General features: G+C 51.3%; 7 protein-coding genes and 1 long non-coding RNA gene across 9 annotated transcripts; 4 read left to right on the forward strand and 4 right to left on the reverse strand.

The window, feature by feature from the left end:
* Positions 1 to 5,237: 5,237 nt before the first annotated feature.
* TLX1 (T cell leukemia homeobox 1) lies at positions 5,238 to 11,615 on the reverse strand. 2 transcript variants are annotated; one of them, XM_065746001.1, is made up of 3 exons: positions 10,637 to 11,615; positions 8,995 to 9,196; positions 5,238 to 6,154 (listed from the first exon to the last, which is right to left on the reverse strand). In XM_065746001.1, exons 1-3 carry the CDS (start codon positions 11,103 to 11,105, stop codon positions 5,932 to 5,934), a joined length of 894 nt encoding a protein of 297 aa, XP_065602073.1. In that variant the 5' UTR covers positions 11,106 to 11,615; the 3' UTR covers positions 5,238 to 5,931. The 2 variants fall into 2 exon arrangements, with proteins under 2 accessions (XP_065602073.1, XP_065602072.1); XM_065746000.1 differs by having other exon boundaries at positions 8,995 to 9,232.
* A 16,326-nt stretch (positions 11,616 to 27,941) lies between these two features.
* Positions 27,942 to 32,104, reverse strand: KAZALD1 (Kazal type serine peptidase inhibitor domain 1). Its single transcript, XM_065747025.1, has 5 exons — positions 32,079 to 32,104; positions 30,344 to 30,921; positions 29,495 to 29,655; positions 28,884 to 29,031; positions 27,942 to 28,800 (listed from the first exon to the last, which is right to left on the reverse strand). The coding sequence occupies exons 2-5, from the start codon at positions 30,849 to 30,851 to the stop codon at positions 28,715 to 28,717; spliced, it is 903 nt and encodes a 300-aa protein (XP_065603097.1). The 5' UTR covers positions 30,852 to 30,921; positions 32,079 to 32,104; the 3' UTR covers positions 27,942 to 28,714.
* A 3,126-nt stretch (positions 32,105 to 35,230) lies between these two features.
* On the reverse strand, positions 35,231 to 38,725 carry SFXN3 (sideroflexin 3). Its single transcript, XM_065747024.1, has 11 exons — positions 38,415 to 38,725; positions 38,020 to 38,186; positions 37,778 to 37,948; positions 37,594 to 37,692; positions 37,444 to 37,519; positions 37,276 to 37,361; positions 36,863 to 36,990; positions 36,738 to 36,787; positions 36,581 to 36,630; positions 36,336 to 36,383; positions 35,231 to 36,229 (listed from the first exon to the last, which is right to left on the reverse strand). Exons 2-11 carry the CDS (start codon positions 38,181 to 38,183, stop codon positions 36,133 to 36,135), a joined length of 969 nt encoding a protein of 322 aa, XP_065603096.1. The 5' UTR covers positions 38,184 to 38,186; positions 38,415 to 38,725; the 3' UTR covers positions 35,231 to 36,132.
* Positions 38,726 to 39,286: 561 nt separating this feature from the next.
* On the forward strand, positions 39,287 to 45,270 carry PDZD7 (PDZ domain containing 7). The gene is made up of 17 exons (XM_065746547.1): positions 39,287 to 39,347; positions 39,760 to 40,124; positions 40,219 to 40,359; positions 40,651 to 40,825; positions 40,976 to 41,152; positions 41,397 to 41,544; positions 41,745 to 41,805; positions 42,252 to 42,677; positions 42,756 to 42,956; positions 43,089 to 43,130; positions 43,342 to 43,502; positions 43,578 to 43,669; positions 43,752 to 43,843; positions 43,917 to 43,988; positions 44,099 to 44,509; positions 44,750 to 44,850; positions 44,926 to 45,270. The coding sequence occupies exons 2-17, from the start codon at positions 39,938 to 39,940 to the stop codon at positions 45,073 to 45,075; spliced, it is 2,637 nt and encodes an 878-aa protein (XP_065602619.1). The 5' UTR covers positions 39,287 to 39,347; positions 39,760 to 39,937; the 3' UTR covers positions 45,076 to 45,270.
* Positions 45,271 to 46,006: 736 nt separating this feature from the next.
* LZTS2 (leucine zipper tumor suppressor 2) lies at positions 46,007 to 49,702 on the reverse strand. The gene is made up of 6 exons (XM_065746580.1): positions 49,668 to 49,702; positions 49,466 to 49,519; positions 48,333 to 48,803; positions 47,378 to 47,947; positions 46,916 to 47,185; positions 46,007 to 46,830 (listed from the first exon to the last, which is right to left on the reverse strand). Exons 3-6 carry the CDS (start codon positions 48,762 to 48,764, stop codon positions 46,171 to 46,173), a joined length of 1,932 nt encoding a protein of 643 aa, XP_065602652.1. The 5' UTR covers positions 48,765 to 48,803; positions 49,466 to 49,519; positions 49,668 to 49,702; the 3' UTR covers positions 46,007 to 46,170.
* Positions 49,703 to 57,218: 7,516 nt separating this feature from the next.
* On the forward strand, positions 57,219 to 59,418 carry LOC136055062 (uncharacterized). Its single transcript, XR_010622801.1, has 3 exons — positions 57,219 to 57,305; positions 58,624 to 58,715; positions 59,392 to 59,418. It is a non-coding gene; the product is annotated as an uncharacterized LOC136055062 (long non-coding RNA).
* Positions 59,419 to 59,451: 33 nt separating this feature from the next.
* Positions 59,452 to 62,733, forward strand: LOC136055064 (centrosomal protein of 152 kDa-like). Its single transcript, XM_065746670.1, has 5 exons — positions 59,452 to 59,468; positions 60,431 to 60,638; positions 62,063 to 62,176; positions 62,310 to 62,440; positions 62,601 to 62,733. Exons 2-5 carry the CDS (start codon positions 60,450 to 60,452, stop codon positions 62,731 to 62,733), a joined length of 567 nt encoding a protein of 188 aa, XP_065602742.1. The 5' UTR covers positions 59,452 to 59,468; positions 60,431 to 60,449.
* A 16,748-nt stretch (positions 62,734 to 79,481) lies between these two features.
* LOC136055065 (centrosomal protein of 152 kDa-like) lies at positions 79,482 to 86,248 on the forward strand. Its single transcript, XM_065746671.1, has 6 exons — positions 79,482 to 79,583; positions 82,907 to 82,983; positions 83,946 to 84,153; positions 85,578 to 85,691; positions 85,825 to 85,955; positions 86,116 to 86,248. Exons 1-6 carry the CDS (start codon positions 79,482 to 79,484, stop codon positions 86,246 to 86,248), a joined length of 765 nt encoding a protein of 254 aa, XP_065602743.1.
* The last annotated feature ends 52,882 nt before the right edge of the window (positions 86,249 to 139,130 follow it).

Consider the following 139,130-nt stretch of genomic DNA (forward strand, 5'->3'; position numbering starts at 1 on the left):
ATCTGAGCTGCTGCTACGGATTTCCACAAGGAGGGGGCAGTGGCTGGTGGCAAGGAGAGAGGACCAGCATACTCAGTGCAGAAGTTGAGCAGCGCAGCACCCTTATTTCAGCAGCATCTTCCATCCATGAGTGCTCTCAGGATGTTCTTTCATGCAGGTAACACTGCAGGCGTGGCTCTGCCTGTCTGGGTTTCCCCTGTTGTGCTCATAGCATGGACCCCCTGGGCTTGGCACACATCCTGCTAACGCGACCAACTGCTGCAAGTTTCCTGATGTACGGCTCCAGGGGACACGTCCTGCAGTTCTGGAGAGCACACTGTGCTCTGTGTGCCACCTCCCACCTTGGGACAGGTGACAGCTTCAGACCTAGCATAATAACCAGTAAGTTCTCAACATTTGCTTTCCAGCCTGGGATGGAAACTTGGTCTCTGCAGGCATCTCCATGAGGATGAGGGTGCAGAAAGCATACTCAGCTCAGTGAATTCATGTCAGTGAAATCATGATGCAGGGGCACCACACAGGTACCTGACCACAACTTGCTGTGCATGTGCTCACTTACCTGCAATAACCCCAAGCACAGTTCGTATCCAGCACACTCAACATCCCAGGTGTGGACTCACAATGCTGACCACCAGCATCATGAACCCAGTGCTCTTTGCTAAAGTCCCAGAGAGGAGTCCAGTGGATCTGCCATGTGCCAGGAGCCACACACAGGCTAGGGACAGCAACTACCAAGTAATGCCACTGCCCAAGATATCCCTCTTGCTGAGAAATGAAAGTTCCTGGGAAGCAGAGTTCTCTCCACGTTTTCCTATATCTCACTCATTGTGAGGCTTTCCAACTGTAGTTAAGAAAAAGTATATATTGATTGATTTTCTTTAATCACGCGTTTGTTATTTTTAGGCTACTGCTGTCTAGGAGACAGGCAGCTAACCGCAGCTTCCCCATGACAAGCAGCTTCACATTCTTTGGAGGGAAGGAGAAAAACGAGTTTTCTCAAGCTGCTCTTGTTCCCACCCAAAAATTAGACCCGGGACAACTCACCTCCATCTCAGCAGTTTGCTTTTGCTTTCAGCTTGCTTTTTCAGTTTGCTCTCAGCTGGTGGCTAGGGAGCACGCAGCTTGCTGCTGCCCAGGCTGCCCCACACAAGAAGAGGGGGAAGCCAGACATTTCTTTCCTGCCTCAGAAAAATCAAGATAACTTTTCCCTTGGGGGCGGGGGGGGGGGAATATCTTTTGAATATATTTAAGTTCTACTTCAATAAATTTACAGACTTCATTTAAAACAAAATGCTTCTGAGCAAAGGATATGAACAGGGCAAAGAACTTGCATCCTGGTATTGGTTGAGCACTGACATATCATGCTGAAGGTTTCCTACTGTAACTAAGGCCAAAAATAACAACAATAATCAAATCAGAGTCCCAGTTAGTTTCATAAAGAAAAGGTCTATAGAAACAGAGACAATCTGGATGATCTGACTGCAGCAGCTTGCTGTGATCATCTATTACTTTACGTACTTCTTTGCGTAATATTTGTTGAAAAGCACTTAAAAAAGAATTTCAGATTCTCCTCACAAATTGAGATCTTCCCATTAATAAAGCTTCAAGATTCTGATAAACCCAAACCTTATTCCACAAGAGGCTTTGCAAAGAAACAGCAGCAAATCTTCATCGCTGAAATAAGAAATGGGCATCACTCAATGGGTATTTTTCTGGCAGAAAACAAAACAAAAAAATAATTTAAGAGGTCCCAGCTGTCCTGACATTGTTTTCTTTACCACGCAACCGAACAAGCTTTCAACAGAACAGCTTTTGCACTCCCACCACCCCCAAAATCCAAATTGCCCTCAGCAGTCCCTGCTCCCACCTTACTCAGTAGCACTGATTAAAACCTTACAGGTTAATTATGAGCACAGCAGCAGGAAGAGCCAATTGCTGACTAGGAGGGTTAAAAACAAAATAACAACAAAAAACACAACCTATTAACAACCCTAGGGAAGCAGGGGGAATGATGATCCTATATATAGCTGCTGGGGAGCAGATCCTCCCTTCATTATTAATTACAGCAAGCTGTGTCTGGGGCTAGGCACACCTGCCTCGTGATCCTCCCAAAAATGCCAGCTGCAGGTGACCCTGAGCTGTCAGCCATGAACCAAACACTTCAGAGACAGGACAGCACAGCCCCAGAGAAGCCACATGCACCCTCACAGCCTGCTTGCAGGGACGCTGATGGAGCATGCTTATCTCTGTAGAATCACAGAATGTTCCTTTGTCCCCAGCCCAGGGCTCCAGCAACGTTCCCAGCCTGGTGGACCCGAAGCAGCCATCCCTAGTTTGGATGAGCCTGGTACTCAGCTAATTGGCTGGATAGGAACCAGGCTGCTCGATGGGTGTCAGGTTTGTATTTGAGCACAAGGCCACTCAATGGAACTGGGATTCTTGAGGGAGGCCAAGCCTCACTACTGAGACCAGGTCTCTCACTCTCCTGTGCCCATGGAGCTTGCTAAGCTGGGACTGAGCCCAGATGACCGCAGCCCATCCAGCTGTACTTCGTCTCCTCCAGCTCTGCACAGATGTTTGGTGTTCCTTTCACTGCCGTGCTCCCCACCCCCCACCTCCCCCCAAATCCAAATTTTGCCTTCAAAAGCTCAGCACATCTGTAGCTTTGGTCACGTTTCATGCCAATTCTTCCCCTCTGGCCGAGGTTCTGTATTTCCTCAAGGCAGTTGGACAGACACTGAAAAACCAACTTGCACTAACCCCAGCTTCACATTTGGGATTTGCTACGTTGTGAGATAAGCAGAAGGGGGAAATGACTTTCAACGCTTCTCAGTGCGATTGCATTCCTGCTCCGAAATAGGTACAGCACAAAAAGTGAAGTCTGCCGTCGGCGTGGTGCGGATGGCCCCAGGATGTGTCCACAAAGCATGCAGTTGTATGTCACCATTCTGCATCACTGCTTATGGGTTTAGTTCCATCATGTTTCAGGCAACTCTTGTTGTCTGGGCACAGATCATTGCTGATGCCTGGAAGAATGTACGCAAATAGCAAAATCCCCCAGTGACAAAACCAACTTCAGAAATGAATCCAGGAAAAAACATTCTAACAGAAACCCTTTCCAGATGCAATTATTGCAAGAAAGACCAGATGAGTATTTTTCTGTAAGTGCAATTACAGAAGATATATTTTAAGTATTTTTTGTACTTTTCTGTCTCTAATGTTATGCATTTTGTCATTTCACATCAAGAACCTCTTTTATTCTGTTTTGTCTTTTTTTAAACAGGAAAGATTGATAAGAAAAGGAGGAAGTCAACAGCCTCTAGCACAAGGTGTAGCTAAATATTGTATCTAAGCACACACCCTCGAATGTGCATTATCATACATTCAGCTTTGCTGGGAAACATTTTGGAATATGAAATGAGTAACGTGGATATTATAAAATGGCTGTCTTGGAATTAGATTTTAAGATATTGATGTGTCACGATAATAAAATAGAAAACACTTTTAATATCAGCGCTGAGCAGTGTGATCCCGTTTTCATTTATTTCGTGGCCCTTGGTTTCTTTTTCCTGCACGGAAACCTTGGTAAGGAGAAGGCGAGCAGCCCCACCCCGCGGGCGGCAGTGCCTCCTGGAGGTGAGGCCCGAAGCACGGCGATTTCTTTGTCGTCCCACTCGGGCATGTACAGAGCAAGGAGCCCAGCCGACTCCTGCAAACCTCTATGGCATCAAACAGAATTTAAACGAAAGACTTCTGTCAAATTTATCCTAGAAAAACAAAATAAAACGAAACAAAACAAAACAAACAAGCAAAAAAAACCCCACGATTTGTTTTATTGCTTGTTTCTTTGTGAGTAAGCAGGAATCTCCCAAAGATATCCCCACAAATCTCTGCTCTCTGCATTCTCCTGTGCTTTCTCTCTTTTCTTTCCCCTCCCCCCCCCCTTTTTTTTTAATTTTTGATTTTCCACCTCAGCAGGTGTTTCTCTCTGCACTCATTTTTGCATTGGATTGCAGGGTGGGAAAATCCTGAAAGAACACAAGTACTGAATCCAATCTTGCAATACTTGGTTTGGGGAAAACAAAACCTAACCCAATATACAGCTTATACTCTCACTTCCCAGTCTCCCAGAGTTGCACTGTCCTGCCCAGGACTGAGCCCTGGTCTGTGTGGTGGCACACTCCCTGTGCCAGGAGCTGGGACCAGCCAGGTCACAATCCTCCTCTCACAGTCCCAGTGCTGAGAGAAAGGCCAGGCAGGAGCTAAGGCCATGTCCCGGGGGGAAGCAGGGTAGAATTTTCCCACCCATAGAGTTTTCCTCCTTCTGCTCAGGGTGATGTCCCAGAACAAGGCTGAGCAAAAATGGAAAGTAGAATAATTCCCCATCAGGCTGCATCTAAACCGCACTGCTGCTGGAGGTTTCCTTCCCACCAGCCCTGCTTTCTGCACGCAGTCCCGACGCTAACAGCCAGCTCCAACACTGTGAGTGCCGCTCAGGGAACTTCCCCACTCGTGCTGAAGGCAGAGCCCCGCGGTTCCTCCCACACCCACGAGCCCCACAGCATTTAACACAGGAACCTGCAAACTGCTCTGGGACGGGGAGTTAAGCCCACCCAGAGCTTCCAGACCAAGCAGACTTGAGAAAAGCCAAATGGAAAAAAAACACTAACTCTATTTTCATCTTAAACAGCCGAGCCTCCACGGCTCCGATCCACATCCCTTCCCTGGGAGCTAACAGACAGGGAAGAGCAAGGCACTCCATGATTTATTCAGTACCCTGGAGACATTATTTTTTTTTATTTTTTTATTTTTTCCATTTCCACATAAATTACACAAGCACTTTATAAAAATGAATACACAGGAAACACCTTATAAGTGCATAACTTAAAAAAAAAAAAGCCTTAAAAAAAATCTCACTGAAAATAGGTTTTCTGATTGCTTGCCTGAACTAGCTGTTTAAATTGGCAGTGCTGTTTTAGATTATAAGTAACTGAAAAATATATACTGTATATGTAATATCTATATATTCCCGGCGTTTGCTATAGGAAGTGCTTTGCTTAATTGTATCTCATTCCCTCAGAACAATTAAAGAAACAACAAAGTCGGAAGTGAAATCGATTTTCGCCCTCGCAAACCGCCTCATAAAGGGACACGGGGAAAACAAACCGTCGGGCAGAGCTTTGCAAATGATATGGAAATCACCCACGGAACAGAGCGGCACCACCGCTGCCCGGCGCCGCAGGGCTCCCCTCGTTATTAAAGCACGGGCCGTGGAGATGGGGACAGTTTGGGCTCTTCGTACAATTGAGATATCACATTTACCGTCCTCAGGAGGCTGTCTGTTCCTTCGCTTCTTCCCCCCCTACCTCGCAGGAAAAAAAAAATTAATGAAAAAGGGGGGGAGGAGAAGCAGCCGGGTGAGATCCGAAGGGCTCGCCACTGTCGCCTGCAGAAATTGGGTGGTGAAGAGACGAGTGGCTTTCTCCGTTTGTTGAATCCCCAAACTTCTCCAGCGCCAAGGGCCCAGCACAGTGCCTGGCTGCACAGATTTCCCAGGGAGCCGTGTCTTTTCTGTTCCAATCAGTCCAAAGTGCGTACCTATAGATGCACATCCTATATACATTCGGACCTACGGGGTGCCCCGAGCCCTACAGAACCCAGAGGAAGTTCCCCCAGCCGGGCACTCGCCCGCGGCCACATCTGTCAGGACTCGGCTTTGTCTGGCAGCGTGTCAGGAAGTTTGAAGCCGGCACCAGAGACTTTTAGAAAAACAAAAGGACTGGGGGGAGGCGAGCCGCTGCCGCTCCGCAGCCCTGCGGGCGTGGAGACGTTGGGGGGCGAATTTCTCTTTCCCGTCGGTCCTCGTAGAGGGATGCTCCATGGGACGCAAGTGTTGCCGGTGACAAAGGGGACACCCGCAGGTGCCAGCCCTTATTCGCAGGCGGAGGCGACGGTGGTGACGCTAGTGATCTTGGTGGAGTCATCAGACCAGGGCTGAAGGTTCTGCAGGGCGAAGAGGGAGGAGTTGTGCACACAGATGGGGTCGGCCTGGATGGGCTGGTTGATGGTTTTTTGGAAGGCCTCCTGCTGCAGCTGCATGAGGATGCGGTTCGCTTGCTGCCGCTCTGCCTCCCGCTCCTCCGCCGTCTGCCTCCTAGAAAAAAGACAGCCATCAGCAGGTTGTGGGGTGGGAATGGGGAGGAAAAGGTCCGCAGACCCATGCAGTGGAACCTGTGGATATCTTCTTTTTCCCAAGAAAAATTTCTCCCTCAAGTGGAAAGGTGAAAAGCTACGCTTTGTTTGTGGCCCTGGGAGAAATCCACACAGAAATCAAAGCACCCAAAGGAGCAAAGAGGGGGGCTGCAAAGTGTAATTCCCTGCAATGCAGCAGCAGGGACCAAGGGGATGACCCAGAGGGAATTGTGGCACCCTAGCAGTGAGGGAGATGGGCAGCATCCCACCTTTTCCTGCGCTCAGATCTGCCATCTCTTCCCCTGGGCTGCAGTGCTGAGATGGAAGGAAAGAGATGCTCACAGTAGGCAGGACAAAAATCACACCTTGCAAGCAGCAAAACATAGCATAAATACTAGAAACACACTGAGAACTGAGAAACATCAAATGCCAGAACACACCGACTGGGCAGGGCAGAGGAGGAAGGTTTTAAGAACAGGTCAGACACATCTGTCTGGAATGACAGAGGCAGAGCTGAGCCCACCAGGGGGTGGACCAGAGGCGGGGGGGGGGGGCGGCGGCTGTGGAGGTCCCCTGCAGGTGCAAGCCCTGGAGTATCTGGGAGAAAGGGAAAGGAGAAGAATGGCCTCAATGTGCTTCAGTCCACAAGGAAAATCCCACATCCCTGCCTCAATGTCTACAGCCTGCAGTGTCCCAGCTCCCACCAGGGAGCATCCCTGGCACCTCTCCCTTGCTTACAGACAGGGGTAATGACAGCTTTTTAATTTGGCAACTCGCAGGGAACACAAGTCATCTTGTCTTCTTCCTCCATAGGGATCGGAGGTGGCAGCTCTGAGTGTGGCGGTGACACCTGGAACAGGGCTGGGGACACGGGGCACGAGGCTGTCAGGTGTGCATGGGGAGTGCACGGCTCAGGGCTCAGTCCCTGTCCTAATCACAGTGTCAGCATCTCCCTGTGTCACACATCCCGAAGATGGGGGCTCACGCCGCTCATTCTGCACTGCAATGAATTTTTAATGACTGCCTGCACGGAGGGGGTGCTCCCGGGGTGGGAACAGGGAGCCCCACAGCAGGACAGCAGGAGCATGATACCACCAGCACCTGGCTGTGTGCTCACCTGCTGCAGGCTGGGGTTTGCAGGTTCAGATCTATTCGGTCAGAGGAAGGAACCGAACCTCACGTCCATGCCTCAAGCAAGCATCCAAATATGGGGAGGGGACGACTCAGCCACCTCAATCCCCTGGATACATGTGGGGAAGGGGCTCCAGATGCAGGCACAGCTCTCCCCCAGCCTGTATTTATTTAAACTCAGGTCTGTGTGGATTCTCCCATGTCTAATACCATGGCTGAGGTCAGGCTGCAGCCTTTCCCTCTGACAAAACCAGTCATTCCTTTTTCTTCACCCAGCTATTTTTCTTTGTCAAGTGTATGAATAGGTTTGTATCCTCTGCTCCCCTGCCAAAGGGGATTGAACTTAGCCAACAGACGCAAGGAGTATTGACAGACGCAAGTGGAGCCAGCCAAGCCACATTTGCCTCACTTCCTTAGGAAACCAGGTTCGAAGACAGCTGACCCTGTTGTGCAGGGCTGTTCCTCCTCCTCCAGGACCTCATTCTTAGCCAGCAGAAACTCCCCCAGCCCACAGATTCCCTGTGCTGGAGGAGCTGCTTCTCCATGGACTCTTTAGGAGTGGACACCCTCTGGGGGATTAACCCCTTGGTTTCAAGCTCTCTATCCTGCGGTGCTCATCCAAACCCACACAGCTCCTAGGGAAGACTGTATCCCCCACACTGGAGAAAATGTAGAAACAATCAGGAGCGAAGCTTTAACTTGCAAAATACTCAGGATCAGCTTGGTCTTCCTAGGGAGGGATTCAGTCCTTTGAGCATGGAGTATCCATCTGAGAAAGTGGGGGGAGGAGGGGGTGGAGGGAAGGCCCCATTTTCCTGCCTGGAACCCTTTGCTTTGGCAGTGTGCACCCATTCAGGCAGGGAAAAGCAAAAGATACCTCCTTTCTGCACCCAACACACAGCTCCCCAGCACCCAGCTGCCTTTCACCCAGCTTTGCAGCCTGTTGCTAAAGCTGATTTCCTCTACAGGGGTACCTCGGGAAGCTGCAGCATCGGGCAGAGCCTGATTGCTCCATGAGAACCCAACCTCCTCCTCTCCTGCCAGCATGTACTGGCACATCCAGGAGGAAAAAATGCATTTCTGCAAGGAGGAGCACTAAGCCCTGCGGGGAGCAAAATCTGAGCATATGCAGGGCTCCATATCCCAATAGCACCGGGTTCAGGTCCCAGCCCAGGCCCCCAGTACAAATGGATCCCGGAGGGTCCCACGCTGCTCATGCAGCACTGGAGATGTGCAGCTGCAGCCATCACTCCATGACAGGTCCCCCCAGAGCTCCCTGCCAACTTGGGGGTCCTGCATGCTGCATCCCAAGAACACAAGCACAGTGTGCCTGTCATCCGTGCTCTTGCTCACATGCACATGCATCCGTCCATACTCACTCCCTGTACTCACACTGAACGCACACACACACACACAACTGCGTGCGAAGTCACACATGCACACACTATGCACATCCACACATCCACGGCCTACACACAATCACACACCGTGCAGCCATGCACACGTGCCCTGCTGGCACACACACACAGCTGTGCGTGCACACTATGCACCATCCATGTGCATACACCAAGGCACCTCCACACGTACATACACACGCAGACCCCATAGTGCTCCCACCACCACATCCCCCAGCGCAGTACCGGCCCCGCACCGTGGCCTCCAGCCCCTCACCTCCACTTGGTGCGCCGGTTCTGGAACCAGGTCTTCACCTGAGCGTCCGTCATCTTGAGGGCCTTGGCCAGGGCTGCACGCTCAGCCGAGGCCAGGTACTTCTGACGGTGGAAACGCTTCTCCAGCTCACAGATCTGCAGGCGGGTGAAGGACGTGCGCGGCTTCTTCTTCTTGGGGGGTGTGCGGTTCTGGTAGGGGTGACCTATACGGCGTGTTACAGTGAAGGGTGAGAGGGCCACTGGGGGGGACATGGAAGGGGGGATGAGAGGCAAAGAAGCAAGCAGTGACACATCAGCACAAGGGCTCCGGCTCCCGGGCGCTGGGCTGGGGACCCCCCCCACTGTGGATCCACGGGGCAGAGTTGGGCACGGGCAGAGGAATGCAGCTGGGCACCGAACTCTGATTTCAGCGGCCATATGGGGGGGGAGGGAGGGGAGAGCCCGGGGCGGCCGCTGAGCTGTGGGCCCGGTGGGGCGGGCAGCTCCTCGCCCGGCTTTGACCCGTTTTTTTCCAGCTCTAATGTCCGGGAAAAGAAAAAAGAAAAAAAAAAAAAAAGAAAGAAAAAAAAAAGAAAGAAAGAAAAAAAAAACGAGAGAAAGAAAAAGGAAAAAAACAAAAAAAACCTCAACAAACAATGGCGGGGTTGGGGCGGGGGGCAGCACGGCGCTTTGGGAAAGAGACGAAAAAGCGGCGGTGAAGCAGCGTAGAGTGGGAGTTTGGGGACAGGGTGTGCCCGCCTGCAGTCCGGCTCCTGTCCCACCGCTCCGACCCGGGAGCGCTGCAGCGGGCCCGGCCCTGTGCTCCTCGCCCCGGGACAATTTCGGTTCGGCGTTGCGGTAACCGGCTTTGGCCCGATAGTTTACCCGAAAAATAACTTCCCGCTTTGAGAACGGGACTCGCTTTTAGTTTTTGTTTCGTTTCGTTTTTCTCCACGAAAAGAAATAATTACAAAATAATAGTAATAACTGGATAAAACCCGCGGCGTTTGCGGGCAGAGTCGGGGCCGCCGGGACGGGGCCAAATGCGAGCGGACCAAAACGAAACGGGAACTTGGACAAAAGCGGCCCCGATGCCGCGGCCGAGAAAATTTTCCCAGTTACGAATTCGTTGTTGGTTTCTTTGTTTGTTCGGTTGTTCCGTTTTTCCCCCCTTATTTTCGTTGTCGGATTTTTTGCTTTGTTAGGGGACAAAAAACAAAACAAACAAAAAAAACCCACGAAAATAATAAACGAGCACGGCTACACCTGGAAAAGGCGGCGGCTCCGGGGAGCGGCTTCAACCCCGCTCGGGGCTGTTTAAAGTCCCCGTTGGTCGGGGAAGGGCTGAGCGCGGCGGGGACCGAAGCGACCGCACGGAGCGGGACCGCCGCGTTCCCCCGTACCCCGCCGGGGCTTCTGACGGCACCCCGATTGACGAGGCAACTTCGGGTGGGTGCTTGCACGGCTCGCGGGGGCTTTAGGAGTTCTTCGCCCTTCCCCAGGAATAATAATAACTACAGGAAACCGTCGGGGAGCCGAATTGCTCCCTCATTCCCACCCCTCCGTGTTCCCGGCCTGTGCCAGCCCCGACGGCCCGGCGCGGCCCGGCGCCGGCTCCTGCTTGCCCCAGCGAGGAGGGGAGCGGGGAAAGGGTTCCGACTCACCTGTGAATCTGTCCTTTGTGTACCGCCTGTTGCTCTCCATCCAGGGGAAGGTGAGCCCCGTCAGACTGTTCACGCCGTTCACCGGCGGCACGGCGGCAGAGAGGGGCTGGTGCACGCTGCCAGCTACAGGGCGGTGGGCCGGGACGCGGATCACCCCCCCGGCCGAGCTCAGTGTGTTGCCGTTCATGCTCACCGCCATGTTCACGTTGTAGGAGCCGGGTAAGGCTCCCATGCTGCACGAAGTACCGCCGTAGGCTCCGGCCCCGCCGCCGCTCGCCCCGTAGCCGCCGGTGACCGTGTTGTAGGCACTGCCCACGATGCAACCCAGGCCGTACTCCGCCGAGTCCTGCAGCCGCGGGTGGGACACCATGCAGCTGCCCGGCTCCGACGTGTTGAGGATCTGGTCGATGCCGAAGCTGATGGGCTCGGCTTGGCCTTGGTGCAGGTGGTGAGCCCCGAGGTGCTCCATGCCGCCGCCGTCCGTCCCCGCTGCGGCAACGGAGCCGTGTACCGAGCCCCGGGGCCCCACTGCAGGACCCCGGCACAGCCGCAAGGACCCCAAAATACGGCAGCAGAACGTAGGAGCCAGACGCGAGCAGGCACTACGCACTCAGACCCATCGCGCCACAGCTGCGCACCCCGGGACACCACGACAGAGCCACACGCGACCGCTCCACGCCAGCCCCACTCTCAGAGCCACGCATCGCCGGGGCGCACACAGCAGACGCAGCCCAGATCCCGAGACCCTCGGACCCCAATAGCACCTCACACCCCCACACCCGAGGCACCCATGCACCGACACGCGAGGACCAGAAGCCCTCGCCGGCAATGTGGAGCCGAAGCCCCGCGTCTCGGAGCGGAGAGCGGCGGAGTGTGAGTGCAAGAGCCCCTCCGTCCTGTTTGCCCATCAATCACGCTACCCAAGGCCTGCTGCTCCCAGGCCCTCACTCTCCATTGGCTGCATGCTGAAAGGAGCCGAGTGAATGACAGCGGAAAGGAGCACGAGAGAAAAGGAGTTTCTTCTTCCCTGGCTCCCCCCCCCCCTTAAAGAAAAAAGAAAAAAATTCACCACCCAGCTCGGACCTATAAAGGCAGCACTGCTGTGAGCAGGGCAGTGTAGAGATGTTGCAGTGGGCAAAGGAGATTCTGAAGACAGTGTTTCCCAGTTCCAGAGCACCAATGGGACCCAGTGTGGGGTAGGAGGGGTTTTTTTTTGTCCCAGGTGAGGAAACAGGAGCAGCAATAGTTCTGGTGGACCTCTGTCTCTCCCCTTTCTCCAGGATAGGTTTTCACAATTTCAAATCTCAGCACCTCTCAAAAGCTGAGCGAGAGGAGGTACCCCTATTTTCCAGACCCCTGAGTGGAGGCACAGGTGGAGTGTCCCCACAGATGTCCAGACCTGTAGGGTGTTGCCCTTGGATGGGGGAGCACAGGAGGAGGTCGTGGGGGCCCAGGCCTACCTCCCACCCAGGAAACTGCTGTGAGGTTTTGCTGTGGGGCTTCATTGACCGTGGCACAAACTGGCCCCAGCTGCTTCCCCCAGGGTGAGGGCAGAACAGGTGTATGTTGCTCCTGGTTGTCTCCTGCTTTGTCCCTGCCTCTGTTGTGATTTTATGCCACCACCACCTCCTGCACTTGCCAGTGGAGAGAGAAGTATTTTATTCATCATGCTACCCCACAATACCTCCACAATCACTAGCACAGCTGCATTCTTGTGTGCCTGTCCACCCATACATCCCAGGATCAGGATGCTGTGGCACCCCAAAACCCTCACTGGGGGCCCTTCCATCACCACAGCCCCACAGCAAGGACACTGCAGGGACACTGAGGGGGTACCATGGGTGCACAGTGGGCAGCAGCTTCTAGCAGCCCCATGCCCGGCCCAGTGCCCAGTTGGCCGCTTCCCCCCCTGCCTGCCGGGGTCAGGTTTCCCCCCTCCCCATACCTGCCTCAGTTCTTGACTTCTGAACTCTTCAGGGAACTCGCTGGCGCCAGCTCCATCAACCAAAGTCCTTGTGGTTAGGAGGAGCTAGGAAGGGAGGGAGGGAACGAGGGCCGGGGCCAGAGGGTCCAGGGGGCTGCGCCCAGACAGGGGCTTTCCTATCCCCTGAGGCTGCAGCTGCCTTCATCCTTCTTCGGGGACAAGCCTGAGCCTCTTCTCCAGCCCCTTTACATGTGGGGCACACGGGACAACTGGGCTTTTGAGACCTCTGCATGCTGATGGGTTTGGGAATGATGCACAACCCCAGGATTTTATTCCTGCACGAGCTACAGACCTCACCTGCAGTCTTGGGGAAGCCATGCAGCAACTCCTAGCACTGGGAGTTAGGGCACTGCTTGTCTCAGCCCCTGGACAACACCTGGTTCAGATTCTCCAGCTGAAACTGCTCCTGTCCTCCATTTCCCCATGGGCTGTAAGTGGCCAGGGCTCGAAGAGTGCCATAGAACAGCTCGTTTCTGCATTCAACTCTCTAACTCGGATTAAAAGGGGCTTACATGCAGTGCCACAGGTTCCCACACCTGGATAAATCAGGGTCGGTCTTGGTGCTTTCAGGTTCACATCCATACAGGAGAGCTTATGAGGATCGGCACTCACTTTGTGGTACATTCAGAGCCCCTAGAAATTGACATCCTGGTGGTAGAGGTGTCCCAGGACAGCCAGCTCAGCATTACACGTTCCTGGCAGCCTTGAAACTTTTGTTCCCACTCATCCATCCTCAAGCAGCTGCAGGGACAGGCTCATTCCCAAAGCAGCGGCTCAGCCCTGCTCCAGCTCACGTTTAGGGACTGGGAAAAGCCCTTTTAGGAGATGGCAGTGGAGACAAGACTCCCTCTCTCCCCTCTCCACAAAGATCTGGGACCCTTTCTCAGGTTTTCTCATTGATCTGGTGCATCTGCCTCCTGCTAGCCGAGAGGGACAGCCCAACCGGGGCCTGACCTCCACCCTCTGCTCCCATTTCCTTTTGCTTTGCTGAATTTCGAGGGCTCCCCTCAGACACCACTCTCCCCCAGAGCTCCCAGAAGTGCTGCGAGCTGCCCCTGGCCCGGCAGCTGCTGTGAAACACAAAGCCCTCCTGCGGGGACCGGGGACAAAAGTGGGACGCCTGGCACTTTGGCAGTGTCCCAGCAAACGCGCTGCTCTTCCTTCAAAGACTGTGTTTCGAGCAGCGCTTTCAGGAACTTGCAGTATCTTGCCGATGTCCTAAAAGCAGATCGAGCGATGGTTGTGGGCAGACCTCACCTCGACACCGGCACCCGCACCTCCGAGCGTCTCCTTTCCTTTCTCCTTCCTTAATTCGTTTATTTCGTTTGCCCCGGGGGGGTGCTTTCCAGGCCCCGGGCAATTAGTCACCCTTCCTCACATCCATCACTCGCCGAACTTCTTTCTCTCCGTCCCCGTCCACTGTGAAATCAATTACCGAATGCGTCACACGTGGGGTCGAGATTCAACCCCTCGGAAAGCCGCCACGCCTCAGCCCGTCGCGATCCGTCGCGACAGAGGCTGAGCGGCGGGTCTTCCCTCCGTCTCCCCGCAGCAGCCGAAGCCGTGCGGGTTTCGCAGCTCCGAATCTCGTTTCCCGCATTTCCAGTCGGAAAACAGCCCCCGGAGCCCCCGCCCCGTCGGGGCCGGGCGGGCAGCGGCTTACCTCGGGCTCGGGAAGGGCGGGCCGCGCTTCCTGGGCACTGAAAGCAATTAACACCATTTGGGGAATTTTTAATTGCTCTATAAAGCATGCTGTAAATAATTACTCCCAGCTCCGTTGATCCCTCGAATATGCACTGACAGTTGTAATTTATGGCTTTGGAAACGTGGCCCCTTGTATTCAGCATAACTCCTTATTACGGTAATGACTTAGCGCCGCTGCACATAATGAGTATAAAGTGCCCGGCGCTGCGGGAGCGGCACCGCGCAAACTTCGTCCGCACGATATTCCTCTCCTTTATGGTTACAAACGACCGAGCCTCCAGGAGCTCAGAGGGCGGCGGGGACGGGGGAGGGGAGCTCGGGGCCGCACGTCGGGGCTGAGGGGTCCCAGTGCTGCCCAGTGCCTCCCGTTGCTGTGTGCCCTCTATTCTTGGCACAAGGGCATGCAACAGGCCGGCGGCCCGGTAGGGACAAAGCCGCTAGGCTGGGTCCCCTCGGTGAGGACGAGACTTCGGTCGGTGGGGGCTGAAGCACCCGGGGGCAGCCCATGAATATTCAACGTTCCCGCACGCCGGAGGAGCATCTGCCAAGAAGTTATTGGTCCTGCGGCAGCAGCCCCTCTCCCCACCGTGCAGAAATGCGTGAAATCCCATTAGCCCCCTCTCCTCGGCCACCCGCCCCGCACCAGCCCCGCTAATGAACTGCGTCTGTCCGCCATCCCCGCAGGCACCGACGGCAGCGAGGGACACCGGGGGCTCTGCCCCGTTAATAACTCCCGGCTTAATTACACACCCCTCGTGCCAACTAATTGCGGTTCCGAATTCAACGAGAGAGCACGCGTGGGCTCCCGAAGCGCTGCCCCCTGCGACAGACAGGCCTGTCGCGACCGAGCGGCTGGCTTCGTGCTGTCGGGGCTGCCGGCAGCTGCCCCGCATGTTTGTTTGCCGGGGGAGCGGCTTTTGTCTGCTCCTTCTCCAGCCCCCGGGCCTTTTCGCGATCAGACAAAGTCCTGTTTTGCCAACAGATTTTTGTCTCTTCCCTTCTCTTTCTCCTCCCAGTTTAAAAGCAGCCCCCGAGGGCAGGGGCAGCTCTGCAAAGGGCGTGCGGACGGGGAGCGGCACGCCCAACTCCGCTACCAGAGCAGCTTTCACTAACAAGAAGATCCAATAATAACGATCTTAATTAATGCAAACATTGTTACGGGCTTAACCGTAAAACCTCCAAAACCCTCTTCGCTTTTGTTTATTTGTTGGTTTTTTTTTTTTTCTTCTTCCCCTCCCCGAGGTTAATTAGCACACAAAAAGCAAATAGAAATTATGGCAGAGCCAATAGGTAAACTTAAACCTAATTTGCTGCTGTTTGCATTAGTCCTCGGAGAGCAGGGCCGGAGGCACCGCTGCCGGACTGGACGCGGGTGAGGTCGGTTAGCCCCGCTCGGGCTGTAGCAACGGGAACGAGCCGTGCTCGGATGCCTCCATTGCCTCAAAAACTGGGGGGACACCGCGCTCCGCACCTCTTCACCCTCCCGCAGGTGGACAGCCGAGTTCTGCCCCTTGCAACGCAGGGGGGGTGGGGTTACCTGTGACCAAAAAAGGGGGGATGACGGAAAGTTTGATAACAATGGAGTTTCCGTGTGCAGCTCCCAGACCGTGCCGCGCACTCCGTACCCAATCGGGGGGAATTGTCGGGGTTTAAACGCCATCGTGGGTTTGCACGAACAACGTTCTCCACACTTGTAAATTAAACTGATTAATTGCATTGTTTACAAGTGTATTAATTGCGTTTTCCACTAGTAATTAGTTGCGATATCCAGTATCGCTGCCCCGAGCCGGGCCCGACAGCAAGCGGACACGCACACCGCGCCCGCACACATCGGGGAGACAGGAGGCGATGAGGAGGTTTCGGTTCCGAGCCATCGCCATCACGAAGTGCCTCTAAAAACAAGGGCGGTTTGGGGAATGATTCGCCGCAGGGCATGTGGGACCGCAGAGCAGCCCCAGGTCCAAGCAGGGATTCCAGGGAAGCGCTGGGGTCCCACACAGGAGGAAAAGTCCCAGCAAAGCCTGGATCCATGTCCCGTTCAGTTCCAGGGGCAAAGCTCCCACCTTCAGAGTCCCATCAAACACTGACATTGCAGCTCTGATGTCCCCATCCCAGGTTCCCCCAATCCCTCTCGTCTCCTTTATTTTCCCCAGGACTTTTACTGCTCAGAAGAGATGAGCCAAGACATTTCCTTTTCCCCTTCCATAAATATTACATCTCCCAAATGCAATTACCAAGGGCAAAGCAGCACAAGCATTTGCTAAATAAGATTATGTGATAATGTTAATGTATTTTATGCCTGCACTGTGACACTCGACAAACCCTCTATTAATAACAGCTCAATGAGGTGTGGAAGTTCTTAACAGGGCGCTTTGGGGGACGGAGGATTTTGCACTCCGTGGGGAAGTTTTACACAACAGTACCACGGCATCAGTTGTGTCAGAGGAAGAGCAGTGCCCATGGATTTGTGGATAGCACCTGCTGCCATCTGATGCTCCCCTATGAACACTGATGCACTACTAAGCTGGGACCAAGAAATGAGGGTGTTTTCAGCTGTTTCCAGTCCTCACCCATTAGAAGAAAACACCCTCAACAAACCTAGCTCCACTCTGCCCATCCCCAAGTCTCCAAGCTGTGCCCTTTATCCACTTTAGCCCCCCAGCAGCCACGTCCATCTGCCACCTCTTATTGACCCACCTATCCCTTGTGGTCTTCTGCCTCTATCATATGTCTCAGCCATGGGCTCATTGATGGCCAAATGTTGGTTGCTCAGCCTGAGACACTCAGCTCCAGCAACTGAATTCCCCTTCACCTTTCCCTCAGACCTCCTTCATCTGCAGCATCCTCACCAGAACTCACTGCCATGGGTGGCAGGGCCATCACCCCATGTCGGTGCAGACAGCGTGACACACAAGTCCTTTGCCTCCTTTGATGCTTCCAGGGCAAATTCCTCCAGAGCCTGCAAAGTTTGCCTCTCCATTTCACATTAACACTAGTTTGGAGCTGCCCTCTGGCCCCCAAGGGTGAAAGGTCAATCCTTTATTTACTCAGCCCCTCACTTAGTTCATCTGTAGCCCTTTCAGGGACTGGGATAACAGACACAAAGTGGTCTGCTAACCTGCTTCCTGTCCTCTGCCTGCTGCTCCAGGAAGTGCAGAGATGAACATCGTGTGCTGCAGGTACAGCACAGCACTCCCTACCCAGGGACAACATTTGGCACAGCATGGAGGTGAGGAGATTGGGAGTTTCAGGGCTGGAGGGAGCCACATTAAGCTCCTGTGTTGCCCAAGACAACCCTGGCTCTGACTTGATCCCATACAAATCCATACATTACTGCCCAGAACCTCCCACACCTGATCTCACCTTTGAGAACAGAAGCTCCCCAAAAGCCCTAGCACCCTGGGGTCAGTAATACTTCAAGGAAGGACAGCACTGAGCCCTGATGTCCCCTGCAAAGCCACCATCCCCGTGGTGAAATCAGCCAAAGGAGGGCTGTGCTCCTGCTGAGGGTTATACGGCTGAGACAGAGCTGTGCCCCAGGTGCTCAGCATTTGGCAGGATTAAACGCCCACAGCTGTGGGAAGGCTTCTTCATTTGTTTTTGGGATTCATGATTATTATTGTTGTTGTTATTAGTATTATTATTACTACTATTACTGGGGAGAGGGTTTACTTCCCATGTTTTGCCAGTGCCCATGGAAACCTTTGAGCCCATTGCAGCCTCAAGTGCTGCAGCCATGAGGCAGTGCACTGGGAAGCCTCTCTGGTGCCCACTTATCTTTTTACACCCCCCAGATGTGCAGAGGCTCTGCAAGTGCTGTGGAAATGCTTCCAGCGTGACTTTTGCTGAAAAAAAGAATGGAATTTCATTAAATCTGCTTTGAAGAAGAGGGGAAAATCCCCACACTGTGCCAGCGCTTCACTTTGTCTCCATTGGACAATTAGGAAGAATGCAGCTTTTCAGGAGCATCACTTGCTCTTTCTCAGCTTTAAAACTTCCCTTCCACCTCGTTCTCCAGGCATCAGTTTTTAACTTCATCTCAGCCATTGAAAAAAGAAATAATATTAAGATGTTCTATTTCTGGTACTGGAAGAAAACAGACCCAGATTTTCCACTTAAAAACTTTCCTCACTAACAAGATACAGACCAAGCATGATATAGGTCTATTTTCCCCAATAGTATCTGAAAGCTTTCTTTCTTCTGAAATCGAAAAAAAAAAAAAAGATAAAAATTCGGTAGTTTCCTCCCCGAGCTGATGGAGATCTCTCTAGAGGAAATGTGTCCGATAAGCCCAAGTGGAGCAGCCTCCCTGCTTTATCTCAAGCAGTGTCAGATGGGTATTTCCAACAGGATCCCCCCTGGACACTGCAGCATCAGGTTTCTCTCCTATTCTCTCCCATCCCGACCCAGCGTTGCAATGGGAATGCTCATCCTACAGCACACATCGGGAGCTGGGCCCAGAAAACCTGGCTGAAAATGGGGCCAATTACCCATTAATTGGTGCTGCTTGCTCCCTGGTGATTAATTGTTGGGAGAAAGCGTGTCACATTTTGCAAGCCCAGACTCCAACGCAGCGACACCCGCAGGTCCTTTATCAGCCCCGGGGCCAGGCACGGCACCAGCCTGTCTGAGCCTGGCAGGTACCTCTGCGTCCCACGGCTTGTTTGTTTTGGTGTAAGCCTGAGCATAATTGGGGCTAAAGCAAAATACCCACAGCAAAACAAACGTGGCGCCAATGATGGACACAGCACTGCAGCCGAGGACAGATGGCAGGAGAGCCTGTCCAAGCAGGTGGAGATCTCCAAGGTGGAGATGACTGGAGAGTTCAACACGCGGCTGTTGTCCAAATGATTAATTTCTAGCCACCCTTCTGAGAGCAAAGACCTCAGTCACAAACCTGCAGCATGCCCGCCTGGAGGGGGGAGATATGGGCAGCCCCCATGCCAGATTCACTCAGAGCCATGGGGCAGAATGGGGGGAACCACAACAAGGAGTGTTTGTGCAATGGGATGCCCAGGAGATGGGTTGCTCATGGGATGGGGTGTTCATGGGATGGAAAGTCCATGGGATGGGTTGTCCATGAGATGGGACGCCCATGGGATGAGAGATTTTTGGGATGGGCTGTCCACAAGATGGGATGTGCATGGCATGTGGTGCCCATGGGGCAGGTCAGTCCCACTGCATTCCATGCTACCCTTCTGTTTGGGGTAGCAGGGCCACTGGCACCAGCCACGGGACTTTCACATGGTTTTCCTTGCTTTGGCATCACACTGAATAATTCATGTACAAGACATAGAAGAGGATAAATTGCAGGCAATGATTAACATGAGTTATTTTATGTGGTAGGAAGATCTATCAGTCTGGCCCCGACAGGCTGCAGTGATTAATGCAGTGCTGCTCCTTCAGACTGCAGTTCCTGCATTCAATTACAGGTGCTGATGGGTTCCTGAGCAGCCAGAAATCAGCAGAGGAAGTCTGCATTCAGGATCGGGACAAGCTGCAGCAAAGGGGAAGGCACTCGCCCCCTGCTGCACTGCGATCTTCCAGATTGGAGTGATATGAGTCTGACCCATTAACACAGAAAGTTATTAGTAGGCTCTTGGGCAGAGTCTATTTTCGTATTCATTTGGCTAATTAAATGTAAATCATTGCTCTGGATTACCACGCAGCATCCCAAGCCCCATTAGCCAGCATGTATTCACCGGGGAAAAGGGGCTGCACCCTTCAGTTCACACATGATGTGCCCAGCCTGCATGGCCACCAGTGGATCTCTCACCCGTGGGCAATGACAGACACAGGGGGAACTTGAGGTGACTCTGCAGAGCACTTGCTCCTCTGGCAGTGCTGGGGGTCCTGTCTCTCCACTTTAAGCAGTGACATCTGGCCACGGCTGCACGGGAGAGGCTCCATAAGCATCCCAGCCATGATCAATATTTGGAGCCTGCCAGGCCCAGCTATCCCCCCCTGGGGGCCCAGCAGAGCATATGGGTGTTCCCAAGCCGGCAGCTCGTGTTGCAGCAGCTTTTAAGATGTCACCGACCTCCTCGCAGGTCCCTCTGCCAATCACCTATGGCAAAGCAGTGGGGGTCCAGCACCCAGCTTGGGGGTGCTCTGGTCCTCACTTGGCCCAGGAGCAAGGGACAGGGATGATGTGCAGCTGAACATCCCTGAGCAGTCCATGGAACCTGCTGCAAACCTTGCTTGGGACATTTTTGGAAGAAGATCCCACAGTCCTGTGGGGTCAGTGGAAGGGTTGCTGTAGCCCCCATCAAGTCTCTAGGGGTTTCCTCACACACCCCTCCCCTCCCTCACCCTTCCGTCATTATTCTTAATGGACAAGCTCATAAGAGATTCTATTAACTTTATTACCAGATCAATTAGTGCTTGCTTTCCCCCCTCCTCCACCCTCTGTGCTAATAATCCCATCAAATATGAAGACAGCATTGCACCGGTGCCCAGCAACCTGCAGAAGGTGCTCCAGCCAAGCTCCAGCTGCTCCATTGGACATTGCTGAGATCGATGGGTCTTCCCCAGGATTCAGTCCAGTGAGGAGGGGAAGAGAGAAGATTAATTGGAGAAGACTTTGGCACCGACCAGTTCCAATATCCACTAACATGAGCTGAGAAGGAGCGGTTGGCAGCGGTATGCGGCCCCTCACCTGGAGCCCCATAGCTGGAGAAGGATACAGGTGTTTGCCAGTGAGAAGATGGTGCAACATCAATCAGAGGTGGGGGGAGTGGGAGGTGGGTCGGGTACTGGTGTCCCCTAGTCATGGCCTTGTTCTCTGAGCAGAGAGGAGAAGACCAGCAGAGAGGAGGAGACCTCTGGCTATGTGTCTGGCACTGGGTGAGAGTGGCCCCAAAGATCCTTCCCCTATGTCCACCCCCTTAGGGTCCCAACTCCAAAAGCAGTGGTCTCACCTCTGTACATTCCAGGCACAGATGGGATTTCTGGCTGCCAGCTGTAGCCGTGCTGGGTGCCCAGGCTGAGTGACAGCCCTTGAAGGGGACACTCAGGGAAACCGTGGGAGCGAAAGGATGTTGAGATGGTTGACCGGGGTCCTGGCTTGCAAAGCATCCCTCTTGCAGGGATGCTGGTTCCCACCCCAACGCATTTCTCAGAACATCCTATGCAGTTTGCAAGGACCCACTTGAGCCCCTAGGAAAGGCCACGGCGTTCCCAGCAGCCTGGACCACGTGCCCTGCCTGTGTCACGCTGATGGCTTGCAGCTTTGACACTGGGAAGAACACCAGGGCCACCGCAGAACTCTGGCATTTAATCAGTCACGAGGCAGCGCAGCTTGGAGCCAAATGACTCCATGTGGGCTTGCAGCCCCCCAGAACCTGCAGCAGAGGGAGGATTCAATGCAGAGGAGCACCCAGAGCCTGGAGGGTTTCACAAACCCAGACCTTGAACATGGATGGGGTTGGAGAGGTCATCAGGAATAGGGCCTTGCCTGCTCAATCAGCCTTGAGACCAGCACCGGGACTATTTCCAGGCAGTGATCCTATTGGGCACTGGAGGTCTCCCAATCACTGTAGCACTCTCCAACCCCTGCCCCAGATCCATTTTCCCAAGCAGCCCATTCCCAGCCAGACCCTGTCCCCATACTTTCCAATGAACATCATTTTACCCTTTGAGTCTATCTGAGGTCATTTGGACTCCACATCCCAAGTGCCTAGGACCTGCCCCATCTACCTGGTACTGAACTGAATGAGACCAGAAAACTGACCCTAAAGGCTTCCAACTTCAAGGCCACACGCTACCATTTAGGGATGGCAAGGGGAAGAATTATGCTCTTCTTGGATGAGGCCGCTGCTGGGCTGCGGGACAAGAGAATGCTGCCCTCTCTCCAGCCCTTCCCAACCCAATGGGACTGGGAAATAATGCTCCATGCAAAAGGAATTAAAAGTGTTTCTGTGTGCGCGCATGTGTGTGAGCCCTGCCAGGTTAATACCGCTGCCTATTTGCCTGACAGCTCCAAGATTGATTACCCGCCGCAGCGCTCTTTATAACTTGATCAGTTGAATTAATCTCTGGCTGCGGGCCCATCTGATGCCAGGCATCACAAATTTAATTTGGAGGAGTATGGGATCTTTTATCCCCGCCTCTTTTAACCACCCCTCCCCTCCATCTCTTTCCCTTTCTTCCCCACTTGCCTGCACCATGCTGCTGCTGTGGGGATGGGCTGGGCTGTCAGAGCTTCCTTGGGGCTGCAGGGAATAGCACTAGCAGGTAAACCCCTGCTACCCACAGAAAAAGAGAGAAAAAATAAAAGAAAACCAACATCAGAGGCCAAAGCAGACACTGAGTAAGACATATTAATGTGCTAAAGACTTAATGAAGTTTAGGGGGGGTGGCGGGGATGGAGGGGAAAGTGCTTACTTTATTAGTTTATGGCCGATTAATGGGAATGGTCATTACATTGATGGAGATGGATTGCTCCTGTCAAACACAACCACCAGCCCATTCAGAAGGTAGAGGGGTGCCGGTGCTGGTGCACCTCCACGTGGCCAGGGCACAGTATGGGAAGAAGGGTGCTGGATAGAGTGGGGCTGAGGGGGGGGGTGAAGGGTGCCATGAGCTGGCAGTGAGATCCATGCTTGCTGGAGGGCAAGGAGAATGGGGAAGTGTGAGGATGAAGGTAAAGGAGACACCATGCCAATGGGGGTGATCTCAGGGCCCCAAAGTGTATTCAGGTCCAGAAGGAGGGCACCCTACATGCCAGCTCTCAGCCAGAGTGGGCACAGTACAGATCTATAGCTAAGAGTCGTCTCCATGGATGTGAGCAGTAGAACTTCCATGTCTTTGGGACATGGAAATGTCTTCCCACCCCTCTCCCAACCCCACAACCCTTCACCTGTGTGCATTCCATTGTAGATCAGCTCCTACCCCAGCCAGCTGCTGGGTGACCCTGAGGATAACCCAGCTCCAGACCCCAGCAGAGCAAGCCCAGTATGCTCCTTGGTGCCACTGAGGGGCTGAGGAACCACCCCCATCCCTGGTGATCTGTATGGGAAGGATGCTTGGCCACACACTGGCATCATACAGCACCACTCCCCAGTACCTGGATGGACCCTCAGCCTTTCATCACTCCCGAGTGATGAATAACCATCCTAATGAATGGAGGGAAATTGGATTAGCACTGAACACCCATGTGCTTAAATTGGGGCTGATTAAACCCCCATCTGTGCAGGGAGCAGCCAAGCTTTGCACTGCTTGATGCAGGGAGCTGGCAGCACTTGTGCATGGCCCTGCCTGCAGCCTGTTGGGTCAGTAATGGTGGTAAGGGGCATCTTCCCCCTCTGCCCCTGGCAAAGTACCCCTGCTGAACTGGGGAGTATGGTGCTTGTTTTCCCTGGTGCTGGACATTCCTCAGCCCACACACTGGTTCCCAGTGGATGCTCTTACAGTTAGAAGGGGGAAGTGTATGAGACAGAGACATCATCCCCACCCTCCATGCTTCAGTTCCCCCATCTCCAACTGATACAGGTGAACTCTACTTCAGTATAGGGACTGTGCTCTGTTCTGTGGCTTACTGGGATGTTTGCAGTTCAGATTGCTGCCCCTTGCCAGGATGCCAGCCCACCTGGGCTTGGTGCCTCCCTGGCTGTGCCAAGAGTCCCTTTGGAATGGCACAACCCAGGGTTTGGCTGCAAACACACCTGGCACTGATTTGCTTCCACTTTTCTAAGAGATGAAGCTGCAACACCTGCTTAGTGGGCATCGGTATGCAGGGAAATGCTTCCACTGCTATGACAGTCCCAGCAGTGCCAGACAAGGCCCAGCACATGTCACGCATCACCGTATCAACATGGACCCCAAATCTCCCCCTAAGAGCTGTGCAGATCCCCCCTCTCCACACCCCAACTGAGTGCCATAATAAAACCTCAGGTGTCCCAGCCTGGCCACATCACCTCCTCCACACACTGCACAATGCTGGAGCAGCAATAAAAGTGTCACGGCCGTCTCCTCGTGCATCACCAGAGCGCGGCATTTCGGGAGCGGCCCGGACAGAGGTTAATTATTGCTTCCTTCTCTTCCCCTCTCGCTCCCAGTTTAAGATGGATCTGACTGTCAGCAGGGGTGACAGATGAAGACAAAGCACAGGTACGGCTCTCCGTGAACTCTGCGCCCGCCTGCACCATCCCAGAGCAGCCAGGAGCGCTGAGCAGAGCTGGGGGGAGGCAGAGGAGGGGGCATGGGGAGGAAGCAGTGACCTGACAGAGTGGAGCAGGGATGCCAGGCTGGGAGAAGTGGGTACAGTTCTGCTCGTCCTTTATATGCCACTGAAGAGGGGCCATTCCATGGCCATGGGAGCAGGGAACAGGGAATAGCTTCTTCTGTTTCAGGGCAGCCCGGAGTGCTCCATCAGGAAGATGGATTTGTGCCCCTTCCCCTGCAAGCCGCCTGCAGCTTGTTGTGATCTGGTTTAGCTCTCAGCCTTGTGCAGGGGTTGCCAAAGCCCCAGGGCTGAGGGATGGGGGATGCACAAGAGTAGAGCTGCAGCTGCATCACCCTCAAAACCAGGGGTTGCCCCAGTGGGATAGGGGCAGAGAACACTGAGGCGGTGGGGCTGGAAGCAACTGGCCCCAGAGCTGCTCTAGAGAGCCCCAGGGCAGGGCAGGAGCTCCATCTCCTGTCCCTATCTTATGGCTGAACCCGCAGGGAAGGTCTGACTCCAACCGTTCCCAAAGGACGCACTTCCTCTCCAGGCTTTCCGGCTGCTTCAGCTTCATTTGATGCCATTTAGCTGCAGTTGCTGAAGGAAACATCACTTCAAATTAAACCAAAGGGGAGCACTTCAGCCGGACAACTTTGAAGTAGATTTTGATAAAAGCCCACATTTCCTCCCCCTCTTGATCTTTGTTTTCCTCTCCAAATGCTGAGCTCTAGCCCAGCCCAGTCAGGGGAAAGGCTGCAGCTCCTCCCCAGGGACCAAACACAGCACCAAACATTCTCCTAAAGGATGAAGCCATGGGTTTGGTGCCCCAGGTGCATCTCCTGGCCCCAGCAATCCCCCCAGCTGCACAGCCTGGGGACCTGGATGGGAGCACGTCCCTCCCCGCGTGACAGCTAAACAAGCTGAGACAATTAAATGTGCCATTTGATGGCTGCCTGGCAGAGCCTCTCTCTCTTTTAATAAAAGGCCTCTTTCCCGAAGTCGCTCAGGCTGCAGCAAGGGCTGAAGCACAGGAGCCCTTCACATTTAATTAAACGGCACATCCAAGCCTGCATCCATGCTGCTAGGGATGCTCTGGCACAGGACAGGCAAAATGCCCCTGCCCAGATGCTGTCCCCCTGACCCAGGGACAGGGATTCCTCTTTAAGGACCCCATCCCTGCTTCCGCCAGCTCTGCTCCTCATCAGGAGGCAGAGGGAAGCACCCTGCTCCTGCCAGTGAGGATAAGAGAGATGGATAAGGGCAGAGGCTAGGCAGCTGTGAGCTGTCCCGGAGAGCACTTGCTCTGCTGGGTCCTGCAGCTTAACCCTTCCGTCCCTGTGGGTGGGTGGCAGCGAGGGAGAGGTGGAGTCTGGGGTGACTCAAGGCCAGGAGACCCCATCCTGATGTGCTCCAATCCATCGCTGCTCTCCCAGGACATCCCAGATCTGGGATGTGCGTTTTCAGGTTGTTCACCCTGGAACTGCAGCTCTCCTGGAGCATGGGGATGGGAGACAGTGGAAGAGCACAGGCATCCCCCAGCCCACATGAGCACAGGGGCTGCTGCCATCACTCACACTTTGAGGCCCACCAAGCCCAAGGCATGGTAATTGCGAGCCAGTTCCCCTCACTTCGGAAGCAGCAGGGACCAGGCACGGAGGCTCCCGTTTCTGCCTGCCTCCGGCTGTTACGGAGCAGAGAAGTGACAGAGAGCAGCCCCAGGGCCAAAAACACTGTGAGGAGAGACAGCAGCCAGCCCTGCGATAAGGCCATCCCCTCGCACTGCCCAGATAACCCCCCCAAACACCAGGCACAGCCAAACCAGTGATCCTCGAAGCGTATACCCCAGCCCCACCACCAACCCCTCAGTTCGGGGGACGAGTCACCCCCCCGCAGCCAGCACCTCGCAGCGCCAGAGACGGCAACCTGCCGCTGTTATTAAACTCTTTGCTTCCTGTTTTAAGCTGAATAATAAATTGCATGTCACATTACGGCTCTGTTTATTAAAACCCATTGGCGTGGGCTCTGTGCTGCGGCGGCATTCGAATTATTGAAAGCCACCCCCCGTGGAGACCTATTTGCTGCAAACGCAGGAGGACTTGTTTCCATTTTATTTATCAGACGGCATAAGTGCTGGGCAGAGGCAGGGAAACGCTCTTCTACAACCCGAATCGGGGTGAGGAGGGGCCGTCATGCAGAGGGCACAAGGGATGCTGCTGTCCCCAGCGTTGGGGACAGGTTGGGGGTAGAGGTCCTGTGCGCAGGTGGCCGCTGTGCTTGAATCCCCGTCTCTTGGCTTCTCCGTGCCTCAGTTTCCCCGTGGCCAAACGAGGGAGCTGCGCCGGCTGCTCAGCCCCGCGTCCCGCAATGGCTCCGCCGGGAGGTGGCACTGTTCGGCGACGGATTGGGACAGCACGGCGGGCCCCGGAGCCCGGGGAAGGACAGCAGCAGCTGCTCTTGGGGGGGAGGGGGGGTCTGCAGCTCCTGCTCCTGGCTCCCACCCCGTGGTTCGGTGTCTGCTCTGGATGCGCGAGCCTGTGCAAGCCACCGGCAGCACCAGGATACGAGTATGGGGTGAGCGCTGGGGGTGTCCATCTGCCCCTTAGGGGAGTGGGACACTCTGGAGTCACCCTTGGGCAGTCACCACCACAGTCTTGGGACCATGTTGTGCCCCCGTACCAGAGGCCGTGGGAAAAGCCAGCAGCAGGGGTTGGAGGCACTGCAGAATTGGGCTCAAGGAACTGCAGGTTTGGGTCAGAAAGCAGCTGGTTTGGGAGCTTGAGCTCTGAGCACACAACCAGAGCTGCCAAAACATTTGGTGCGGCCAAGAAGCACTTAGCCCTGCACACACCCTGGAGGGCTTTGGGTCTGGTGGATGTTTAATTGCCCTTTAAGCACACGTCTCTGGGCTCCAGCAGGATGAGACCCTTTCCTTTGTTCCCAGCCCTGCAGTAGACTTCGGTAACATGGGGTACCCTGGGCAGACAGGAGATGCTGGGGCATATGTGCCCAGTGGCCATGTTAGCAAGGATCCCAGAACCCCCCCAGGTGCCTGGAGCTGAGCATTGTCCTCACACATCCCCTTGGGGACACACCAGTGTACACCTGACCAAACATTTCTGAGGCAACAAATAGCCTCAATTATGCAGTGTGGCAGTGACCGATTCCAGGCATGCAGTGATATCAGCCCCTTTAATTTTTAAGTGGCACAGGGGACACCAACCCCACTGCCTTGCAGAGAGAGGAGCCTTGGATCTGCAGCTGCTGCCCTATGGATGTGATCCAGCCCCTTGGTCCCCATCAGCCTGGTGACGCAGTGGCACAAGCAGAGCTGGCACAGGAGCATGGCTGGGGGCCAGCAAAGGGCCAGGTGGCTCTGAGCCATGGGATGATCTCAGGTTTCCCTACTGCAGCCACAGCATGGCCCAGTTCCACTAAACACCCAGTGTACAGGGAGGGGATCAACACCAGGGAAAAAGGCCCAGGCAGCAGCAGAAGCAGACCAGGAGCTGGGGCTGTCCCAGCTCCAAGGGGTTCATCATCACAGAAAGAGCCCAGGAACCACCACAGAGGTGCGGGGACCCAATAGGGTTGGGAAGGCAGCACTGCTGGCTGCAGCACGGAGTGGGGGCCAGCCCAACCTCACTGGCTGCAGGAATTTCGGGCCACTGCCAACTCCAGACAAATCCCTTTTATTTTCTTGTTCAGGTTTTGATGCCGTAATTGCATCGTCTGAGCCAGCTCTCAAGAGAAAGAGGAAGGGAAAAAAGAAGAAAGGGAAGGAGAGCAGCCAACCTGGAGGGACCCTGTGGGATGATGTTTGTTGCTTGGAGCCCTGCATGTACACTTAGCCCAGCATTCACTGAGATGTCAGCGCAGAGAGCTGCCTGGGAGAAGCGTAATGCCAATCCAAAAAGGCCAAAGCATTCGTGGCCATGTGGTCTTCCAGGCCAACGTTGTCCAGGGGTGAAACCACAAATGTCAGGTTGCATCAAATCACTACTTTTCTGGTTAAAAACAAAATGGGAAAGAAGGGCATTTTGGCAGCAAGCTCCTGGGTGTCCCTGCCTGAGGGCGACACACGAGCCACACTGCGTCATCATGTCCCCAGCCCAAAAGAGATGTGTCCAGAGAGGAGTTCAGGGGTGGGAGTGTTTGCTCTCTATCCATCCCTGCCCCCAAAGCACCATGGAGCAAGCATTGCCCAGTGCCAAGCTTTGCAGCTGGGCTAGTAATAGTCCTCCTCGCTGTCCCCGTAGTCCTCAGGCAGGGCGTGGGGTTCCGGCAGTAACAAGCCCGTCAGGTTGAGCTGGTCTGAAACAGCAACACGGGGATACTGTGACACTGCCACCCTTGGATGCTAGCACCCTGCCCAAAGATCCTCTCCCACTGCTCACCTGGTGTGAGGACAGTCAGGCTGGCCACTGCCACCACAGCCCCAACCCTGTTCCTGGCGAAGCAGCGGTACGTGCCCTCATCTGTCACCCGCACACCCTGGATCTGCAGCCAGCCGGTCACCTCGTACTTCTGGGGGCCGCCTCTGAACTGTGAAGGGAGAGACAGCAGTAAACCCCAGGATGGGGGATAACCCTGTGGGATGACCCATTGTGTTGGTGAGGAGTGGGACGTGGGGAAACTCTTTTTGCCCTATTAAGCACTACTCTGGGGTGGGAGCCAGCCCTAAACTTCCTGGCGCCAACAACTCTATGTTCTGTTTGTCCCCAGCAAGAAACAGTCTCCTCTGGTCCCAGCTGTGCTGCAGCTGTGCTTGCAAGGCAGCTATTTCAGTGAAGTGGCCAGGGATGGGGGATGCCTCCATCCACGCCTCTGCCCACATCCTATAATAGCCGGGTATGGCCCAACAAGGCTATATTTGGGGCTGGCCACGGGCAGGATGCATGCAGGGATGAACTGGGCCGGTCTCCCTGTGCAGCCCTTTGTGCTCAAGTACAGCAATGACCAAAGACCTCTGCACATTTCAGTCATATCCCCTATGCCAACTGCTCACCTGGACAGAGATGTGGGGATCATCTCCAGGCAGGAGCATCTCCATGTCATCCTTCCTCCATTCAATGGATGCCATGGGGTAGGCAAAGACCTCGCAGCCAAAGATGACATCCTGGCCAGTGACGTTCCAGGCATCATAAGGAGGGGAGATGATCTGAGGCTCTGGGAATGGAGGACAGGAAGGAGACAGGGGAGCACACTAGGCTGGGGTATCAGACTCAGGTAGTGATGCCAGAACCCTTCCCACTCCCTTCTCCTTATCCACCCTTGCAGAAGGTCACTGTGCCAGGACTAGGGGCTCCAACCCCTTCTGGTCTCACTTCCCCAACCCACAGTGGGAGCCCCCCAGAGATGCAGGTTTTGGGTCTCCTGCCCTGGTCACAAACCTCTTCTCTCTTCGTGCCTGCCCCAGGAACAAAGAGAGCTCTTGTGGGTAGCCAAGAGGGAAAAATCTCAAAGATACCATGAAATACAGAAAACAAAGTCAACCCCGATCCCCTCCTTGAGCTGCAGTGAGTGGTGTCAGCAGGTTGTCCCAAACTCATAGTCACACACTCAGCTTCAAACAGGACAATGGAAACAGTGCAGCCCCCGGACCCGGCCTAGCTCTCTGTGAAGGAGCTGCATTCCTGGGGCGTTCCTTGGCCCCAGCCACGCTCCAGCCATGCTGCAGCCAAGAGCTCACTAACGATGCCTGGCTCTGCCCCAGCCAGCAGCGCTCGCTGCCTCCTGTAAATCCCGAGCCGACTTGGCACAGCCACTCCACGCACCAGACCCACTGCAGAGGGGCCCCTGGCTGAAATACTTAAGCCAACCTCCCGTCCTTGTGCTCCCTCTCCCCAGGCACTACCTGCCTCGCAGGGACCCTCGTGGGCCACGGTGAGGTTGGCATCGGGATGGGCACGGGCAGACTCGAGGAAGCGGCAGATCTGGGGATAGGTGCGCCCGTCAGAGCCGCACAGTGCCTGGTGCGAGAGGCAGGTGCACTGGGGCTCGGGCACCTCGCCACGCTGCAGGTCACCAGCCTCCAGCCGGCACTCCAGGTGCTCCCCGCATTTGCCATAGAAGTGGTTGGTGTTGTCCAGGTCACAGATCTGTCCCTCCAGGTTGGCACATTCCCAGCAGCAGTCGCAGGAGTCCCGCACCGTGCCGGCCAGGCAGCCACGCGGCACTGGGCACTCCTCTGGCCGGCACTCAGCACAGCCCTCACCCTCCTCCAGCAGCCGCTGCCAGCCCCGCTGCAGGTACTCAGCGCTGCTGGGGAAAGCTCGGCCCGGCTGGAGGTAAGCCCAGTGCAGGGCGAGCAGGGAGAGCAACAGGCAGGAGGAGCTCTGCACCTCAGGCATCCTCGTGGCCATTCCCAGAGCCTGGCACCAGCATCACTTGGATGGAGATTCGGATGGGTCAGAGCTGAGCGGCCATCATGATCTGCAAGGAAGAGGACATGTGTTAGCAGCACTGTGGGATGTGCCACATCTCAGGACTCTCCTAGCATGCTACAAAAGAAGCTCCCACCCCCAAAATGTGATGCTGTGCATTCCTCCTGCCTGCAGCCCAGACTGGATGCTGACCCATACCCACAGGCTTTAGCCTTTTCCCCTGGCAAGTAGAGACTGATCTGCCACGGTCCCACCTGAGGGGTTGTCCTTCACTGTCCAAGCTGCTTCGTGTTCTGCTCCCCCTGGAGAGCAGCTCTGGATCCAGGCTCCCCTCCCTTTCTCAACCTCTCCCCAAGAATACCGATGATTTTTCTCTCCATCACTGCCCAGAGGAACTGACAAAGGGCTCTTTCCATGCTGGAAGCAGCCTGTCCAGGGGAGCTGAGCCAGGAGGATGCTCCCACTCACGCCTGGCTTTTGTCCTCCACTCCCTGCTCTGAGCCCCACATCTCAGCCACACCAGAAAAGCTCTGCAAATCCCAGAGTTATTACACTGGTGGCTGAGCACCAGGGAACTCAGAGCACAAGTGGAAACAACAAGGTCACCATCCCCCAGACTGCTTTAACCGCTCTCCTGCAGCAAGCAAAGGGGCTGACTGGCCCTCAGACATCCTCTCTCTGCTGTGGAGGATGTGCAGAGTCCAGAATAACTGTGCACTCCCCCAGCTTTCACCTCCTGCACTGGAGGAACAGAGTGAAGTTACAGCCACCTGCCCCATGACCACCCTACAGCACCGAGTAGAGGCTGAGAGATAAACTTCGGGGGGGGGAACTGCACCTGACACACTGCTGGGAGCAACCCCCTCCAGACCTTTCCCCCCCCCCATCATCAGGGTTTCAGCCCCGTGATAGACCCATAGGAGCAGGAGTAAGGCCAGCCTGAGAGGGATTTGTTACCCCCCAGATTACAAAAGGGAACTCAGAGCTCTGCCCCACCGCCTGCAGACCCCCCTGTCAAGAGAGGGGAAAGGGGCCGGGAGGGGTCCTACTTGCTTGCTCTCCCTCCCTGCCCGCAGCTGAACGAAAGAAAGCTCCAACCCCAGGAAAAGGGGCCAGGAAAAGGGGCCAGGAAAAGGGGGGACGAGGCAATGCTACCCTGAATCTCTACAGGGGCTGTCCCGGGGTCCCACTCGCGGCAGCACTTACCGGAGCGCGGTGCGGGCCCCGCCGACGGCTGCGGTGCACAATGGCTTTGGCAGCCGCGCGGCGCGGGGCTCCGCTGCCACCGGCCGTGATGTCAGCGCCACGCCAGTCCCCACGCCCCCCGCCGGCCCCGGCCCAGCTCCGGTCGGGCCCCGCGCTGGCGGCCACCCCTTCCCTGCCGGGTGCCGGGCCGGGATCTTCTGTCCCTCATCAACGAGCAGCCCCACAGCCCCCGTGCCTCAGTTTCCCCAGGTGGGATCTATGGGGGCACCCAGCGCCTTCCTGGGTTGAGCACGAGCGCTTTGCTGCAGCTCCCCCGCCCCCCCCAACCACTTCTCGGCGAGGAATTTGTGGGATTTGCTTCCGCGGCAAATCTGCGAAGCCAAAAGCGTCCCAGGACCCCTCGGAGGATCTGGTTTCTTTCTCCGCAGTGCAAGAATCTGCTTTTGCTTTCCAAAACCCCGCTGCAAATCCATTCTGGGCTTCAGAGCTTTCGTTCAGGCACGCCGCAAATCTGGCCGGGGCTAAGGATGGAAAATGCACGAGGCTCTGTGCTGCCGAGGGGCTTCCTGCCGGCTCTGCTCCCCCTTCGGTGGCCCCCAGCCCCACAGTTTGGCTGGGGGCTGTGGGATTTGGGACAGCTGTGTTGGAGAAACGCTGCTGGGGCTGCTTTGGGAGCTGGGGTACCACTCTATGCACCTCTAGAAGCGTTTTGGAGTTGCAGAGCTGGGAGGAAGTTAGTCCCCCCCGTGTTGAGGCATCCCTTACCCGACCCATCACCTGGAATCAGTTTAGCTCAGCCCTGGGAATAAGATAGAGCTCTAGCATGGCAGGTTATTAAACCTCCTGTTTAATGAGACTGTTGAATGTGCTAATAAATAGCAGCAGCTCTGAATTAAGGGGGTGGGAGATCTAACCTGTGCTTAATGTGGTGCTATGCTCTGCTTCAGTCAGTGCACCCCATTGTATAACACATCCTGGGGCTGTGAGAAGGTTTCACCTGCTCTCATCACCATTTCCCCACTGTGGTCCCCCTGAGATGCTTCATTGGCTGTGGTATCCTATCACGTGTCACTATCACCACTTCTGTGCCCACCCCAGGTTGCCCCGGCCATGCCCTGGGCTGACATCCTGGCTGATTCCAATGGACTGAGGCTGACCAGGAAAATCCCACCCTGGAAAAGAGGACATGGGCCAGATGACTCAACACTATGTCAGTTCTGGCTGGGTGGGAGGCTGCGTGACGCCCGGGGCAGAGCACGTGTCAGCAGGGCTGCTGGCCCACTGAATGACTCTCAGAGCATGAAAGGCTGATTCCAATCATAACCCGAATCTCCTGTGCTTCAGTTCAGTGCCCCTCTCTGCTTCCTGCCATTCTGACCATTAGTCAATGTGGGTCTCGGTAGGGTTCTGGCTGCATCCCACAGGACCCTGTTGGGGATGAGGCCCCTGCCCCATGTGCCAGGCGGGACCCACAGCACCAGGCTCAGGTTTCCCCACAGCAAATTCCTGCACAGAACAAACCCGTCAGCAAATTCCTGTGGAAACGGGTGCAGCTGCGTGCAGGAGGGATGTGGGTTTCTCAAGGGGCCCCCAGCAGTAGTGTCTGAGTGGTGTCTGTCCCTGGGCACTTCACTGTACCTGTCACCTCTGTGAGTCACCCAGACCCTGAGGGCTGCGTGGACTGCCCCCTCCTCAAGTGTGCTGTTCAGCATTTTCCTGCCAGCTGTGACACCCTGGGGTCAGGAGCACAGTTCCCACCCCCCTGCCACATACCGGGCTCTCCCACTGCCCCAGGGCACAGAGCAAGCAGGGGCTCAGCCAGGCTCTGCAATGGGGGGACAGCCATCCTGGTGCTAGTGGTCTCCTTGCCACCAGCGTTCCCCTCACAATGAGGTCACCTCCAGCACTTCCACCAAGGGTCATTCCTGGCTGGGATTTGGGGTTCTGGACTGAGAACTCTGTCCCCGTTTCGCTACAGGGTGCCCCAACCCCTATGAGCTGCAGTCGGGATGGAGGGGACCCTCGAGTTTGGTGGCCTGAACGTTTCCTCCAAGGGCCCTGGGGGTTGACGATGCTCTGAAGCTGTGGAGACAGTCTCTGGAGTCTCTGCTGCCACCTCCAGGGCGCTGCTGGCCTCGTCCGCGTCCCCTTGTGCCACCCTGACCCTGTTGTCCCTTCAGGTACACAGCCCCAAACCATGCGACCACCCTGAAGACCTTCCCCCCCCCCAGAGTATACGTCGTGTCCCCTCTAATAGGGATCTTGGGGACGCAGCCGGGGAAGGTGACCCCCACCCGGCACCCCCTGCCCCAGGGACGCTCGGTGGGGAGGGGGGAGCCTGCCAGCAGGCAGCCCATTTCCAGGCGTCATTAAAGAGCAATTAGCTGGAAATTAAGCTGAGAACAAGTATTGATTAGCTCATTAAGGCTGGGGGAGCGGGAGGGATTGCTGCCGCTCGCCCTCATTATGGGCAAGGTTAAAGCCTGTGGTTGGGCGGCTCATTAACAATGCCAGGGAGCAATCGATGCCCCACCCCCCACCCCGACACCCCCAGCACCGCGACCTCTGGGGTGCGACGGTGTCCCCGGGGTGGCGGCAGTGCCACCTGCAGCATGTCACCCTCCATGGCCTCATATCTGCTGCTCCAAGAGCAGCAGGAGCAGTCCCTGCACAGGTTGGAGGGGGGGAGGGAGAAGTGTCATCATTATTTTTGTTTTCTTTGCTCTGCCCTGGAAATATATTGTATTCTCAGCTAATCCCGTTCAATTACACCACAATAAAACACATAATAAAAACGTAATTCATTTTTCCCGAGCGCTCCCTTTCTCCCTGCGTCTTGGCAAGCTATTAAAAATTTGTCTTCATTTTTCTGGCAAGAGCCTTGTACCTTTTCATCTTTAATTTATGAGAGCAGAACAGCAATTGACAAGCCCTTATTGCGCAGCGAGGGGCTGCATTATTTATAAGCTGCCAATGGCTGGCTCGGGGGAGATATGTGCAATATGCTGGGGCTGGGGGGAGCGGGGGCTGCTCCTGCATTCTTAATGGGTGCTGCGTGCTCTGTACTGAGCATCCATCCCATAGCATCCCTGTGGTGGACCCCAGCCCCTTTCCATGGCATGGGATGTGGTAAGAAATGCACTTCTCTCTGCTTGTGTACAAACAACCTGCTTTTATTATTTGGTAGATACAGGTACTGAGTATGTATATCAAAAATAACCACAGGAAACAGCGATGTGCTTAAAGCCATATGAGAAGGTCCATGGAGGAAGCCACGTGGGAGCCAAGCCTTGAGCACAGGCGGTGTTAAAGGGAATAAAATGGGGACTGCTGAGATTAAAATGTGCCATTTGCTCCAGGAAAAGCCAGATTACAGCCCAGGATCAGTGCAGAGCAGAGCACACGGGGAGCTGTGCACGCACACCCGGGCTGGAGTGGCCTCCCCCGCCGCGATGTACATCCCATAGTGCTCACCTCTGGCTTTTGAGGGCTGTGTTTTCAAGATGCCATGCCCATGGGTACGGATTGCTGCCCTCGAGACCCCAGCCTTGGGGATGCCATGGGACAGAGGCACAACACAGCCACATACACACTGGGTATGGGAAACACGCTGGGTGACAGCCAGGAGTGGGGACACCTGGCACGACATGGGTTGGAGCTTGCAGGGACAGCAGCAGCACAGCCACCCCATGACAATGCCCAAGGTTGGGACACATGGGTACCCCTGCATCATGCAGCACAGCAGGAGGATGGCAGCACTGCACAGGGTCCCTTTGTCCCCATCCTTGGGAAGCACAGTGTGCCCAGTGCCCGGCCCCTCTGCCCACCAGCCTTGTGCCACCAGGGAAATGTCCCCTCCTCCTGGCACTGGGCTGGTGGCCCTTGGGACAGCCCCACATGGGGCAGCAAAGCACAGCTCAGGGGAGGTGCTGGGAAAGGAGCCCACTGGGTTCAGGGGCTCATCTGTACCCCAGCACCCAGAGACAGGTGGTAGCATGGGGCAGCAGCAGCATCCTTGGGATGCTCTGAGCTCAGCGACACAGTGGCCCCATGCTCACAGCCCCTTGTTGAAGTAGACGGTGTGCAGTTGTGGATCCACCTCCCGGATCTGAGCTTGGGCACTGGGCTCCAGGCGGCTCACCTGCATCGAGCTGCGGAGGGACACAGGGTGTCAAGGGGGGCACAGGCAGTTGCAAAGTTTTGGCTTGAAAGGAGTAAAAGCATCTCTGGAGAGACGGGCACTACGCTTGTCCTTACCTCTTCTGTGGGAAGAGCGCGCAGCACAGCGGGGTTGCAAACACCAAGCTGTGTGGGGAGGACAAGGAGAGGAGAGAGGGAAGCCAGGAGATGAGGAGAGGTCCTCCCAGCCCCAGATCTCAGACCCCAGTGTGGGGCCAACAAGGATGCTGAGGCTTCATCCGTCCTGCCAAGAGCAAACCTGCTCCTGTCACAGGGCATCACCCCCATCCCACTTCCCTGGGATGCACCCTGGGGTCACTTACCAGAGTCCCACCAGGCCAACCTGCAGGGGAGCATTCAGGTACGGGTACCGCTGTAGGGACAGCTTGGTGTCAGCAGGGTGAGCAGATGCTGCTCCCCAGCGGGGTGCCAGCACAGTGCCAGTGGGCCATCCCAACGCCCACCCTCCTGCCCTTGTACCTTCAGGAAGGCTCTCTTCTCCAGCACATTCATGATCACCGGGGGGATGGCTGGGGCAGAGAAGAAGGAAATGAGCTCCATAGGACCCTGACCCTCACAGCCAGGGCTGAAGGCTGGGCACTCACCCATGGCTGGGGCTGCCATCCCGATGCGGGACACCACCACCTGGAAGATGGCCTTCTGGGCAGCTGCTGTGGACTCACCCAGGCGGTTCCCATTCTCGTCTGTGATGGGGATCCCCACCTTGAGCTCCCTGCACGGACAGCAGGGCTGAGGGTGGTCAGGAGCACAGCAAGGAGGGCAGTTGGTGTCCCTTCACATCCCCCCACCCATGCGCTATATGATATGTTGGGACTCTTGGATGGACTCCATGTGCACATCTAGGGATGCTGGCATTAACCCACCGCTCTTGGGATGCGAGCAGGTGCTGGTACCCCCAAACCAGCCCTTTGGTGTATGGGACCCTGGGAAGCCCCTGCAGAGTGTAGGCACTGCTCCCCACAATGTCCCCACGTCCCTCCTGCAGCTGGGCACCCACCTCTGCCTCATCAGTGGGATGTTGATGCAGTTGGCAGCAGCCACAGCCGCGAAAGGCACATAGCGCCCGATGATGGCTGGCAGGTGCTGGAGGGGGGAGCACAGAGTGGGTCACCGAGAGGCTCTGGGGACACAGCTGGCTGTCCCCTAACATCTGGGACACCCTTACCTTGGTGAGGGACTTGAGACCCAGTGCTGTGACAACCGCCCCGCCGGTCGCGCTCACGTAGGCTGTCCCCAGCTGGCTGCAAAAGTGGGAGGTGATACTCATGTCCCACCACCCCACGGATGGATGTCCCACAGTGCTGTGGAAACTCACCTGGGGGTGATGGGGGCATCCCCACTGCGGTTGGTGTAATTGACGATGGCGTTGAAGGACTGATTCACCCACTGCCAGAACACCACAGCCGGCGTGGTCCTGCGGGCACTGGCGTCACTGGGGGGTGCCCATGGGGATGGGGGAGGGACGCAGGCACCCATGGGTGCTGGGGATGGGCTGGTACCTATAGAAGGTCAGCATGCAGCCAGTGATGGTCATGTTCATGGGAACCTGGGCCGACATGCGCCCGATAAGCAGCATCTTCTCGCCCGTGTCGGGGTGGAAAGCGGAATCATAGATGTACTTGGCACGCCACAGCTCATCCTCGGTCAGTCCCGGGGGCACTGTGCCCGCCCTGTGGGGAGTGCACAGCTGTGGCACAGCACCCACCGCTGTCCCACGTGGGACCTTCCCCCCATCCCGTACCTGTAGGCCAGCACCAGGCGGCGTGCCTCATCCAGGGTGGCCCCCGACAGCAGGAGGTTGCGGGGATCGGTGACGGTGAAGAAGTGCTTGGCCCGGCCCATGAACGTGCTCTGGTCCCAGCGGGGCTCGCGGATGTCAATGGTGGTGGGCAGCGTGGAGGGCATCGTCTAGTGGTGGCGGGGGGGGGAGGAGGGGGGAGGGAGGGAGCACAAGGGGATGTAGTGACACGCAGCCCCAGAGCCGCCCCCCCAGGAAAGCTCCGCACCGGCCCCGCTCGCACCCGCCCTGCAGCCGCTCCCAGTGCCCGGCAGCTCGGAGCGCTGTCCCCGCCACCCCCGTGGGGTGACCCCCCCCCCACACACACCCCCGGACCCCCTCTCCCGGCCGGCACTCACGGCTCCGGGCAGCGCCTGCTCGGCTCCGCGCCGCTCCGCCCCGATGACGTCGGAGCCCGTCACGGGGCCGCCCCACGCTGGGGGTGGGGGCACGGGGGGGGCCGCGGCGGTTGCGGCTGTGCCTGAGCGTGGCCATCTGCGCCGTACGGAGCTACGTGCGGTGCGGCACGGCCACGCTGCCGGGGGCGCGCGTGGGGCCGAGCGCGGCGTAGGAGAGCTCAGGCGGGGGTGGTCACGTGGACGTGATGACGTGGGTGCGCGTGTGTGTCTGCGTTTGGGCGCGTTTCCGTGTGCGTTCCACGCGTGACAGCGCGCCCACGCGTGGCACAGCACCATTGTGCATGGCAGACGGGGACCGGCCGCCCTTGCATACGCCTCGCGCGCGGGGGGCACACGCGTGTTCGCGGCGGCGCGTGGGCTGCGGGCGTCCAATGAGGAGCGCCGTTGGGCCCTCCCGACCCGCCCGGCTGCCCCGCACCACCCCCCGCTGCCGCACATCACCTGAAACCGGCGCGGTGTCGGGTTCGCGCAGCCGGCGCCAGCCTCGACGTGGGTCACGGCCAACCCCGGGGCGGGGGTTGGGGGGACACCGGCTGGCATCGCTCGGGCAGGGGGGAGGCACCCCCACACCCCACCTCGTGCCTCAGCCTTCCCGTGCGCGGTGCTTGGTCCCGCTCGCGGCCCCGCCGTGGGGGATTATCCCACGGGAGGAGGGGGGTGTGACACGGGGCTCCCCCCGTGCCCAGGGCCGGCCCCGGCCATCTGAGTGACAGCTCCCACGGCCGGCACGCCGCCGGGACAGCCAATCCCCGCGGGCACCCACAGGCGGGAGGCGGTGCTATTTTTCCAACCCCCTCCCCCACCCCCCCCTCGTCCTCTCCATCCCCCCCGCGCCGAGCGGTGTCTCTTTCGCAGGTGGCACCATGGGGACAGGTGAGGAGGGCACGGGGAGGGGGGGTACGGAGGTGGCAGAGGGACCCCAGCGCCGGGCGCCCCGTCGTGGGGGAGCATCGCTGGAGTGAGAAGAGGTGGCCCTTGGGAGGGGGGGCTGCCGGGCGGCGGGGACACCGCGAAGGGGACGCACACAGTGGCGACATCACTTATTTATGGAGGTCAGGCCAGGGCGAGCGGGGGGCGTTGGGAAAATCCCCCCCACCCTCCCCCCATCCTTCCACCAAGAACAGGGTGATTCATGAGGCTTGCGGAGGGGGGAAGGGGGGTGCTCTGTGCAAATCCACATTCTGAGGCCGAAGTTCCTGCGGTGCCATCGGTGATCCCATTGAGATGCGGCAAGTTGGGGCAGCAGAGGAGGTCACACCACGCCACTCATCTTCCCCCCAAACAGGCTGTGCCACCGGGACCCCTCCCACTGCCCCCCAGCCGGCCCCAGCGCTGCGCTGCTGAAGATCATGCCCCAGCGTGGGCATGTGCTGCGGGACGGTGCCACGGTCTCCCCCCGCTGGAGGGCAGCCCCTGCCCCGTGAGCACCTGGCGAGCCGCGGTCTTACTCCTCGGCCGCCGCCATGGCCCAGGGCTGGGAGGATGCAGAGATGACGGTGGCCGGGCGGTCGCGGAGCTCCAGCAGCGAGGTCAGCCTGGCGCCCCGCTGCCTGCTCAGCAAGCAGAGCCGCCTGCTCAATGGGGTCACCCGCAGCGCCCGTGCCACGTCCCCCATGGGACGTGTCATCCTCATCAACTCACCCATCGAAGGTACGTGGGCACCCAACCGGACAACTGTCCCCACCTAGGGATGGCTGTGTCCCCCTAGCACAGGTCTGACCTGATGATACATCTGTCCCTGCAGCCAGCAGCAATGAGAGCGATATCATCAATGCCATCACGGTGGAGAAGAGCACGGATGGCAAGCTGGGCTTCAGTGTCCGTGGTGGCTCCGAGCATGGGCTGGGCATCTTCGTCAGCAAAGTGGAGGAGGGCAGCGCTGCTGGTAGGTGGCACTGAGCAAGGGGCAGATACATGCCACCAGGACACCAGGGAGCTTTCAGGGACATGTGCCACAGTGGTGATGCCATCCTTCATGCCATCACCTGCACCCACCTTGTGCTTCTTGTTCCTGCTGGGCTGTGATGAGATTGGGGACATACAGAGAGGGGACAGATAAGCTTACCTGGGGGCAGGTCAACCCTCTTGGGGCAGGTTAACCCACGTGGGAACAGAGCACCTGGCAAGGTGAGTGATGTCAGGTTGGGTGCCCAGCTAAGCTGCTCACCCCTTGCAGAGCAGGCCGGGCTGTGTGTGGGGGACAAGATCACAGAGGTGAACAGTGTGAGCCTGGAGAACATCACCATGAGCAGCGCTGTCAAGGTCCTCACTGGCAACAACCGCCTTCGCATGGTGGTCCGGAGGATGGGTCGTGTGCCAGGCATCAAGTTCTCCAAGGAGAAGACAGCCTGGTGAGCAGGACATCCACACCCCAAACCTGGTCCCATGGAATGGGGTGGCTCAGTGGGGATGCTTGAGGTCAAGTAGGAGCCCAGAGGTGGGAGACCCTCGCTCTAATGGTTGACAAGAGATGCCCCTTTGATGCTATGTCCATGCCCCAGGGTGGACGTGGTGAACAGACGCCTGGTGGTGGAGAAGAGTGGCTCAACGCCATCAGAAAGTGGCTCTGAGGATGGTCTGCGTCGCATTGTCCACCTGTACACCACCTCTGATGATTACTGCCTGGGCTTCAATATCCGCGGAGGTCGGGAGTTTGGCCTTGGCATCTATGTCTCCAAGTACGGTCGCTTGTGTGTCCTCATCCTGGGGGGCACCAGGGGGACACAGCATTCAGTTTCTGCTGTGACCGCTCTGGGGCTGAGCATACATCCCTGATTGATGCTGGTACATCAGTGGGTGCTGGGACATCACTACATTGGGTGTTGGGGTATCTCTCTGCTGTGTGCTGGGGCATCACCACATTGGGCTGCCTGGGAAGAATGTTAGGGGCTCTGTCCCCAGCCTGTTCCTTTGTCGCCCTAGGGTGGACCCCGGGGGACTGGCGGAGCAGAATGGCATTCGAGTGGGCGACCAAGTCCTTGCAGCCAATGGAGTCAAGTTTGAAGACATAAGCCATAGCAAGGCGGTGGAGGTGCTCAAGGGGCAGACCCACATCATGCTTACCATCAAGGTACCTGTGCCCAGCCCTGGGGGGTCAGTGAGCCCCCACGTTGGCACTGTCCCAGCACATCCCAGTTCCCGGGGGGGTTGGCACAGCCGTGGGCCGCTTGGGTTTCATGGCTGGTGGGAGGGGGATGCATTATTCATGGCTGGCACTCGGATCGGGTTCGGCCGGCACACGCTGACCCCTCATCTTTTCCCTGTGTGTAGGAGACCGGCCGCTTCCCTGCCTACAAGGAGCTGGTAGCCGAGTACTGCTGGCTCAGCCGCTGTAAGGACCGTGTCACTTGGGTACTGGGGGGGCACACGGTGGGACTGGGACCCTCAGAGCAAGGATGTCCAGAGGGCCCCAATGGAGAGGGAGAAGGTCTATGTGCCATGGGGTCCTGTGTGTCCTCTGTCCTGGGAGGGGACATGTGCCATGGCCAGCATCTCTGCAGTCCTGCATGTGGGAACAGTTCCCATCCCTGGAGGGAACACAAAATCCTCAGCGACACAAAGATCCCTATGCCGTGTCCTGGAGCTCTGTGGTCCTACATTCCCATCCCTTTGCAATGCTAGCAGCCTGCTGTCCCTGTGGCCCTATGATCCTCATGTCCCTGTCCTTGAGGAGGGATGCAAAGTTCCTGTAACCCCTGGTGAGCCGCCCCATGTCCCCTCAGTGTGTCACCCTGTGTTTCCTGGTGTATCACCACCTGTCCCTGCCATGCCTTGCAGTGACCAACGGGCAGCTGCAGCAGCTCTCTCAGACCTCAGAGACCAGCTCTTCCATCTCCTCCTACTCCTCGGGTCCGCTGCCGGGGACAGTGAACGGGCTGGGGACAGTGACCCCTGGGCCACCTACCCGCACTGTGGATGTGGCCATCTCCACAGAGGATGGGCCTCGGCGGGGCTGGCTGCGGGATCGTGCTGAACGGGCCATGCAGACGGAACCAGCCACCGAGGGGCTGCAGGAGACACGGCGCACGGTGCGGCCCCCAGAGCTGCTGCGGGACACGGCCATCCGAGGCCAGGGTGCCCGTGATCCCCCCGGCACCCACCCGCGCCGCACCTTCTCCCATTCCCCCAAAACTGCACTGCTGTTGGCACTGAGCCGGCCCCGGCAGCCCATCACACGTTCCCAGAGCGACCTCACGGTGGCTGGTAGGAGTTCAGCACTCATAGCCCCCCATCCCCAACCCCCACTTGGGATCTCTCCCCAACCTCCTGCTCTGTTCCCAGAGGAGAAGCGGAAGAAGAAGCCGGAGGGACAGGGGCCACGAGGGGCTCCTCCTGGGCTGCACCGCTCCAAGACTCTTGTCAACCTCTTCTTCAAGGGCAGCCGTACCAGCAGCCAGAGCTGGGCCCCCCCCAGCCCTGAGGCCCCCAGCTCTGAGCGCTGGGCATGCACCAAGTCCCCAGGGCGCTCTGATGGGGACAGAGGTACCAGAATGGGGACAGAGGTCAGGCACGGGGCCCCACTGATAGGACAACGGGGTTGTGGGGACAGGGTCCCTTATGTGCATAATTTCACTGCCACCTCAGTTGCTCACCCCATCTCCATCTCCCTTGCAGTAGGTGCTGTGCAGAAGTTTGTCATCCGGAGCCTGAAGCGGGGTAATGGGGGGGGCTGGGGGGAAACCCTGCATGCATCTGTCTTTGCATGGTGTGGCCAAGCAAGGGGTGGGCACTGCGGGTCCCCTTTTCTGGTGCTTTTTTGTGTGACTTTGGCATGGATCAAGACCACAATATGGTTTTGGGGGCGGTAGTGGACAGTGGACACAGGGTGCCCATGCCCTGCTGGCCACCTCCTGCTCTGTTCTCCTAGAGAAAAGCCGCCGTGGCCCCATCCCAGCCCAGTTCTGCAGCCCAGGCACACCACAGTCGGACAGCGGTGACCCTGAGGCACGGCTTACGCTTATCCAGGACACAGCAGCACGGCTGCTCAGCCCTGATGAGGTGTCAGCTGTGCTCCGCCACTGCACTCGGGTATGGCACCACAGGTGTTACTGGGAGGGAAACTAGGGCACAGGTTTGGGGCTGACACCCACTCTATGCCCACAGTACCTGCATGAGGGTGGTGTGGAGGACCTGGTGCGGCCGCTGCTTGCTATCCTGGACAGGCCTGAGAAGGTGCTGCTGCTGCGGGATGTCAGGTGAGCACCCAGGTGCCATTGGGATGGATTGGAGCCCTGCACCCTGCTCACGCTGCAGTGTGAGCCCCATTTGTCCTTACAGGAGTGTGGTGGCACCCACAGACCTGGGACGCTTTGACAGCATGGTGATGCCACTGGAGCTGGAGGCTTTTGATGCCCTTAAGAGCCGCTCAGGTAGAGCCCAGCATGGAGCTGGGGGGCAGGGGGGGGCGGGCACCATACTGATCCCACTGTTCCTCTCCTGCAGTGCGTTCACCTGCCCTGCGCCCAGCCCACCACGATGTCCCCCCAAAGCGACACCTCATCACACCTGTGCCTGGTACGTGTCTCTGGGACGGGGGGTATGGGATCTCCAAGGAAGAGGGGCCCTGGGCTCTGATGGGGTGGTGCCAAGGGTGCCACCCCTCCACTGAGCCCCTCTTGCTGCAGATTACCGTGGTGGGTTCCTGCTGAAGCCAGTGGGAGCCCCCGAACCAGAGGAAACTGAGGGGCTGCCACAGAGCCCAGCCCGGCTGCGGGCCTCCCCAAGCCCCCACCGGCTGCACCCCCGCACCTACACCCCACTCCCTGATGTGCCAGTGGATGCCTATGCCTATGCCGGCAGCCCCCTGCCCACCCGTAGCCCCAGGCCCCCCAACTGGCTGCTGACCGAGCCCCCACACAGCCCACAGCCCCAGGATGGGCGCTGCTCGGTGCCGGTAAAAGCCCGGAGAGGACGGGCCCCTCTCACATCAGGAGGGGAGAAGGGGGCCATGCCGCTCACCAATGGCCCCATGGAGGAAGAGGAAGAGGAGGAGCGGCTGCTGACTGTCACCTTGTCCAAGCTGAAGCATTCACTGGGTGCGTGAGGGCCTCGTGGTTTGGGTGGGGAGGGGATGGGGACCCCTATTTGGGCACTAGCATCTTTGGGATGGTCAGGATAAGCGAGGAATGGGATAACCATATAAAACAAAACATTGAGCACTGTCAGTTGCAGTTGTGTAGGACCTACCAAAACAGGGCAGAGGCCATGCAGCCCAGTGATGGGGTTGCCATGGGGGTCCCCACGTCCTATCTGAGGGCACTGTGGTTCCATTGCAGGGATCAGCATCTCTGGTGGCATTGAGTCACGAGCACAGCCGATGGTGAAGATTGAGAAGATCTTCCCTGGGGGTGCCGCCTTCCTCAGCGGTGTCCTCAAGGTAGGGAGCAGCTCTGGGGGACTTCATCACTGAGCCCTCCTGCAGTGCATCTCATCCCTTTCCTCCCGGCACCAGGCAGGGCACGAGCTGGTGTCAGTGGATGGGGAGAGCCTGCAGAACGTCACGCACCAGCGCGCTGTGGACATCATCCGCCAGGCATACCGCAACAAAGCCAAGGAGCCCATGGAGCTGGTGGTGCGGGTGCCCGCTGCCCCCCCAGAGTGACACTGCACCTCCCCAGGAGCCATCCCACACCCCCATGGAGCTGGCTCACTCTGCACCGAGGTGCAGCCAGCCTCAACCAGCAGAGACCAAGGGACCTGCAGGCACAGAGGGGCTGCCCGAAGAGGGACTGAGGTGGAGGCACGTTGGGGATAAGGGAGTAGAGCAGGCAGCCCTGACCCCACTGCAAATACACGGACACTGAAAAACACTGCCCTGAGAAACACAGCCAGGGGCTTGTCTTTAATCAGTGTTTCTAGGTGGTACGAGGGCAAGCTGGGGCTCTGGAAGTGGTACACAACAGAAATAAAAGTACAAAAATATAACCCCCCCAGCAGCCAGGGGCAAGCAAGCCAGAGCTGGACAGGGCCAGACTCTTCCTTTGGTTTGACTCCGCGGGCACACAGCCTGTCCCCATCCCTGGTGTCCCCATGCTGGTGGCCAGCACTGGCTCCTGGCACCAAGCCCCTCCCCCCACCAAGCAGGCTGGGAATCACAGGGGCACGGCTGGGCTTTTAAGGGGGCACACAGGGTCAAGGGTACAGGGAAGGCACTAAGGGCAATGTGCCCCATGGTAGGGGTAAGACCATGGTCAGGCAGAGCGTGAGCAAGGGGGGAGAAGGTGTCTTTTGGTAGATCCTATAAAAATAGAGTTATTTAAAATGGCACAGAAATGAATCCCCTCCTGACAAACACACTGGGGAAGATGGGGGGAAGGCTGGCATGAGCAGGGACATGACACACGCTGTCCCTATGGGAAGCGGCTGGGTGACAGTGCTGGGAGGGATGTGAGGGAGGTGACAACACACCCTCCCCAAGGTGACCCTGGCTGAAGTCAGCGCACTAATCCCTGGCTACTAAGAGGATCAGCAGGAACCAGCTTTGGGATATAGCATCCCCTCAGCCCCACAGGCTCATGGGCACCTCCCCCCCCCAGCCATGGCTCAGCCAACACAACCTCAACCTACACCGCAATGCTGGGGAGGGGGCAGCACCTGAGGTCCCCAATGCCCCCTCCCAGTGCACAGCAGTGGCGAGCAGGAACTCCCGCTCTCAGCCCCAGCTCCCAAAATCCCAGGGGCTGGGGCAGGCAGTGTCTCATATCTCAGTGGCCGTGATCTCCTCGAAGGACAGATCAGGGCCGGGGGTCTCACAGGGCTCCGTCGGGGGGTCCTCCCCCTGCAGGCGGAGGTGTTGCAGCCACTGCTCCAGGCGCCGGTTACGGCGGTACATCTGGATGTAGTTGTACTGCAGCTGCTTCTGGTAGCGGATCACCCTCTCCTTCTCTCCCTGCCACGTGCTGCGCTCCTGCTCGAAGGCATCCCACTGCTCCTGCCCGCGTCGCCTCTCCAGAGCCACCTCTGCCCGCAGCCGCTCCAGCTGCCGCCGCAGCCCCGCCACCCCCCATGGCTCCTCACCGGACTCGGGGCAGCCCTCGCTGGGCTCAGGGCAGCGTCCACGGGCAGCATCCCGTAGCCCAGCCACCTCCTGCTCCAGCCGGCCCGCTTTGGCTCGGAACAGGTCAGCTTCGCTCTTACGTCGCTGCAGTTCGTTGGCGCACACCTCCAGCTCCAGAGCCTTCAGCCGGGCAGCCTCCTGCAGCCCCCGTGTCTGCTGCTCACCAGCCTGCAGCTCAGCCCGTGCCTCACGCAGCTGTGCACGCAGCACCAGCAGCTCTGTGCCGCGCTGCGCCAGCTCTGCCTGTGACTCCTTCAGCTGCTGCTTCAGCAGTGAGATCTCACCTGATTTCTGGCACACCTGTGGACAGAGGATGCTCAGGAAAGCGGCCATGGCCCCATCCTGGTCACACGGGTACACCACAGTTGTCCCCAGCATGGCTCACCTCCCACTTGGTCTCCTCCAGCTGTGGCCCCAGCTCAGTGTGCTCCCTCTGGAAGGATGCACAGCGGCGCTCCAGCAGCTCCCGCTCCTGCAGCAGCTGAGCAAAATCCTCCTGCAGCTGCTTCTTCTCCTGCTGCAGTTGCAGCACCTGGAGCTGCAGGACCTGCTGCCCACGCTGCGCCTGCTGGGCCGCCTGTCGCACCTGGGCCGCGCAGTGCTGCCGCAAACCCTCCAGCTCTTGCTCACAGCGACGCTGCTTCTCCTCGTACACCTGGGCACAGGTGCACACTGACACAGGGACATCCCACACCACCACCCACACGTCTCTCCACACTGGGGAGCCTCCATGGGGTTCCCCAAACACACCACTGCATGTACAACCCAAACCCACACGATGGGGCAGTATGGGCATCCCCAGCCCTGGGAACTCCCCTGGTTCTCCATGCCCTTGCAGGGTGCCTACCTGGCAAATGGCCACCTCATTCTCATCCAGGCTGTCCCGCAGCTGCTGCAGCTCGGCCTCCCTCTCCCGCAGCTTGTCCTCCAGCTCACGCAGCAGCAGGACTTCTTCACCAGGCAGTGGCGAGCGCCCACAGGAGCCACTCTCAGAGGAGGGCCGGCCCCGACCACTCAGAGAGCCCGTGCTCTTGCTGGAGGACGAGCGCCCACTGTCCGAGTTGGAGGGGCCAGCTGGTGGGCGATACCCACCCGGGGGCTCAGGGTGGCCGTGAGGGGTGACTGGGAGGTTGCCAGGCTCAGTATGCTGGCTGCATCCTGTGCTGCACGTGGGCAAGCTGGACAGGGAGTTGCGCCCAGAGTCCGAGAGCGTGCCTGAGTGGCTGCTGGCACGGCAGCTCAGTGAGCCAGGCTTGTCGGTCCCAGTAGTCCCCAGAAGGTGAGTGAGGCTCACCTGGCTCTCCGACAATGCTGCAGTCCCTGGGCGCACCCCCTGGTTGGCTGGCCCTGGAGCAGTCCTGATTTTGGGTACCACCGGCTTGAATGCCATGGGGCGGATCAGGGTCTTCTCCACATTCTGCAATAGGAAAGAGTGGGATGTGGGGACCAGGCACTTTCCAGAGGTGGCCTGGCAGAGACTGGAAATGCTGTAAGAGCACTAGGGAGGACTTGGTAACACCACCAATTCTGCTCCCACCCAACACCTCAGGGTATGCTGGCTCGGAAGAAGATGATCACTAGGTGCCCTCTGCCTCATGCAGCGGTTTCAGAGAGGCTCCCACACATGCATGGCCACTCCTGACATGAGGAAGAGGGCAACAGGAGCATAGAGATCAGCACGACCCACAGAGACACAGACCATGTTCCTCTCTCCTTGCACACCCCAGCACCTCTCACCAAGCCCAACTGCCTAGTGTGGCATAGGGCACTGTGCAGATCCCCCAGCATCGCTGCCCCCTTACCTCCTCCAGCTTGCCAGAGACAGGGACAAGCTTTGGGGGTGGGCCCTGGATGCCACCACTTGGGGCTTGTTCATCCCGCATCTCTTCTGAGTCACTGCAGAGGCTGACAGGAGAGGTGGCCTCCAGCCACTCCCCATGGAAAACTTCATTGGTGTAGGCATGGGCAATGGCTGAGCACGGCTTCTTGGGCGGCAAAGTGTGGAGCAGGGGGTCCGGGGGGCTGGCTTGCAGCAACACATCCTGCACATGGAAGGAACCCCCAGCACTGGCAGGCTGGTAGGAGCGGTCATGGTAGGGCCGGCTGGCAATCAGGCTGCCCACACTGCCCATGGTGCTGTGGGTGGGCAGCGGGGAGCAGGCAGCCGTGCGGAGCTGGGCGGCCCCCTCAGGGGTGGCCTCAATGGAAACCGGCAGCATCTGCACGATGGCCATGGCAGGGCGGCCCCCAGCAGGCAAGGGGGCACGGGGAGCCTGTAAGAGAAAGGCAGCGTGGGGTCATCAAGCAGCGAGCCCACTCATTCATCCCATAGGACACCAATGAGTACAAGACCCGCATAATAGGGCAAGCAGATGTAGGATGGCTGCAAGAGATACGCTGGACAGAAGGAGGCATCGAGCAGAGCAGCATAAAGCCGAGATTAGCCGAGTGGGGAGGGGTCATGGGGTACGCTGGGGGCTCACACAGCTCCAATGCTCCCCTGCGAGGCCCAAAGACTCCCACGCAGAGCAGGGACAGCCCCATGCAACAAGCAGGGCCCCCACCGTGCCTTCCCCACCCCACACCCCTTGCGCCTCCCGCCCCTCAGCCATCAGGATGCCCCCCAACAACCCGTCCTAAAGCATCCTCCGCCCCCCCGGCGCCCACGGCACCCGCAGCCCGTCTCTACGCCCCTCTCCCCCGCCCCTCCCCCACAGGCCCTCACCCCCCCGGCGCAGCGCCCGCGTCGGAGCACCGCAGCGGGGCGCTCCCATAGGGCCGAGTCGAACCCACCCGGGCCGGGCCGCCCCATGATGCGCTCGGGCCGCCGGACCGCCGCGCTCCGCCCGCCGCGCTGGCACCGCCCCGGGGCCGCCCCCCGCTTCCACCGCCCCCAGCATCACCCCGGGGGTGACTCCGGGTCCCCGCTTCTCACCTCGCCGGTCGCGGCCCATCCGTCCGGCGGGTCCCAGCCCGGTTCCACCGCCCCCTGTGCCGGGAAAAGGAAAGGAGAGCGGGACTAAGGACCCTCCCTCTTCCACACCCCCCCTCCCCCGACCCTCCGAAGCGCCCCACGGAGCCTCCCTCGGCCCCGCCGCCACTTCTGCCCAGCCCAGGCCTCCGCCGCCCGCGCTCACCCGCCGCTCCGCCGCTCCCCGCCGGCCCGGGCCTCGGCAGGCCCCGCCCGCCCCACCGCCCCCGGCCCCGCGGCGGATGGGAGGCGGCAGGGGGGAGCCCTACGGCCGGGCTGCCGGGCAGCGACGGCCGCCAGGGCCCTATGGAGGTGGGCTGGCCTCGGCCCCCGGGCAGTGGGGTCGCGGGGGGGCTGCGACCCGCTCACCTCCGCGTCCCCGTCCTCTGCCATGGGCTCTGCTCCTGCCGTAGCGGCCACTGCTTTCTCCCAGCCCCACGCGTGTAGGGAACCCTATATAACAACTCTATTATACTTGTGTAGGGCAAATAACCCCGAAGAATGATACTCACGGAAAACAGTGCGGAACATGGTATATATTTTTTTTTATACTTAAAACTCAAGTTTATTACTATAATCTATATTAGACAGTAACAATAACAAATCGACACTTAATAACTATGTAACTTAGTACCGAGTCTACTGCACAGGGACTCGTGGTCACTTCAGGAACGTTGTGGTTTCGTGGTTTCGATGCCGGTATTCCACGCAAGAGCATCACGCAGCAGTGAAGGAGTTAATGCTGTTGGGAGCAGCAGAGGGGCGGAGCTCCGCACCGGAAGCCAGGCGGCGCTCTGCCTGGGCGCGTTCCTCTCGGTTCCGTGGAGCTTCAGTGCGTGTGCTTCCCCTGCAGTTCCTCCTTAACGTAAGCTCACGGCTTTTGGTTTGGAAACTGTTTCTCTCTCAATTGTTCAGTTTTATTAGGTTTAGTAAAGTTGCCGTTCCTTCTCAGATCAGTTGTTTCTTTTTGTAGACCCATCTCTTCCCGCTGTTTCCCCCTCCCCCCGGAGCGCGCCGCTCTGCTCGGGCGGCCGCGTGGGCACTGACGCATTTTTTTTTCTTTTTCTCTTCTCTCTCTCTCTTCGGTTTTCCCTCGGGTCACTGTCACGGATAACACAGTGACAATTATAAGCAGTGTTTTCTATTTTCAAGTAACCATTCCATCCATGACAATAAAAAAATATACTGGTTATTGCATGTGTGGCCCACGTCCAACAACTGTTAGCTTAGTACCATTCAGTTATCTAAATGCCCTCATAAAAGATTATGAACCAGTGAAACCCTGCCAGGCAATACAATGGCCTCAGCTGAAGGACAAAAGTAATGTACTGCAGCAATTCAGTTGTCCTACTACACAGACAGAGCGCTCTCCATAGAGCTGCCAGTTGTTACCCACAGTGAGGCAAAATCCAGAAGTGCAAGGCAGCTCTGGTTATTACCAGCATAAAGTTTCAGGTGGCTGAAGCTTCAAGCATCACAAGCCCTCCTGATTTTAGGCCTGGACAGCATCACCAATAAATTTACACTGTATTTCAGAATAGGTACTAACATGAGGCTTGTCACTGGCTATGATACCCACTGCCATGTCTGACCTCAGGCACTGATGGATGACATTGTGTTTGTTTCTCTGTCCTATCTGCCAGGAGGATTCTGACAGCTACTGTTGCAGCTCTGCACGTGTTGTTAAAGCAGTGCCTGGGTTTGCAGCACAGAAGTTGCAGGCTCCTAAACTGCTGTTTTAAAAGAAGCTTTCTTCAGCAATTGTAGTACCAAAATCTTTTAGTTAGAAGAGGCTAAAGCATTCAGCACCACATGAAGCTGAGACGGACGCTGGTACATACTCTACAGAGATAGGGATTAATCAGTTGCAAACAACAAAATTCGAGTTTGCCTAGCTGAAGCCTTCCTCTCATCACATAAAGAACTTTGTCTGTCTACTAGAGACACAAACGTTAAGATAACCTGTTTAGACAAATATTTACCTTCTGATTTTCAGAGCAGTTGGCGAGTGCTCACCTTTTGTAGGTTCCCCCTTTACCCACGTGCAACCTGTCAGTACCAGCAATGCAATCCCTTGGCCGCTTTGCTCACGTCAAATTTCCCCACTCAAGACAGCAATTGAGACCTCTACCCTAATTTGTCTTGAAAATACATATGATCACTGGTGCTAATACTAGTCAGCCACAGCAATCTTCCACCCCTCTATCTTCAATTAAAAGAGAACTTTCTATAAAAGCACTTGAAAAACCTCTCTCCTCCTTGCTTGAATCATTTAGTTGTAGACAGTTAATTACTGTGACAGTATCCAGATGCTTCTGGAGATGCAGATTGGTCCTGCAGAAGAAAGCAGTGATAACCACCTGTAGGGCAAATAACCGCCAAGAATGGCACTCAAAGAAAATAGCACGGAAGACGTTACTTATTTAGTAGGCTTATGTAGACGGTATACAGACAACTAGCAAAAGGGGGGGGGCACGGACCCTCCGCAGGGGGGCAAGGGAGGGCTCAGGCTCACCTTGGCAGGGTGCCAGATGGAGGTTCGGTCTTGCCCTGGCAGGATGCCAGAGGGGGCTTAGAGGGGGGGGGGCTAGGGCTGGAATTAGCAGGGTGCCGAGGGGGGCTCGGGCTCGCCCTGGCAGGGAGGCTCGGGGGCACTCGGGCTCACCTTGGCATGGTGCCAGACACATGGGACATGGACTCATGGGACACCAAGGGACACGGATCCATGCAACAAAGGCACCATGGGACATAGACAACCCGTGACATGGAGCCGGGGTGTCCCCGAAGACACGGACACCATGGGACATGGAAAACACGTGGACACCACATGGACATCACTGGAGACAGACACGATGGCAGAGGGACCCATTGCACGTGGATGAAGACCAGGGGACGCCACTGGAGCACCGTGGGGCACAGCCCCAAGGGACACGGGTGGACAAGCACGGGATGCGCCCAGGCGGCGCTCGGGGACACCCGGTGACACGGAGCCCCGGGCACGGACACGGACACGGGCCCCGCGCGCACGGAGCCCGGCGGGACGCAGACAGAAGCACGGTCGAGGGGTCCCGGTGCCACGGCGGTTTATTGGCGGAGCGGCAGCGCGGGGCCGCGTTCCGGGCGCGGTGCGGCGGCGTCGGTGCGGGCGGTCGCGGCTCAGTAGATGCGGCGGCGGCGGCGGCGGTTCCCGTAGCGGCGGTGCAGTCTCCCCGCGGAGCGGGCGGAGCACCGGGCACTCCCGGAGCGGCGGCGGCGGGGGGTGCGGTAACGGGTGGAGCGTTTGCGGCTGCGGCTGGGGATGGGGATGGGGGTCGGGCTGCGCCGGAAGCGGGCCATGCCGGGCTGCGGCGGAACGGCTCTGCGGCGGTGCCGAGCTGTGTGGGACCGGCAGCGGCACCCGCACCGGGACTGGGGGCTGCCGCTCCACTCCGCTTTTATAGGCGCCCGCGGGCGCGGCCCTCTGTGACGGGCGGCCGTGTCACTGAGCGGAACGCGCCGGGTGAGCTCTCCGAACACGGGGGGAAGGGGGGGCAACGGGCGGCCCCCGACCCTCCGTTGCCGTCCCGCGTCCGGCGGTGCCGCTCCTCCGGGTCCTGCAGAAGAAAGCAGTGACAACCACCTGTAACCGCCAAGAATGGCACTCAAAGAAAATAGCACGGAAGACTGTACATATTTAGTAGGCTTATGTAGGTGGTATACAGACAACTAGCAAAAGGGGGGGGCCCGGCCCCTGCTGCAGCGTGAGGTCCCTCCCGTGGGATGCAGTCCTTCCTTAGTTAATCCTACACGGGCTGTCCATGGGCTGCATCCTCCTTCAGGCCACGTCCACTGCTGCACTGTGGGTTCCTCTGTGGGCTGCATTCGCTTTTCTGGAGTGCAACCAGGAATTTGTTTTTTAGTTTCTAACACTTACATGCCTCTACTTGCTTATTCATGCTGCTTTTCTCCTCTGCGGACCGCCATATGATTATGCCAAATTAAAACTTATCTGCATTGTGGAAAGATTTCCAAAACATCCATCTTGGGGAGGTTAATTTGAACTTTTGGCACACACAGACTTCTTTTAAAAGTAACTTAAGTTGGACTTCGTTTAAAACTGCTAGTGGAAACGTTGAGGAAATTGTGAGCATTGGTTAATCTCTGTTGTACTGGTTACTAGTACCCCTGGGAAAAACAACTCATGTTGCCTATCAAGCCCCGTTTACAAGGCTTAGCATGTCAGTTCCACTTCAAAGCGCCTGTAAATTTCACTGAAGCACATTAATGCGGGTATCTGTTTGCTTCCATCAATAATAATGAAACGCCTCTCCCCGACTCCAACTTCCAAATATTTTCAGCAGTTGGGCAGGAAGCTTTCTAACAGCTGAGGCTAACTGTCACCAGATGGAGCTATTGCATCTTTTCCTCACGGCTGACGAAAGCACTCATTGTTCGAAAAGAAGCCTTTTTTTTTTTTTTTTTTCATTTATTTTGGACGTTTGCTGCAGGCTACACTATGTAAGGAGTTTGCGAGCTCACAGAAAGTTGATCGTGGCCACGCCTGGAGGGCACACGGCTCCCTCTGCACGGCCCCCCAAGTGCAGCCACTTTCTGGCTGTGCCCCTGCAGGGCTTCGGGGGACAGAGGCCTGGCGACGTGGACGTCTCATGCCGTTGCCACCCTGCCAGCACAGCATGGCGAGGGGGTGAGCACGGCGAGGGGGCTCAGCTCGTGGCGGCTGCGTGAGGAGCGGGGTGGCAGCAGTACACCCGACAGTGAGATGCTCGTGCTCTGCCGTCAGCTTGCGTCGCGACGCGGTCGTGATCGCCGGACGTCGGGCTCCGCTCCGATGATGGGGTCGCGCGTTGCCAGGCAACCGCCGCGAGACGGCCCACCCCTCCGGAAACGGGCCGCAGCCATTGGTCGGTCGCTTAGCCAATCAGCGCGCCAGACCCGTTCCCGCTGTCAAACCGTCGGACGGGCACGTTTGCAGCGCAGCCGAGCGCGGCTGGGGCGAGGCGCGGAGTCCCGCCCTCTGGCCGCCTCGTGCACTGGGACGTGACGCCGCTCCGGCTGCTGATTGGTGCGCGCGGCTGTCGGTTAGAGCAGCGGGCGCTTGATCGGCTGTCACGCGGAAAAAACGGTTGGGCTGCGGCTGCCGTTGCAGTGCCGGGCGCGTAGCGGACGGCCGCCTTTCCTCGCGCATCAGGTGCGTAGCGGCGGTTGGGCTCGCGCTTTGTCGCCTTTGCTTTCTGCCGCACTCCGAGGTGGAGCCAGCAGGGAGGACGTAACCCGCGGTGCGTGGAGCTGAGGGAGCCGGGCCGCGGCCTGCAGGCGGTACCGTGCCGTGCCTCGGGTCCGGAGCTGCACAAGGGGTAACGCTGTGGTTCGTGGGTCTCAACGCAAAGCGCTTTCACGGGGAGCCGGGCCCGGTCCTTCACGGAGCGGTAGTGTACTTGTGCTGTTCTATAGGCTTGGGGCAGAAGCTTGGGGCTTGAGGAATGCAGAGAAGAAAGGCACCTGGGGGTGTTGGTTGATGCTTGGCTTAACATGAGCCGGCAGTGTGCCCAGGCGGCCCAGAAGGCCAACGGCATCCTGGCCTGTATTAGAAATAGTGTAGCCAGCAGGAGCAGGGAGGTGATCATCCCCCTGTACTCAGCTCTGGTACGGCTGCACCTCGAGTACTGTGTTCAGTTTTGGGCCCCTCACTACAAGAAGGACATTGAGGCCCTGGAGCGTGTTCAGAGAAGGGCAACAAAACTGGTGAGGGGTCTGGAGCACAAGTCTTATGAGGAGCGGCTGAGGGAGCTGGGATTGTTTAGTCTGGAGAAGAGGAGGCTCAGAGGAGACCTTATTGCACTCTACCACTTCCTGAATGGGGGTTGTGGTGAGGAGGGGGTGGGCCTCTTCTCCCTGATAAATAAAGACAGGACGAGAGGGAATGGCCACAAGTGGCGCCGGGGAAGATTTAGATTAGATTTGAGGAAGCATTCTTTCTCTGAAAGAGTGGTCAGGCGCTGGAATGGCCTGCCTAGGGAGGTGGTTGAGGCACCATCCCTAGCGCTGTTCAAGAAGCGTTTAGATGAGGTGCTAAGGGATTTGATTGAGTAGCTTAGTGGGTTGGGATGAAGACGGGAGGATGGTTGGACTGGATGATCTTGTAGGTCCTTTCCAACCTAATGTATCTATGAATTTAGCACAGAGCGGAATCGGCGAGAGATTGTCTTAGGGGAGTTATAGTAAAGTCCTGATGTTTAAAACACTCAGGTAATTTGCCTTCAATTGTCAGTTCTTAGAGATAAGAAGCATTGCTCATCCTGGAAGACATGTCTTTCAAGAGCACATTTGTCTGTTTGGCTCCTTAACTTTGGAGTTTTTTGGAGTAGACTTTTCTCCTCTACTTTCTTTCACGTGGGATATTTTCCTGTCTTGTAGGATTTTCTGGGTGCTCGAAGGTATCATCATGTCCCACGAAGATACGATGTCCCTTGACTTTGAGAGCGAAGCTCTGGAAATTCAGATTGAAGAATGTGAAGAATATAATGAAGATGTCTATGCAAGAGAACAAGAGGTTAAAAAGAAGGTATTCTGAAGGTTTATGTCACTAGTATTTCACCATCTTTTTGTCCTTTTCATTTTTTAATTTATGTTTTACTCTTCTAAAGAGAGTGTAGAACTTACAGTGCAGACTGAGTTTTGCAAGAGTGACATAGAAAGCTGAACAGATAAGATGACGATGCAACTAATGAGCCCTGCAGTGTCGTGTGTATTCCTCATCTCTTGCCCAGGCAGTAGATGGAGTGCTCACTATACTCACATCCAGTGTTTGTTCTCCATAAATGTTAAGCAAGTGTCAGTTAATGTCAGTGAGTGTCATGTTTTGTTTTTTGTTTTTGTTTTTTCCTACCCGGAGAAATTCAATAACACACCTTTGCTTCATGTTTTCTTCCACGTCAGGTACCATTTTTCCATACTGCCCCTCTGCTGCCATCTGTCACATGGTAACAGAGTGTAAAGGAATATTGGCAGGAAGGCTAAACCTCAACTGCCATATCACCAACATCTGCCTCTGCTCTAAGTCAACATAATAAAATAGGAGGTGTTACTGTTGGAGCTGCCCGTGTACATTCAAACAGTGTATTCTAGTCAGGCTTTGATAGATGGTCATCTTTCATATAAAGGAAATAGAATTAAAGTTCTTTACTTCTATGCCTGTTGTTTTGTATCTTAACGTAGATATGCATGAAATGGGCTGTACACTTGAAAAGTTAACCGTTTTATTTTGCAAAAGAAAAAGCATTTCTTGCAGTGAGTTGAAAGGGGGGTACAGTATCTCATCTTTACACCTAGCTAAGCGTTGCCATAGGAAGGACTTTCTGTATTGTGAAAAACTACATTTCTTGTTGTACGGTGCATTGAAACTTACTAGCTAGGCTTAAGCTCAGTTGACTTCAGTTAAGCTTGGGCTGTGAACGCATCACTAATTCCAGGGCCTGTCTGACAAGCTGATAACACACTGCTGCTATAGGAAGCACAGAGCAGTTGGGAGCTGTGTTTGTTCTTAGATGGGTATACTGAACTGTTTCTTAGTGGAAACTTAGTTGCTCTGAGAGGTCACTTCTCTATCTGTGATGGTTGGGTGTTTGTAGCCTGAATAAACATCATTTTTCTTCCTAGAGAAAACTTTGCCAAAGTCTAGGAGAGCGTGTTAAGGAACTGGAGAAAATGCTGGAAGAAACCAAATGTGAAAAAATGGCAATAATAGATCGATTGACAAGAAGCCTCGGAGAAAGCCAAAAGCAGTGTGCAAACTTACTGCAAACAGGTAAGTCTTTTGCTCACACCTCGACACTGCAAATCTGTGCTCCTACTGAAATTGAATCAACGTCAAGCTAAATGTATACTGGATCACCTCCTGTGGAATACCTTAGTCAGGCTTAAATGAAGTTTACTTAAGTTTAAACTACAGTAAGAAAATCAACCAACTAAAGAAACGAGTGCCGCATCTATGCAAACTAACTTTTGGACTAAATAACAGTCTTTTGAGCAAGCCACTCACTTTCATGTAAGTTTTTGGGTTTGTTGGGCTATACCAATATGCTATGCTGCCACAGATGCTTTCTTCTAGGAAAGACATTGGTGTTATCCCATGTGAATAGTCTGGATAGGCACAGTGCTTCAAATAGTTGGTCTGTCAGCGTGTACGTGGTGATTTCAGCCTTTACATGTAGTATGAGCAATCTTGATCTGGTTTTCACTAGTTAGGTCTTCGTGACGCAGAGCTTTACTGTTGTACAATAAGAAAAGGGAATATAAATTGCCATTCCAAATAAAAACGTTTAAAGCTTTTCTTTTAGCTGGAGACTGCTTCTTGGCAATTTGCATCCGTAGGAACAGCATATAGAATATTCTGCTCATTACGTTTATGTCTCGTGCCTCCCACTAGGTGCTGAACTATTTAATAGTTATGTTGTTGTTTCCTAGAAAGCAAACAACTTGCTGAAATGCCTTTCTTACCAGATCCTGGGTTTAAGCATATGTTCTGCTTGAGAACTACGGTAATCTGAAAGAAAAGTCTCTCCAGAGAGAGCATAGTAGTGAGGATGGAGGAGGAGAAAAAACGTATTAGATCTGTATAATGTAGAAATCATATAATTGATAAAAAGAGCCTGACAGCCAGCTGGAGAATCACCGTGACATCTTCCTCCATTCTTTATTCAGCAAGTGCCTTACACCAATAATAAATGGTCAAACTCATAGAACAAAACTTATCTGTGGAGGAAGCAGAAGTGTCTCGTTTTCCAAGGTTTTCCTGTTCCCGCTTTGCACAGTTTGCACAGTTTTGTTGGTTTGTTTTTAATTCTGACGAGCTACACAGAAAGCACACCTTTGGCACATCTTCCTTCTCATGGTCTTTGTATTTAAGGTACTCTAAAACTTCTGGAAAAAGTACAGTCAGTGTAGCCCCCAAAGTTGAAAACAAACTGCCACTTACATTTGAGAACAGGAGTAACCCAAGCTCACCTGTTTGGTGCAGTGAGTACTCTTGCTGTTGTTCTTTGTATTTTTTTTTCAGGTTGCACAGTCTTTCTTGCATGTTCATGCCTTTCTGTTTTTCTGTCTCCTTTTCTTTCCAGCATTAGGCTCGATACAGGAGGCAGACCAGTTACGGTTTCAGTTGCAATGAGCTCAGTCTGCTCACGGGATAAGCAAAAACCTGAACAAGGCTTTGCAGGTTAATTTATTTTATTAAATATGTGACTTCGAATTAGGTTTTGACTTTCGAGGGGTAAGCATTATAGCTGATGGGCTGGTGGTTTCATACATAGATATATATGTATATATGTATCGGCATGAACCTGATATCGTGCATCTGACCTGCTTATGGAAAAGGAAGGACACAGATTGAGTGTGTTGGGAATGTCGTCATATAGTTGGGCCATAGAGAGGATTGCAGGATTTATGTTCTGAAATTTTTGTTGTGCCATCAAGAAGGAATACTAAGGAGTCCTCTTAAATATCACTGGAAGTCTGTGTTTCCAATTCAGTAAGTGGTTTGTTTAAACCTATCATCTCGAAGCAAGGAATCCTTGTGTACTTTTTGTATGGTAAAATCTATGGCAACAGGGCATCACGAGGAAAAAAGTAGCAATATTTAATTTCACGTGTGACCTGGAAGATCAATAGAACATACTGAGCAACAGAAAATATTCACTAGTAAATTTGTAGTTGTTAAATGTTATGCTTTGCTTTCAAAATGATTAGTTTAAAAGAAAAGAGCAGACAGTAGATCACTCAAGAAAATTCTTTCTAAATACTGGTTATGTAGCTCCATGTATTTTTCTTTGAAAGAGTTATTGTCTTGTTGCATTTACTTGAAGTGTAACTTGTTTTTGGTCTCTTCCTTTAAGGAACAACTAATGGAACTGAAGGAAAAATGTACATTCTATGGATCTCCTGAATCTGTGAATAACTCAAGGTTCTGCAGGTATTGAGTGATTCTTACTGGAAAAAAAAGTATAAAATCCTCCGTAATGTACACAATTAATGTGCAAGTTCAATTTCTACTTTCTATTTTTTTGTGAAAGACGCTTCCTGTGTTCCTAGGTCATTGGGGAAACAGGAATTGGAGCTAATACCATATGTTGGATGCTTCGTGGCTGCTTACTGTGCACTCGGGTTTCATAAGGACTGTTACTGTTCCTCGAGTGCAATTCCTTTCTTTTTGTCTTTTCTGGAGTGCTTATTTTTTTTGATTGCCACGAGTGTTCAGTGGAAAGCATTTAACTTGTGTAACGAAGTAAGGAGGTTTTCCACTGATGATGCCTAAGAAGCATTCAGTGTTGCCTAGCATGGGAGACTAGCCTTGTGTTTGTCAAGACTTGAACCCTGCTTCATTAAATCTTGTAAAATCTGGAATAGGTTATAGGGAATATCACAGTGTACTTGAGTGTCTGATCTGCATAAGGAGTGCAGCTGAATTTCTCAACAACGGGCAGCCGTACCTTTACCTGTGGAGAAATGTGATTTACCTGCTTGCATGGACTGTACTCCTTGATGACTGTTTTCCTGATGGTGTGGATTATGTGCATGGATGCCTCTTTGCTCAGAGATTTCACGGTGCTGTTTTATGGCCACGCTGTCTTTAAAGCAAGTCGTCTTGAAGGACTTCAGGTCACATGAGAATGGACCTTCTGCGGGAAACAGCAGAATGAACAAGTTTTCTGCACGATAATTCCAGCTTAATGAACAAGCACGTGGCTTTTGTTTTCATGTTCTTTCATCCTTTTTTACTCTTACCTCTTAGAGTTGAACATCTGTATTTATGGTAGTTAAGTACAGTCCCAGTTAGTTAGTATCAGTTGCTCTTCTTGCTGAGAATGACTTCTGGATAAGTGTGTCTTGTCTTTTGAATACTGAACTTTTGTTTTTTGTATTTTTCCCCAATAGTATAATTCAGAAGAAAGGCATGGAGAAAGAACTCTCTAAAGATGAAATTATTGTAGAATTAAAAGCTGAACTGCAACGCTTATTGAGCAGTAATAAAACAAATAGAAAGCAGATTACTCAATTACAAAATGATCTTAAAGATTGCCAGAAGGAATTAGAGGAATTCAAGCAGTTGTCGAAAGCAGAAAAAGCATCAAAAGAGTCGGAGGTTTGTTCTTTCACATATTTTTCAAGTCCTTGTAATTTGTACTGGGGTTTAATAAATGAAACCAATATTTAAATTTCTTACGAAAAGTGAGCAACAACAACAAAAGCTACGTAGCATTCAGAGCAGTTAAGGAGATTTGCCTTTGATCTTAAGGGAAATCTTGTTGTTTTGGCAATATTCTGTTTTGTATCTGTGGTGAGAAAGAAAGAAACTGAATAGCATGACTTGGGCAGAATGTCTTTTTTAAGTTCTGATACAGTAGCTTACTTGGCTGATAGTGTATAATAGCCACTGTGCTTTGTTAATTAAACCTGAATTTCACCGGGGACAGTAGGTTTTCTTTTTCCCCCTGAAGACTTGTTATTTCTCTGAGAGTCGATGTGTGTAATGGATGGGACGTTAAAGCAGATTGCTTTCTTTATGGTATTCACGCTCTCGTGTGATCAATCCTATCCTGGGCTTCGTAGAAAGAAGCATGGCCTGCAGGCTGAGGAAGGTGATTATTCCCCCTCTCCTCTGCCATTCTAAGACCTCACCTGTGGTGTTGCAGCCAATGCTCTAACCTGGAGCACAAGAGAGACGTTGACCTGTTAGAGTGGACCACAAAAATGTTCAGAGCGCTGGAGGAGCTGTGGCTGGAGCCTTTCTTTGAAGAAAGCCTGAGAGAGCTGGGGTTGTTAAGTCTGGTGAAAGGAAGGATCCAATGAAACCTTTTTTGCAGCCTTTCCGTACTTAAATGTTGCTTATAGGAAAGATTGAGAGATTTTTGCAAGAGCATGTAGTGACAGGACAAGGGATAGTGTTTAGAGTTGATGAAATAATAGATTAAAGTAACACCTAAGGAAAATTATTTGCTTGATGATGGTTGCAAGGCACATTGCTCAGAAGTTGGGGTTGCCTCATCCCTGGATGTATTCAAGGTCAGGTTGGATGGGGCGGATTTGGATTTTGTGGGAAGTATCCCTGCCTGTGGCAGGGGGTTGGACTAGATGATCGTTAAAAGCCCTTTCCAACTTGGTCAATTCTGTGGTCTTCTGTGTCTCTTTAATGTTGGGTGGGATTAATGTTGTCTCTTGGCCACGTGATCAACTTCAAATTGTAATGTGATTGGAGCTGTAGCACGCACTCTTTGTAATCTGTGTGTTCTGACCTGGGTGTGGGACAGGAATACAGTTTGCTTCAGGGGTACAGTCTCTCAGTGGAATAGTAGCAGTCATTCAGCTAACAAATGCAGTGCTGAGTGTACGCTTCTGAAAAGTTTCATACTGCTATTCCTAAAGAATAACAGCGTTACTATTACTGCACTGCAGTATTTTCCTTCTTGCTTGGTTTTGCTTTCTGTAAGTAAAATACAGTTGAAACTCTTTCATGAATCTGTTTCTAGAGCGTGTCTTGAGAGTTATCATCTTAAATTTATTTTTTAGCCAGTGACAAATCAAAGTGAAGCTGTGGTGGCCAGTCCATTAGTTCCTGGCAATCTTATGGAAGAAGTTTTAGGACTCAGAAGGGCGAATGAAATTTTGCTTAGTGAAGTTCAGGTGAGAGAAAAATGCTTTGAATTCCTATTAAAAAAAAAAAAACCCAACACAACAACACAACTGAACAAACCCAAACCTGCAAATATAGAAGATGCCTTAAAACTCACCTGTTACTTGTCTCCTTTTGGTGCAGAACCATGCATTGACTATTAAACAACTAAAAGAAAATGAGGAAAAACTGAAAAGCTCAAACCAGGATCTCTGCTGTCAAATGAGGAAGGTGGTTCAAGAATCTGACAAGGATAAACAAGAAGCCATTGACAGGTTAAGTCTGTTAATAGTTTAGTTTCTTTTGTGAACTTTGATACTGCAGGCGTTCATGAGGAGGATGTGACCTGGAAACGTAGCTTCTTTGTTAAAGAAGTTGAACCCCATTTAGAAGAGGAAGAAACATAGGCAGTGTTTTTCTTTCTTGAAATCATAGGTGCGAAAGAACTTATCAGCAGCACCATGAGGATACAAAAGCCCAGCTTGAGAGAGACATGATGCAGAGGTATGCTGCAGAGAAGCAGCAGCTTATTCAAAGTTATGAAGAGACTATCTCCAACCTGAAGTAAGCATTTTCAGTTTTCTCATTGTTACGAAACGTTTGTGCTTCATGTCTGGCAATTAGTGCTTTCAAAAATGCTCTTTTGAAGTGCTTAGTGTCCTGCGAGTTTAGAGGTTGATTGCTAACGTGTGATTCGTCCTGTGAAGGGCTTCCATAGAGGAACTGAACAGAGAGATGACTACAGTGAAGGAGCGTTACGTAGAAGTTTGTGCTATTTCAAAAAGCAGTGTGAGCAAGGGGACGTTTTTAAGGTTTCAGCTCTCCTGTGCTGAAAGACTTGTATGCTTTTCAGGACGCTGTCCACGGGGAACATCTCCAAAGCCTGTACATCTTGTGACTGCAAGAAAGGGCTGGAAGAATTGCATGCTCAGTACATTAGAGCCGTGACTAAGATAAAGAGTAAGTACAAGAAGTCCAGTTAAAAGGTTAGGAGAGCAAAATAATTTACTCCATACTTCTTCCTAACTTCAGTCAACTCGGCCTGGGAGTCTGACAGCCAAGTCCCCTGAGAATTCCTAGTTCCTTTCTTACTGCCAGGAATCTTGCCATAGTCTTGGGCAAGCTTCTTTGCAGGGATGAAGCCTTGTTATGCTGTCCCTGTGTTGTTGCACTAGTTCCTGTGTTTTTTAAAAGGTACATGCCCTGCGTGTGCCAATTAGCATTCATCCCAAAGCTCTGCCCCTTGTGTTTGCTGTGAGCTAAATGCTGATGGAGGTGCAGAGTGAGCCAACTAGGCTGTTGTATGCAGTGTGCTGTAAGGTGCTGGCTCTGGGTCTTTCTGCAGTGTAGAGCCTGTGGAGCACAGTGGGCGTGTGGATCTGGGCAGAAGGTTGGCTGGTAAAGGTGGGCCATTGCTGCCTTGCTGCAGGTCTGATCAGCAGTCTGTTTGGAGGTGTTTGTCTCCTCTGTGGCAGAGCTGTCCCTAATGAAGTATGTTTCTTTAGGTGACATGCTCTGTTATATCCGTGAGAGTAAGCGGAGAGCTGCTGCAATGATTAAGGCAGAAGTTGTCAGAGAGAGCCGGGAGATGGCACGGAAAATGCAGAATTGCTACCTGACATGTCTCCAACAGCTTACTGACCATGGGAAACATGAAGGGTAAGCTCAGGCACGATTGGATATCTTTGGTTCCAAAAGAAGTATATAAACTTGGTATGATGCTGTTTGTCCAATAGTGTTGTTCATCCTGTGTTGGAGCAAGCATTGGCCTGTCCCGATCTGATGCGATGGGTGTGGAGTCATGGCTGAGCTTGCTGACAGAGACTTGATGAGCTGTCTCACACCTTGTCTTCTCAGTATTCTTTGACTTTTGCTATCGTAGCTTTGTATGAAATGCGGTGTCTGGAGAGCTTAAATTTTTTTTCATGCTCCATGGTCACCCGCAGAGCTGAGAAGAAAATAACGAATGCTGCCAGAAAGCTTGTTACAATGGCTAAAGGACTTGAAACACCTCTTCAACACACATGGCAGCACAAGTCTACCCACTCAGGTGTGTGGAATTGGGCATGCTTGCTTCTTCACCTTACAGATGGAATGCACGTAGTAACCAAATTCAGGACTTCAGGGATGTACTAGGTGTTTGTGAATGGATTTGTAAACATAGGCTGCTTCTTGTGTGAATGCTGACTGAGCAATATTTTAAAAGGACCAATACCCCCCCCCTCCCTCGTTTGTTTTTTCTTTCATTTGATCTTTGTCTTTCATTTGATCGTTTTCTTTCTCTCGTGCTCTAGCTCTGCTCTTAAATTCTGACCTGCCCACTGGAGCTGAATATTCAAGAAGAGATTGCCCGTTTGTGTAACTCTCGTTTGCTGATATACTGTGTGCTGCTGAATGACCTTTAAAATTTTTAGAAAATATAGTTTTTCTCTAATTTTCTTCAAGCTCAGAAGTTGGTTATTATATTAGAATAATAATTAGAAAGATGTAGCTTTTTTCTAGCTCTAGTTTTTCACTTCTCACTTGACTTAGCATTTGATGGTTGAGCTTTGAAGAAATTTTGAATATAACTGAGTCAAAGAAACTTTATTGTTTATCACATTTTAATATAAATAATGTAGTTTAATCCTCTTCATTCTGGTATCATTTTTTTGCATCTGGCAATCCATCAGACGGAGTTAGTTTGACGGAAGACGGACGGATGACGGACAGACGATGGACGACGGACGACAGACAGACGACGGACGACGGACAGATGACGGACAGACGACGGACGGACGACGGACAAACGACAGACGATGGACGGATGATGGACGGACGACGGACAGACAAAGGACGGACGGACGACGGATGGACAACCGACGATGGACGGACAACGGACGGATGACGGACAGACGACGGACGGATGACGGACGGACGACGGACGACGGACGGACGACGGACGGACGACGGACGGACGACGGACGGACGACGGACGATGGACGACGGACGGAAGATGGACGGACGACGAACGGACACACGGACAGATGGACGACGGACGGACAGAGATGATGGACGACGAGATGATGGACAAATGGGGGCTCAAGAGCACCCCCAGGATGGATGGACGAGTGGGGGCTCAAGAGCACACCCATGATGGATGGACGACTAGGGGCTCAAGAGCACCCCCAGGATGGATGGACGACTGGGGGCTCAAGAGCACCCCCAGGATGGATGGATAAGTGGGGTCTCAATAGCACACCCACGGTGGATGGACGAGTGGGGGCTCAAGAGCACCCCCAGGATGGATGGACGAGTGGGGGCTCAAGAGCACCCCCAGGATGGATGGACGAGTGGGGGCTAAAGAGCACACCCACGATGGATCGACGAGTGGAGGCTCAAGAGCACACCCACGATGGATGGACGAGTGGGGGCTGAAGAGCTGGAATTGGGTCTGGCAAAGGAGATAAAGGATGTGAGCTTGAATATAACTGTGAAACTTGATGTAACTGTGAAATATTTACACTGCTCTCCACAGTTCACACCTCAAGGGCTTGAAACAGAACACAGAAGCTCAGGGTTACTGAGTGCTTACTGAGTGATGAGCTACTGGACAGAGATTAGACAGAAACATCCAGGTCCCACAGGAAGCAAACAAAGCTGAACCATGAAGAGGGACACTAACAGATCCTTAAGATTTCCCCTGCCTTCCTTCAACTAGTCAAATCCTTTCTGATCCCCACAGGTGGCTGAAGACCTTCTAGGTCACAGCAATAAGCTGTTTGCAGTATGATCCATTAGGAGAAAGGCTACAGGCTGAACAGAACTGACCTATCCTTTTATCCCTCCACACCAACACATGGAAGCATTTTAGAGCCCGAGCTCTCTGATATTACCAAGTCAAAATGCTCATACAAGAAAACTGCCTCAGGTAGATAACCCTCATCCTCATCTTGACTCTCTGTTGGAAGCAAGGCAGAGAGAGCCCTCAGCTTTCTTATGATGTTCTTCTCATCAGTCAGGGAGAACGGCCTTCTAAAGAGGTAGCAGAGATAGAGCTTTAAGTCACTAGACTCAGATAACAGGGGAAAAATAACACCGAAAGGTAGTTGGAGAGGGCAGGAATAGGAATAATGGACTGAATGATACCGGAGCAAAATCTCTCATTTTTAAAGGCAAAAATAACGTTTCTGAAAGATGGAACTGCCAGTTAGTGTCTTATTGCAAAGAAAAGCAATAGATGCAGAGTTAACTAAATGGAGGGGAGCTGCCTTAGCCCACATGGACTCCAGGCCCATGGGGAGCAGCATCCTAAGTGAGTCTGAGCTGCTATGGGAAAAGCTCATCTCTTCAGGATTAAGGATCCATTCTGGGAAGCACCGAGATTCTGACTCAGTCAGGAACACATTACCCTACACGTACTGGATATACTGTCAATTGTAGGCAAGTCTTCACCAAAATTAAATCGAGTATGTTGCCGCTTAAAAGAGTTTGGGAAAATATTTTCACGATCAGATTTTTTTCCAGCAGTCCAATCTAAATTCTACAGAGTTCAGCAAAAAGAATAGCACTAATTTAAACAACTGGAGAAATGTAACCCTTAAATTTAAATCACTAGTGATCCTCAAATATATAATCTACTCATCGTTTTAGCACCTGGGAGAGACCAGCTGCCACTTCCACTTCTTCCATTCCAAATCAGCCACCAATAATGGATATGTATGTTTTAGATTAGTCAATCAATTAGCAGTAGCATCAATACAGATTGCAGCTATTGACTGAAACACAACGAGAAGATATTGAAATAGTCAACAGAGCACTCCGAAGAGAAATGCTCCCTGGCAACAGAGGTGAACGCTCAGTTTCCCACTGACATTTACACATGAGGGAAACAGCACATGATACAGGAACATAGAGTGCAGACAAAACTGAGTCATTACCCCAGATCGGGTATTGATAAAGCAGACATACATCAGAGTAACTGATAACCAAAGCAATAGGAAATGTTTACATTGCCTCCAAATATTGATACAGTCTGTCAGAAAAGAAGGTGTGGGAATTGAGATGGAAACAGAATCAGATTTAATGAGGTATGCCCTCCGTAACAAGGTGTCTTGATTCTCTCTTGGTCTTTATAAAGCTGATATAGGCAGGGCCAGTAGCAGTGCAATGTCTTTTGCGTGAATGCCTGTTTGCACCAAGCAGGAAATACTGCCATTTGAAGCTTTTTGGAAGTAACAATTCCTTCTCATGTATGTTTTGTGACTCCAGCACGCACATTTCCCATCCTCTCTGGGCCAACATAAATCTTATGTCTACTTCCCGCTTCAACATCTAAAGGAGTAAAGGCACCTTGTTTTAGTTCATGTCCCAGTACAGACAGGTTTCTGAAGACAAAGAATAGAAGGGGAGGTACTCTGCATTATTCTTAAGAAGTCTGCCAAATAATTTGATGTCCTCTCCCTCCTGGGAAAAAGTGGTTATACAGACTTTGACGACAGATCTACGCACAGCGACAAAGTGCCAAACTGTCTACTTCAGCACTGCAGGAATGGCACAGAATGCACATGTACCAGCAGTGCTGCAGGGCTGGTCCAAGGTACTTCCTGGAGCTGTCCTCTTGGTGTACTTAACAGCAGCTTTAGTCTTCAGTCAGAAACTGACTTATGCATAAGGGATGTTCTAACTTTAATTGTCCAGAAGTACACAGTGTTTTCATTTAATGAACATCTTTTTAATCGTTAGCTGACTTCCTCTTGTCACACATTCATTACCCTACCTTTTACCCTTTGGAACCAGCTCAGCGCTCAGCATGAAGCAGCAAGTAGTGTTCTAGCTTTCCAGCAAATTTGAGCAGGGTCTCAGTGAATCCAGCTTTGCAGTACACGCACTCTTCTGGTTCTGACTACTGCAGTTACACAAAGCGTCAAAGCGTTTCTTCAACAGCTCAATTTGAGAATACCCTCATCCTGGTTCTGACAAACTACCATGAGAAGCAAGAGTGCGCCAATATAACAATGCAGTTTAATCCTCTTCATTTTGGTGTCTTTTTTTGCATCTGGCAATCCATTAGATGCAGCTAGTCTGATCATATTCATTTCTTTAAGCAATCACACAGGTATATCACCTTCACCTGTGCCCCTGTGGCTGACTCGGTGCTCACCTCAGGTGACCAATCAGTGGTTCAGGCCGTGATTCGGCAGTTCCCATACAGGATGGTCTTCTGTGGTGGGATGCACCGTGGTGGGATGTTCCATCCCGGGACGCCCCCTCTGGCCCTGCTGTCCTCCTTCCCCCCCAGCTCTCTGCCCGTGCTGCCTCCAGATGTGCATTTCCAGATGCGCAGCCGCCCACTCACAGCTCCCAGGCTGGCTCTGTGCCCTCAGCCCCACGCAGGAGCGGGGCCACGTCAGGACGCCCATCTAGGGGGTGCGTGCCCCCCCCCCATGCAGAACCCCCCGTGGGGCACAGCACTTTGCCCCCCCTCCATCGGCCCCTCCAGCAGCCGGAGCCCCCGGACGCGGATGCAGCTCTTCTGTCGTCGTTATCGCTACGGTCACTATTCGTAATAATATTCTTTTTAGCCACAGGTGAGCCCGAGGCCTGGGGGGGCTCCGCTGGGCCATGAGGGACTCACCCCCCAGCCTGGCACTGCCCCCCACCCCGGGATTATCTGGCCCTTCAATGCAGGGGATGCCATGTACTTTATAGGGGGAGCAGTCAGAAATTTTGTAAATAAAGGAAATGGAAAAGAACCCTCCCCACCATCCCGTGCAGGGTACCCCCCTCCCCCCCACCTCGTGTGCCACTGCTCCCGTGTGCGTACAGCTCACGGCACAGCGGCACCGGGTGCAGCACCTACTGCTGGCACTGCGGGACGGCTCTGGGGACACAGCCACGCGGAGGGGACGGGACAATCTGGGGCCACCATGGGACGTGGGCAGCACGGGACACGGACACCACGTGGACACATGGGACGTGGACTCATGGGACACCAAGGGACACGGACCCATGCAACAAAGGCACCATGGGACATAGACAACCCGTGACATGGAGCCAGGGTGTCCCCGAAGACACGGACACCGTGGGACATGGAAACCACGTGGACACCACATGGACATCACTGGAGACAGACACGATGGCAGAGGGACCCATTGCACGTGGATGAAGACCAGGGGACGCCACTGGAGCACCGTGGGGCACAGCCCCAAGGGACACGGGTGGACAAGCACGGGACGCGCCCAGGCGGCGCTCGGGGACACCCGGTGACACGGAGCCCCGGGCACGGACACGGACACGGGCCCCGCGCGCACGGAGCCCGGCGGGACGCAGACAGAAGCACGGTCGAGGGGTCCCGGTGCCACGGCGGTTTATTGGCGGAGCGGCAGCGCGGGGCCGCGTTCCGGGCGCGGTGCGGCGGCGTCGGTGCGGGCGGTCGCGGCTCAGTAGATGCGGCGGCGGCGGCGGCGGTTCCCGTAGCGGCGGTGCAGTCTCCCCGCGGAGCGGGCGGAGCACCGGGCACTCCCGGAGCGGCGGCGGCGGGGGGTGCGGTAACGGGTGGAGCGTTTGCGGCTGCGGCTGGGGATGGGGATGGGGGTCGGGCTGCGCCGGAAGCGGGCCATGCCGGGCTGCGGCGGAACGGCTCTGCGGCGGTGCCGAGCTGTGTGGGACCGGCAGCGGCACCCGCACCGGGACTGGGGGCTGCCGCTCCACTCCGCTTTTATAGGCGCCCGCGGGCGCGGCCCTCTGTGACGGGCGGCCGTGTCACTGAGCGGAACGCGCCGGGTGAGCTCTCCGAACACGGGGGGAAGGGGGGGCAACGGGCGGCCCCCGACCCTCCGTTGCCATCCCGCGTCCGGCGGTGCCGCTCCTCCGGGTCCTGCAGAAGAAAGCAGTGACAACTACCTGTAACCGCCAAGAATGGCACTCAAAGAAAATAGCACGGAAGACGGTACATATTTAGTATGTAGACTTATGTAGGTGGTATACAGACAACTAGCAAAAGGGGGGGGCCCGGCCCCTGCTGCAGCGTGAGGTCCCTCCCGTGGGATGCAGTCCTTCCTTAGTTAATCCTACACGGGCTGTCCATGGGCTGCATCCTCCTTCAGGCCACGTCCACTGCTGCACTGTGGGTTCCTCTGTGGGCTGCATTCGCTTTTCTGGAGTGCAACCAGGGATTTGTTATTTAGTTTCTAACACTTACATGCCTCTACTTGCTTATTCATGCTGCTTTTCTCCTCTGCGGACCGCCATATGATTATGCCAAATTAAAACTTATCTGCATTGTGGAAATGTCATGTTTTTATGATTTTTGGTACTGGTATTCCACATCATAACATCATGTAGTGCATTTAGAGTTAAAGAGTTAATGTTCCAGCTCCGTGGATCATCGATAGTTCCAGGTATGCCTGTCTCAGAAGAGAAGAAGAACTACATTCCCCAGAGGACTTGCTTTGCGTTCTTACGTGTTTACGCTCAGAGGGAAAGATAAAAACTGTCTGCGGTCACGGGACTCTCTCTTCCCTTCAGGACCGAGCTCGGCAGTGGGTGTTTGTTGCAGCCGTCCGCCTTTAGCGTTAGCGTAAGGCCTTCGGTTTATCGGACACTCTCTCTCTTGCTCATTTTATTTGATTTATTAGCTTTAATTCCAATTATATTGTATTATATTGTGTTATTTTCCTTTCCGATATCTTATTTAGTAAATTAGTTTTCCTCCTCAGATCGTTGCCGCTGTTTTGTTCCTAGGCCCATCTCCCTTTTCCCTTTCCCCCTCCCCTTTCCTGGGGCGTGGGTCCGTGGGTCCCCCGCACCAATCGTCACGGAACCGGGCCGAACCTGCCCGTAAACCGTTGACAACTAGAGACACAAACGTTAAGATAACCTGTTTAGACAAATATTTACCTTCTGATTTTCAGAGCAGTTGGCGAGTGCTCACCTTTTGTAGGTTCCCCCTTTACCCACGTGCAACCTGTCAGCACCAGCAATGCAATCCCTTGGCCGCTTTGCTCACGTCAAATTTCCCCACTCAAGACAACAAATTTGGGTGCTGCCAGCTTGTTTGAGTAAAAGAAAAAAAAATGTTTTTACTGTTTCTGTTTAAACTGCCCTTACAGGGATTGTATTTCATTGCTTTTTCCCTTGTAATGCTCAAAACGTACTGGAACTTGGTTAAGCTTGCCAGTCTGATCTATGGAGCCTGGTCCCTATATGACAAACTAAAAGCAGTGATGGTGGCATCTACCAGATACCTGGGCACCCCGGCTAATGTAACAAACGATACCATGTAAACAAACCAAACAATATTTGAATGGGTGTCCAGGTTCTCCTCTCAGTTCCTTATGAATTTTCAAGATTACAGCTTAGGGACTATGTTAACGATTGGGATATCAGTCCTCCTGAATGTACTCTCTGTAATAGGATTTTACATCGCATGGAGGAAGCTTTTCCCAGAAACAGAGAATGCTGAATGGCAGGGAAAGTGGAGAGTTTTAGGAAAGAAATTAGAAGCATGGGGTCCCCTGGTGCCATGGGATTTTATTCCTGAGCACTTGCAGGATCCTGAGGAGCTAGGCCTGTATCTGAGTAATGGGTGTTGCGGCTCAGAAAGATCTGAGGTGGAACAGCTTATCTGGGGCTTGGCTTATGCTTACCGAGGTATATATACTGTTCTGGAGAGAGAGAGTGTCCAAACTGAGGCTCAGACCAAAGAGGAAAACCTCCCAGGCACATCTAACCAGCCAGAGAAAGCACCGGTATCAAAGTCGGTTGCCCCGGTGGAAGGCCAGAAATGGAAACGTGTGTCCTCACGCCTAGAACGCAAAGAAGAGGTGGCGAAAGAAGAGGAAGATCCAGGCGAGGGGGGGTCCTCAACACCACCACCACCAAGAAAGGCAACAAAGAAAAGTGAGAGGCATGGACATAGTGATGATGAGGATGATGAGAGAGTCAAAGTTACCACGTTTCGTCGACCCCTGAAAATGTCTGAGATCCAAGGCTCAAGAAAGGAGTTTATTCGACGTCCGGATGAGAGTATTGTCACTTGGTTGCTTTGGTGTTGGGACAACGGGGCCAACAGCGTGTCCCTCGACAGTAACGAAGCTCGCCAACTAGGAAACATTGCCCGTGATCCAGCTGTCGACAGAGGGATCAGCAGGTATATGGATGGAATCGCCAGCCTCTGGCAGCGAATGTTAGTAGCTGTGAGGGAAAGATATCCCTAGAAGAGTGACCTGGCACCTAAAGCGAAAAGATGGAAAACTATTGAGGAAGGCATCCAGTATTTGAGAGAAACGGCTGTGGCGGAAATGCTGTATGATCCCACGTTTGATCCTGAAAATCGGGACCATGATCCAGAGAAAGTAAGGAGTACACCCGAAATATGTCAGAAGCTTTCAAAAACAGCACCAGAAAGGTACGCCGGTACACTAGTGACAACGTTCAACAGATATGAGGACCAAGACAGAAAACCCCCAGTTTTTGAACTGATTCTTACACTTCAAAACTTTGAACAAAAATTTCCACCATCACACGCTTCCATTTCAGCCATATCAAGGTTAGGAGGACAGATGGAAGACGTGTTAGAGAAAGTATCCCGACTGATTGATAGGGTTGAAAAGATTGCAGCTATCGGAAGCAAACGCCGTCCTGCTCGAGCAAATGATAGCATTCACTTCATGTCGCGCACGGCTCTGTGGAATTACTTACGTGAAAATGGAGAAGATATGAAGGAATGGCATCAAAAACCCACTGCTGCACTGCGAGCGCGGGTGAGAGAATTACAACACAGACCAACGACCAGTGAAGTTGTTCCTGTCACTACAGGTAACCAATAGAGGGGCCCTGCCCTCAGCCAGAGGAGGGAGAGGGATAATAGAGTGTATTGGACTGTGTGGATTCGGTGGCCTGGCACATCAGAACCACAAAAATATGAGGCACTGGTGGATACTGGTGCACAGTGTACTCTAATGCCTTCGAGTTATAAAGGGACAGAACTGATCTATATCTCTGGAGTGACTGGGGGCTCTCAGGAATCGTCTGTGTTGGAGGCAGAAAAAAGCCTCACTGGTAAAAAACCTGGCAGAAGCATCCCATAGTGACCGGACTGGGGGCACTTTAAGGATCCCAAGGGGTACCGATGGGCTTTTGGAATAGCTGCTGTGGACACAGACAACATTAAGCAGCTATCTGTTTTACCTGGCCTGTCAGAAGATCCATCTGTTGTGGGGTTGCTACAAGTGGAGGAGCAACAGGTACCAATTGCTACAAAAACAGTCCACAGACGGCAGTGCCGCACCAACAGGGATTCCTTGCTCCCCATTCATAACTTGATCCGTCAGCTAGAGAGACAGGGAGTGATCAGCAAGACTCACTCACCTTTTAACAGCCCCATATGGCCGGTGCGTAAAGCCAGTGGAGAATGGAGGCTGACGGTAGATTACGGGGGCCTGAATGAAGTCACACCCCCATTGAGTGCTGCTGTACCGGACATGTTACAACTCCAGTATGAACTGGAGTCAAAGGCAGCCAAGTGGTATGCCACCACTGACATTGCTAATGCCTTCTTTTCAATTCCTCTGGCCACAGAATGCAGGCCACAATTTGCCTTCACCTGGAGGGGCGTCCAATACACCTGGAACCGTTTGCCCCAGGGGTGGAAGCACAGCCCAACCATTTGCCATGGGTTGATTCAAACTGCACTGGAGTAGGGTGGTGCTCCTGAGCATCTGCAATACATTGATGACATTGCCGTATGGGGCAATACAGCAGAGGAAGTCTTTGAGAAAGGAGAGCAGATTATCCAAATTCTCCTACGAGCTGGCTTTGCTATCAAGCGAAGCAAAGTGAAAGGGCCTGCACAAGAAATTCAGTTCCCAGGTATAAAGTGGCAAGATGGACGTCGTCACATCCCAACAGATGTGATTGACAAAATTACTGCCATGTCTCCACCCACCAGTAAGACAGAAACCCAAGCTTTTCTGGGTGTAGTGGGCTTTTGGAGAATGCATGTTCCAAACTACAGTCTCATTGTGAGCCCTCTCTATCGGGTGACGTGGAAGAAGAATGATTTTGTGTGGGGCCCTGAGCAGCAGCACGCTTTTGAGCAAATTAAGCAGGAGGTAGCCCGTGCTGTGGCCCTGGGGCCAGTGCGGACGGGACAGGATGTAAAGAACATCCTCTACACTGCTGCTGGAAAGGAAGGTCCCACTTGGAGTTTGTGGCAAAAGAGCTCCTGGAGAGACCCGAGGCCGACCCCTTGGATTCTGGAGTCGGGCGTACAGGGGGTCTGAGGAGCGCTACACTCCAACTGAGAAGGAGATCTTAGCCGCGTACGAGGGGGTTCGAGCTGCTTCCGAAGTAATCGGTACTGAAACGCAGCTCCTTCTGGCACCTCGACTGCCAGTGCTGAGCTGGATGTTTAAAGGGACAGCTCCCTCTACCCATCATGCTACTGATGCCACTTGGAGTAAATGGACTGCACTGATTACACAACGAGCTCGGATGGGGAACCTCAACCGTCCAGGAATCCTGGAGGTGATCATGGACTGGCCTGAAGGTAAAAAGTTTGGAACAACGCCAGCAGAGGAGGTGTCACGTGCTAAAGAAGCCCCACCATATAATGAACTACCAGACAATGAAAAGAGATACGCCCTGTTCACAGGTGGATCGTGTCGCATTGTGGGTAAGCACCGCAGATGGAAATCTGCTGTGTGGAGCCCCATACGACGAGTTGCAGAGGCCACTGAAGAAGGAGAATCAAGTCAGTTTGCAGAGGTAAAGCCTGTCCAGCTGGCCTTAGATATTGCTGAACGAGAGAGGTGGCCAGTGCTTTATCTTTATACTGACGCGCCTTTATACTGTGCGCCACAATTAAACAAGCCAAGAGGATGAAACCTCTTTGGGGGGAAGGGCGATGGCAAAAGTGTAAATATGGGGAGGCATGGCAGGTTGATTATATCACCTTGCCACGATCTCGCAGTGGTAAGCGTTATGTGCTCACCATGGTGGAAGCAACCACTGGGTGGCTTGAAACATATGCAGTACCCCATGCTACCGCCCGAAACACCATCTTAGGGCTCGAGAAACAAGTCCTGTGGCGACATGGCACTCCAGAAAGAATTGAGTCCGATAATGGAACTCATTTCAAAAATTCTCTTGTAAATACTTGGGCCAAAGATCATGGCATTGAATGGATTTATCGTATCCCCTATCACGCACCAGCTTCTGGTAAAATTGAAAGGTGCAATGGGTTGTTAAAAACCATGTTGAAAGCAATGGGTGTCGGAACATGTAAGCACTGGGAGAAGCATTTGTCAGAAGCCACCTGGTTGGTCAACAGCAGAGGATCCATCAATCGCGATGGTCCTGCCCAATCCAGATCTCTACCTACTGTAGGGAGAGATAAGGTCCCTGTAGTACATGTAAAGAACATGTTGGGGAAAGCAGTTTGGGTCCTTCCAGCTTCCGGAAAGAGCAAACCTCTCCGGGGAACTGTCTTTGCTCAGGGACCTGGGTCCACTTGGAGGGGGATGCAGAAGAATGGGGATGTTCAGTGTGTAACACAAGGGAATTTGATGTTGGGGGAGTGCAGTCAGTAATTCCATGTATATACATATATATGTTGTGTGTGCGTATTTAATGCACGTTAATCATTGTTCTTCTATGCATATATATCAAACATGATGTAGTGATGTGGAATAAGGAGTGGAATGTCATGGTATTATGATTTTTGGTACTGGTATTCCACATCATAACATCATGTAGTGCATTCAGAGTTAAGGAGTTAATGCTCCAGCTCCAGTGGATCATCGATAGTTCCAGGAATACCTGTCTCAGAAGAGAAGAAGAACTGCATTCCCCAGAGGACTTTGCGATGCTTTGCGTTCTTACGTGTTTACGCTCAGAGGGAAAGATAAAAACTGTCTGCGGTCACGGGACACTCTCTTTCCTTTGGGATCGACTCAGCAGTGGGTGCTCACTGCCGTCTCGCCTTCAGCGTTAGTGTAAGGCCTTCAGTTTATCGGACACTCTCTCTCTTGCTCATTTTATTTGATTTATTAGCTTTAATTCCAATTATATTGTATTATATTGTGTTATTTTGCTTTCCGATACCTTATTTAGTAAATTAGCTTTCCTCCTCAGATCGTTGCCGCTGTTTTGTTCCTAGGCCCATCTCCCTTTTCCCTTTCCCCCTCCCCTTTCCTGGGGCGTGGGTCCGTGGGTCCCCCGTCACGGAACCGGGCCGAACCTGCCCGTAAACCGTTGACAACTAGAGACACAAACGTTAAGATAACCTGTTTAGACAAATATTTACCTTCTGATTTTCAGAGCAGTTGGCGAGTGCTCACCTTTTGTAGGTTCCCCCTTTACCCACGTGCAACCTGTCAGCACCAGCAATGCAATCCCTTGGCCGCTTTGCTCACGTCAAATTTCCCCACTCAAGACAGCAATTGAGACCTCTACCCTAATTTGTCTTGAAAATACATATGATCACTGGTGCTAATACTAGTCAGCCACAGCAATCTTCCACCCCTCTATCTTCAATTAAAAGAGAACTTTCTATAAAAGCACTTGAAAAACCTCTCTCCTCCTTGCTTGAATCATTTAGTTGTAGACAGTTAATTACTGTGACAGTATCCAGATGCTTCTGGAGATGCAGATTGGTCCTGCAGAAGAAAGCAGTGATAACCACCTGTAGGGCAAATAACCGCCAAGAATGGCACTCAAAGAAAATAGCACGGAAGACGTTACTTATTTAGTAGGCTTATGTAGACGGTATACAGACAACTAGCAAAAGGGGGGGCACGGACCCTCTGCTCATGTCAGGAGACGCTTGCCTGGCAGGCTAGCACGGGATTTGCCACGTAGGCAAGAGAAATGAAGGATAAAAGAGGGATCGACCACCATGAGGTTGTTGTGGTTTTGTTGGTGTTGCTGTGGTGGTGTTCTTCCATCAGAAACCTCATGAGCTGATCCCTGCTGCTGAACTCCCTCCTGGGCCTGCTGCCTGAGGCATGCTGCTTTCTCCTGGACCTCGCCGCTCCTTCGAGGTGTTCTACCATCTGAACCCTCACGAGCTGATCACTGTTCGCTGCTTCTCCGGTGCTGACTGATGCTGTTCCTGGACTTTCCCCTCGCTGCTTCTTCTGTGCTGACCCGGTGCCGCTTCTCCAGGACAGCTGCTTGCTGCTCAGGGCTGCCCGTCGCTGCTTCTGTTCTCCCCGCTTCTGCCGCCCCTGCTCTTCTGCCTTAGACCGTCGAAGCCGCTTGCAACCGGACCGCCCTGGGATCCTGGCTGGTGACTTTCCCTGCGTTGTACAAATCCTTGCTTCTTTCCTATCTTTCTTATCGCTCGCCTTCCCTTCCCCATCACCCTTAACAGTGTCCGCCTTCCCCATCTCCCTGGTTTATAGTGGTAATAAACTGGTCGGACCAACATTTGAACCGTTGTTTCTTAATCTCACGCTGGGTATATACATAATCAAAGCACCTTCGTCTCCCTCCTTTATATTGGAGCGTGAAACCCTGCCAGCACAGCATGGCGAGGGGGTGAGCACGGCGAGGGGGCTCAGCTCGTGGCGGCTGCGTGAGGAGCGGGGTGGCAGCAATACACCCGACAGTGAGATGCTCGTGCTCTGCCGTCAGCTTGCGTCGCGACGCGGTCGTGATCGCCGGACGTCGGGCTCTGCTCCGATGATGGGGTCGCGCGTTGCCAGGCAACCGCCGCGAGACGGCCCACCCCTCCGGAAACGGGCCGCAGCCATTGGTCGGTCGCTTAGCCAATCAGCGCGCCAGACCCGTTCCCGCGGCTGCACGCGCCCGCTGTCAAACCGTCGGACGGGCACGTTTGCAGCGCAGCCGAGCGCGGCTGGGGCGAGGCGCAGAGTCCCGCCCTCTGGCCGCCTCGTGCACTGGGACGTGACGCCGCTCCGGCTGCTGATTGGTGCGCGCGGCTGTCGGTTAGAGCAGCGGGCGCTTGATCGGCTGTCACGCGGAAAAAACGGTTGGGCTGCGGCTGCCGTTGCAGTGCCGGGCGCGTAGCGGACGGCCGCCTTTCCTCGCGCATCAGGTGCGTAGCGGCAGTTGGGCTCGCGCTTTGTCGCCTTTGCTTTCTGCCGCACTCCGAGGTGGAGCCAGCAGGGAGGACGTAACCCGCGGTGCGTGGAGCTGAGGGAGCCGGGCCGCGGCCTGCAGGCGGTACCGTGCCGTGCCTCGGGTCCGGAGCTGCACAAGGGGTAACGCTGCGGTTCGTGGGTCTCGACGCAAAGCGCTTTCACGGGGAGCCGGGCCCGGTCCTTCACGGAGCGGTAGTGTACTTGTGCTGTTCTATAGGCTTGGGGCAGAAGCTTGGGGCTTGAGGAATGCAGAGAAGAAAAGCACCTGGGGGTGTTGGTTGATGCTTGGCTTAACATGAGCCGGCAGTGTGCCCAGGCGGCCCAGAAGGCCAACGGCATCCTGGCCTGTATTAGAAATAGTGTAGCCAGCAGGAGCAGGGAGGTGATCATCCCCCTGTACTCAGCTCTGGTACGGCCGCACCTCGAGTACTGTGTTCAGTTTTGGGCCCCTCACTACAAGAAGGACATTGAGGCCCTGGAGCGTGTTCAGAGAAGGGCAACAAAACTGGTGAGGGGCCTGGAGCACAAGTCTTATGAGGAGCGGCTGAGGGAGCTGGGATTGTTTAGTCTGGAGAAGAGGAGGCTCAGAGGAGACCTTATTGCACTCTACCACTTCCTGAAGGGGGGTTGTGGTGAGGAGGGGTGGGCCTCTTCTCCCTGATAAATAAAGACAGGACGAGAGGGAATGGCCACAAGTGGCGCCGGGGAAGATTTAGATTAGATTTGAGGAAGCATTCTTTCTCTGAAAGAGTGGTCAGGCGCTGGAATGGCCTGCCTAGGGAGGTGGTTGAGGCACCATCCCTAGCGCTGTTCAAGAAGCGTTTAGATGAGGTGCTAAGGGATTTGATTGAGTAGCTTAGTGGGTTGGGATGGTGACGGGAGGATGGTTGGACTGGATGATCTTGTAGGTCCTTTCCAACCTAATGTATCTATGAATTTAGCACAGAGCGGAATCGGCGAGAGATTGTCTTAGGGGAGTTATAGTAAAGTCCTGATGTTTAAAACACTCAGGTAATTTGCCTTCAATTGTCAGTTCTTAGAGATAAGAAGCATTGCTCATCCTGGAAGACATGTCTTTCAAGAACACATTTGTCTGTTTGGCTCCTTAACTTTGGAGGTTTTTGGAGTAGACTTTTCTCCTCTACTTTCTTTCACGTGGGATATTTTCCTGTCTTGTAGGATTTTCTGGGTGCTCGAAGGTATCATCATGTCCCACGAAGATACGATGTCCCTTGACTTTGAGAGCGAAGCTCTGGAAATTCAGATTGAAGAATGTGAAGAATATAATGAAGATGTCTATGCAAGAGAACAAGAGGTTAAAAAGAAGGTATTCTGAAGGTTTATGTCACTAGTATTTCACCATCTTTTTGTCCTTTTCATTTTTTAATTTATGTTTTACTCTTCTAAAGAGAGTGTAGAACTTACAGTGCAGACTGAGTTTTGCAAGAGTGACATAGAAAGCTGAACAGATAAGATGACGATGCAACTAATGAGCCCTGCAGTGTCGTGTGTATTCCTCATCTCTTGCCCAGGCAGTAGATGGAGTGCTCACTATACTCACATCCAGTGTTTGTTCTCCATAAATGTTAAGCAAGTGTCAGTTAATGTCAGTGAGTGTCATGTTTTTTGTTTTTGTTTTTTCCTACCCGGAGAAATTCAATAACACACCTTTGCTTCATGTTTTCTTCCACGTCAGGTACCATTTTTCCATACTGCCCCTCTGCTGCCATCTGTCACATGGTAACAGAGTGTAAAGGAATATTGGCAGGAAGGCTAAACCTCAACTGCCATATCACCAACATCTGCCTCTGCTCTAAGTCAACATAATAAAATAGGAGGTGTTACTGTTGGAGCTGCCCGTGTACATTCAAACAGTGTATTCTAGTCAGGCTTTGATAGATGGTCATCTTTCATATAAAGGAAATAGAATTAAAGTTCTTTACTTCTATGCCTGTTGTTTTGTATCTTAACGTAGATATGCATGAAATGGGCTGTACACTTGAAAAGTTAACCGTTTTATTTTGCAAAAGAAAAAGCATTTCTTGCAGTGAGTTGAAAGGGGGGTACAGTATCTCATCTTTACACCTAGCTAAGCGTTGCCATAGGAAGGACTTTCTGTATTGTGAAAAACTACATTTCTTGTTGTACGGTGCATTGAAACTTACTAGCTAGGCTTAAGCTCAGTTGACTTCAGTTAAGCTTGGGCTGTGAACGCATCACTAATTCCAGGGCCTGTCTGACAAGCTGATAACACACTGCTGCTATAGGAAGCACAGAGCAGTTGGGAGCTGTGTTTGTTCTTAGATGGGTATACTGAACTGTTTCTTAGTGGAAACTTAGTTGCTCTGAGAGGTCACTTCTCTATCTGTGATGGTTGGGTGTTTGTAGCCTGAATAAACATCATTTTTCTTCCTAGAGAAAACTTTGCCAAAGTCTAGGAGAGCGTGTTAAGGAACTGGAGAAAATGCTGGAAGAAACCAAATGTGAAAAAATGGCAATAATAGATCGATTGACAAGAAGCCTCGGAGAAAGCCAAAAGCAGTGTGCAAACTTACTGCAAACAGGTAAGTCTTTTGCTCACACCTCGACACTGCAAATCTGTGCTCCTACTGAAATTGAATCAACGTCAAGCTAAATGTATACTGGATCACCTCCTGTGGAATACCTTAGTCAGGCTTAAATGAAGTTTACTTAAGTTTAAACTACAGTAAGAAAATCAACCAACTAAAGAAACGAGTGCCGCATCTATGCAAACTAACTTTTGGACTAAATAACAGTCTTTTGAGCAAGCCACTCACTTTCATGTAAGTTTTTGGGTTTGTTGGGCTATACCAATATGCTATGCTGCCACAGATGCTTTCTTCTAGGAAAGACATTGGTGTTATCCCATGTGAATAGTCTGGATAGGCACAGTGCTTCAAATAGTTGGTCTGTCAGCGTGTACGTGGTGATTTCAGCCTTTACATGTAGTATGAGCAATCTTGATCTGGTTTTCACTAGTTAGGTCTTCGTGACGCAGAGCTTTACTGTTGTACAATAAGAAAAGGGAATATAAATTGCCATTCCAAATAAAAACGTTTAAAGCTTTTCTTTTAGCTGGAGACTGCTTCTTGGCAATTTGCATCCGTAGGAACAGCATATAGAATATTCTGCTCATTACGTTTATGTCTCGTGCCTCCCACTAGGTGCTGAACTATTTAATAGTTATGTTGTTGTTTCCTAGAAAGCAAACAACTTGCTGAAATGCCTTTCTTACCAGATCCTGGGTTTAAGCATATGTTCTGCTTGAGAACTACGGTAATCTGAAAGAAAAGTCTCTCCAGAGAGAGCATAGTAGTGAGGATGGAGGAGGAGAAAAAACGTATTAGATCTGTATAATGTAGAAATCATATAATTGATAAAAAGAGCCTGACAGCCAGCTGGAGAATCACCGTGACATCTTCCTCCATTCTTTATTCAGCAAGTGCCTTACACCAATAATAAATGGTCAAACTCATAGAACAAAACTTATCTGTGGAGGAAGCAGAAGTGTCTCGTTTTCCAAGGTTTTCCTGTTCCCGCTTTGCACAGTTTGCACAGTTTTGTTGGTTTGTTTTTAATTCTGACGAGCTACACAGAAAGCACACCTTTGGCACATCTTCCTTCTCATGGTCTTTGTATTTAAGGTACTCTAAAACTTCTGGAAAAAGTACAGTCAGTGTAGCCCCCAAAGTTGAAAACAAACTGCCACTTACATTTGAGAACAGGAGTAACCCAAGCTCACCTGTTTGGTGCAGTGAGTACTCTTGCTGTTGTTCTTTGTATTTTTTTTTCAGGTTGCACAGTCTTTCTTGCATGTTCATGCCTTTCTGTTTTTCTGTCTCCTTTTCTTTCCAGCATTAGGCTCGATACAGGAGGCAGACCAGTTACGGTTTCGGTTGCAATGAGCTCAGTCTGCTCACGGGATAAGCAAAAACCTGAACAAGGCTTTGCAGGTTAATTTATTTTATTAAATATGTGACTTCGAATTAGGTTTTGACTTTCGAGGGGTAAGCATTATAGCTGATGGGCTGGTGGTTTCATACATAGATATATATGTATATATGTATCGGCATGAACCTGATATCGTGCATCTGACCTGCTTATGGAAAAGGAAGGACACAGATTGAGTGTGTTGGGAATGTCGTCATATAGTTGGGCCATAGAGAGGATTGCAGGATTTATGTTCTGAAATTTTTGTTGTGCCATCAAGAAGGAATACTAAGGAGTCCTCTTAAATATCACTGGAAGTCTGTGTTTCCAATTCAGTAAGTGGTTTGTTTAAACCTATCATCTCGAAGCAAGGAATCCTTGTGTACTTTTTGTATGGTAAAATCTATGGCAACAGGGCATCACGAGGAAAAAAGTAGCAATATTTAATTTCACGTGTGACCTGGAAGATCAATAGAACATACTGAGCAACAGAAAATATTCACTAGTAAATTTGTAGTTGTTAAATGTTATGCTTTGCTTTCAAAATGATTAGTTTAAAAGAAAAGAGCAGACAGTAGATCACTCAAGAAAATTCTTTCTAAATACTGGTTATGTAGCTCCATGTATTTTTCTTTGAAAGAGTTATTGTCTTGTTGCATTTACTTGAAGTGTAACTTGTTTTTGGTCTCTTCCTTTAAGGAACAACTAATGGAACTGAAGGAAAAATGTACATTCTATGGATCTCCTGAATCTGTGAATAACTCAAGGTTCTGCAGGTATTGAGTGATTCTTACTGGAAAAAAAAGTATAAAATCCTCCGTAATGTACACAATTAATGTGCAAGTTCAATTTCTACTTTCTATTTTTTTGTGAAAGACGCTTCCTGTGTTCCTAGGTCATTGGGGAAACAGGAATTGGAGCTAATACCATATGTTGGATGCTTCGTGGCTGCTTACTGTGCACTCGGGTTTCATAAGGACTGTTACTGTTCCTCGAGTGCAATTCCTTTCTTTTTGTCTTTTCTGGAGTGCTTATTTTTTTTGATTGCCACGAGTGTTCAGTGGAAAGCATTTAACTTGTGTAACGAAGTAAGGAGGTTTTCCACTGATGATGCCTAAGAAGCATTCAGTGTTGCCTAGCATGGGAGACTAGCCTTGTGTGTGTCAAGACTTGAACCCTGCTTCATTAAATCTTGTAAAATCTGGAATAGGTTATAGGGAATATCACAGTGTACTTGAGTGTCTGATCTGCATAAGGAGTGCAGCTGAATTTCTCAACAACGGGCAGCCGTACCTTTACCTGTGGAGAAATGTGATTTACCTGCTTGCATGGACTGTACTCCTTGATGACTGTTTTCCTGATGGTGTGGATTATGTGCATGGATGCCTATTTGCTCAGAGATTTCACGGTGCTGTTTTATGGCCACGCTGTCTTTAAAGCAAGTCGTCTTGAAGGACTTCAGGTCACATGAGAATGGACCTTCTGCGGGAAACAGCAGAATGAACAAGTTTTCTGCACGATAATTCCAGCTTAATGAACAAGCACGTGGCTTTTGTTTTCATGTTCTTTCATCCTTTTTTACTCTTACCTCTTAGAGTTGAACATCTGTATTTATGGTAGTTAAGTACAGTCCCAGTTAGTTAGTATCAGTTGCTCTTCTTGCTGAGAATGACTTCTGGATAAGTGTGTCTTGTCTTTTGAATACTGAACTTTTGTTTTTTGTATTTTTCCCCAATAGTATAATTCAGAAGAAAGGCATGGAGAAAGAACTCTCTAAAGATGAAATTATTGTAGAATTAAAAGCTGAACTGCAACGCTTATTGAGCAGTAATAAAACAAATAGAAAGCAGATTACTCAATTACAAAATGATCTTAAAGATTGCCAGAAGGAATTAGAGGAATTCAAGCAGTTGTCGAAAGCAGAAAAAGCATCAAAAGAGTCGGAGGTTTGTTCTTTCACATATTTTTCAAGTCCTTGTAATTTGTACTGGGGTTTAATAAATGAAACCAATATTTAAATTTCTTACGAAAAGTGAGCAACAACAACAAAAGCTACGTAGCATTCAGAGCAGTTAAGGAGATTTGCCTTTGATCTTAAGGGAAATCTTGTTGTTTTGGCAATATTCTGTTTTGTATCTGTGGTGAGAAAGAAAGAAACTGAATAGCGTGACTTGGGCAGAATGTCTTTTTTAAGTTCTGATACAGTAGCTTACTTGGCTGATAGTGTATAATAGCCACTGTGCTTTGTTAATTAAACCTGAATTTCACCGGGGACAGTAGGTTTTCTTTTTCCCCCTGAAGACTTGTTATTTCTCTGAGAGTCGATGTGTGTAATGGATGGGACGTTAAAGCAGATTGCTTTCTTTATGGTATTCACGCTCTCGTGTGATCAATCCTATCCTGGGCTGCGTAGAAAGAAGCATGGCCTGCAGGCTGAGGAAGGTGATTATTCCCCCTCTCCTCTGCCATTCTAAGACCTCACCTGTGGTGTTGCAGCCAATGCTCTAACCTGGAGCACAAGAGAGACGTTGACCTGTTAGAGTGGACCACAAAAATGTTCAGAGCGCTGGAGGAGCTGTGGCTGGAGCCTTTCTTTGAAGAAAGCCTGAGAGAGCTGGGGTTGTTAAGTCTGGTGAAAGGAAGGATCCAATGAAACCTTTTTTGCAGCCTTTCAGTACTTAAATGTTGCTTATAGGAAAGATTGAGAGATTTTTGCAAGAGCATGTAGTGACAGGACAAGGGATAGTGTTTAGAGTTGATGAAATAATAGATTAAAGTAACACCTAAGGAAAATTATTTGCTTGATGATGGTTGCAAGGCACATTGCTCAGAAGTTGGGGTTGCCTCATCCCTGGATGTATTCAAGGTCAGGTTGGATGGGGCGGATTTGGATTTTGTGGGAAGTATCCCTGCCTGTGGCAGGGGGTTGGACTAGATGATCGTTAAAAGCCCTTTCCAACTTGGTCAATTCTGTGGTCTTCTGTGTCTCTTTAATGTTGGGTGGGATTAATGTTGTCTCTTGGCCACGTGATCAACTTCAAATTGTAATGTGATTGGAGCTGTAGCACGCACTCTTTGTAATCTGTGTGTTCTGACCTGGGTGTGGGACAGGAATACAGTTTGCTTCAGGGGTACAGTCTCTCAGTGGAATAGTAGCAGTCATTCAGCTAACAAATGCAGTGCTGAGTGTACGCTTCTGAAAAGTTTCATACTGCTATTCCTAAAGAATAACAGCGTTACTATTACTGCACTGCAGTATTTTCCTTCTTGCTTGGTTTTGCTTTCTGTAAGTAAAATACAGTTGAAACTCTTTCATGAATCTGTTTCTAGAGCGTGTCTTGAGAGTTATCATCTTAAATTTATTTTTTAGCCAGTGACAAATCAAAGTGAAGCTGTGGTGGCCAGTCCATTAGTTCCTGGCAATCTTATGGAAGAAGTTTTAGGACTCAGAAGGGCGAATGAAATTTTGCTTAGTGAAGTTCAGGTGAGAGAAAAATGCTTTGAATTCCTATTAAAAAAAAAAAAACCCAACACAACAACACAACTGAACAAACCCAAACCTGCAAATATAGAAGATGCCTTAAAACTCACCTGTTACTTGTCTCCTTTTGGTGCAGAACCATGCATTGACTATTAAACAACTAAAAGAAAATGAGGAAAAACTGAAAAGCTCAAACCAGGATCTCTGCTGTCAAATGAGGAAGGTGGTTCAAGAATCTGACAAGGATAAACAAGAAGCCATTGACAGGTTAAGTCTGTTAATAGTTTAGTTTCTTTTGTGAACTTTGATACTGCAGGCGTTCATGAGGAGGATGTGACCTGGAAACGTAGCTTCTTTGTTAAAGAAGTTGAACCCCATTTAGAAGAGGAAGAAACATAGGCAGTGTTTTTCTTTCTTGAAATCATAGGTGCGAAAGAACTTATCAGCAGCACCATGAGGATACAAAAGCCCAGCTTGAGAGAGACATGATGCAGAGGTATGCTGCAGAGAAGCAGCAGCTTATTCAAAGTTATGAAGAGACTATCTCCAACCTGAAGTAAGCATTTTCAGTTTTCTCATTGTTACGAAACGTTTGTGCTTCATGTCTGGCAATTAGTGCTTTCAAAAATGCTCTTTTGAAGTGCTTAGTGTCCTGCGAGTTTAGAGGTTGATTGCTAACGTGTGATTCGTCCTGTGAAGGGCTTCCATAGAGGAACTGAACAGAGAGATGACTACAGTGAAGGAGCGTTACGTAGAAGTTTGTGCTATTTCAAAAAGCAGTGTGAGCAAGGGGACGTTTTTAAGGTTTCAGCTCTCCTGTGCTGAAAGACTTGTATGCTTTTCAGGACGCTGTCCACGGGGAACATCTCCAAAGCCTGTACATCTTGTGACTGCAAGAAAGGGCTGGAAGAATTGCATGCTCAGTACATTAGAGCCGTGACTAAGATAAAGAGTAAGTACAAGAAGTCCAGTTAAAAGGTTAGGAGAGCAAAATAATTTACTCCATACTTCTTCCTAACTTCAGTCAACTCGGCCTGGGAGTCTGACAGCCAAGTCCCCTGAGAATTCCTAGTTCCTTTCTTACTGCCAGGAATCTTGCCATAGTCTTGGGCAAGCTTCTTTGCAGGGATGAAGCCTTGTTATGCTGTCCCTGTGTTGTTGCACTAGTTCCTGTGTTTTTTAAAAGGTACATGCCCTGCGTGTGCCAATTAGCATTCATCCCAAAGCTCTGCCCCTTGTGTTTGCTGTGAGCTAAATGCTGATGGAGGTGCAGAGTGAGCCAACTAGGCTGTTGTATGCAGTGTGCTGTAAGGTGCTGGCTCTGGGTCTTTCTGCAGTGTAGAGCCTGTGGAGCACAGTGGGCGTGTGGATCTGGGCAGAAGGTTGGCTGGTAAAGGTGGGCCATTGCTGCCTTGCTGCAGGTCTGATCAGCAGTCTGTTTGGAGGTGTTTGTCTCCTCTGTGGCAGAGCTGTCCCTAATGAAGTATGTTTCTTTAGGTGACATGCTCTGTTATATCCGTGAGAGTAAGCGGAGAGCTGCTGCAATGATTAAGGCAGAAGTTGTCAGAGAGCGCCGGGAGATGGCACGGAAAATGCAGAATTGCTACCTGACATGTCTCCAACAGCTTACTGACCATGGGAAACATGAAGGGTAAGCTCAGGCACGATTGGATATCTTTGGTTCCAAAAGAAGTATATAAACTTGGTATGATGCTGTTTGTCCAATAGTGTTGTTCATCCTGTGTTGGAGCAAGCATTGGCCTGTCCCGATCTGATGCGATGGGTGTGGAGTCATGGCTGAGCTTGCTGACAGAGACTTGATGAGCTGTCTCACACCTTGTCTTCTCAGTATTCTTTGACTTTTGCTATCGTAGCTTTGTATGAAATGCGGTGTCTGGAGAGCTTAAATTTTTTTTCATGCTCCATGGTCACCCGCAGAGCTGAGAAGAAAATAACGAATGCTGCCAGAAAGCTTGTTACAATGGCTAAAGGACTTGAAACACCTCTTCAACACACATGGCAGCACAAGTCTACCCACTCAGGTGTGTGGAATTGGGCATGCTTGCTTCTTCACCTTACAGATGGAATGCACGTAGTAACCAAATTCAGGACTTCAGGGATGTACTAGGTGTTTGTGAATGGATTTGTAAACATAGGCTGCTTCTTGTGTGAATGCTGACTGAGCAATATTTTAAAAGGACCAATACCCCCCCCCTCCCTCGTTTGTTTTTTCTTTCATTTGATCTTTGTCTTTCATTTGATCGTTTTCTTTCTCTCGTGCTCTAGCTCTGCTCTTAAATTCTGACCTGCCCACTGGAGCTGAATATTCAAGAAGAGATTGCCCGTTTGTGTAACTCTCGTTTGCTGATATACTGTGTGCTGCTGAATGACCTTTAAAATTTTTAGAAAATATAGTTTTTCTCTAATTTTCTTCAAGCTCAGAAGTTGGTTATTATATTAGAATAATAATTAGAAAGATGTAGCTTTTTTCTAGCTCTAGTTTTTCACTTCTCACTTGACTTAGCATTTGATGGTTGAGCTTTGAAGAAATTTTGAATATAACTGAGTCAAAGAAACTTTATTGTTTATCCCATTTTAATATAAATAATGTAGTTTAATCCTCTTCATTCTGGTATCATTTTAATGCATCTGGCAATCCATCAGACGGAGTTAGTTTGACGGAAGACGGACGGACGACGGACAGATGATGGACGACGGACGACAGATGGACGACGGACGGATGACGGACGGACGACGGACAAACGACAGACGACGGACGGACAAAGGACGGACGGACGACGGACGGACAAAGGACGGACGGACGACGGACGGACAAAGGACGGACGGACGACGGACGGACGACGGACGGACGACGGACGGACGACGGATGGACGGACGATGGATGGACGACGGACGGACGACGAACGGACACACGGACAGATGGACGACGGATGGACAGAGATGATGGACGACGAGATGATGGACAAATGGGGGCTCAACAGCACACCCACAATGGATGGACGACTGGGGGCTGAAGAGCACACCCACGATGGATGGACGAGTGGGGGCTCAAGAGCACACCCACGATGGATAGACGAGTGGGGGCTCAAGAGCACACCCACGCTGGATAGACGAATGGGGGCTCAAGACCACACCCACGATGGATGGAGGACTGGGGGCTCAAGAGCACACCCACGATGGATGGAGGACTGGGGGCTCAAGAGCACACCCACGATGGATGGACGAATGGGGGCTCAAGAGCACACCCACGATGGATGGACGACTGTGGGCAAAAGAGCACACCCACGATGGATGGACGACTGTGGGCTCAAGAGCACCCCCAGGATGGATGGACGAGTGGGGGCTCAAGAGCACCCCCAGGATGGATGGACGAGTGGGGGCTCAAGAGCACCCCCAGGATGGATGGACGACTGGGGGCTCAAGAGCACCCCCAGGATTGATGGACGACTGGGGGCTCAAGAGCACACCCAGGATGGATGGACGACTGGGGGCTCAAGAGCACACCCACGATGGATGGACGACTGGGGGCTCAAGAGCACACCCAGGATGGATGGACGACTGGGGGCTCAAGAGCACACCCACGATGTATGGACGACTGGGGGTTCAAGAGCACCCCCAGGGTGGATGGACGAGTGTGGGCTCAAGAGCACCCCCAGGGTGGATGGACTAGTGGGGGCTCAAGAGCACCCCCAGGATGGATGGACGACTGGGGGCTCAAGAGCACCCCCAGGATGAATGGATAAGTGGGGTCTCAATAGCACACCCACGGTGGATGGACGAGTGGGGGCTCAAGAGCACCCCCAGGATGGATGGACGAGTGGGGGCTCAAGAGCACCCCCAGGATGGATGGACGAGTGGGGGCTCAAGAGCACCCCCAGGATGGATGGACGAGTGGGGGCTCAAGAGCACCCCCAGGATGGATGGACGAGTGGGGGCTAAAGAGCACACCCACGATGGATGGACGAGTGGAGGCTCAAGAGCACACCCACGATGGATGGACGAGTGGGGGCTGAAGAGCTGGAATTGGGTCTGGCAAAGGAGCTAAAGGATGTGAGCTTGAATATAACTGTGAAACTTGATGTAACTGTGAAATATTTACACTGCTCTCCACAGTTCACACCTCAAGGGCTTGAAACAGAACACAGAAGCTCAGGGTTACTGAGTGCTTACTGAGTGATGAGCTACTGGACAGAGATTAGACAGAAACATCCAGGTCCCACAGGAAGCAAACAAAGCTGAACCATGAAGAGGGACACTAACAGATCCTTAAGATTTCCCCTGCCTTCCTTCAACTAGTCAAATCCTTTCTGATCCCCACAGGTGGCTGAAGACCTTCTAGGTCACAGCAATAAGCTGTTTGCAGTATGATCCATTAGGAGAAAGGCTACAGGCTGAACAGAACTGACCTATCCTTTTATCCCTCCACACCAACACATGGAAGCATTTTAGAGCCCGAGCTCTCTGATATTACCAAGTCAAAATGCTCATACAAGAAAACTGCCTCAGGTAGATAACCCTCATCCTCATCTTGACTCTCTGTTGGAAGCAAGGCAGAGAGAGCCCTCAGCTTTCTTATGATGTTCTTCTCATCAGTCAGGGAGAACGGCCTTCTAAAGAGGTAGCAGAGATAGAGCTTTAAGTCACTAGACTCAGATAACAGGGGAAAAATAACACCGAAAGGTAGTTGGAGAGGGCAGGAATAGGAATAATGGACTGAATGATACCGGAGCAAAATCTCTCATTTTTAAAGGCAAAAATAACGTTTCTGAAAGATGGAACTGCCAGTTAGTGTCTTATTGCAAAGAAAAGCAATAGATGCAGAGTTAACTAAATGGAGGGGAGCTGCCTTAGCCCACATGGACTCCAGGCCCATGGGGAGCAGCATCCTAAGTGAGTCTGAGCTGCTATGGGAAAAGCTCATCTCTTCAGGATTAAGGATCCATTCTGGGAAGCACCGAGATTCTGACTCAGTCAGGAACACATTACCCTACACGTACTGGATATACTGTCAATTGTAGGCAAGTCTTCACCAAAATTAAATCGAGTATGTTGCCGCTTAAAAGAGTTTGGGAAAATATTTTCACGATCAGATTTTTTTCCAGCAGTCCAATCTAAATTCTACAGAGTTCAGCAAAAAGAATAGCACTAATTTAAACAACTGGAGAAATGTAACCCTTAAATTTAAATCACTAGTGATCCTCAAATATATAATCTACTCATCGTTTTAGCACCTGGGAGAGACCAGCTGCCACTTCCACTTCTTCCATTCCAAATCAGCCACTAATAATGGATATGTATGTTTGAGATTAGTCAATCAATTAGCAGTAGCATCAATACAGATTGCAGCTATTGACTGAAACACAACGAGAAGATATTGAAATAGTCAACAGAGCACTCTGAAGAGAAATGCTCCCTGGCAACAGAGGTGAACGCTCAGTTTCCCACTGACATTTACACATGAGGGAAACAGCACATGATACAGGAACATAGAGTGCAGACAAAACTGAGTCATTACCCCAGATCGGGTATTGATAAAGCAGACATACATCAGAGTAACTGATAACCAAAGCAATAGGAAATGTTTACATTGCCTCCAAATATTGATACAGTCTGTCAGAAAAGAAGGTGTGGGAATTGAGATGGAAACAGAATCAGATTTAATGAGGTATGCCCTCCGTAACAAGGTGTCTTGATTCTCTCTTGGTCTTTATAAAGCTGATATAGGCAGGGCCAGTAGCAGTGCAATGTCTTTTGCGTGAATGCCTGTTTGCACCAAGCAGGAAATACTGCCATTTGAAGCTTTTTGGAAGTAACAATTCCTTCTCATGTATGTTTTGTGACTCCAGCACGCACATTTCCCATCCTCTCTGGGCCAACATAAATCTTATGTCTACTTCCCGCTTCAACATCTAAAGGAGTAAAGGCACCTTGTTTTAGTTCATGTCCCAGTACAGACAGGTTTCTGAAGACAAAGAATAGAAGGGGAGGTACTCTGCATTATTCTTAAGAAGTCTGCCAAATAATTTGATGTCCTCTCCCTCCTGGGAAAAAGTGGTTATACAGACTTTGACTACAGATCTACGCACAGCGACAAAGTGCCAAACTGTCTACTTCAGCACTGCAGGAATGGCACAGAATGCACATGTACCAGCAGTGCTGCAGGGCTGGTCCAAGGTACTTCCTGGAGCTGTCCTCTTGGTGTACTTAACAGCAGCTTTAGTCTTCAGTCAGAAACTGACTTATGCATAAGGGATGTTCTAACTTTAATTGTCCAGAAGTACACAGTGTTTTCATTTAATGAACATCTTTTTAATCGTTAGCTGACTTCCTCTTGTCACACATTCATTACCCTACCTTTTTCCCTTTGGAACCAGCTCAGCGCTCAGCATGAAGCAGCAAGTAGTGTTCTAGCTTTCCAGCAAATTTGAGCAGGGTCTCAGTGAATCCAGCTTTGCAGTACACGCACTCTTCTGGTTCTGAATACTGTAGTTACACAAAGCGTCAATGTCAGGGATGTAATAAATCTGGGTAAGAATAACGGTCTTAGGATATGGAGCCTGGGTAAGAATAATGGTTTTTAGTTATAAGAGCAATGTTGCGTGCAAAGTTTACGAGAAACCATACGTAATAACAGAAGCCAAGACGGCTGGATCTGATTTCAATGGAACTGGACATTATCTGAGGAACTGAATGTTATGGAAACCTAATCTAAGGAATTGGATGTTATAGAAACTACTAAACAATGAAAACCGTGTGGTTATTAATCACTATAACTTTTATGTAAGTTTCTTTTAACCAATCACGTAGCTAAATATTGTGTGCTGTAAACTTAATCTTAGCAACCGAATAACTATATAAGCAGATATGTAACCAACAATAAATCGAAGCTTGTTCACATTGAACATGTGTATGCTTCCCCACGTCACTCTGGGTTAACCTTGGACAAATGCTGCAAACCCAGTTACACAAAGCGTCAAAGCGTTTCTTCAACAGCTCAATTTGAGAAAGCCCCCATCCTGGTTCTGACAAACTACCATGAGAAGCAAGAGTGCGCCAATATAACAACGCAGTTTAATCCTCTTCATTTTGGTGTCTTTTTTTGCATCTGGCAATCCATTAGATGCAGCTAGTCTGATCATATTCATTTCTTTAAGCATAGACGGTTCCAACTGGACTCTTGTTTTTGCTTCTGCTTTTTGCAGGGTGCCAGAGGAGGATTGGGGGCGCTCAGGCTCGCCTGCGCAGGGTGCCAGAGAGCTTGGGCTCACCTTGGCGCAGGGGGGGGGGGCAGGGGAGGGCTCAGGCTCGCCTTGACAGGTGCCAGAGGGGGGCTCAAGTTCACAAGGAGTGTAAGGTAAATAATTCCCAAGGATAGTTCTCAAAAAATAGTATAGAAGATGGCAGGTCTAGAGAGATGGTACACAAAGAGTAAGAAAAAGAACTTGGCACACCTTAAGGATGATAAAGGCTCACCGTGGACTCCACGCGAGAGGGATCTCCAGGAAGAGATCCTTCCCTGGTGGTGGTCAGCCCTTAAATGGGGTTTGGGAGAGGTGGAGACAGGCTCCAGCCCTTCCAATCACACAGGTATATCACCTTCACCTGTGCCCCTGTGGCTGACTCGGTGCTCACCTCAGGTGACCAATCAGTGGTTCAGGCCGTGATTCGGCAGTTCCCATACAGGATGGTCTTCTGTAGTGGGATGCTCCGTGGTGGGATGTTCCATCCCGGGACGCCCCCTCTGGCCCTGCTGTCCCCCTTCCCCCCCAGCTCTCTGCCCGTGCTGCCTCCAGATGTGCATTTCCAGATGCGCAGCCGCCCACCCACAGCTCCCAGGCTGGCTCTGTGCCCTCAGCCCCACGCAGGAGCGGGGCCATGTCAGGACGCCCATCTAGGGGGTGCGTGCCCCCCCCCATGCAGAACCCCCCGTGGGGCACAGCACTTTGCCCCCCCTCCATCGGCCCCTCCAGCAGCCGGAGCCCCCGGACGCGGATGCAGCTCTTCTGTCGTCGTTATCGCTACGGTCACTATTCGTAATAATATTCTTTTTAGCCACAGGTGAGCCCGAGGCCTGGGGGGGCTCCGCTGGGCCATGAGGGATTCCCCCCCCAGCCTGGCACTGCCCCCCACCCCGGGATTATCTGGCCCTTCCATGCAGGGGATGCCACGTACTTTATAGGGGGAGCAGTCAGAAATTTTGTAAATAAAGGAAATGGAAAAGAACCCCCCCCACCATCCCGTGCAGGGTACCCCCCTCTCCCCCCACCTCGTGTGCCACTGCTCCCGTGTGCGTACAGCTCACGGCACAGCGGCACCGGATGCAGCACCTACTGCTGGCACTGCGGGACGGCTCTGGGGACACAGCCACGCGGAGGGGACGGGACAATCTGGGGCCACCATGGGACGTGGGCAGCACGGGACACGGACACCACGTGGACACATGGGACGTGGACTCATGGGACACCAAGGGACACGGACCCATGCAACAAAGGCACCATGGGACATAGACAACCCGTGACATGGAGCCAGGGTGTCCCTGAAGACACGGACACCGTGGGACATGGAAACCACGTGGACACCACATGGACATCACTGGAGACAGACACGATGGCAGAGGGACCCATTGCACGTGGATGAAGACCAGGGGACGCCACTGGAGCACCGTGGGGCACAGCCCCAAGGGACACGGGTGGACAAGCACGGGACGCGCCCAGGCGGCGCTCGGGGACACTCGGTGACACGGAGCCCCGGGCACGGACACGGACACGGGCCCCGCGCGCACGGAGCCCGGCGGGACGCAGACAGAAGCACGGTCGAGGGGTCCCGGTGCCACGGCGGTTTATTGGCGGAGCGGCAGCGCGGGGCCGCGTTCCGGGCGCGGTGCGGCGGCGTCGGTGCGGGCGGTCGCGGCTCAGTAGATGCGGCGGCGGCGGCGGCGGTTCCCGTAGCGGCGGTGCAGTCTCCCCGCGGAGCGGGCGGAGCACCGGGCACTCCCGGAGCGGCGGCGGCGGGGGGTGCGGTAACGGGTGGAGCGTTTGCGGCTGCGGCTGGGGATGGGGATGGGGGTCGGGCTGCGCCGGAAGCGGGCCATGCCGGGCTGCGGCGGAACGGCTCTGCGGCGGTGCCGAGCTGTGTGGGACCGGCAGCGGCACCCGCACCGGGACTGGGGGCTGCCGCTCCACTCCGCTTTTATAGGCGCCCGCGGGCGCGGCCCTCTGTGACGGGCGGCCGTGTCACTGAGCGGAACGCGCCGGGTGAGCTCTCCGAACACGGGGGGAAGGGGGGGCAACGGGCGGCCCCCGACCCTCCGTTGCCGTCCCGCGTCCGGCGGTGCCGCTCCTCCGGGTCCTGCAGAAGAAAGCAGTGACAACCACCTGTAACCGCCAAGAATGGCACTCAAAGAAAATAGCACGGAAGACGGTACATATTTAGTAGGCTTATGTAGGTGGTATACAGACAACTAGCAAAAGGGGGGGGCCCGGCCCCTGCTGCAGCGTGAGGTCCCTCCCGTGGGATGCAGTCCTTCCTTAGTTAATCCTACACGGGCTGTCCATGGGCTGCATCCTCCTTCAGGCCACGTCCACTGCTGCACTGTGGGTTCCTCTGTGGGCTGCATTCGCTTTTCTGGAGTGCAACCAGGAATTTGTTATTTAGTTTCTAACACTTACATGCCTCTACTTGCTTATTCATGCTGCTTTTCTCCTCTGCGGACCGCCATATGATTATGCCAAATTAAAACTTATCTGCATTGTGGAAATGTCATGTTTTTATGATTTTTGGTACTGGTATTCCACATCATAACATCATGTAGTGCATTTAGAGTTAAAGAGTTAATGTTCCAGCTCCGTGGATCATCGATAGTTCCAGGTATGCCTGTCTCAGAAGAGAAGAAGAACTACATTCCCCAGAGGACTTGCTTTGCGTTCTTACGTGTTTACGCTCAGAGGGAAAGATAAAAACTGTCTGCGGTCACGGGACTCTCTCTTCCCTTCAGGACCGAGCTCGGCAGTGGGTGTTTGTTGCAGCCGTCCGCCTTCAGCGTTAGCGTAAGGCCTTCGGTTTCTCGGACACTCTCTCTCTTGCTCATTTTATTTGATTTATTAGCTTTAATTCCAATTATATTGTATTATATTGTGTTATTTTCCTTTCTGATATCTTATTTAGTAAATTAGTTTTCCTCTTCAGATCGTTGCCGCTGTTTTGTTCCTAGGCCCATCTCCCTTTTCCCTTTCCCCCTCCCCTTTCCTGGGGCGTGGGTCCGTGGGTCCCCCGCACCAATCGTCACGGAACCGGGCCGAACCTGCCCGTAAACCGTTGACAACTAGAGACACAAACGTTAAGATAACCTGTTTAGACAAATATTTACGTTCTGATTTTCAGAGCAGTTGGCGAGTGCTCACCTTTTGTAGCTTCCCCCTTTACCCACGTGCAACCTGTCAGCACCAGCAATGCAATCCCTTGGCCGCTTTGCTCACATCAAATTTCCCCACTCAAGACAACAAATTTGGGTGCTGCCAGCTTGTTTGAGTAAAAGAAAAAAAATGTTTTTACTGTTTCTGTTTAAACTGCCCTTACAGGGATTGTATTTCATTGCTTTTTCCCCTGTAATGCTCAAAACGTACTGGAACTTGGTTAAGCTTGCCAGTCTGATCTATGGAGCCTGGTCCCTGTATGACAAACTAAAAGCAGTGATGGTGGCATCTATCAGATACCTGGGCACCCCGGCTAATGTAACAAACGATACCATGTTAACAAACCAAACAATATTTGAATGGGTGTCCAGGTTCTCCTCTCAGTTCCTTATGAATTTTCAAGATTACAGCTTAGGGACTATGTTAACGATTGGGATATCAGTCCTCCTGAATGTACTCTCTGTAATAGGATTTTACATCGCATGGAGGAAGCTTTTCCCAGAAACAGAGAATGCTGAATGGCAGGGAAAGTGGAGAGTTTTAGGAAAGAAATTAGAAGCATGGGGTCCCCCGGTGCCATGGGATTTTATTCCTGAGCACTTGCAGGATCCTGAGGAGCTAGGCCTGTATCTGAGTAATGGGTGTTGCGGCTCAGAAAGATCTGAGGTGGAACAGCTTATCTGGGGCTTGGCTTATGCTTACCGAGGTATATATACTGTTCTGGAGAGAGAGAGTGTCCAAACTGAGGCTCAGACCAAAGAGGAAAACCTCCCAGGCACATCTAACCAGCCAGAGAAAGCACCGGTATCAAAGTCGGTTGCCCCGGTGGAAGGCCAGAAATGGAAACGTGTGTCCTCACGCCTAGAACGCAAAGAAGAGGTGGCGAAAGAAGAGGAAGATCCAGGCGAGGGGGGGTCCTCAACACCACCACCACCAAGAAAGGCAACAAAGAAAAGTGAGAGGCATGGACATAGTGATGATGAGGATGATGAGAGAGTCAAAGTTACCACGTTTCGTCGACCCCTGAAAATGTCTGAGATCCAAGGCTCAAGAAAGGAGTTTATTCGACGTCCGGATGAGAGTATTGTCACTTGGTTGCTTTGGTGTTGGGACAACGGGGCCAACAGCGTGTCCCTCGACAGTAACAAAGCTCGCCAACTAGGAAACATTGCCCGTGATCCAGCTGTCGACAGAGGGATCAGCAGGTATATGGATGGAATCGCCAGCCTCTGGCAGCGAATGTTAGTAGCTGTGAGGGAAAGATATCCCTAGAAGAGTGACCTGGCACCTAAAGCGAAAAGATGGAAAACTATTGAGGAAGGCATCCAGTATTTGAGAGAAACGGCTGTGGCGGAAATGCTGTATGATCCCACGTTTGATCCTGAAAATCGGGACCATGATCCAGAGAAAGTAAGGAGTACACCCGAAATATGTCAGAAGCTTTCAAAAACAGCACCAGAAAGGTACGCCGGTACACTAGTGACAACGTTCAACAGATATGAGGACCAAGACAGAAAACCCCCAGTTTTTGAACTGATTCTTACACTTCAAAACTTTGAACAAAAATTTCCACCATCACACGCTTCCATTTCAGCCATATCAAGGTTAGGAGGACAGATGGAAGACGTGTTAGAGAAAGTATCCCGACTGATTGATAGGGTTGAAAAGATTGCAGCTATCGGAAGCAAACGCCGTCCTGCTCAAGCAAATGATAGCATTCACTTCATGTCGCGCACGGCTCTGTGGAATTACTTACGTGAAAATGGAGAAGATATGAAGGAATGGCATCAAAAACCCACTGCTGCACTGCGAGCGCGGGTGAGAGAATTACAACACAGACCAACGACCAGTGAAGTTGTTCCTGTCACTACAGGTAACCAATAGAGGGGCCCTGCCCTCAGCCAGAGGAGGGAGAGGGATAATAGAGTGTATTGGACTGTGTGGATTCGGTGGCCTGGCACATCAGAACCACAAAAATATGAGGCACTGGTGGATACTGGTGCACAGTGTACTCTAATGCCTTCGAGTTATAAAGGGACAGAACTGATCTATATCTCTGGAGTGACTGGGGGCTCTCAGGAATCGTCTGTGTTGGAGGCAGAAAAAAGCCTCACTGGTAAAAAACCTGGCAGAAGCATCCCATAGTGACCGGACTGGGGGCACTTTAAGGATCCCAAGGGGTACCGATGGGCTTTTGGAATAGCTGCTGTGGACACAGACAACATTAAGCAGCTATCTGTTTTACCTGGCCTGTCAGAAGATCCATCTGTTGTGGGGTTGCTACAAGTGGAGGAGCAACAGGTACCAATTGCTACAAAAACAGTCCACAGACGGCAGTGCCGCACCAACAGGGATTCCTTGCTCCCCATTCATAACTTGATCCGTCAGCTAGAGAGACAGGGAGTGATCAGCAAGACTCACTCACCTTTTAACAGCCCCATATGGCCGGTGCGTAAAGCCAGTGGAGAATGGAGGCTGACGGTAGATTACGGGGGCCTGAATGAAGTCACACCCCCATTGAGTGCTGCTGTACCGGACATGTTACAACTCCAGTATGAACTGGAGTCAAAGGCAGCCAAGTGGTATGCCACCACTGACATTGCTAATGCCTTCTTTTCAATTCCTCTGGCCACAGAATGCAGGCCACAATTTGCCTTCACCTGGAGGGGCGTCCAATACACCTGGAACCGTTTGCCCCAGGGGTGGAAGCACAGCCCAACCATTTGCCATGGGTTGATTCAAACTGCACTGGAGTAGGGTGGTGCTCCTGAGCATCTGCAATACATTGATGACATTGCCGTATGGGGCAATACAGCAGAGGAAGTCTTTGAGAAAGGAGAGCAGATTATCCAAATTCTCCTACGAGCTGGCTTTGCTATCAAGCGAAGCAAAGTGAAAGGGCCTGCACAAGAAATTCAGTTCCCAGGTATAAAGTGGCAAGATGGACGTCGTCACATCCCAACAGATGTGATTGACAAAATTACTGCCATGTCTCCACCCACCAGTAAGACAGAAACCCAAGCTTTTCTGGGTGTAGTGGGCTTTTGGAGAATGCATGTTCCAAACTACAGTCTCATTGTGAGCCCTCTCTATCGGGTGACGTGGAAGAAGAATGATTTTGTGTGGGGCCCTGAGCAGCAGCACGCTTTTGAGCAAATTAAGCAGGAGGTAGCCCGTGCTGTGGCCCTGGGGCCAGTGCGGACGGGACAGGATGTAAAGAACATCCTCTACACTGCTGCTGGAAAGGAAGGTCCCACTTGGAGTTTGTGGCAAAAGAGCTCCTGGAGAGACCCGAGGCCGACCCCTTGGATTCTGGAGTCGGGCGTACAGGGGGTCTGAGGAGCGCTACACTCCAACTGAGAAGGAGATCTTAGCCGCGTACGAGGGGGTTCGAGCTGCTTCCGAAGTAATCGGTACTGAAACGCAGCTCCTTCTGGCACCTCGACTGCCAGTGCTGAGCTGGATGTTTAAAGGGACAGCTCCCTCTACCCATCATGCTACTGATGCCACTTGGAGTAAATGGACTGCACTGATTACACAACGAGCTCGGATGGGGAACCTCAACCGTCCAGGAATCCTGGAGGTGATCATGGACTGGCCTGAAGGTAAAAAGTTTGGAACAACGCCAGCAGAGGAGGTGTCACGTGCTAAAGAAGCCCCACCATATAATGAACTACCAGACAATGAAAAGAGATACGCCCTGTTCACAGGTGGATCGTGTCGCATTGTGGGTAAGCACCGCAGATGGAAATCTGCTGTGTGGAGCCCCATACGACGAGTTGCAGAGGCCACTGAAGAAGGAGAATCAAGTCAGTTTGCAGAGGTAAAGCCTGTCCAGCTGGCCTTAGATATTGCTGAACGAGAGAGGTGGCCAGTGCTTTATCTTTATACTGACGCGCCTTTATACTGTGCGCCACAATTAAACAAGCCAAGAGGATGAAACCTCTTTGGGGGGAAGGGCGATGGCAAAAGTGTAAATATGGGGAGGCATGGCAGGTTGATTATATCACCTTGCCACGATCTCGCAGTGGTAAGCGTTATGTGCTCACCATGGTGGAAGCAACCACTGGGTGGCTTGAAACATATGCAGTACCCCATGCTACCGCCCGAAACACCATCTTAGGGCTCGAGAAACAAGTCCTGTGGCGACATGGCACTCCAGAAAGAATTGAGTCCGATAATGGAACTCATTTCAAAAATTCTCTTGTAAATACTTGGGCCAAAGATCATGGCATTGAATGGATTTATCGTATCCCCTATCACGCACCAGCTTCTGGTAAAATTGAAAGGTGCAATGGGTTGTTAAAAACCATGTTGAAAGCAATGGGTGTCGGAACATGTAAGCACTGGGAGAAGCATTTGTCAGAAGCCACCTGGTTGGTCAACAGCAGAGGATCCATCAATCGCGATGGTCCTGCCCAATCCAGATCTCTACCTACTGTAGGGAGAGATAAGGTCCCTGTAGTACATGTAAAGAACATGTTGGGGAAAGCAGTTTGGGTCCTTCCAGCTTCCGGAAAGAGCAAAACTCTCCGGGGAACTGTCTTTGCTCAGGGACCTGGGTCCACTTGGAGGGGGATGCAGAAGAATGGGGATGTTCAGTGTGTAACACAAGGGAATTTGATGTTGGGGGAGTGCAGTCAGTAATTCCATGTATATACATATATATGTTGTGTGTGCGTATTTAATGCACGTTAATCATTGTTCTTCTATGCATATATATCAAACATGATGTAGTGATGTGGAATAAGGAGTGGAATGTCATGGTATTATGATTTTTGGTACTGGTATTCCACATCATAACATCATGTAGTGCATTCAGAGTTAAGGAGTTAATGCTCCAGCTCCAGTGGATCATCGATAGTTCCAGGAATACCTGTCTCAGAAGAGAAGAAGAACTGCATTCCCCAGAGGACTTTGCGATGCTTTGCGTTCTTACGTGTTTACGCTCAGAGGGAAAGATAAAAACTGTCTGCGGTCACGGGACACTCTCTTTCCTTTGGGATCGACTCAGCAGTGGGTGCTCACTGCCGTCTCGCCTTCAGCGTTAGTGTAAGGCCTTCAGTTTATCGGACACTCTCTCTCTTGCTCATTTTATTTGATTTATTAGCTTTAATTCCAATTATATTGTATTATATTGTGTTATTTTGCTTTCCGATACCTTATTTAGTAAATTAGCTTTCCTCCTCAGATCGTTGCCGCTGTTTTGTTCCTAGGCCCATCTCCCTTTTCCCTTTCCCCCTCCCCTTTCCTGGGGCGTGGGTCCGTGGGTCCCCCGCACCAATCGTCACGGAACCGGGCCGAACCTGCCCGTAAACCGTTGACAACTAGAGACACAAACGTTAAGATAACCTGTTTAGACAAATATTTACCTTCTGATTTTCAGAGCAGTTGGCGAGTGCTCACCTTTTGTAGGTTCCCCCTTTACCCACGTGCAACCTGTCAGCACCAGCAATGCAATCCCTTGGCCGCTTTGCTCACGTCAAATTTCCCCACTCAAGACAGCAATTGAGACCTCTACCCTAATTTGTCTTGAAAATACATATGATCACTGGTGCTAATACTAGTCAGCCACAGCAATCTTCCACCCCTCTATCTTCAATTAAAAGAGAACTTTCTATAAAAGCACTTGAAAAACCTCTCTCCTCCTTGCTTGAATCATTTAGTTGTAGACAGTTAATTACTGTGACAGTATCCAGATGCTTCTGGAGATGCAGATTGGTCCTGCAGAAGAAAGCAGTGATAACCACCTGTAGGGCAAATAACCGCCAAGAATGGCACTCAAAGAAAATAGCACGGAAGACGTTACTTATTTAGTAGGCTTATGTAGACGGTATACAGACAACTAGCAAAAGGGGGGGCACGGACCCTCTGCTCATGTCAGGAGACGCTTGCCTGGCAGGCTAGCACGGGATTTGCCACGTAGGCAAGAGAAATGAAGGATAAAAGAGGGATCGACCACCATGAGGTTGTTGTGGTTTTGTTGGTGTTGCTGTGGTGGTGTTCTTCCATCAGAAACCTCATGAGCTGATCCCTGCTGCTGAACTCCCTCCTGGGCCTGCTGCCTGAGGCATGCTGCTTTCTCCTGGACCTCGCCGCTCCTTCGAGGTGTTCTACCATCTGAACCCTCACGAGCTGATCACTGTTCGCTGCTTCTCCGGTGCTGACTGATGCTGTTCCTGGACTTTCCCCTCGCTGCTTCTTCTGTGCTGACCCGGTGCCGCTTCTCCAGGACAGCTGCTTGCTGCTCAGGGCTGCCCGTCGCTGCTTCTGTTCTCCCCGCTTCTGCCGCCCCTGCTCTTCTGCCTCAGACCGTCGAAGCCGCTTGCAACTGGACCGCCCTGGGATCCTGGCTGGTGACTTTCCCTGCGTTGTACAAATCCTTGCTTCTTTCCTATCTTTCTTATCGCTCGCCTTCCCTTCCCCATCACCCTTAACAGTGTCCGCCTTCCCCATCTCCCTGGTTTATAGTGGTAATAAACTGGTCGGACCAACATTTGAACCGTTGTTTCTTAATCTCACGCTGGGTATATACATAATCAAAGCACCTTCGTCTCCCTCCTTTATATTGGAGCGTGAAACCCTGCCAGCACAGCATGGCGAGGGGGTGAGCACGGCGAGGGGGCTCAGCTCGTGGCGGCTGCGTGAGGAGCGGGGTGGCAGCAATACACCCGACAGTGAGATGCTCGTGCTCTGCCGTCAGCTTGCGTCGCGACGCGGTCGTGATCGCCGGGCTCTGCTCCGATGATGGGGTCGCGCGTTGCCAGGCAACCGCCGCGAGACGGCCCACCCCTCCGGAAACGGGCCGCAGCCATTGGTCGGTCGCTTAGCCAATCAGCGCGCCAGACCCGTTCCCGCGGCTGCACGCGCCCGCTGTCAAACCGTCGGACGGGCACGTTTGCAGCGCAGCCGAGCGCGGCTGGGGCGAGGCGCAGAGTCCCGCCCTCTGGCCGCCTCGTGCACTGGGACGTGACGCCGCTCCGGCTGCTGATTGGTGCGCGCGGCTGTCGGTTAGAGCAGCGGGCGCTTGATCGGCTGTCACGCGGAAAAAACGGTTGGGCTGCGGCTGCCGTTGCAGTGCCGGGCGCGTAGCGGACGGCCGCCTTTCCTCGCGCATCAGGTGCGTAGCGGCAGTTGGGCTCGCGCTTTGTCGCCTTTGCTTTCTGCCGCACTCCGAGGTGGAGCCAGCAGGGAGGACGTAACCCGCGGTGCGTGGAGCTGAGGGAGCCGGGCCGCGGCCTGCAGGCGGTACCGTGCCGTGCCTCGGGTCCGGAGCTGCACAAGGGGTAACGCTGCGGTTCGTGGGTCTCGACGCAAAGCGCTTTCACGGGGAGCCGGGCCCGGTCCTTCACGGAGCGGTAGTGTACTTGTGCTGTTCTATAGGCTTGGGGCAGAAGCTTGGGGCTTGAGGAATGCAGAGAAGAAAAGCACCTGGGGGTGTTGGTTGATGCTTGGCTTAACATGAGCCGGCAGTGTGCCCAGGCGGCCCAGAAGGCCAACGGCATCCTGGCCTGTATTAGAAATAGTGTAGCCAGCAGGAGCAGGGAGGTGATCATCCCCCTGTACTCAGCTCTGGTACGGCCGCACCTCGAGTACTGTGTTCAGTTTTGGGCCCCTCACTACAAGAAGGACATTGAGGCCCTGGAGCGTGTTCAGAGAAGGGCAACAAAACTGGTGAGGGGCCTGGAGCACAAGTCTTATGAGGAGCGGCTGAGGGAGCTGGGATTGTTTAGTCTGGAGAAGAGGAGGCTCAGAGGAGACCTTATTGCACTCTACCACTTCCTGAAGGGGGGTTGTGGTGAGGAGGGGTGGGCCTCTTCTCCCTGATAAATAAAGACAGGACGAGAGGGAATGGCCACAAGTGGCGCCGGGGAAGATTTAGATTAGATTTGAGGAAGCATTCTTTCTCTGAAAGAGTGGTCAGGCGCTGGAATGGCCTGCCTAGGGAGGTGGTTGAGGCACCATCCCTAGCGCTGTTCAAGAAGCGTTTAGATGAGGTGCTAAGGGATTTGATTGAGTAGCTTAGTGGGTTGGGATGGTGACGGGAGGATGGTTGGACTGGATGATCTTGTAGGTCCTTTCCAACCTAATGTATCTATGAATTTAGCACAGAGCGGAATCGGTTTCTTAGTGGAAACTTAGTTGCTCTGAGAGGTCACTTCTCTATCTGTGATGGTTGGGTGTTTGTAGCCTGAATAAACATCATTTTTCTTCCTAGAGAAAACTTTGCCAAAGTCTAGGAGAGCGTGTTAAGGAACTGGAGAAAATGCTGGAAGAAACCAAATGTGAAAAAATGGCAATAATAGATCGATTGACAAGAAGCCTCGGAGAAAGCCAAAAGCAGTGTGCAAACTTACTGCAAACAGGTAAGTCTTTTGCTCACACCTTGACACTGCAAATCTGTGCTCCTACTGAAATTGAATCAACGTCAAGCTAAATGTATACTGGATCACCTCCTGTGGAATACCTTAGTCAGGCTTAAATGAAGTTTACTTAAGTTTAAACTACAGTAAGAAAATCAACCAACTAAAGAAACGAGTGCCGCATCTATGCAAACTAACTTTTGGACTAAATAACAGTCTTTTGAGCAAGCCACTCACTTTCATGTAAGTTTTTGGGTTTGTTGGGCTATACCAATATGCTATGCTGCCACAGATGCTTTCTTCTAGGAAAGACATTGGTGTTATCCCATGTGAATAGTCTGGATAGGCACAGTGCTTCAAATAGTTGGTCTGTCAGCGTGTACGTGGTGATTTCAGCCTTTACATGTAGTATGAGCAATCTTGATCTGGTTTTCACTAGTTAGGTCTTCGTGACGCAGAGCTTTACTGTTGTACAATAAGAAAAGGGAATATAAATTGCCATTCCAAATAAAAACGTTTAAAGCTTTTCTTTTAGCTGGAGACTGCTTCTTGGCAATTTGCATCCGTAGGAACAGCATATAGAATATTCTGCTCATTACGTTTATGTCTCGTGCCTCCCACTAGGTGCTGAACTATTTAATAGTTATGTTGTTGTTTCCTAGAAAGCAAACAACTTGCTGAAATGCCTTTCTTACCAGATCCTGGGTTTAAGCATATGTTCTGCTTGAGAACTACGGTAATCTGAAAGAAAAGTCTCTCCAGAGAGAGCATAGTAGTGAGGATGGAGGAGGAGAAAAAACGTATTAGATCTGTATAATGTAGAAATCATATAATTGATAAAAAGAGCCTGACAGCCAGCTGGAGAATCACCGTGACATCTTCCTCCATTCTTTATTCAGCAAGTGCCTTACACCAATAATAAATGGTCAAACTCATAGAACAAAACTTATCTGTGGAGGAAGCAGAAGTGTCTCGTTTTCCAAGGTTTTCCTGTTCCCGCTTTGCACAGTTTGCACAGTTTTGTTGGTTTGTTTTTAATTCTGACGAGCTACACAGAAAGCACACCTTTGGCACATCTTCCTTCTCATGGTCTTTGTATTTAAGGTACTCTAAAACTTCTGGAAAAAGTACAGTCAGTGTAGCCCCCAAAGTTGAAAACAAACTGCCACTTACATTTGAGAACAGGAGTAACCCAAGCTCACCTGTTTGGTGCAGTGAGTACTCTTGCTGTTGTTCTTTGTATTTTTTTTTCAGGTTGCACAGTCTTTCTTGCATCTTCATGCCTTTCTGTTTTTCTGTCTCCTTTTCTTTCCAGCATTAGGCTCGATACAGGAGGCAGACCAGTTACGGTTTCGGTTGCAATGAGCTCAGTCTGCTCACGGGATAAGCAAAAACCTGAACAAGGCTTTGCAGGTTAATTTATTTTATTAAATATGTGACTTCGAATTAGGTTTTGATTTTCGAGGGGTAAGCATTATAGCTGATGGGCTGGTGGTTTCATACATAGATATATATGTATATATGTATCGGCATGAACCTGATATCGTGCATCTGACCTGCTTATGGAAAAGGAAGGACACAGATTGAGTGTGTTGGGAATGTCGTCATATAGTTGGGCCATAGAGAGGATTGCAGGATTTATGTTCTGAAATTTTTGTTGTGCCATCAAGAAGGAATACTAAGGAGTCCTCTTAAATATCACTGGAAGTCTGTGTTTCCAATTCAGTAAGTGGTTTGTTTAAACCTATCATCTCGAAGCAAGGAATCCTTGTGTACTTTTTGTATGGTAAAATCTATGGCAACAGGGCATCACGAGGAAAAAAGTAGCAATATTTAATTTCACGTGTGACCTGGAAGATCAATAGAACATACTGAGCAACAGAAAATATTCACTAGTAAATTTGTAGTTGTTAAATGTTATGCTTTGCTTTCAAAATGATTAGTTTAAAAGAAAAGAGCAGACAGTAGATCACTCAAGAAAATTCTTTCTAAATACTGGTTATGTAGCTCCATGTATTTTTCTTTGAAAGAGTTATTGTCTTGTTGCATTTACTTGAAGTGTAACTTGTTTTTGGTCTCTTCCTTTAAGGAACAACTAATGGAACTGAAGGAAAAATGTACATTCTATGGATCTCCTGAATCTGTGAATAACTCAAGGTTCTGCAGGTATTGAGTGATTCTTACTGGAAAAAAAAGTATAAAATCCTCCGTAATGTACACAATTAATGTGCAAGTTCAATTTCTACTTTCTATTTTTTTGTGAAAGACGCTTCCTGTGTTCCTAGGTCATTGGGGAAACAGGAATTGGAGCTAATACCATATGTTGGATGCTTCGTGGCTGCTTACTGTGCACTCGGGTTTCATAAGGACTGTTACTGTTCCTCGAGTGCAATTCCTTTCTTTTTGTCTTTTCTGGAGTGCTTATTTTTTTTGATTGCCACGAGTGTTCAGTGGAAAGCATTTAACTTGTGTAACGAAGTAAGGAGGTTTTCCACTGATGATGCCTAAGAAGCATTCAGTGTTGCCTAGCATGGGAGACTAGCCTTGTGTTTGTCAAGACTTGAACTCTGCTTCATTAAATCTTGTAAAATCTGGAATAGGTTATAGGGAATATCACAGTGTACTTGAGTGTCTGATCTGCATAAGGAGTGCAGCTGAATTTCTCAACAACGGGCAGCCGTACCTTTACCTGTGGAGAAATGTGATTTACCTGCTTGCATGGACTGTACTCCTTGATGACTGTTTTCCTGATGGTGTGGATTATGTGCATGGATGCCTATTTGCTCAGAGATTTCACGGTGCTGTTTTATGGCCACGCTGTCTTTAAAGCAAGTCGTCTTGAAGGACTTCAGGTCACATGAGAATGGACCTTCTGCGGGAAACAGCAGAATGAACAAGTTTTCTGCACGATAATTCCAGCTTAATGAACAAGCACGTGGCTTTTGTTTTCATGTTCTTTCATCCTTTTTTACTCTTACCTCTTAGAGTTGAACATCTGTATTTATGGTAGTTAAGTACAGTCCCAGTTAGTTAGTATCAGTTGCTCTTCTTGCTGAGAATGACTTCTGGATAAGTGTGTCTTGTCTTTTGAATACTGAACTTTTGTTTTTTGTTTTTTTCCCCAATAGTATAATTCAGAAGAAAGGCATGGAGAAAGAACTCTCTAAAGATGAAATTATTGTAGAATTAAAAGCTGAACTGCAACGCTTATTGAGCAGTAATAAAACAAATAGAAAGCAGATTACTCAATTACAAAATGATCTTAAAGATTGCCAGAAGGAATTAGAGGAATTCAAGCAGTTGTCGAAAGCAGAAAAAACATCAAAAGAGTCGGAGGTTTGTTCTTTCACATATTTTTCAAGTCCTTGTAATTTGTACTGGGGTTTAATAAATGAAACCAATATTTAAATTTCTTATGAAAACTGAGCAACAACAACAAAAGCTACGTAGCATTCAGAGCAGTTAAGGAGATTTGCCTTTGATCTTAAGGGAAATCTTGTTGTTTTGGCAATATTCTGTTTTGTATCTGTGGTGAGAAAGAAAGAAACTGAATAGCGTGACTTGGGCAGAATGTCTTTTTTAAGTTCTGATACAGTAGCTTACTTGGCTGATAGTGTATAATAGCCACTGTGCTTTGTTAATTAAACCTGAATTTCACCGGGGACAGTAGGTTTTCTTTTTCCCCCTGAAGACTTGTTATTTCTCTGAGAGTCAATGGTGTAATGGATGGGACGTTAAAGCAGATTGCTTTCTTTATGGTATTCACGCTCTCGTGTGATCAATCCTATCCTGGGCTGCGTAGAAAGAAGCATGGCCTGCAGGCTGAGGAAGGTGATTATTCCCCCTCTCCTCTGCCATTCTAAGACCTCACCTGTGGTGTTGCAGCCAATGCTCTAACCTGGAGCACAAGAGAGACGTTGACCTGTTAGAGTGGACCACAAAAATGTTCAGAGCGCTGGAGGAGCTGTGGCTGGAGCCTTTCTTTGAAGAAAGCCTGAGAGAGCTGGGGTTGTTAAGTCTGGTGAAAGGAAGGATCCAATGAAACCTTTTTTGCAGCCTTTCAGTACTTAAATGTTGCTTATAGGAAAGATTGAGAGATTTTTGCAAGAGCATGTAGTGACAGGACAAGGGATAGTGTTTAGAGTTGATGAAATAATAGATTAAAGTAACACCTAAGGAAAATTATTTGCTTGATGATGGTTGCAAGGCACATTGCTCAGAAGTTGGGGTTGCCTCATCCCTGGATGTATTCAAGGTCAGGTTGGATGGGGCGGATTTGGATTTTGTGGGAAGTATCCCTGCCTGTGGCAGGGGGTTGGACTAGATGATCGTTAAAAGCCCTTTCCAACTTGGTCAATTCTGTGGTCTTCTGTGTCTCTTTAATGTTGGGTGGGATTAATGTTGTCTCTTGGCCACGTGATCAACTTCAAATTGTAATGTGATTGGAGCTGTAGCACGCACTCTTTGTAATCTGTGTGTTCTGACCTGGGTGTGGGACAGGAATACAGTTTGCTTCAGGGGTACAGTCTCTCAGTGGAATAGTAGCAGTCATTCAGCTAACAAATGCAGTGCTGAGTGTACGCTTCTGAAAAGTTTCATACTGCTATTCCTAAAGAATAACAGCGTTACTATTACTGCACTGCAGTATTTTCCTTCTTGCTTGGTTTTGCTTTCTGTAAGTAAAATACAGTTGAAACTCTTTCATGAATCTGTTTCTAGAGTTATCATCTTAAATTTATTTTTTAGCCAGTGACAAATCAAAGTGAAGCTGTGGTGGCCAGTCCATTAGTTCCTGGCAATCTTATGGAAGAAGTTTTAGGACTCAGAAGGGCGAATGAAATTTTGCTTAGTGAAGTTCAGGTGAGAGAAAAATGCTTTGAATTCCTATTAAAAAAAAAAAAACCCAACACAACAACACAACTGAACAAACCCAAACCTGCAAATATAGAAGATGCCTTAAAACTCACCTGTTACTTGTCTCCTTTTGGTGCAGAACCATGCATTGACTATTAAACAACTAAAAGAAAATGAGGAAAAACTGAAAAGCTCAAACCAGGATCTCTGCTGTCAAATGAGGAAGGTGGTTCAAGAATCTGACAAGGATAAACAAGAAGCCATTGACAGGTTAAGTCTGTTAATAGTTTAGTTTCTTTTGTGAACTTTGATACTGCAGGCGTTCATGAGGAGGATGTGACCTGGAAACGTAGCTTCTTTGTTAAAGAAGTTGAACCCCATTTAGAAGAGGAAGAAACATAGGCAGTGTTTTTCTTTCTTGAAATCATAGGTGCGAAAGAACTTATCAGCAGCACCATGAGGATACAAAAGCCCAGCTTGAGAGAGACATGATGCAGAGGTATGCTGCAGAGAAGCAGCAGCTTATTCAAAGTTATGAAGAGACTATCTCCAACCTGAAGTAAGCATTTTCAGTTTTCTCATTGTTACGAAACGTTTGTGCTTCATGTCTGGCAATTAGTGCTTTCAAAAATGCTCTTTTGAAGTGCTTAGTGTCCTGCGAGTTTAGAGGTTGATTGCTAACGTGTGATTCGTCCTGTGAAGGGCTTCCATAGAGGAACTGAACAGAGAGATGACTACAGTGAAGGAGCGTTACGTAGAAGTTTGTGCTATTTCAAAAAGCAGTGTGAGCAAGGGGACGTTTTTAAGGTTTCAGCTCTCCTGTGCTGAAAGACTTGTATGCTTTTCAGGACGCTGTCCACGGGGAACATCTCCAAAGCCTGTACATCTTGTGACTGCAAGAAAGGGCTGGAAGAATTGCATGCTCAGTACATTAGAGCCGTGACTAAGATAAAGAGTAAGTACAAGAAGTCCAGTTAAAAGGTTAGGAGAGCAAAATAATTTACTCCATACTTCTTCCTAACTTCAGTCAACTCGGCCTGGGAGTCTGACAGCCAAGTCCCCTGAGAATTCCTAGTTCCTTTCTTACTGCCAGGAATCTTGCCATAGTCTTGGGCAAGCTTCTTTGCAGGGATGAAGCCTTGTTATGCTGTCCCTGTGTTGTTGCACTAGTTCCTGTGTTTTTTAAAAGGTACATGCCCTGCGTGTGCCAATTAGCATTCATCCCAAAGCTCTGCCCCTTGTGTTTGCTGTGAGCTAAATGCTGATGGAGGTGCAGAGTGAGCCAACTAGGCTGTTGTATGCAGTGTGCTGTAAGGTGCTGGCTCTGGGTCTTTCTGCAGTGTAGAGCCTGTGGAGCACAGTGGGCGTGTGGATCTGGGCAGAAGGTTGGCTGGTAAAGGTGGGCCATTGCTGCCTTGCTGCAGGTCTGATCAGCAGTCTGTTTGGAGGTGTTTGTCTCCTCTGTGGCAGAGCTGTCCCTAATGAAGTATGTTTCTTTAGGTGACATGCTCTGTTATATCCGTGAGAGTAAGCGGAGAGCTGCTGCAATGATTAAGGCAGAAGTTGTCAGAGAGCGCCGGGAGATGGCACGGAAAATGCAGAATTGCTACCTGACATGTCTCCAACAGCTTACTGACCATGGGAAACATGAAGGGTAAGCTCAGGCACGATTGGATATCTTTGGTTCCAAAAGAAGTATATAAACTTGGTATGATGCTGTTTGTCCAATAGTGTTGTTCATCCTGTGTTGGAGCAAGCATTGGCCTGTCCCGATCTGATGCGATGGGTGTGGAGTCATGGCTGAGCTTGCTGACAGAGACTTGATGAGCTGTCTCACACCTTGTCTTCTCAGTATTCTTTGACTTTTGCTATCGTAGCTTTGTATGAAATGCGGTGTCTGGAGAGCTTAAATTTTTTTTCATGCTCCATGGTCACCCGCAGAGCTGAGAAGAAAATAACGAATGCTGCCAGAAAGCTTGTTACAATGGCTAAAGGACTTGAAACACCTCTTCAACACACATGGCAGCACAAGTCTACCCACTCAGGTGTGTGGAATTGGGCATGCTTGCTTCTTCACCTTACAGATGGAATGCACGTAGTAACCAAATTCAGGACTTCAGGGATGTAATAGGTGTTTGTGAATGGATTTGTAAACATAGGCTGCTTCTTGTGTGAATGCTGACTGAGCAATATTTTAAAAGGACCAATACCCCCCCCCTCCCTCGTTTGTTTTTTCTTTCATTTGATCTTTGTCTTTCATTTGATCGTTTTCTTTCTCTCGTGCTCTAGCTCTGCTCTTAAATTCTGACCTGCCCACTGGAGCTGAATATTCAAGAAGAGATTGCCTGTTTGTGTAACTCTCGTTTGCTGATATACTGTGTGCTGCTGAATGACCTTTAAAATTTTTAGAAAATATAGTTTTTCTCTAATTTTCTTCAAGCTCAGAAGTTGGTTATTATATTAGAAATAATAATTAGAAAGATGTAGCTTTTTTCTAGCTCTAGTTTTTCACTTCTCACTTGACTTAGCATTTGATGGTTGAGCTTTGAAGAAATTTTGAATATAACTGAGTCAAAGAAACTTTATTGTTTATCACATTTTAATATAAATAATGTAGTTTAATCCTCTTCATTCTGGTATCATTCTTTTGCATCTGGCAATCCATCAGACGGAGTTAGTTTGACGGAAGACGGACGGATGACGGACAGACGATGGACGACGGACGACAGACAGACGACGGACGACGGACAGATGACGGACAGACGACGGACGGACGACGGACAAACGACAGACGATGGACGGATGATGGACGGACGACGGACAGACAAAGGACGGACGGACGACGGATGGACAACCGACGATGGACGGACAACGGACGGATGACGGACAGACGACAGACGGATGACGGACGGACGACGGACGACGGACGGATGACGGACGGATGACGGACGGACGATGGACGGACGACGGACGGATGACGGACGGATGACGGACGGACGATGGACGGACGACGGACGGACGACGGACGGACGACGGACGGAAGATGGACAGACGACGAACGGACACACGGACAGATGGACGACGGACGGACAGAGATGATGGACGACGAGATGATGGACAAATGGGGGCTCAAGAGCACCCCCAGGATGGATGGACGAGTGGGGGCTCAAGAGCACACCCAGGATGGATGGACGACTGGGGGCTCAAGAGCACACCCACGATGGATGGACGAGTGGCGGCTCAAGAGCACACCCACGATGGATGGACGACTGGGGGCTCAAGAGCACACCCAGGATGGATGGACGAGTGGGGGCTCAAGAGCACCCCCAGGATGGATGGACGAGTGGGGGCTCAAGAGCACCCCCAGGATGGATGGACGAGTGGGGGCTCAAGAGCACACCCAGGATGGATGGACGAGTGGGGGCTCAAGAGCACACCCACGATGGATGGACGAGTGGGGGCTCAAGAGCACACCCACGATGGATGGGCGAGTGGGGGCTCAAGAGCACACCCACGATGGATGGACGAGTGGGGGCTGAAGAGCTGGAATTGGGTCTGGCAAAGGAGCTAAAGGATGTGAGCTTGAATATAACTGTGAAACTTGATGTAACTGTGAAATATTTACACTGCTCTCCACAGTTCACACCTCAAGGGCTTGAAACAGAACACAGAAGCTCAGGGTTACTGAGTGCTTACTGAGTGATGAGCTACTGGACAGAGATTAGACAGAAACATCCAGGTCCCACAGGAAGCAAACAAAGCTGAACCATGAAGAGGGACACTAACAGATCCTTAAGATTTCCCCTGCCTTCCTTCAACTAGTCAAATCCTTTCTGATCCCCACAGGTGGCTGAAGACCTTCTAGGTCACAGCAATAAGCTGTTTGCAGTATGATCCATTAGGAGAAAGGCTACAGGCTGAACAGAACTGACCTATCCTTTTATCCCTCCACACCAACACATGGAAGCATTTTAGAGCCCGAGCTCTCTGATATTACCAAGTCAAAATGCTCATACAAGAAAACTGCCTCAGGTAGATAACCCTCATCCTCATCTTGACTCTCTGTTGGAAGCAAGGCAGAGAGAGCCCTCAGCTTTCTTATGATGTTCTTCTCATCAGTCAGGGAGAACGGCCTTCTAAAGAGGTAGCAGAGATAGAGCTTTAAGTCACTAGACTCAGATAACAGGGGAAAAATAACACCGAAAGGTAGTTGGAGAGGGCAGGAATAGGAATAATGGACTGAATGATACCGGAGCAAAATCTCTCATTTTTAAAGGCAAAAATAACGTTTCTGAAAGATGGAACTGCCAGTTAGTGTCTTATTGCAAAGAAAAGCAATAGATGCAGAGTTAACTAAATGGAGGGGAGCTGCCTTAGCCCACATGGACTCCAGGCCCATGGGGAGCAGCATCCTAAGTGAGTCTGAGCTGCTATGGGAAAAGCTCATCTCTTCAGGATTAAGGATCCATTCTGGGAAGCACCGAGATTCTGACTCAGTCAGGAACACATTACCCTACACGTACTGGATATACTGTCAATTGTAGGCAAGTCTTCACCAAAATTAAATCGAGTATGTTGCCGCTTAAAAGAGTTTGGGAAAATATTTTCACGATCAGATTTTTTTCCAGCAGTCCAATCTAAATTCTACAGAGTTCAGCAAAAAGAATAGCACTAATTTAAACAACTGGAGAAATGTAACCCTTAAATTTAAATCACTAGTGATCCTCAAATATATAATCTACTCATCGTTTTAGCACCTGGGAGAGACCAGCTGCCACTTCCACTTCTTCCATTCCAAATCAGCCACCAATAATGGATATGTATGTTTGAGATTAGTCATTAGCAGTAGCATCAATACAGATTGCAGCTATTGACTGAAACACAACGAGAAGATATTGAAATAGTCAACAGAGCACTCCGAAGAGAAATGCTCCCTGGCAACAGAGGTGAACGCTCAGTTTCCCACTGACATTTACACATGAGGGAAACAGCACATGATACAGGAACATAGAGTGCAGACAAAACTGAGTCATTACCCCAGATCGGGTATTGATAAAGCAGACATACATCAGAGTAACTGATAACCAAAGCAATAGGAAATGTTTACATTGCCTCCAAATATTGATACAGTCTGTCAGAAAAGAAGGTGTGGGAATTGAGATGGAAACAGAATCAGATTTAATGAGGTATGCCCTCCGTAACAAGGTGTCTTGATTCTCTCTTGGTCTTTATAAAGCTGATATAGGCAGGGCCAGTAGCAGTGCAATGTCTTTTGCGTGAATGCCTGTATGTACCAAGCAGAAAATACTGCCATTTGAAGCTTTTTGGAAGTAACAATTCCTTCTCATGTATGTTTTGTGACTCCAGCACGCACATTTCCCATCCTCTCTGGGCCAACATAAATCTTATGTCTACTTCCCGCTTCAACATCTAAAGGAGTAAAGGCACCTTGTTTTAGTTCATGTCCCAGTACAGACAGGTTTCTGAAGACAAAGAATAGAAGGGGAGGTACTCTGCATTATTCTTAGGAAGTCTGCCAAATAATTTGATGTCCTCTCCCTCCTGGGAAAAAGTGGTTATACAGACTTTGACGACAGATCTACGCGCAGCGACAAAGTGCCAAACTGTCTACTTCAGCACTGCAGGAATGGCACAGAATGCACATGTACCAGCAGTGCTGCAGGGCTGGTCCAAGGTACTTCCTGGAGCTGTCCTCTTGGTGTACTTAACAGCAGCATTAGTCTTCAGTCAGAAACTGACTTATGCATAAGGGACGTTCTAACTTTAATTGTCCAGAAGTACACAGTGTTTTCATTTAATGAACATCTTTTTAATCGTTAGCTGACTTCCTCTTGTCACACATTCATTACCCTACCTTTTTCCCTTTGGAACCAGCTCAGCGCTCAGCATGAAGCAGCAAGTAGTGTTCTAGCTTTCCAGCAAATTTGAGCAGGGTCTCAGTGAATCCAGCTTTGCAGTACACGCACTCTTCTGGTTCTGACTACTGCAGTTACACAAAGCGTCAATGTCAGGGATGTAATAAATCTGGGTAAGAATAATGGTCTTAGGATATGGAGCCTGGGTAAGAATAATGACTTTATAGTGGTTTTTATGGTTAACACTAAATAATGGTTTTTAGTTATAAGAGCAATGTTGCGTGCAAAGTTTACGAGAAACCATACGTAATAACAGAAGCCAAGACGGCTGGATCTGATTTCAATGGAACTGGACATTATCTGAGGAACTGAATGTTATGGAAACCTAATCTAAGGAATTGGATGTTATAGAAACTACTAAACAATGAAAACCGTGTGGTTATTAATCACTATAACTTTTATGTAAGTTTCTTTTAACCAATCACGTAGCTAAATATTGTGTGCTGTAAACTTAATCTTAGCAACCGAATAACTATATAAGCAGATATGTAACCAACAATAAATCGAAGCTTGTTCACATTGAACATGTGTATTCTTCCCCACGTCACTCTGGGTTAACCTTGGACAAATGCTGCAAACCCAGTTACACAAAGTGTCAAAGCGTTTCTTCAACAGCTCAATTTGAGAAAGCCCCCATCCTGGTTCTGACAAACTACCATGAGAAGCAAGAGTGCGCCAATATAACAACGCAGTTTAATCCTCTTCATTTTGGTGTCTTTTTTTGCATCTGGCAATCCATTAGATGCAGCTAGTCTGATCATATTCATTTCTTTAAGCATAGACGGTTCCAACTGGACTCTTGTTTTTGCTTCTGCTTTTTGCAGGGTGCCAGAGGAGGATTGGGGGCGCTCAGGCTCGCCTGCGCAGGGTGCCAGAGAGCTTGGGCTCACCTTGGCGCAGGGGGGGGGGGCAGGGGAGGGCTCAGGCTCGCCTTGACAGGTGCCAGAGGGGGGCTCAAGTTCACAAGGAGTGTAAGGTAAATAATTCCCAAGGATAGTTCTCAAAAAATAGTATAGAAGATGGCAGGTCTAGAGAGATGGTACACAAAGAGTAAGAAAAAGAACTTGGCACACCTTAAGGATGATAAAGGCTCACTGTGGACTCCACGCGAGAGGGATCTCCAGGAAGAGATCCTTCCCTGGTGGTGGTCAGCCCTTAAATGGGGTTTGGGAGAGGTGGAGACAGGCTCCAGCCCTTCCAATCACACAGGTATATCACCTTCACCTGTGCCCCTGTGGCTGACTCGGTGCTCACCTCAGGTGACCAATCAGTGGTTCAGGCCGTGATTCGGCAGTTCCCATACAGGATGGTCTTCTGTAGTGGGATGCTCCGTGGTGGGATGTTCCATCCCGGGACGCCCCCTCTGGCCCTGCTGTCCTCCTTCCCCCCCAGCTCTCTGCCCGTGCTGCCTCCAGATGTGCATTTCCAGATGCGCAGCCGCCCACTCACAGCTCCCAGGCTGGCTCTGTGCCCTCAGCCCCACGCAGGAGCGGGGCCATGTCAGGACGCCCATCTAGGGGGTGCGTGCCCCCCCCCATGCAGAACCCCCCGTGGGGCACAGCACTTTGCCCCCCCTCCATCGGCCCCTCCAGCAGCCGGAGCCCCCGGACGCGGATGCAGCTCTTCTGTCGTCGTTATCGCTACGGTCACTATTCGTAATAATATTCTTTTTAGCCACAGGTGAGCCCGAGGCCTGGGGGGGCTCCGCTGGGCCATGAGGGATTCCCCCCCCAGCCTGGCACTGCCCCCCACCCCGGGATTATCTGGCCCTTCCATGCAGGGGATGCCACGTACTTTATAGGGGGAGCAGTCAGAAATTTTGTAAATAAAGGAAATGGAAAAGAACCCCCCCCACCATCCCGTGCAGGGTACCCCCCTCTCCCCCCACCTCGTGTGCCACTGCTCCCGTGTGCGTACAGCTCACGGCACAGCGGCACCGGATGCAGCACCTACTGCTGGCACTGCGGGACGGCTCTGGGGACACAGCCACGCGGAGGGGACGGGACAATCTGGGGCCACCATGGGACGTGGGCAGCACGGGACACGGACACCACGTGGACACATGGGACGTGGACTCATGGGACACCAAGGGACACGGACCCATGCAACAAAGGCACCATGGGACATAGACAACCCGTGACATGGAGCCAGGGTGTCCCTGAAGACACGGACACCGTGGGACATGGAAACCACGTGGACACCACATGGACATCACTGGAGACAGACACGATGGCAGAGGGACCCATTGCACGTGGATGAAGACCAGGGGACGCCACTGGAGCACCGTGGGGCACAGCCCCAAGGGACACGGGTGGACAAGCACGGGACGCGCCCAGGCGGCGCTCGGGGACACTCGGTGACACGGAGCCCCGGGCACGGACACGGACACGGGCCCCGCGCGCACGGAGCCCGGCGGGACGCAGACAGAAGCACGGTCGAGGGGTCCCGGTGCCACGGCGGTTTATTGGCGGAGCGGCAGCGCGGGGCCGCGTTCCGGGCGCGGTGCGGCGGCGTCGGTGCGGGCGGTCGCGGCTCAGTAGATGCGGCGGCGGCGGCGGCGGTTCCCGTAGCGGCGGTGCAGTCTCCCCGCGGAGCGGGCGGAGCACCGGGCACTCCCGGAGCGGCGGCGGCGGGGGGTGCGGTAACGGGTGGAGCGTTTGCGGCTGCGGCTGGGGATGGGGATGGGGGTCGGGCTGCGCCGGAAGCGGGCCATGCCGGGCTGCGGCGGAACGGCTCTGCGGCGGTGCCGAGCTGTGTGGGACCGGCAGTGGCACCCGCACCGGGACTGGGGGCTGCCGCTCCACTCCGCTTTTATAGGCGCCCGCGGGCGCGGCCCTCTGTGACGGGCGGCCGTGTCACTGAGCGGAACGCGCCGGGTGAGCTCTCCGAACACGGGGGGAAGGGGGGGCAACGGGCGGCCCCCGACCCTCCGTTGCCGTCCCGCGTCCGGCGGTGCCGCTCCTCCGGGTCCTGCAGAAGAAAGCAGTGACAACCACCTGTAACCGCCAAGAATGGCACTCAAAGAAAATAGCACGGAAGACGGTACATATTTAGTAGGCTTATGTAGGTGGTATACAGACAACTAGCAAAAGGGGGGGGCCCGGCCCCTGCTGCAGCGTGAGGTCCCTCCCGTGGGATGCAGTCCTTCCTTAGTTAATCCTACACGGGCTGTCCATGGGCTGCATCCTCCTTCAGGCCACGTCCACTGCTGCACTGTGGGTTCCTCTGTGGGCTGCATTCGCTTTTCTGGAGTGCAACCAGGAATTTGTTTTTTAGTTTCTAACACTTACATGCCTCTACTTGCTTATTCATGCTGCTTTTCTCCTCTGCGGACCGCCATATGATTATGCCAAATTAAAACTTATCTGCATTGTGGAAATGTCATGTTTTTATGATTTTTGGTACTGGTATTCCACATCATAACATCATGTAGTGCATTTAGAGTTAAAGAGTTAATGTTCCAGCTCCGTGGATCATCGATAGTTCCAGGTATGCCTGTCTCAGAAGAGAAGAAGAACTACATTCCCCAGAGGACTGTGCGATGCTTTGCGTTCTTACGTGTTTACGCTCAGAGGGAAAGATAAAAACTGTCTGCGGTCACGGGACTCTCTCTTCCCTTCGGGACCGAGCTCGGCAGTGGGTGTTTGTTGCAGCCGTCCGCCTTCAGCGTTAGCGTAAGGCCTTCGGTTTCTCGGACACTCTCTCTCTTGCTCATTTTATTTGATTTATTAGCTTTAATTCCAATTATATTGTATTATATTGTGTTATTTTCCTTTCTGATATCTTATTTAGTAAATTAGCTTTCCTCCTCAGATCGTTGCCACTGTTTTGTTCCTAGGCCCATCTCCCTTCTCCTTTTTCCCTTTTCCCCCTTCACCTTCCCCGGGCTGTGTGCCTGTGGGTTCCCTGCCTCAATTGTCACGGTACCGGGTCAAACTGTCCCGCAAACCGTTGACATTTTTGGCGCCCAACGTGGGGCAAAACTAGCTGCCTTAGCCGGGCAGAGACATACTTTTAGAGGGAATCTCTGTCTTTTGTTAGGAAGTTTATCTGTACTGCAGGTCCTGTACGGCAAAACACGGCCTTGAAGTCCAGGCGTACTGCCAGTTCTTCTGGAATATTTGTAAACTTTTTGGGTGCTGCCAGCTTGTTTGAGTAAAAGAAAAAAAAATGTTTTTACTGTTTCTGTTTAAACTGCCCTTACAGGGATTGTATTTCATTGCTTTTTCCCTTGTAATGCTCAAAACGTACTGGAACTTGGTTAAGCTTGCCAGTCTGATCTATGGAGCCTGGTCCCTGTATGACAAACTAAAAGCAGTGATGGTGGCATCTACCAGATACCTGGGCACCCCGGCTAATGTAACAAACGATACCATGTTAACAAACCAAACAATATTTGAATGGGTGTCCAGGTTCTCCTCTCAGTTCCTTATGAATTTTCAAGATTACAGCTTAGGGACTATGTTAACGATTGGGATATCAGTCCTCCTGAATGTACTCTCTGTAATAGGATTTTACATCGCATGGAGGAAGCTTTTCCCAGAAACAGAGAATGCTGAATGGCAGGGAAAGTGGAGAGTTTTAGGAAAGAAATTAGAAGCATGGGGTCCCCCGGTGCCATGGGATTTTATTCCTGAGCACTTGCAGGATCCTGAGGAGCTAGGCCTGTATCTGAGTAGTGGGTGTTGCGGCTCAGAAAGATCTGAGGTGGAACAGCTTATCTGGGGCTTGGCTTATGCTTACCGAGGTATATATACTGTTCTGGAGAGAGAGAGTGTCCAAACTGAGGCTCAGACCAAAGAGGAAAACCTCCCAGGCACATCTAACCAGCCAGAGAAAGCACCGGTATCAAAGTCGGTTGCCCCGGTGGAAGGCCAGAAATGGAAACGTGTGTCCTCACGCCTAGAACGCAAAGAAGAGGTGGCGAAAGAAGAGGAAGATCCAGGCGAGGGGGGGTCCTCAACACCACCACCACCAAGAAAGGCAACAAAGAAAAGTGAGAGGCATGGACATAGTGATGATGAGGATGATGAGAGAGTCAAAGTTACCACGTTTCGTCGACCCCTGAAAATGTCTGAGATCCAAGGCTCAAGAAAGGAGTTTATTCGACGTCCGGATGAGAGTATTGTCACTTGGTTGCTTTGGTGTTGGGACAACGGGGCCAACAGCGTGTCCCTCGACAGTAACAAAGCTCGCCAACTAGGAAACATTGCCCGTGATCCAGCTGTCGACAGAGGGATCAGCAGGTATATGGATGGAATTGCCAGCCTCTGGCAACGAATGTTAGTAGCTGTGAGGGAAAGATATCCCTAGAAGAGTGACCTGGCACCTAAAGCGAAAAGATGGAAAACTATTGAGGAAGGCATCCAGTATTTGAGAGAAACGGCTGTGGCGGAAATGCTGTATGATCCCACGTTTGATCCTGAAGATCGGGACCATGATCCAGAGAAAGTAAGGAGTACACCTGAAATATGTCAGAAGCTTTCAAAAACAGCACCAGAAAGGTACGCCGGTACACTAGTGACAACGTTCAACAGATATGAGGACCAAGACAGAAAACCCCCAGTTTTTGAACTGATTCTTACACTTCAAAACTTTGAACAAAAATTTCCGCCATCACACGCTTCCATTTCAGCCATATCAATGTTAGGAGGACAGATGGAAGACGTGTTAGAGAAAGTATCCCGACCGATCGATAGGGTTGAAAAGATTGCAGCTATCGGAAGCAAACGCCGTCCTGCTCGAGCAAATGATAGCATTCACTTCATGTCGCGCACGGCTCTGTGGAATTACTTACGTGAAAATGGAGAAGATATGAAGGAATGGCATCAAAAACCCACTGCTGCACTGCGAGCACGGGTGAGAGAATTACAACACAGACCAACGACCAGTGAAGTTGTTCCTGTCACTACAGGTAACCAATAGAGGGGCCCTGCCCTCAGCCAGAGGAGGGAGAGGGATAGTAGAGTGTATTGGACTGTGTGGATTCGGTGGCCTGGCACATCAGAACCACAAAAATATGAGGCACTGGTGGATACTGGTGCACAGTGTACTCTAATGCCTTCGAGTTATAAAGGGACAGAACTGATCTATATCTCTGGAGTGACTGGGGGCTCTCAGGAATCGTCTGTGTTGGAGGCAGAAAAAAGCCTCACTGGTAAAAAACCTGGCAGAAGCATCCCATAGTGACCGGACTGGGGGCACTTTAAGGATCCCAAGGGGTACCGATGGGCTTTTGGAATAGCTGCTGTGGACACAGACAACATTAAGCAGCTATCTGTTTTACCTGGCCTGTCAGAAGATCCATCTGTTGTGGGGTTGCTACAAGTGGAGGAGCAACAGGTACCAATTGCTACAAAAACAGTCCACAGACGGCAGTGCCGCACCAACAGGGATTCCTTGCTTCCCATTCATAACTTGATCCGTCAGCTAGAGAGACAGGGAGTGATCAGCAAAACTCACTCACCTTTTAACAGCCCCATATGGCCAGTGCGTAAAGCCAGTGGAGAATGGAGGCTGACGGTAGATTACGGGGGCCTGAATGAGGTCACACCCCCATTGAGTGCTGCTGTACCGGACATGTTACAACTCCAGTATGAACTGGTGGTGTATTCAAGTGGTATGCCACCACTGACATTGCTAATGCCTTCTTTTCAATTCCTCTGGCCACAGAATGCAGGCCACAGTTTGCCATCACCTGGAGGGGCGTCCAATACACCTGGAACCGTTTGCCCCAGGGGTGGAAGCACAGCCCAACCATTTGCCATGGGTTGATTCAAACTGCACTGGAGTAGGGTGGTGCTCCTGAGCATCTGCAATACATTGATGACATTGCCGTATGGGGCAATACAGCAGAGGAAGTCTTTGAGAAAGGAGAGCAGATTATCCAAATTCTCCTACGAGCTGGCTTTGCTATCAAGCGAAGCAAAGTGAAAGGGCCTGCACAAGAAATTCAGTTCCTAGGTATAAAGTGGCAAGATGGACGTCGTCACATCCCAACAGATGTGATTGACAAAATTACTGCCATGTCTCCACCCACCAGTAAGACAGAAACCCAAGCTTTTCTGGGTGTAGTGGGCTTTTGGAGAATGCATGTTCCAAACTACAGTCTCATTGTGAGCCCTCTCTATCAGGTGACGCGGAAGAAGAATGATTTTGTGTGGGGCCCTGAGCAGCAGCACGCTTTTGAGCAAATTAAGCAGGAGGTAGCCCGTGCTGTGGCCCTGGGGCCAGTGCGGACGGGACAGGATGTAAAGAACATCCTCTACACTGCTGCTGGAAAGGAAGGTCCCACTTGGAGTTTGTGGCAAAAGAGCTCCTGGAGAGACCCGAGGCCGACCCCTTGGATTCTGGAGTCGGGCGTACAGGGGGTCTGAGGAGCGCTACACTCCAACTGAGAAGGAGATCTTAGCCGCGTACGAGGGGGTTCGAGCTGCTTCCGAAGTAATCGGTACTGAAACGCAGCTCCTTCTGGCACCTCGACTGCCAGTGCTGAGCTGGATGTTTAAAGGGACAGCTCCCTCTACCCATCATGCTACTGATGCCACTTGGAGTAAATGGACTGCACTGATTACACAACGAGCTCGGATGGGGAACCTCAACCGTCCAGGAATCCTGGAGGTGATCATGGACTGGCCTGAAGGTAAAAAGTTTGGAACAACGCCAGCAGAGGAGGTGTCACGTGCTAAAGAAGCCCCACCATATAATGAACTACCAGACAATGAAAAGAGATACGCCCTGTTCACAGGTGGATCGTGTCGCATTGTGGGTAAGCACCGCAGATGGAAATCTGCTGTGTGGAGCCCCATACGACGAGTTGCAGAGGCCACTGAAGAAGGAGAATCAAGTCAGTTTGCAGAGGTAAAGCCTGTCCAGCTGGCCTTAGATATTGCTGAACGAGAGAGGTGGCCAGTGCTTTATCTTTATACTGACGCGCCTTTATACTGTGCGCCACAATTAAACAAGCCAAGAGGATGAAACCTCTTTGGGGGGAAGGGCGATGGCAAAAGTGTAAATATGGGGAGGCATGGCAGGTTGATTATATCACCTTGCCACGATCTCGCAGTGGTAAGCGTTATGTGCTCACCATGGTGGAAGCAACCACTGGGTGGCTTGAAACATATGCAGTACCCCATGCTACCGCCCGAAACACCATCTTAGGGCTCGAGAAACAAGTCCTGTGGCGACATGGCACTCCAGAAAGAATTGAGTCCGATAATGGAACTCATTTCAAAAATTCTCTTGTAAATACTTGGGCCAAAGATCATGGCATTGAATGGATTTATCGTATCCCCTATCACGCACCAGCTTCTGGTAAAATTGAAAGGTGCAATGGGTTGTTAAAAACCATGTTGAAAGCAATGGGTGTCGGAACATGTAAGCACTGGGAGAAGCATTTGTCAGAAGCCACCTGGTTGGTCAACAGCAGAGGATCCATCAATCGCGATGGTCCTGCCCAATCCAGATCTCTACCTACTGTAGGGAGAGATAAGGTCCCTGTAGTACATGTAAAGAACATGTTGGGGAAAGCAGTTTGGGTCCTTCCAGCTTCCGTAAGGAGCAAACCTCTACAGGGAATTGTCTTTGCACAGGGACCTGGGTCCACTTGGAGGGGGATGCAGAAGAATGGGGATGTTCAGTGTGTACCACAAGGGAATTTGATGTTGGGGGAGTGCAGTCAGTAATTCCATGTATATACATATATATGTTGTGTGTGCGTATTTAATGCACGTTAATCATTGTTCTTCTATGCATATATATCAAACATGATGTAGTGATGTGGAATAAGGAGTGGAATGTCATGGTATTATGATTTTTGGTACTGGTATTCCACATCATAACATCATGTAGTGCATTCAGAGTTAAGGAGTTAATGCTCCAGCTCCAGTGGATCATCGATAGTTCCAGGAATACCTGTCTCAGAAGAGAAGAAGAACTGCATTCCCCAGAGGACTTTGCGATGCTTTGCGTTCTTACGTGTTTACGCTCAGAGGGAAAGATAAAAACTGTCTGCGGTCACGGGACACTCTCTTTCCTTTGGGATCGACTCAGCAGTGGGTGCTCACTGCCGTCTCGCCTTCAGCGTTAGTGTAAGGCCTTCAGTTTATCGGACACTCTCTCTCTTGCTCATTTTATTTGATTTATTAGCTTTAATTCCAATTATATTGTATTATATTGTGTTATTTTGCTTTCCGATACCTTATTTAGTAAATTAGCTTTCCTCCTCAGATCGTTGCCGCTGTTTTGTTCCTAGGCCCATCTCCCTTTTCCCTTTTCCCTTTCCCCCTCCCCTTTCCTGGGGCGTGGGTCCGTGGGTCCCCCGCACCAATCGTCACGGAACCGGGCCGAACCTGCCCGTAAACCGTTGACAACTAGAGACACAAACGTTAAGATAACCTGTTTAGACAAATATTTACCTTCTGATTTTCAGAGCAGTTGGCGAGTGCTCACCTTTTGTAGGTTCCCCCTTTACCCACGTGCAACCTGTCAGCACCAGCAATGCAATCTCTTGGCCGCTTTGCTCACGTCAAATTTCCCCACTCAAGACAGCAATTGAGACCTCTACCCTAATTTGTCTTGAAAATACATATGATCACTGGTGCTAATACTAGTCAGCCACAGCAATCTTCCACCCCTCTATCTTCAATTAAAAGAGAACTTTCTATAAAAGCACTTGAAAAACCTCTCTCCTCCTTGCTTGAATCATTTAGTTGTAGACAGTTAATTACTGTGACAGTATCCAGATGCTTCTGGAGATGCAGATTGGTCCTGCAGAAGAAAGCAGTGATAACCACCTGTAGGGCAAATAACCGCCAAGAATGGCACTCAAAGAAAATAGCACGGAAGACGTTACTTATTTAGTAGGCTTATGTAGACGGTATACAGACAACTAGCAAAAGGGGGGGCACGAACCCTCTGCAGGGGGGCAAGGGAGGGCTCGGGCTCACCTTGGCAGGGTGCCAGATGGAGGTTCGGTCTCGCCCTGGCAGGATGCCAGAGGGAGGCTCGGAGGGGGGGCGGGCTAGGGCTAGAATTAGCAGGGTGCCAAGGGGGGCTCGGGCTCGCCCTGGCAGGGAGGCTCAGGGGGGCTCGGGCTCACCTTGGCATGGTGCCAGACACATGGGACGTGGACTCATGGGACACCAAGGGACACGGACCCATGCAACAAAAACACCATGGGACATAGACAACCCGTGACATGGAGCCAGGGTGTCCCTGAAGACACGGACACCGTGGGACATGGAAACCACGTGGACACCACATGGACATCACTGGAGACAGACGCGATGGCACAGGGACCCACTGCACGTGGATGAAGACCAGGGGACGCCACTGGAGCACCGTGGGGCACAGCCCCAAGGGACACGGGTGGACAAGCACGGGACGCACCCAGGCGGCGCTCGGGGACACCCGGTGACACGGAGCCCCGGGCACGGACACGGACACGGACCCCGCGCGCACGAAGCCCGGCGGGACGCAGACAGAAGCACGGTCGAGGGGTCCCGGTGCTACGGCGTTTTATTGGCGGAGCGGCAGCGCGGGGCCGCGTTCCGGGCGCGGTGCGGCGGCGTCGGTGCGGGCGGTCGCGGCTCAGTAGATGCGGCGGCGGCGGCGCCGTCTCCCGTAGCGGCGCCGTCTCCCGTAGCGGCGGCGGCGGGGGCTGCGGTAACGGGTGTAGCGTCTGCGTCTGCGGCTACGTCTGCGTCTGCGGCTGCGGCTGCGGCTGCGGCTGCGCCGGTAGCGGGCCATGCCGGGCTGCGGCGGGACGGCTCCGCGGCGGTGCCGAGCTGTGTGGGACCGGCAGCGGCACCCGCACCGGGACTGGGGGCTGCCGCGCCACTCCGCTTTTATAGGCGCCCGCGGGCGCGGCCCTCTGTGACGGGCGGCCGTGTCACTGAGCGGAACGCGCCGGGTGAGCTCTCCGAACACGGGGGGAAGGGGGGGCAACGGGCGGCCCCCGACCCTCCGTTGCCGTCCCGCGTCCGGCGGTGCCGCTCCTCCGGGTCCTGCAGAAGAAAGCAGTGACAACCACCTGTAACCGCCAAGAATGGCACTCAAAGAAAATAGCACGGAAGACGGTACATATTTAGTAGGCTTATGTAGGTGGTATACAGACAACTAGCAAAAGGGGGGGGCCCGGCCCCTGCTGCAGCGTGAGGTCCCTCCCGTGGGATGCAGTCCTTCCTTAGTTAATCCTACACGGGCTGTCCATGGGCTGCATCCTCCTTCAGGCCACGTCCACTGCTGCACTGTGGGTTCCTCTGTGGGCTGCATTCGCTTTTCTGGAGTGCAACCAGGAATTTGTTTTTTAGTTTCTAACACTTACATGCCTCTACTTGCTTATTCATGCTGCTTTTCTCCTCTGCGGACCGCCATATGATTATGCCAAATTAAAACTTATCTGCACTGTGGAAAGATTTCCACAATGCAATGTAGGGCAAATAACCGCCAAGAATGGCACTCAAAGAAAATAGCACGGAAGACGTTACTTATTTAGTAGGCTTATGTAGACGGTATACAGACAACTAGCAAAAGGGGGGGCACGGACCCTCTGCTCATGTCAGGAGACGCTTGCCTGGCAGGCTAGCACGGGATTTGCCACGTAGGCAAGAGAAATGAAGGATAAAAGAGGGATCGACCACCATGAGGTTGTTGTGGTTTTGTTGGTGTTGCTGTGGTGGTGTTCTTCCATCAGAAACCTCATGAGCTGATCCCTGCTGCTGAACTCCCTCCTGGGCCTGCTGCCTGAGGCATGCTGCTTTCTTCTGGACCTCGCCGCTCCTTCGAGGTGTTCTACCATCTGAACCCTCACGAGCTGATCACTGTTCGCTGCTTCTCCGGTGCTGACTGATGCTGTTCCTGGACTTTCCCCTCGCTGCTTCTCCTGTGCTGACCCGGTGCCGCTTCTCCAGGACAGCTGCTTGCTGCTCAGGGCTGCCCGTCGCTGCTGCTGTTCTCCCCGCTTCTGCCGCCCCTGCTCTTCTGCCTCGGACCGTCGAAGCCGCTTGCAACCGGACCGCCCCTGGGATCCTGGCTGCTGACTTTCCCCGCGTTGTACAAATCCTTGCTTCTTTCCTATCTTTCTTATCGCTCGCCTTCCCTTCCCCATCACCCTTAACAGTGTCCGCCTTCCCCATCTCCCTGGTTTATAGTGGTAATAAACTGGTCGGACCAACATTTGAACCGTTGTTTCTTAATCTCACGCTGGGTATATACATAATCAAAGCACCTTCGTCTCCCTCCTTTATATTGGAGCGTGACACCCTGCCAGCACAGCATGGCGAGGGGGTGAGCACGGCGAGGGGGCTCAGCTCGTGGCGGCTGCGTGAGGAGCGGGGTGGCAGCAATACACCCGACAGTGAGATGCTCGTGCTCTGCCGTCAGCTTGCGTCGCGACGCGGTCGTGATCGCCGGACGTCGGGCTCTGCTCCGATGATGGGGTCGCGCGTTGCCAGGCAACCGCCGCGAGACGGCCCGCCCCTCCGGAAACGGGCCGCAGCCATTGGTCGGTCGCTTAGCCAATCAGCGCGCCAGACCCGTTCCCGCGGCTGCACGCGCCCGCTGTCAAACCGTCGGACGGGCATGTTTGCAGCGCAGCCGAGCGCGGCTGGGGCGAGGCGCGGAGTCCCGCCCTCTGGCCACCTCGTGCACTGGGACGTGACGCCGCTCCGGCTGCTGATTGGTGCGCGCGGCTGTCGGTTAGAGCAGCGGGCGCTTGATTGGCTGTCACGCGGAAAAAACGGTTGGGCTGCGGCTGCCGTTGCAGTGCCGGGCGCGTAGCGGACGGCCGCCTTTCCTCGTGCATCAGGTGCGTAGCGGCGGTTGGGCTCGCGCTTTGTCGCCTTTGCTTTCTGCCGCACTCCGAGGTGGAGCCGCCAGGGAGGACGTAACCCGCGGTGCGTGGAGCTTGAGGAATGCAGAGAAGAAAAGCACCTGGGGGTGTTGGTTGATGCTTGGCTTAACATGAGCCGGCAGTGTGCCCAGGCGGCCCAGAAGGCCAACGGCATCCTGGCCTGTATTAGAAATAGTGTAGCCAGCAGGAGCAGGGAGGTGATCATCCCCCTGTACTCAGCTCTGGTACGGCTGCACCTCGAGTACTGTGTTCAGTTTTGGGCCCCTCACTACAAGAAGGACATTGAGGCCCTGGAGCGTGTTCAGAGAAGGGCAACAAAACTGGTGAGGGGTCTGGAGCACAAGTCTTATGAGGAGCGGCTGAGGGAGCTGGGATTGTTTAGTCTGGAGAAGAGGAGGCTCAGAGGAGACCTTATTGCACTCTACCACTTCCTGAAGGGGGGTTGTGGTGAGGAGGGGGTGGGCCTCTTCTCCCTGATAAATAAAGACAGGACGAGAGGGAATGGCCACAAGTGGCGCCGGGGAAGATTTAGATTAGATTTGAGGAAGCATTCTTTCTCTGAAAGAGTGGTCAGGCGCTGGAATGGCCTGCCTAGGGAGGTGGTTGAGGCACCATCCCTAGCGCTGTTCAAGAAGCGTTTAGATGAGGTGCTAAGGGATTTGATTGAGTAGCTTAGTGGGTTGGGATGGTGACGGGAGGATGGTTGGACTGGATGATCTTGTAGGTCCTTTCCAACCTAATGTATCTATGAATTTAGCACAGAGCGGAATCGGCGAGAGATTGTCTTAGGGGAGTTATAGTAAAGTCCTGATGTTTAAAACACTCAGGTAATTTGCCTTCAATTGTCAGTTCTTAGAGATAAGAAGCATTGCTCATCCTGGAAGACATGTCTTTCAAGAGCACATTTGTCTGTTTGGCTCCTTAACTTTGGAGTTTTTTGGAGTAGACTTTTCTCCTCTACTTTCTTTCACGTGGGATATTTTCCTGTCTTGTAGGATTTTCTGGGTGCTCGAAGGTATCATCATGTCCCACGAAGATACGATGTCCCTTGACTTTGAGAGCGAAGCTCTGGAAATTCAGATTGAAGAATGTGAAGAATATAATGAAGATGTCTATGCAAGAGAACAAGAGGTTAAAAAGAAGGTATTCTGAAGGTTTATGTCACTAGTATTTCACCATCTTTTTGTCCTTTTCATTTTTTAATTTATGTTTTACTCTTCTAAAGAGAGTGTAGAACTTACAGTGCAGACTGAGTTTTGCAAGAGTGACATAGAAAGCTGAACAGATAAGATGACGATGCAACTAATGAGCCCTGCAGTGTCGTGTGTATTCCTCATCTCTTGCCCAGGCAGTAGATGGAGTGCTCACTATACTCACATCCAGTGTTTGTTCTCCATAAATGTTAAGCAAGTGTCAGTTAATGTCAGTGAGTGTCATGTTTTGTTTTTTGTTTTTGTTTTTTCCTACCCGGAGAAATTCAATAACACACCTTTGCTTCATGTTTTCTTCCACGTCAGGTACCATTTTTCCATACTGCCCCTCTGCTGCCATCTGTCACATGGTAACAGAGTGTAAAGGAATATTGGCAGGAAGGCTAAACCTCAACTGCCATATCACCAACATCTGCCTCTGCTCTAAGTCAACATAATAAAATAGGAGGTGTTACTGTTGGAGCTGCCCGTGTACATTCAAACAGTGTATTCTAGTCAGGCTTTGATAGATGGTCATCTTTCATATAAAGGAAATAGAATTAAAGTTCTTTACTTCTATGCCTGTTGTTTTGTATCTTAACGTAGATATGCATGAAATGGGCTGTACACTTGAAAAGTTAACCGTTTTATTTTGCAAAAGAAAAAGCATTTCTTGCAGTGAGTTGAAAGGGGGGTACAGTATCTCATCTTTACACCTAGCTAAGCGTTGCCATAGGAAGGACTTTCTGTATTGTGAAAAACTACATTTCTTGTTGTACGGTGCATTGAAACTTACTAGCTAGGCTTAAGCTCAGTTGACTTCAGTTAAGCTTGGGCTGTGAACGCATCACTAATTCCAGGGCCTGTCTGACAAGCTGATAACACACTGCTGCTATAGGAAGCACAGAGCAGTTGGGAGCTGTGTTTGTTCTTAGATGGGTATACTGAACTGTTTCTTAGTGGAAACTTAGTTGCTCTGAGAGGTCACTTCTCTATCTGTGATGGTTGGGTGTTTGTAGCCTGAATAAACATCATTTTTCTTCCTAGAGAAAACTTTGCCAAAGTCTAGGAGAGCGTGTTAAGGAACTGGAGAAAATGCTGGAAGAAACCAAATGTGAAAAAATGGCAATAATAGATCGATTGACAAGAAGCCTCGGAGAAAGCCAAAAGCAGTGTGCAAACTTACTGCAAACAGGTAAGTCTTTTGCTCACACCTCGACACTGCAAATCTGTGCTCCTACTGAAATTGAATCAACGTCAAGCTAAATGTATACTGGATCACCTCCTGTGGAATACCTTAGTCAGGCTTAAATGAAGTTTACTTAAGTTTAAACTACAGTAAGAAAATCAACCAACTAAAGAAACGAGTGCCGCATCTATGCAAACTAACTTTTGGACTAAATAACAGTCTTTTGAGCAAGCCACTCACTTTCATGTAAGTTTTTGGGTTTGTTGGGCTATACCAATATGCTATGCTGCCACAGATGCTTTCTTCTAGGAAAGACATTGGTGTTATCCCATGTGAATAGTCTGGATAGGCACAGTGCTTCAAATAGTTGGTCTGTCAGCGTGTACGTGGTGATTTCAGCCTTTACATGTAGTATGAGCAATCTTGATCTGGTTTTCACTAGTTAGGTCTTCGTGACGCAGAGCTTTACTGTTGTACAATAAGAAAAGGGAATATAAATTGCCATTCCAAATAAAAACGTTTAAAGCTTTTCTTTTAGCTGGAGACTGCTTCTTGGCAATTTGCATCCGTAGGAACAGCATATAGAATATTCTGCTCATTACGTTTATGTCTCGTGCCTCCCACTAGGTGCTGAACTATTTAATAGTTATGTTGTTGTTTCCTAGAAAGCAAACAACTTGCTGAAATGCCTTTCTTACCAGATCCTGGATTTAAGCATATGTTCTGCTTGAGAACTACGGTAATCTGAAAGAAAAGTCTCTCCAGAGAGAGCATAGTAGTGAGGATGGAGGAGGAGAAAAAACGTATTAGATCTGTATAATGTAGAAATCATATAATTGATAAAAAGAGCCTGACAGCCAGCTGGAGAATCACCGTGACATCTTCCTCCATTCTTTATTCAGCAAGTGCCTTACACCAATAATAAATGGTCAAACTCATAGAACAAAACTTATCTGTGGAGGAAGCAGAAGTGTCTCGTTTTCCAAGGTTTTCCTGTTCCCGCTTTGCACAGTTTGCACAGTTTTGTTGGTTTGTTTTTAATTCTGACGAGCTACACAGAAAGCACACCTTTGGCACATCTTCCTTCTCATGGTCTTTGTATTTAAGGTACTCTAAAACTTCTGGAAAAAGTACAGTCAGTGTAGCCCCCAAAGTTGAAAACAAACTGCCACTTACATTTGAGAACAGGAGTAACCCAAGCTCACCTGTTTGGTGCAGTGAGTACTCTTGCTGTTGTTCTTTGTATTTTTTTTTCAGGTTGCACAGTCTTTCTTGCATGTTCATGCCTTTCTGTTTTTCTGTCTCCTTTTCTTTCCAGCATTAGGCTCGATACAGGAGGCAGACCAGTTACGGTTTCGGTTGCAATGAGCTCAGTCTGCTCACGGGATAAGCAAAAACCTGAACAAGGCTTTGCAGGTTAATTTATTTTATTAAATATGTGACTTCGAATTAGGTTTTGACTTTCGAGGGGTAAGCATTATAGCTGATGGGCTGGTGGTTTCATACATAGATATATATGTATATATGTATCGGCATGAACCTGATATCGTGCATCTGACCTGCTTATGGAAAAGGAAGGACACAGATTGAGTGTGTTGGGAATGTCGTCATATAGTTGGGCCATAGAGAGGATTGCAGGATTTATGTTCTGAAATTTTTGTTGTGCCATCAAGAAGGAATACTAAGGAGTCCTCTTAAATATCACTGGAAGTCTGTGTTTCCAATTCAGTAAGTGGTTTGTTTAAACCTATCATCTCGAAGCAAGGAATCCTTGTGTACTTTTTGTATGGTAAAATCTATGGCAACAGGGCATCACGAGGAAAAAAGTAGCAATATTTAATTTCACGTGTGACCTGGAAGATCAATAGAACATACTGAGCAACAGAAAATATTCACTAGTAAATTTGTAGTTGTTAAATGTTATGCTTTGCTTTCAAAATGATTAGTTTAAAAGAAAAGAGCAGACAGTAGATCACTCAAGAAAATTCTTTCTAAATACTGGTTATGTAGCTCCATGTATTTTTCTTTGAAAGAGTTATTGTCTTGTTGCATTTACTTGAAGTGTAACTTGTTTTTGGTCTCTTCCTTTAAGGAACAACTAATGGAACTGAAGGAAAAAATTACATTCTATGAATCTCCTGAATCTGTGAATAACTCAAGGTTCTGCAGGCATTGAGTGATTCTTACTGGAAAAAAAAGTATAAAATCCTCCGTAATGTACACAATTAATGTGCAAGTTCAATTTTTACTTTCTATTTTTTTTGTGAAAGACGCTTCCTGTGTTCCTAGGTCATTGGGGAAACAGGAATTGGAGCTAATACCATATGTTGGATGCTTCGTGGCTGCTTACTGTGCACTCGGGTTTCATAAGGACTGTTACTGTTCCTCGAGTGCAATTCCTTTCTTTTTGTCTTTTCTGGAGTGCTTATTTTTTTTGATTGCCACGAGTGTTCAGTGGAAAGCATTTAACTTGTGTAACGAAGTAAGGAGGTTTTTCCACTGATGACGCCTAAGAAGCATTCAGTGTTGCCTAGCATGGGAGACTAGCCTTATGTTTGTCAAGACTTGAACTCTGCTTCATTAAATCTTGTAAAATCTGGAATAGGTTATAGGGAATATCACAGTGTACTTGAGTGTCTGATCTGCATAAGGAGTGCAGCTGAATTTCTCAACAACGGGCAGCCGTACCTTTACCTGTGGAGAAATGTGATTTACCTGCTTGCATGGACTGTACTCCTTGATGACTGTTTTCCTGATGGTGTGGATTATGTGCATGGATGCCTATTTGCTCAGAGATTTCACGGTGCTGTTTTATGGCCACGCTGTCTTTAAAGCAAGTCGTCTTGAAGGACTTCAGGTCACATGAGAATGGACCTTCTGCGGGAAACAGCAGAATGAACAAGTTTTCTGCACGATAATTCCAGCTTAATGAACAAGCACGTGGCTTTTGTTTTCATGTTCTTTCATCCTTTTTTACTCTTACCTCTTAGAGTTGAACATCTGTATTTATGGTAGTTAAGTACAGTCCCAGTTAGTTAGTATCAGTTGCTCTTCTTGCTGAGAATGACTTCTGGATAAGTGTGTCTTGTCTTTTGAATACTGAACTTTTGTTTTTTGTATTTTTCCCCAATAGTATAATTCAGAAGAAAGGCATGGAGAAAGAACTCTCTAAAGATGAAATTATTGTAGAATTAAAAGCTGAACTGCAACGCTTATTGAGCAGTAATAAAACAAATAGAAAGCAGATTACTCAATTACAAAATGATCTTAAAGATTGCCAGAAGGAATTAGAGGAATTCAAGCAGTTGTCGAAAGCAGAAAAAGCATCAAAAGAGTCGGAGGTTTGTTCTTTCACATATTTTTCAAGTCCTTGTAATTTGTACTGGGGTTTAATAAATGAAACCAATATTTAAATTTCTTACGAAAAGTGAGCAACAACAACAAAAGCTACGTAGCATTCAGAGCAGTTAAGGAGATTTGCCTTTGATCTTAAGGGAAATCTTGTTGTTTTGGCAATATTCTGTTTTGTATCTGTGGTGAGAAAGAAAGAAACTGAATAGCGTGACTTGGGCAGAATGTCTTTTTTAAGTTCTGATACAGTAGCTTACTTGGCTGATAGTGTATAATAGCCACTGTGCTTTGTTAATTAAACCTGAATTTCACCGGGGACAGTAGGTTTTCTTTTTCCCCCTGAAGACTTGTTATTTCTCTGAGAGTCGATGTGTGTAATGGATGGGACGTTAAAGCAGATTGCTTTCTTTATGGTATTCACGCTCTCGTGTGATCAATCCTATCCTGGGCTGCATAGAAAGAAGCATGGCCTGCAGGCTGAGGAAGGTGATTATTCCCCCTCTCCTCTGCCATTCTAAGACCTCACCTGTGGTGTTGCAGCCAATGCTCTAACCTGGAGCACAAGAGAGACGTTGACCTGTTAGAGTGGACCACAAAAATGTTCAGAGCGCTGGAGGAGCTGTGGCTGGAGCCTTTCTTTGAAGAAAGCCTGAGAGAGCTGGGGTTGTTAAGTCTGGTGAAAGGAAGGATCCAATGAAACCTTTTTTGCAGCCTTTCAGTACTTAAATGTTGCTTATAGGAAAGATTGAGAGATTTTTGCAAGAGCATGTAGTGACAGGACAAGGGATAGTGTTTAGAGTTGATGAAATAATAGATTAAAGTAACACCTAAGGAAAATTATTTGCTTGATGATGGTTGCAAGGCACATTGCTCAGAAGTTGGGGTTGCCTCATCCCTGGATGTATTCAAGGTCAGGTTGGATGGGGCGGATTTGGATTTTGTGGGAAGTATCCCTGCCTGTGGCAGGGGGTTGGACTAGATGATCGTTAAAAGCCCTTTCCAACTTGGTCAATTCTGTGGTCTTCTGTGTCTCTTTAATGTTGGGTGGGATTAATGTTGTCTCTTGGCCACGTGATCAACTTCAAATTGTAATGTGATTGGAGCTGTAGCACGCACTCTTTGTAATCTGTGTGTTCTGACCTGGGTGTGGGACAGGAATACAGTTTGCTTCAGGGGTACAGTCTCTCAGTGGAATAGTAGCAGTCATTCAGCTAACAAATGCAGTGCTGAGTGTACGCTTCTGAAAAGTTTCATACTGCTATTCCTAAAGAATAACAGCGTTACTATTACTGCACTGCAGTATTTTCCTTCTTGCTTGGTTTTGCTTTCTGTAAGTAAAATACAGTTGAAACTCTTTCATGAATCTGTTTCTAGAGCGTGTCTTGAGAGTTATCATCTTAAATTTATTTTTTAGCCAGTGACAAATCAAAGTGAAGCTGTGGTGGCCAGTCCATTAGTTCCTGGCAATCTTATGGAAGAAGTTTTAGGACTCAGAAGGGCGAATGAAATTTTGCTTAGTGAAGTTCAGGTGAGAGAAAAATGCTTTGAATTCCTATTAAAAAAAAAAAAACCCAACACAACAACACAACTGAACAAACCCAAACCTGCAAATATAGAAGATGCCTTAAAACTCACCTGTTACTTGTCTCCTTTTGGTGCAGAACCATGCATTGACTATTAAACAACTAAAAGAAAATGAGGAAAAACTGAAAAGCTCAAACCAGGATCTCTGCTGTCAAATGAGGAAGGTGGTTCAAGAATCTGACAAGGATAAACAAGAAGCCATTGACAGGTTAAGTCTGTTAATAGTTTAGTTTCTTTTGTGAACTTTGATACTGCAGGCGTTCATGAGGAGGATGTGACCTGGAAACGTAGCTTCTTTGTTAAAGAAGTTGAACCCCATTTAGAAGAGGAAGAAACATAGGCAGTGTTTTTCTTTCTTGAAATCATAGGTGCGAAAGAACTTATCAGCAGCACCATGAGGATACAAAAGCCCAGCTTGAGAGAGACATGATGCAGAGGTATGCTGCAGAGAAGCAGCAGCTTATTCAAAGTTATGAAGAGACTATCTCCAACCTGAAGTAAGCATTTTCAGTTTTCTCATTGTTACGAAACGTTTGTGCTTCATGTCTGGCAATTAGTGCTTTCAAAAATGCTCTTTTGAAGTGCTTAGTGTCCTGCGAGTTTAGAGGTTGATTGCTAACGTGTGATTCGTCCTGTGAAGGGCTTCCATAGAGGAACTGAACAGAGAGATGACTACAGTGAAGGAGCGTTACGTAGAAGTTTGTGCTATTTCAAAAAGCAGTGTGAGCAAGGGGACGTTTTTAAGGTTTCAGCTCTCCTGTGCTGAAAGACTTGTATGCTTTTCAGGACGCTGTCCACGGGGAACATCTCCAAAGCCTGTGACTGCAAGAAAGGGCTGGAAGAATTGCATGCTCAGTACATTAGAGCCGTGACTAAGATAAAGAGTAAGTACAAGAAGTCCAGTTAAAAGGTTAGGAGAGCAAAATAATTTACTCCATACTTCTTCCTAACTTCAGTCAACTCGGCCTGGGAGTCTGACAGCCAAGTCCCCTGAGAATTCCTAGTTCCTTTCTTACTGCCAGGAATCTTGCCATAGTCTTGGGCAAGCTTCTTTGCAGGGATGAAGCCTTGTTATGCTGTCCCTGTGTTGTTGCACTACTTCCTGTGTTTTTTAAAAGGTACATGCCCTGCGTGTGCCAATTAGCATTCATCCCGAAGCTCTGCCCCTTGTGTTTGCTGTGAGCTAAATGCTGATGGAGGTGCAGAGTGAGCCAACTAGGCTGTTGTATGCAGTGTGCTGTAGGTACTGGCTCTGGGTCTTTCTGCAGTGTAGAGCCTGTGGAGCACAGTGGGCGTGTGGATCTGGGCAGAAGGTTGGCTGGTAAAGGTGGGCCATTGCTGCCTTGCTGCAGGTCTGATCAGCAGTCTGTTTGGAGGTGTTTGTCTCCTCTGTGGCAGAGCTGTCCCTAATGAAGTATGTTTCTTTAGGTGACATGCTCTGTTATATCCGTGAGAGTAAGCGGAGAGCTGCTGCAATGATTAAGGCAGAAGTTGTCAGAGAGCGCTGGGAGATGGCACGGAAAATGCAGAATTGCTACCTGACATGTCTCCAACAGCTTACTGACCATGGGAAACATGAAGGGTAAGCTCAGGCACGATTGGATATCTTTGGTTCCAAAAGAAGTATATAAACTTGGTATGATGCTGTTTGTCCAATAGTGTTGTTCATCCTGTGTTGGAGCAAGCATTGGCCTGTCCCGATCTGATGCGATGGGTGTGGAGTCATGGCTGAGCTTGCTGACAGAGACTTGATGAGCTGTCTCACACCTTGTCTTCTCAGTATTCTTTGACTTTTGCTATCGTAGCTTTGTATGAAATGCGGTGTCTGGAGAGCTTAAATTTTTTTTCATGCTCCATGGTCACCCGCAGAGCTGAGAAGAAAATAACGAATGCTGCCAGAAAGCTTGTTACAATGGCTAAAGGACTTGAAACACCTCTTCAACACACATGGCAGCACAAGTCTACCCACTCAGGTGTGTGGAATTGGGCATGCTTGCTTCTTCACCTTACAGATGGAATGCACGTAGTAACCAAATTCAGGACTTCAGGGATGTAATAGGTGTTTGTGAATGGATTTGTAAACATAGGCTGCTTCTTGTGTGAATGCTGACTGAGCAATATTTTAAAAGAACCAATACCCCCCCCCCCTCCCTCGTTTGTTTTTTCTTTCTTTGTTAATTTGTCTTTCATTTGATCTTTTTCTTTCTCTCGTGCTCTAGCTCTGCTCTTAAATTCTGACCTGCCCACTGGAGCTGAATATTCAAGAAGAGATTGCCCGTTTGTGTAACTCTCGTTTGCTGATATACTGTGTGCTGCTGAATGACCTTTAAAATTTTTAGAAAATATAGTTTTTCTCTAATTTTCTTCAAGCTCAGAAGTTGGTTATTATATTAGAAATAATAATTAGAAAGATGTAGCTTTTTTCTAGCTCTAGTTTTTCACTTCTCACTTGACTTAGCATTTGATGGTTGAGCTTTGAAGAAATTTTGAATATAACTGAGTCAAAGAAACTTTATTGTTTATCACATTTTAATATAAATAATGTAGTTTAATCCTCTTCATTCTGGTATCATTTTTTTGCATCTGGCAATCCATCAGACGGAGCTAGTTTGACGGACGACGGACAGACGATGGACGACGGACGACAGACAGACGACGGACAGATGACGGACGGACGACGGACGGACGACGGACGGACGACGGACGGACAACGGACGGACGACGGACAAACGACAGACGATGGACGGACGATGGACGGACGACGGACGGACAAAGGACGGACGGACGCACGACTGACGATGGACGGATGACGGACGGACGACGGATGATGGACAAACGACGGACGGACGACGGATGGATGATGGACAAACGACGGACGGACGACGGACGGACGATGGACGATGGACGGATGACGAACGGACGACGGATGGACGATGGACGACGGACGACGGACGGAAGATGGACGGACGACAAACGGACACACGGACAGATGGACGACGGACGGACAGAGATGATGGACGACGAGATGATGGACAAATGGGGGCTCAACAGCACACCCACAATGGATGGACGACTGGGGGCTGAAAAGCACACCCACGATGGATGGACGACTGGGGGCTCAAGAGCACATCCAGGATGGATGGACGAGTGGGGGCTCAAGAGCACACCCACGATGGATGGACGACTGGGGTCTCAAGAGCACACCAAGGATGGATGGACGACTGGGGGCTGCCGCTCCGCTCCGCCTTTATAGGCACCCGCAGGCGCGGACCTCTGCGACGTGTGGCCGTGTCACTGAGCAGAACGCACCAGGTGGGCTCTCCGCACGCGGGGGAAGCGGGGGGGGAGGTAAGGCAACAGGCGGCCCCAAACCCTCCATTGTTATCTCCCGTCCGGCGGTGCCGCTCCTCCGGGACCGCACTCGGAGCAGCCCCCGTGCCGTTCGGCCGTTGGAAACTGCGGCTGCCGCTGCTCGCCGCGTGGGCACCGGACAGAAACGGACCCTCCCCCTGAGAATAGACCGTACCTACCCACCCCCCTTGGGAGTTTTGTCCCCGTTTTCGATTTTCATGAATCTTTCCCCCCCACCCACCCAAAAATGGACCCTCCTCATTTTCCATTATCCCTTCCCCCATGGATACCCATCTGTTATTCCTGTGGGAAGCGGCCGCAGCCCCTCCGTCACGTGC

This window comes from Cyrtonyx montezumae, unplaced genomic scaffold (genome assembly GCF_038088225.1).
Source record: "Cyrtonyx montezumae isolate F1298 unplaced genomic scaffold, pur_monq_1.0 scaffold_4, whole genome shotgun sequence".
NCBI lineage: Eukaryota > Metazoa > Chordata > Aves > Galliformes > Odontophoridae > Cyrtonyx > Cyrtonyx montezumae.

What these genes read in the sequence shown, in the direction of transcription:
- LZTS2 (XM_065746580.1), bottom strand. Translation starts at nt 48,764, where the DNA reads ATGGCCATCGTGCAGATGCTGCCGGTTTCCATTGAGGCCACCCCTGAG. An exon ending in TCTCTGGCAAGCTGGAGGAG is followed by an intron (nt 47,948 to 48,332) that starts GTAAGGGGGCAG and finishes TTCCTATTGCAG; the next exon opens with AATGTGGAGAAGACCCTGAT. An exon ending in ATGAGGTGGCCATTTGCCAG is followed by an intron (nt 47,186 to 47,377) that starts GTAGGCACCCTG and finishes ACCTGTGCCCAG; the next exon opens with GTGTACGAGGAGAAGCAGCG.
- LOC136055065 (XM_065746671.1), top strand. Translation starts at nt 79,482, where the DNA reads ATGTCCCTTGACTTTGAGAGCGAAGCTCTGGAAATTCAGATTGAAGAA. An exon ending in AACAAGAGGTTAAAAAGAAG is followed by an intron (nt 79,584 to 82,906) that starts GTATTCTGAAGG and finishes TCTTCCTTTAAG; the next exon opens with GAACAACTAATGGAACTGAA. An exon ending in AAACAAGAAGCCATTGACAG is followed by an intron (nt 85,956 to 86,115) that starts GTTAAGTCTGTT and finishes TTGAAATCATAG; the next exon opens with GTGCGAAAGAACTTATCAGC.
- PDZD7 (XM_065746547.1), top strand. Translation starts at nt 39,938, where the DNA reads ATGGCCCAGGGCTGGGAGGATGCAGAGATGACGGTGGCCGGGCGGTCG. An exon ending in TGCCCTTAAGAGCCGCTCAG is followed by an intron (nt 43,844 to 43,916) that starts GTAGAGCCCAGC and finishes CCTCTCCTGCAG; the next exon opens with TGCGTTCACCTGCCCTGCGC. An exon ending in TCCTCAGCGGTGTCCTCAAG is followed by an intron (nt 44,851 to 44,925) that starts GTAGGGAGCAGC and finishes TCCCGGCACCAG; the next exon opens with GCAGGGCACGAGCTGGTGTC.
- LOC136055064 (XM_065746670.1), top strand. Translation starts at nt 60,450, where the DNA reads ATGGAGAAAGAACTCTCTAAAGATGAAATTATTGTAGAATTAAAAGCT. An exon ending in AAGCATCAAAAGAGTCGGAG is followed by an intron (nt 60,639 to 62,062) that starts GTTTGTTCTTTC and finishes TTTATTTTTTAG; the next exon opens with CCAGTGACAAATCAAAGTGA. An exon ending in TTTTGCTTAGTGAAGTTCAG is followed by an intron (nt 62,177 to 62,309) that starts GTGAGAGAAAAA and finishes CTTTTGGTGCAG; the next exon opens with AACCATGCATTGACTATTAA.
- TLX1 (XM_065746000.1), bottom strand. Translation starts at nt 11,105, where the DNA reads ATGGAGCACCTCGGGGCTCACCACCTGCACCAAGGCCAAGCCGAGCCC. An exon ending in CACAAAGGACAGATTCACAG is followed by an intron (nt 9,233 to 10,636) that starts GTGAGTCGGAAC and finishes TGTCCCCCCCAG; the next exon opens with TGGCCCTCTCACCCTTCACT. An exon ending in AACCGGCGCACCAAGTGGAG is followed by an intron (nt 6,155 to 8,994) that starts GTGAGGGGCTGG and finishes TCTTTTTTCTAG; the next exon opens with GAGGCAGACGGCGGAGGAGC.
- KAZALD1 (XM_065747025.1), bottom strand. Translation starts at nt 30,851, where the DNA reads ATGGCCACGAGGATGCCTGAGGTGCAGAGCTCCTCCTGCCTGTTGCTC. An exon ending in CGAGGGTCCCTGCGAGGCAG is followed by an intron (nt 29,656 to 30,343) that starts GTAGTGCCTGGG and finishes CTCCATTCCCAG; the next exon opens with AGCCTCAGATCATCTCCCCT. An exon ending in ATCCCCACATCTCTGTCCAG is followed by an intron (nt 29,032 to 29,494) that starts GTGAGCAGTTGG and finishes CTCCCTTCACAG; the next exon opens with TTCAGAGGCGGCCCCCAGAA.
- SFXN3 (XM_065747024.1), bottom strand. Translation starts at nt 38,183, where the DNA reads ATGCCCTCCACGCTGCCCACCACCATTGACATCCGCGAGCCCCGCTGG. An exon ending in GATGCCCCCATCACCCCCAG is followed by an intron (nt 37,520 to 37,593) that starts GTGAGTTTCCAC and finishes CCACTTTTGCAG; the next exon opens with CCAGCTGGGGACAGCCTACG. An exon ending in AGAAGAGAGCCTTCCTGAAG is followed by an intron (nt 36,631 to 36,737) that starts GTACAAGGGCAG and finishes CTGTCCCTACAG; the next exon opens with CGGTACCCGTACCTGAATGC.